Source organism: Mastacembelus armatus, chromosome 7 (genome assembly GCF_900324485.2).
Source record: "Mastacembelus armatus chromosome 7, fMasArm1.2, whole genome shotgun sequence".
NCBI classification, from domain to species: domain Eukaryota; kingdom Metazoa; phylum Chordata; class Actinopteri; order Synbranchiformes; family Mastacembelidae; genus Mastacembelus; species Mastacembelus armatus.
In genome coordinates, this window is record NC_046639.1 from 16,458,756 (window position 1) to 16,600,843 (window position 142,088).

The 142,088-nt window shown below is 40.9% G+C and overlaps 11 protein-coding genes across 17 annotated transcripts; 4 read left to right on the plus strand and 7 right to left on the minus strand.

Moving 5' to 3' along the window:
* Window positions 1-17,060: 17,060 nt before the first annotated feature.
* On the minus strand, window positions 17,061-27,876 carry slc6a17 (solute carrier family 6 member 17). The gene is made up of 11 exons (XM_026332671.1): window positions 27,576-27,876; window positions 24,875-25,032; window positions 23,886-24,012; window positions 22,974-23,155; window positions 22,093-22,203; window positions 19,103-19,344; window positions 18,800-18,992; window positions 18,327-18,519; window positions 18,085-18,244; window positions 17,542-17,704; window positions 17,061-17,423 (listed from the first exon to the last, which is right to left on the minus strand). Exons 1-11 carry the CDS (start codon window positions 27,874-27,876, stop codon window positions 17,061-17,063), a joined length of 2,193 nt encoding a protein of 730 aa, XP_026188456.1.
* Window positions 27,877-52,875: 24,999 nt separating this feature from the next.
* Window positions 52,876-57,968, plus strand: alx3 (ALX homeobox 3). The gene is made up of 4 exons (XM_026333156.1): window positions 52,876-53,251; window positions 56,692-56,966; window positions 57,099-57,224; window positions 57,470-57,968. The coding sequence occupies exons 1-4, from the start codon at window positions 52,891-52,893 to the stop codon at window positions 57,818-57,820; spliced, it is 1,113 nt and encodes a 370-aa protein (XP_026188941.1). The 5' UTR covers window positions 52,876-52,890; the 3' UTR covers window positions 57,821-57,968.
* Window positions 57,969-61,050: 3,082 nt separating this feature from the next.
* Window positions 61,051-67,678, plus strand: rbm15 (RNA binding motif protein 15). The gene has a single exon (XM_026333146.1). It carries the CDS (start codon window positions 61,198-61,200, stop codon window positions 63,748-63,750), a length of 2,553 nt encoding a protein of 850 aa, XP_026188931.1. The 5' UTR covers window positions 61,051-61,197; the 3' UTR covers window positions 63,751-67,678.
* A 1,398-nt stretch (window positions 67,679-69,076) lies between these two features.
* slc16a4 (solute carrier family 16 member 4) lies at window positions 69,077-87,601 on the minus strand. Of its 3 annotated transcripts, none has more exons than XM_026333147.2 (11): window positions 87,086-87,599; window positions 86,681-86,751; window positions 85,186-85,322; window positions 81,623-81,755; window positions 81,101-81,233; window positions 80,669-80,812; window positions 80,329-80,490; window positions 79,588-80,238; window positions 76,520-76,731; window positions 73,695-73,788; window positions 69,077-72,224 (listed from the first exon to the last, which is right to left on the minus strand). In XM_026333147.2, exons 4-11 carry the CDS (start codon window positions 81,737-81,739, stop codon window positions 72,016-72,018), a joined length of 1,722 nt encoding a protein of 573 aa, XP_026188932.1. In that variant the 5' UTR covers window positions 81,740-81,755; window positions 85,186-85,322; window positions 86,681-86,751; window positions 87,086-87,599; the 3' UTR covers window positions 69,077-72,015. The 3 variants fall into 3 exon arrangements, with proteins under 3 accessions (XP_026188932.1, XP_026188933.1, XP_026188934.1); XM_026333148.2 differs by having other exon boundaries at window positions 86,681-86,754; XM_026333149.2 differs by having other exon boundaries at window positions 72,113-72,224; window positions 73,695-73,855; window positions 87,086-87,601.
* A 273-nt stretch (window positions 87,602-87,874) lies between these two features.
* On the minus strand, window positions 87,875-90,963 carry lamtor5 (late endosomal/lysosomal adaptor, MAPK and MTOR activator 5). Its single transcript, XM_026333150.1, has 4 exons — window positions 90,822-90,963; window positions 90,675-90,736; window positions 88,892-89,009; window positions 87,875-88,210 (listed from the first exon to the last, which is right to left on the minus strand). Exons 1-4 carry the CDS (start codon window positions 90,854-90,856, stop codon window positions 88,150-88,152), a joined length of 276 nt encoding a protein of 91 aa, XP_026188935.1. The 5' UTR covers window positions 90,857-90,963; the 3' UTR covers window positions 87,875-88,149.
* Window positions 90,964-93,625: 2,662 nt separating this feature from the next.
* Window positions 93,626-95,096, plus strand: prok1 (prokineticin 1). Its single transcript, XM_026333177.1, has 3 exons — window positions 93,626-93,740; window positions 94,556-94,681; window positions 94,977-95,096. The coding sequence occupies exons 1-3, from the start codon at window positions 93,666-93,668 to the stop codon at window positions 95,094-95,096; spliced, it is 321 nt and encodes a 106-aa protein (XP_026188962.1). The 5' UTR covers window positions 93,626-93,665.
* A 1,936-nt stretch (window positions 95,097-97,032) lies between these two features.
* On the plus strand, window positions 97,033-99,604 carry LOC113145623 (pepsin A-like). Its single transcript, XM_026332571.1, has 9 exons — window positions 97,033-97,098; window positions 97,338-97,479; window positions 97,679-97,799; window positions 98,152-98,270; window positions 98,359-98,555; window positions 98,651-98,767; window positions 98,899-99,043; window positions 99,241-99,339; window positions 99,441-99,604. Exons 1-9 carry the CDS (start codon window positions 97,040-97,042, stop codon window positions 99,576-99,578), a joined length of 1,137 nt encoding a protein of 378 aa, XP_026188356.1. The 5' UTR covers window positions 97,033-97,039; the 3' UTR covers window positions 99,579-99,604.
* Window positions 99,605-100,172: 568 nt separating this feature from the next.
* On the minus strand, window positions 100,173-102,029 carry LOC113145164 (uncharacterized). Its single transcript, XM_026331579.2, has 6 exons — window positions 101,843-102,029; window positions 101,451-101,762; window positions 101,135-101,261; window positions 100,919-101,037; window positions 100,747-100,793; window positions 100,173-100,607 (listed from the first exon to the last, which is right to left on the minus strand). The coding sequence occupies exons 1-6, from the start codon at window positions 101,874-101,876 to the stop codon at window positions 100,440-100,442; spliced, it is 807 nt and encodes a 268-aa protein (XP_026187364.1). The 5' UTR covers window positions 101,877-102,029; the 3' UTR covers window positions 100,173-100,439.
* Window positions 102,030-102,439: 410 nt separating this feature from the next.
* Window positions 102,440-113,497, minus strand: LOC113145162 (zinc finger protein 335). 5 transcript variants are annotated; one of them, XM_026331576.2, is made up of 28 exons: window positions 113,374-113,497; window positions 111,781-111,974; window positions 111,356-111,632; window positions 111,154-111,231; window positions 109,880-110,998; window positions 109,607-109,789; window positions 109,316-109,480; window positions 108,958-109,216; window positions 108,684-108,861; window positions 108,485-108,597; window positions 108,373-108,391; window positions 108,098-108,214; window positions 107,132-107,208; window positions 106,820-106,980; window positions 106,485-106,702; window positions 106,275-106,374; window positions 106,080-106,168; window positions 105,734-105,990; window positions 105,440-105,554; window positions 105,153-105,350; window positions 104,514-104,656; window positions 104,291-104,430; window positions 104,049-104,146; window positions 103,848-103,934; window positions 103,660-103,743; window positions 103,511-103,570; window positions 103,308-103,413; window positions 102,440-103,127 (listed from the first exon to the last, which is right to left on the minus strand). In XM_026331576.2, exons 2-28 carry the CDS (start codon window positions 111,970-111,972, stop codon window positions 103,003-103,005), a joined length of 4,758 nt encoding a protein of 1,585 aa, XP_026187361.1. In that variant the 5' UTR covers window positions 111,973-111,974; window positions 113,374-113,497; the 3' UTR covers window positions 102,440-103,002. The 5 variants fall into 5 exon arrangements, with proteins under 5 accessions (XP_026187361.1, XP_026187360.1, XP_026187357.1 ...); XM_026331575.2 differs by having other exon boundaries at window positions 102,440-103,124; window positions 106,470-106,702; XM_026331572.2 differs by having other exon boundaries at window positions 106,470-106,702.
* Window positions 113,498-114,343: 846 nt separating this feature from the next.
* mmp9 (matrix metallopeptidase 9) lies at window positions 114,344-118,550 on the minus strand. Its single transcript, XM_026331578.2, has 13 exons — window positions 118,279-118,550; window positions 117,870-118,108; window positions 117,550-117,698; window positions 117,292-117,420; window positions 117,003-117,176; window positions 116,701-116,874; window positions 116,434-116,607; window positions 116,176-116,331; window positions 115,865-116,087; window positions 115,628-115,761; window positions 115,386-115,536; window positions 115,183-115,286; window positions 114,344-115,062 (listed from the first exon to the last, which is right to left on the minus strand). Exons 1-13 carry the CDS (start codon window positions 118,411-118,413, stop codon window positions 114,938-114,940), a joined length of 2,067 nt encoding a protein of 688 aa, XP_026187363.1. The 5' UTR covers window positions 118,414-118,550; the 3' UTR covers window positions 114,344-114,937.
* A 9,837-nt stretch (window positions 118,551-128,387) lies between these two features.
* On the minus strand, window positions 128,388-131,935 carry adora1b (adenosine A1 receptor b). The gene is made up of 2 exons (XM_026332928.1): window positions 131,595-131,935; window positions 128,388-129,955 (listed from the first exon to the last, which is right to left on the minus strand). Exons 1-2 carry the CDS (start codon window positions 131,933-131,935, stop codon window positions 129,163-129,165), a joined length of 1,134 nt encoding a protein of 377 aa, XP_026188713.1. The 3' UTR covers window positions 128,388-129,162.
* Between the last annotated feature and the right edge of the window lie 10,153 nt (window positions 131,936-142,088).

The window sequence follows — 142,088 nt, forward strand, 5'->3', positions numbered from 1 at the left end:
TGACTAATTTTTTATGCCGTTATCTTGACATCCCAAGTTAATTATTACGTTTTCTCGAGACAATGGTCTTTTGGAAAAGGAAAATGAACCTGGTATCATGAGAAAACAAACTTTGTTTATCTCAAGCGAATGTAATGATACTTAAACTTGGGATCTCGAAATAACAGCATAAAAAAATGATTGCAAGCGCGGTTGTTCTCGACCTTTGTAGTTCTCTGCCTTCTGTCCTGCCACTGCTTTTAAACACCAACCACAAGGACAACATGCAGATCTTGTCCAGATACAATGTGGTATGAATGCTGCTCAGGCAACCCCATTGTTTGTAAATCACTGTACAATAAGAGAGTTTAACAAAAGAAAAAAAAAAAAAATCAATGGAGCAGTATTTCCTTTTACATTAGCTGTGTGTACTTGATGGATCATTACTGCTTGAGTCAGGACCAAATGTAAATTCTATTAGATTTCATGGTAGAGTTTCAGTATCACTGTTGGTAAAAACACATACAGTACAATGCCATCAGTTCCACTTGTGCCTCATGTTGAGTAATGGAGCTTAAACGTGTGCAGTAATGTAAGTAGATATGTTCCTTAAAACTTCTGGTTGTCAGATCTGTAGAACCCCTGTTATGTCTCCAAGGAGAGAGAAGCAGGAGTGTGGTTTTCGTAACTTATGATAAATTCCTCATGGTCTACCACAGCGGCCTTATGTTTAATAAACAAAGAGAAAGCTTTTCATCTTCATTAGATTATGTTTAATTACTGACCCAGAGGTGTGTATTTATGTATAAGCACAGTTGTACGTATGTAGCATATTACAATATTCTGATCATTCCTTAAATCTTTTCTCCTCTGTATAGTTATGCACCATAAAATAATTGTTAACCAGTAATGAAAAATTATTTTGATAATTCGCCTTTTTAACCTGATTTCCTGGTTTTCCTCTTGTATATATGGAGAAGCAATCATCACTTTCATATCTTTCCATTATGGAGTGTATCTGTGGCGATCATGGATTTAAATCAGTTGAGCTGCCAGATGTTGCGTGTGTGTGTGTGTGTGTGTGTGTGTGTATTTGCATGTGTGCCAGTATGAGTGTGCGGACACATGTGATGTTGTATCACGTAGGCATGTGTTTCTATGCAGAAATAAGAAATAAAGATTCCCTCCCCACCCTGGTGTTGAAGATTAAACGGTTTGATTTGTGCAACGTGTATTATTTCGTTTGCGGTTACACAGCACTGCTGCTGTATTAGCTACTGTATGCGTATAGTGCTGACACAAAAGTAGTCTGGTTGATCTTGTGCTCGCTCAAAGTGGTGTAGTGGCAGTCGCAGCTGTGCCTCCTGCTCTTCTGCCTCCATACTTATGTGCTGAAGGTGTAGACGGCATACAGAGCACATCACCATGGTGATTTGGGATGACAGACGATGCTAATTACTGCTTGCCTGCCTCCATCTCCTCATCCTCTCTGTCTTTCACACACGCACACACACACACACACACACACTCACCCCACTCAGCTTGACCATCATTACTGTTAATGCCCAATGTTGATGTTCAAGGATGTGTTGTGCTGTGCATTGTGGTGATGAAAGGTTTGGGGGCAAGATGTCATGGATGAGTCTGAGCCATCAAAGATACATGAATATGAAAGGAGACACCATGTGTTCGTACAAAAGCAAACACGGTTTTACTAAAGCCAACTGTGGACTGAAAGAGGAGCAGAAACAGATGCTCCTATTGTGTCTCTCAAATGCAGTATTGGGCTGCACTCATATTAACTGTGGACTGGAGGAAAGATAAACAGAAAAATATTCAATTCATTTCTACAATTTGGCAAGTTACAGGAGTTTATGTGCAGGCATCATTTCTGTTTACGTAACAGTTGACTGAAGTTCACGAACTTTCTCACTTAGCTCTAGGTATCAAATCATGCCAACAGATTTGTTTCTTCAAGTAGGGAAAATAGTATTGAATAGGTATATTTAGAAATGCATCGCTTTCCAGACACTTGTACCCATTACTCAGAATAAATTTACCTAATTGATTAGTCCTTCAGTAGGAAGTAGTGAAAACTACTACAAATGTGGCCAATGACAATATTATCTTTTTGTGTTCTGTTGCGATGCCCCCGATGCATATGCATGACTGCATATACTGAATAATGGTTGTATTGTTGCATTGATGTTTTTCTGCTTCCAGTTGCATTGCATGAACCATGTGACGTGCTCTGATTTTGCTGTTTTTGTTGTCATTTTGGGCATCTCACCTTCTTATCTTTTTTTTTAAGCTGTCACTTCATTGTTTTATGAACAAGCTGCAAGAAAAAACAGCATCTGACTGAACTGCTGCAAAGATGACCTGAGATTTTAAAAATGAATGCAAATTTGAATAAATGCCAAGTTAATTGGAGCAGTTACTAGAAGAACACAGCCTGATATCAAAAACACTTCTGACCGTGTGTTCAAGTTGTCATTTCTCCATTTTAAATTAGGCATGAATTTTCAGCACATCTGTAACATGCATGTTTTGGTTAAGTTTTTCATATAGTGGGCTGATAAAACTGCCCGTCTGTGAGGTACCCATTTGTCCTTTACGTCAAGACCCAGGAAGTTCAAGTTCAAAGGTTCAAAAGACAAGTGAACAAGCTTGGACTTGGGATCCACAGTGGAAAAACCTGGTCATTATCTATGTAGCGTGTGTTTCAGAGAGGATCTTTGGGAGGCAGCACATACTGTTTCACTTCAAACCCACCAACACACTGACATGGAGACTAACTCACCCAAAAGACCCAACGCTAAAACAAAAGATGAGCAATATAGTGTATCCAGTTCAGTGTAGGAAAGAACTCTACACTCGGAAAACTATACAACCACTTAACAAGAGAATGGCCCAGCATAGGAGGAGCAGCTCCTCAGGACTAAGTGGAAAAACCCTGCCTTGAAAACGGTGGGGGGGGCTTGGACACAAAACTGTCTTCAATATACCAGGCTGCCCTTTTATCCATTCCCAGTAGGTTTAGGAACATTTTTCACCTCCTTCAGGCAGGACACACTCTACACCCAGTTTGTAGATCAGAGGGGTTGGCAAGAGTCGAACTTTAGATCCTAATGACCCCCATATGTGCTCACTTCCATTGTTCACCTAACCTATTGAGGATCGGGGAGAAGGGGAATCTTTAAACAACTTCCATTAGACTGAAGAAGTCACTTGGATGAGTGAACAGTAGAAAGGACTCAGCTTCGAGATAAATTCACCTGGACAACTGAGAATCTTCACAGACTTGGTATTTAGACAACATCTGCCTGATAATGCAAGTTATTTTTGCTTAATTGTTATATATGAATAAACTGATTGCAGTGACTCACAAGCTTCATCATATTCACCACCACATTTAACAACCGAAACCATCTCAACACCGTAACAATCACACAACACACATTATTTCACTAACTTCAGAGGGAAATACAACATTCATCATTTTAAACCTCTCTGTGTGTGTGTGTGTCTCCATGCTCAGAAGCGATAATTGCCCAGCTGGAGTCTTTGATTCGGTTGAATGCCAAACTTTGATGGCTCTATCACCACAGACAGCCTTCGTGCTAGTAGCTGATAGTTTTCCACACCTGAATAACTCTATTAGTGAAGCGGCATCGCCCGCTCAGGGGGCCTGGAAGGAAAATGGAAGAAAAATAATTGACTGATTTGCACGGCTGTGATTCATGAAACAAGATCAGCTCAGCCAGAGGAGAAAGAATCAGATCCTGAAGTGATATATTCTGTCAGGGCATGTCCTGTCCTCCTTGATTACTCCCTTTCACTGTTTCCCCCCCATTCCCTGTTTTATTTTTTCTCCTCTGTTGAAGGTTGTCATGACAATATCGAACACAGTTTCCATGGAGAAAATTTCGAGTCACTTCACCATCTCATTCACTCGTGTGGCGCTGTGGAAAAGGGACCATCTTGACTTCTTATCTTGCCTGATGGAAAAACAAACTCTCATTTATTTATGGCATTATGAGGATGTAATTCAGAGAGTGCCCTATAATAGGCAATGTGGACTTTTCACTGTGCATCTGAGATAAGAAGCTTCAATGAGACATAAGCATAAATTATGTATCATTATTGGACAAATTTTGACAGAGCTTGGATGGTGAAGATTTGTGCAAAGAGTTCTGAGTCAATCAATTGAATTCACTTTGGGCAAGTCATTCATTTTAGAATAAACCTGAACTTATTGTTTTAATGCATTTGGAGAGAACCTCATAAGACAGACAGGCTTTTCTAAGTGCAGCTCATACAGCCTCTTACAGAGGGGAGAGCACTGAAGCACCATGTGGTTGCTATGCAGACGGAGCTAAGGGGCTCGGTTTTCTTTTTTCTTTTTTTTTCCCTTTCCTCTCTCCACTGTGTAAGTTCAAAGGTCATCCCCATTTAAAGAGCTAACCCAGCCTTTAGAGATTGAGTGGATGTGCAGCCGCAGGAGTTCTTCCCTGCCATAATTGCCAGGAGCAGATGATCCTGTCATCTTGGTTTTGTACTAAGCTCACAGCTCATTTTTAAGAATGCTGATTCTCATGCTTTTCACACATTGAGTGCTCATATAATGTACTTGAAGTAGAAATCTTTGCCTGGGAATATTAAATGACCCTCATTATAAGATAAAAATATAAAACATGAAACTTCATTAAAGCTTTGATATAGATCCCACATTTGTATGGCTTTTCTCTACGTCATGTACTCACACTTGTTTTGTCTTTATGAGCAGTAATAGGTTAGCTATTATCTACTCCACATATGATTTTCCATTAAAGTTTCCATTCAAAAACATTATTGGATGCTGTGAATCAAATGTAGCTGTCTATTCCTTTATGAAAATGAACCCATTGTTTTTTAATGATAATGCTTTTTAATTAAAGGAACAGTCAGATAAAGACATTTTTATACTTTGCATCCTTAAAGTTGTCCTTAATTAGAAACAGATCCATCCATAAAACTATTGTCAATATCTTTTCGATAATTATATTGTCAGAAATCCCTCCCTTGGTTTTATAAGCAACACTTAGCAGCAACCAGCATGTGTTCAATTTCCGACTACTATTCAGACTACACCAGTCAGCAGGGTAAGTGGGAAGCAGAGCGGCCAGATTTTAGCCAATCCCTGGCTCCACGCCAGTCAGCTCACAGCCTCATGATCACGACTGTCCTAAAGTGAAAAGCCCACTGAGCGCATCAACAAAACCCCAAAATAATAAGCGAAATCAATCCAACCGTGTGAGCGTGGACGGAGACATAATGATCTGTGAAAAGCAGGAGATATCTCATTCAGATATCCTAAAGAGAGTTTCCCTGTGCCGCAGAAGCATTATGTGTTTAGCAGAAGGCCAGTCTCTTGTGAGCCACTAATGGACAGCACACCCTGTTCCCATTTCCCCCTGTGTAGCTGTGTGAGAGAAAGAGTTAGGAGTAAAAAGGGGGAAATAAAATATCCAGGGACAAAAGAGCATTAATATTGCACTTTGATTCTATGGCTCCATCAGCAGTGACCCAGGTTGACTATTCATCACACCGGCTCTCCCACTAATGCTACTGCTCTTTTCCACCCAGGAACTGTGCCGTCAGAGACTGTGTGAGTATATGTGTGTATCAACCCGTCTGTGTATATATAACCTATACTCACATTTAATAAAATGTGAATTTTAAATATGGCTGCCTTGCCTAAAATAATACAAAAAGTTATCATTAGTGAGGTCTTGTTGTTGCTGAATAGGCTTCCACATATCACCCAGATTTCATGGAAATAACAGAACATGTGCATGGAGACCAGGAAATGAATTTAGGCATTGGTTTTGTCCTTAGGACTGAATATAAATGTCTGTGGTTGTGAATAATTGGCTGTTTTCTGTTTCCATCACCTGACTCAGATGTTGTGCTTAATGAGTGGTGGCGGTGGAGGTTGTGAACCAATGATAGGGCCAGGCAGCAGAGCCACTTCATTATAAGCTCATTTGGCCTTGGCTGAGTGAGGAAAATAAGGGAAAGTGGTGTCCGGGTTTGTGATGAGGAATCTAGTTCACCGACTGGAGCCTTTCTGTGTGGAGTTTGCATGTTCTCCCTGTGCCTATGTGGGTTTTCTCCAGTAGCTCGGGCTTCCTCCCACAGTCTAAAGACATGCAGGGTGAGGTTAGGCTAATTGGTGACTCTAAATGTTTGTCTGTGTCTTCATGACAAGCTCCTTCATACCTTAAAGACCTCATAGTACCATATTATCCCAAAAGACCACTTCGCTCTCAGAGTGCAGGTCTACTTGTGGTTCCCAGAGTTTCCAAAAGCAGAATGGGAGGCAGAGCCTTTAGCTATCAAGCCCCTCTCCTGTGAAACCAGCTCCCAGTCTGGGTTCAAAGAGGCAGACACTCTCTGTACTTTTAAGGCTAGACTTAAGACCTTCCTCTTTGACAGAGCGTATAGTTAGGGCTGGCTTCAGGTAACCCTGAACCATCCGTTAGTTATGCTGCTATAGGCCTAGACTGCTAGAGGACCATCGGTGCACTGCTCCCCTACCCTAACCCTCCCCTCCCTTCCCTTCCCCTCTCTTCCTCTCCTCCCCCCTCACATGTATATTCCACCATTGAATGTCACTAACCTTGTGCTCTCTCTCTCCCCTAGTTTGTGCTCTCTCCCACTCTCTCTCCTCTCTCTGTACCTTCTGCAGGTGTATATCGCTGATGTGCAGTTACTGGCCCCACCAACCTTCAGTGTTTATTTGTTGTTTATTCTTGCTGTTCTTTTCTCTCTCCTCTATCCACTCACCCCAACCGGTTGAGACAGATGGCCGCCCCAAACTGAGCCCGGTTTTTTCTTCCATTAAAGGGAGTTTTTCCTCTCCACTGTCGCCAAGTGCTTGCTCATAAGGGTTTTTTGTTTTCGAAAAGTGCCTTGAGATGATTTGTATTGTGATTTGGCGCTATACAAATAAAATTGAAATTGAAATTATGTGTCAGCCCTGTGATAGACTGCTGATCTGTCCAGGGTGTACCCCATCCAGTGTCAGCTGGGATTGGCTTCAGCTCCTCTGCATCCCCTTGATAGAATACATACATACATAATGGATGGATGTGATTTCAGACCACAGCTGTATGAACACCCGCATGAAGCAACTAAGCTAAGTAGATGCTGGCTGTAGCTTCATATTTGCAGTGCAGACAATAAAGTGGCATTGATCCTGTAATGTAACTGTTGGCAAGAAAACAAAAAACTGTATTTCACAAGATGTCACACTATTTCTTTTCAGGTTGTTTAATTCATTGAGCCCTTTCATTTTGTATTTCCTTAAGAAATGAGCAAAGCTCTACACATGTTGTATATTCAATTTAGTATTTTTAACAATTGAATAAACATCTTGAATAAACGAAAAATATACAGCCAGTATTTTAAAAATATGCTTGAAACAAGAATCTGCTGCATGTATAAATATTATTATGTATAATATGAAGTACTGTGTACGTACTCTACTTTTTAGCTCTCAGGTTTTCTGATTGTCAAACGTTTTGGTTGTGTTCTTGCTCTGTGAGAGGATGATGTCACAGTACTCAACCTTCCTCAACCTTCACCAAGTGACCCAGCTGTCTGGATTTGTGCCAGCCAGTGGAAAAGGAAGCTTTCCAAAGACGGCAACGTCTCTTTCTCAGATATTGTCCATGGACTGTGTATGTAAACACTTTGAAAGTCATGGGGTGTTTTTTTTTTTTTTTTTTTTTTTCCAAGAAATGACTATGTGTCCTGAGCAAACTTACAAACAATACCGTTGATCAAACTGACAAGTAACAAAAAAAAGTTTTTGAACCAAACGTTGTTTGTATGGCGTCTCCTAAACCTCTTTAATACCATTTAGTAAATTCATGTCACTGGGGGATGAGATTCTTCCTCTCAGATAGAAGAGATATGATGTGTGAGAGCTCAGCCATTACTGTTTGTCTAAAGACAGGCGGGAAATAACAGCCATTAGTATGTGCATTTGCTGTTTCACCATGCCCACTCAAGTCTCTGGGTACTGGGTCCATTTAGATATGTTCACATGCAGTCATTTCCTGACACTTTGATTGGACATAGTTCAAAAATACATAATAGAAATAAACAGTAGAGGCTCATGAATATTTAGCACTGTGGCTTCCCTCAAAACCACTTACAATGGTTATACTGTAAAGGCCTCTTGTTAAAACACAACAGGCTCTATTCTCTTTTTAAAGCAACAGAGCAAATCTTTGAAGTAAGTCATTAATTATGCAGAGTGGAGTTTTTACATTCTGTGGAGATCACTGAAGACAAACAGAAGGGGGATATGCTGCTACTGCTTCTAAATCACTTATTGTACAATGAAAATCTCTAATTGGATAGATAAGCCAGTTTACCTGCAGCATCGTGTCTGCACATTTTCACACCGGGGTTTTTTTTTTCTTCATAGGTGGTGATTTCCCTCCTTCAACTTAGTCAAACCTGCTTGTTGGGAGCAAAACTTTCTGGAAGTCAGCGTAAATAAACAGATTTTGTGCTGATTTGAAACCACAGCAACCAACGAGGTTCTCTGTGGGAGCAGCTTCAATTAGTGCAGTGATCAATACAATAAATCAGCCTCCTCAACCGTCTGAGGAGGGAAACTGCGATACCCCACACCTCACCCCTTTTTCCACCGTGGACCAGTCGTTCACCAGCACTGATAATCATTGATTAGAAAAATGGGAAAAATTTATATTCTCTATAGACGGTTCATTTTTAACTCACCAAAAGCACAAGTTATTGATGCAGTCGCAAATCAGTGGGAAGTGGGGAACACACGTCTGAGTTTGAAACTGGTGTCACTGCCGTCACATCATGTGATACCAGGATGTTGTGCTTTCTGTTAAGCTGCCTGATTAATTGAGATCAATATCTGAATGCTGGCTTACAAGATTCCTGCCGAGCACTGCTGGAGAGGAATCTGAAAGACTGAACTGGTTCTAAATATCTCCAGAGATGCTGCCGCCTGCCGTCACGTCGCACCCTGCGTTCACCCCAGGAAGCCATGCTGAGATTTCCATCTGCTCGTGGGCCTGGCCTTACAGCTTTGGAGGTGTAATGTTTAGTTTCTGCTTTTCATTGTAAATGTTTGAGATTTCAATCTGCTACAATTAAAGACAAACAGAAAATTATTTCACAGCTTCCTATGGTATACTGGTTATGCTGTGGTAAATTTTGGGGGAAATGTGTATATAATTTTGCATAAGAAAACTACAATATTTAGTTTTAATAAAATGGTGGAGCCATAGAAAACATCAAATGGGGTATAAACATTTCATTGAGTGTGCTGGAAAGGCGACTTCAACATGGAACAAGTTACTTCAGAAGGGAATAGCCAGAATGTGATACAAGCAGACAAAGTGGAATGAGAAGTTAGCAAGGAGGAACAGTTTACTTACATTAAGGGACAGATCTGTAGATATATCTTCATAATATAGCTACATCTGCATAATCTGCATTTATCCTCAGTGAAACTCACCTAGTGTTAAAAACAACTTTGTCTTTGTTTACATGTTAGATTGCTTGTTTTCCAGCTAGACCTTCATATTACCAAGAAACTACTGATGCTATCATATGGAAGGGTTTGTCTATAGGCTTATTTGTTTATTCTGTGACCTCTGCCCCCCCTCCCTCCCCCTTCCTGCAGCTTTTTACAAATCTTCCTGTTTATGTGTGACTCTTCAACCTCGCTGATTCTCGGAGCTTTTATGTCAGGATGAATGGAACCACTTTGTACGAGTATCCAAACATCCTCATAGAGAAACTGCAACTGAGCTTGTTTAGTTTTTTTTCTGTGGATTGTTTTTTGTTTAACTTCCTATGTTCACATATTGTAGGATAAAAAGTTTTCTTTTTAATCTCTGCTCATCAACAGCTGCTGCCAGCCTTCCTCTGCTTACCAAGCTCTTGTTGAAAACACAACCCTCTGTCTTTATTGTCTGTTCAGAGATATTTCTGGATAACCTTTAACACAGCAGAGTGCAAGTTAAAGATGAAAGGTTCTCCTCTTCACAGGTCACAGTGGTGATGTAGTTACTAAAGGTAGGTGGGTGTCAGCGGGTGTCTTAGGACATGGTCGGCCCAAACCATCTAATTGGGAACCAGGAAGATAAGATGCGCTGTGGTCCAGTAAGGCTTCAGTGTGGAGATAATTGCTGCTGTTCATGTTTCTCTTTTCTTTTCTGTTTTCTCTGAGATGCTCTGTGCTAAAGGATCATCTGTTTGGTCATTGTATTTCCATTAATTGTAAGCTCTTTGTAAAGATAAGTGTTTCATTTATCTTTATTCCCCCACTTGTCTGATTATTTTAGGACAAAAACAAATGTTCCACCTGAGTTCCAGTTTGGGTGTTGTTTTAACAGTGTCTTATTGCTTCCTGCTTCCCATCACTATGCGTCAGATGATTGACCTCTCCAGCTCTCACAGCAGTGCATGAAGCCTCATGCACAACTTGTTCATCCAACAGGAAAAAACAAGGAGTGGAAACAGCTGCCTCTGCTGACCTGCTCTACCTGTTTCTCACTGCCGTCTTCCAGCTGCTATTCATATCCCTCACCTCTCACTCTTCTACGTAGTAACATAATGACATTGGTGGCAATCTATATAATATATCCGAATCTCAGACTCAACCTGTCAGTGATCGAGCCTTAGTATCTGTCTAGTGGTAGAGAATTGCAAATGTGCTTGGTGTTTCTTTGGCCCCCAAACCTACTGTACCTGTCAGCTAAATGTGATGGAATCGCATTTGCAAGTGTATCTACACTTGTATATCGTGCCAAGAGACAAGTGTAGATCCACCGTGAAGAAGTTATTTCCCTGCTGTAAGGATAAAAAGCATGTGCGAAGACAATAGGAAATATCAAATATGACTCAAAGGCTGCAAGGCATTAGAATATGTAACATGAGCACTTTGTTATGTATTTATGCATTTGGTGCACATTATCTTGTGGTGTTAAAAATGTACTTTTCATTGAGAGATACAGTATGTTAAGGACCTCAAAGTGGATCCAGCTAAAGGGAAGTGGTGAAGAAAAATCCATTTCCGAGGCATGAAATCATTGTCTGTCTTTCTGCTGAGTAGCTTCACTGTCAATGCAGTTCAGGCCTTTTGTTTGAAGAGAGACTAGCTGGTCAAACAGTAATGAGCTGTCGGATCAGTCCTCTGAGCAGGCCTCACACAGTACCACCTGGCCTCTGCTGTGGAAGCTGACAGCAGCTGAAAGAGCCATGTGAGGATATGACTGATGGATCTCCTCCCATGCAATCTCAATCCCCCAGGAAAATGCCACTCAGAGTGTGAAAAATGACCGCCAGTGCAGTCTTTACCTCAATCAGAGGGTGGGACAGCGGGAAAATGGGAATTGGTCTTTTGGCTATGTACGTTGTTTTTAGATAATTATCTGTATGGGAACCTGCAGGTGGAATTGCCATTAATGCGTGTGAAAATTCACTTCGCACATGTGCATATCTTCAAATTGCTGCAGCCTCAGCCTTTGTGTATCTCATGTGTGTTACACTGTGGAGGGAAATTATTTGTTTACAGGATACAGAATAGCAAGCGTGCCCAACAGCCAAATCAAGAAAGGAAATGTGACGCAGCCCGGGAGACAAACAGCTTGACATTTACACACACTACTTGTGTGGTCAAAACCAGTACAGCAGCATCAGTCTTGGCTTTATTGGAACACTAAGTGCATGCAGTCCGATATCACTTAAATTAACATCACTCTGCAGACTCCAAGATGGCCCGTGGGAGTGGAGCAGCATTTTATTAAATCCACTAGTCAGAAGAAGTGAAGCTACAGATAGACTGGGATACTGATCCTGGTCATTTCTCAAGCTCACAGACCAGGACGGGAGCCATGTGTTTATAAATTCTAAGAAGAATAATTTCACACCATTGTGACTGCACTTGTACAAACTATGAGCTGCTGTGAGCAGCTGTGAAAAAAAAAAAAAAAAAAAAAGAGCCAGCAGGTGATAGGCCTTGCGGCACTAAAGGCGGATGACGTGGCCCTGTCAGCAGCATAGCATTTACCCTGGCAGCAGGCACACTTTGTGTCGGTGCTGGGATATTAGAGCCTGGTGTGACGCAGCTCTGCACATGCTGCATTTAAGCTGATGGCAGTTTGGTGTGCCAAACAGCACATGGTGCAAACCACTGTGGGCTACCAGACCAAACTGCTGCCTTAGTTTCCATCCAAGTGTCTGTGACAGCGGGACACAAGCCAAGCAATGTAGGCAAAGTAGTTGTGGGAAGAAGCTGAATGAATAAAGTACTGAGAGTGAAAATGAGCTCTAGATGATTCAGCAGGGCAATTATCAAAATGTCTTTGGTTATTCAATGCCAATACAACAAATAATCTCTTGCCATTATCATTATGTGCGGGCTAATAAACAGATATGAACTCATGAACTCATCTCATGAATGTGGTTACTTTTATTAAATAATTTATAGAGTTTGTAGAGAATAAAGTCTTAACTAAAATGACACATTTTTTAATTCCATTCATCTCTAGTGGTGGTTTTTAAACAAATTAATGCATAATAGAGTAAATTTTATTGCTTACCCATGTTTTCTATAATTTCAGAACCTTTATTTGTAATAGTGTTTTCAATTATAGAATTACTACTTTCACGTTAGCCAAATATTTATAATAATGAGCTACAGATACAGATATTGTGACAAAACTCTTCCTCATTTAGCAGAAAACTCACTGTCATTAATAGTTTAACTAAATTTAAGGATCTTGTTGCTCTATAACAAATTTCTGATTAACAAATTACATGTTCTGTAGGTAGCAAATTATATTGTCACTGTCACAAAGAATTGTTATATTTACAATTAATGGATTATTTAGAAATGATTATGTTTCTCTCTGTTTATTCTATATTTTTCCTTGTGGGGTCAAATATTGCAGTAAAGTCTCTTTCTGCTCTGGTCAGACCAAACAGCATATCAATGAGCTTATATTTTGTTTTCTCCTCACATATCATACCATCAATGCATTTCAAATCTTGTGCTCGTAATATTAGCTACTGAAAATTATAGATTAAACACCAACCATAAGTAATTGAAATCCTGTTTCTAGAGATAATACTGTGCTCTTCCCCTTTAACCATCCAAGTAAATTAAAACCAACAACACACAGAAAACATTTCAGTTTAATAAAAGTGGTTTTAATTTCCTGTTCACTCCAGTTATCACCCACTACAACCAAAAAAAAAAAAAAAAAAACCAAACAAACAAAAAAAAAAGCTTTAAAAAAACTAAATTTTTTCATTGATATAGTTGAACAGCTCTCTTTGATTATATTTCCAGTTTTGCGCCGGAAGCCTCCTCAGTTCCAATGAGAAACACGGAGAAGAGATTGCTTATATTAGTGGTTCCAGTTCACTGTGACAACAGGATTTTATCTACTGGATTAAATCAGCAGCACAAAACACTGAAAGAGGAGAAAAACACACATTTAAACACCAAAAACCTACGTATATGTTTACTTTACAAACACACGCACACACTCATATATACTACTGTACACATACCCACACACACACACACACAGGTTCACGCAAACTAACACAAGAAACCAAGACACTAATGCAACATTACCTACAGTACAAAAACCAAAAAAATATCTCAAAATATACAATTATTTACAGGTCGAAGTATACACCCTGTCACTCTTACTATAGATACTCAGTGTCAATTTATCAGAATGTACATTGATATGTACAGATTAAATACATTGTCTTAAATACTATAAATATAACTATGGTTTGGTCACATGAAGACTATTTGCACAGTTAAAGAAAAACACTATTACTCTACTTTTGTTAATCTCCATTGAACTGAGTTGAGCTCTAGAAGTTTCTTTGTAGCATTTAATGCAACACAACATGAACAAAACAAAGAGACCCTGGAGTTGGAGCAATTATTTTCCAAAATAAATATCACAGGCCAATATTAAATGCTAATGCCATATTATTGGGCAAACGTGAGCTAATATGAGAAGACATTTTTTCACTCAGAGGAGTATTTCAAGAGTGCTTGGAAGTATTTTTTAAATATTACCGGCAAGACCTGCTCTGCCTGGTGTGGAACTCTTAGAAGCAGTAAAATCTTCCACTTCTAAAAGTAAATACAAGCTCATGTGGGCCCATCAGCTTGGGTTTGTCATCTTCACCCACATTGACTCACAGCATTGTTATCTCACTGACTGGTGACATGAATTACTCACGAAGAAGAGATGAAACTCATTTGTGCTCATATGTTTGTGCTTCCCTACATGTGCTTAAAATCTAAGCCAAAGCTGCAGTTGTTACACAGGTAAGTGCTTTAACTTGACGTTATGTGCTATTTGTATCACAAGTTGATTGGCCAAGAACATCTAGTTTCTTGTTCATGTTCTCACAGAGGATCTGTCCGTTTCTGAAGGCTCGATTTCAGCGACTGAAGAGGCTAAAATCCGGTGATTTGAACCGTTAAAAGCCTCGGCCGCACGGCTGCTTTTTCTTGTGATTTGAGGGAAACCACATCGGAAAGATCACTTCATGTTTCTGTTTTGTTTTGTTTTGTTTTGTTTCCATCGTGATTGACGATTCTTTTAGAGCTGCAGTACTACCTTCCACTTACTGTAATGCAGCCTCTTTTAACAGCATTACAAAATATGAGACAACAAAAATTCCAGATTATAACCTGTTCAAATACAAAACACTTTGTGTGCAAAGACAAAAAACATCAAACATGGATAAGAAACTACAACTTTTTTGCTGGCTGTGCATTTGTATCTTGTGCATTTCATGGGCATTTAGCCCTTTCTCTGTCTATATATGTCTATATATATATATATATATTGCTAACCGGTGCACATTCTGTGACACCATTCATTCATATTTAAATCCCACAAAGCTTTTGTCAGATGTGTGCTTAACAAACAACTCCAGGGTCTCTACTTAATTAAAGTGCTCAGGTGAAAGAGATGAGACATTGGTCCAAACGTGACATCAACGTATTACATAATCAAGAAAACGAAATTGCAAAAGCATAAGGCAAGCAGACAGTAGAGATGCTGTTCAGGCACCAAACAATGTGACTGACTGTGCTTCACACTACATCTGTTCAGTCTCAAGTATTGGTGTTGTCTCAGGGAGGGGCATCACGACCTAACCGGTGTGTCAATAGCTGCTCCGTTGACCAGCGGAGACACCCGGTGGTGAAAACCATGTATTACCGCTTATTCCACACATTTGATATCACATTTCCATTTTACACCCCTGAACATACATTGTCATACAAGATAATACATCAAAAATAAAAAGTCTTTAGTTTTTACACCTTAGTTCACAAAAAGACATCAAAATGTAGGTTGTAGTGCTTATGAAATGAAGTCCATAGTGGTCACAATTTGAGGAATGTACTAGAATTAAAGACAAACATTATCCTTTCCTCTCGACAGCATCATGGCAGTGAACATCTTAGATAATGCACTGTAACAGCACTTGAGAGAACTTCTCGTAGGACATTGACAGTAAAATGTCTCGTCTCTGTATTGCTGAACAAATAGCCGTACAGGTGGAGCATACAAAGCAAAGTGCCTGCTCTCCCGTTCCTCCTCTGCATCAGACGAGGATCTGTATCTATGGTGCGTTGCCACGGCTTCCCCTGGGTAATGCAGATCTATTTTTAAGCAGGCAGGGTCACCAGGAGCACTCGTTCAGTCGCAGACGACAACACGCTGAAGCCCGTGCACATCCACACATACACAAAGACTAATCTCACATTTTCTAGTCCTGCCTCCAGGCAGACAGATTGTGAAGCTGTCTTGCTAATCAAAAACAAGCCGCTTAATGTGTGCACCTGCACCTCTGCCCTTCTAAGGCATTGATTAAAAGAAAAATGCTTGATTAAAATGATTGATTACAATGGTTAGGCTTTGTCTAGGCCAGCTACAGCTGGAACAGCACAGAGACGAGGAGTGCAGTTCTGTTTGCAGCCTTGTTTTTATCGAGGAGAAAGGTTTAAAAGAAAAGTGCTGCTCTGTGTTAAGGCTCAGAGATACTCTAACTACAGTGGGCATCTGTGCTTCTATATTCATGAAGGTGTGTTTTCCCTCGGTTTGCACTACTGTGGTGTATATACACGATTTACGTGACGTTTCACACTATTGCACAACAAATATGTACAGTATTCTACATCAGTGGGGAAAGTGGGGATAGAAGGAGAACCTTACTGGTTATTATTGCTGATGCATGATAGGCACAATAAACTACAATAATGTGATTGTAACACTGTTTACACTATCCAAATTGCTTATTACATACTGTTATGGATGCATTTGTAATCATTTTGTTTGCACAATGAAATGAGAAATATTCTGTAACATTGATATAGATCATGACGGAATAAAAGTTTTTTTCGGAGTCTCCTTCTATCCTATCCCCACGAGAAATAATCCTCCACTAATAAACCCGAAATACGATGATGATCAGACAGTGGTAGGAACATCCAGCAGTCCCAAATATGAATTTTTTTCTAAACTGGTGAATACAGGAGATACTTAAGAACATAACGCATTTTGGCGTTGCACACACCTTAACCTCAGCCAGAGCTTATTACAAAGCAAAGCCTGTATGTAAGCCCACATTGGACCTCTCCATCTGTCACCATTTCTGCTCCTCTCTCTCTTGCTCCTATAATACCTTGACAGAAAATAAATGGTTGCCACATACAGTGAGACTCACCCTTCTGTGATCCTTTGACTTCAGATGGGAATGACTAATAAATAGCAGCAAATATCCTATGAAGGGAAAGAAAGGAAGAACCATATGTAAAGAGCGATGGAGCAAAAATGGGAGGATAGAGGGGGTTGAGCTCTGGGGGTTAAGATGTGGTGAACACTGCAACAACCGCCAGTGGATTTTCATTCCTCCTGTCCCTCTTCTATCTCCCTGTTTCCAAACAAGGCCAGGGTTTAATGGACCAGGGGACGTATGAGCTCAGTGGATTATAGCTCAGACTCGGGGGAGCCGATGTTCTGGTAGCCCGTCTTGGTGCTGGTGCCATAGCTGGTGTTGGTCATCTCCTGTGTGCCGCCGGGCCCCAAGTAAGCACGGTGGGCGGGCATCGGGGAGGGAGCCTCGCTGGGATTCTTGCTGAGGATGAAGCGTTGCTCATCCTGTTCTTCTAGGTTGGAGATGTCCTTCATCATGCCTTTACGGTAGGAGACAGAGAGCTTGTTGGAGCCGTCTGAGATCAGGTTGAACTGGCGGGCGATGAAGACGATGGGTAAAGGCAGCATGGCCACGATAATGAGGGCGTAAGCCATGGCTAAAGCCCAGGGAGGGTAGCTCTGGAAATGCTCTGAGCCCTGAGCAGGGGGAAGATGAAGAAAAATAGAAGAGGAATGAAAAGAGGAGAAGAAACGGGAAGAGATACACAAAGTGAGCAGGGAGTGCATTCAAAGACAGGAGAAACTAGGCACTGACCTCGGACTCTACCCAGGCGTTGTATCCTGCAGGATTAATAGCCATCTCGATCACCGTGGCAATGATAAGCACCACAAGGACAGCTGGTGACACGTACCTCCACATGTAGTAATAGAAAGCGTACGGCCTGAAACCAAGCATGTCCTCTAGGTCCTGCATGAACCTGTGAAGGAAGGAAACAGAGAAGAATGGAAGAATAAAGCTCCCATCAAAATAACACGTTTCTATAAACCTTTAGCACTGAAAACATGACATAGTATTAAAACTAAGAAAATGAATGACTGAATTTCATGTTGCTTCTTCAGTCAACAGGTCCTGGTATTTACAAAGTCTCCTCATTAACCACTTCTGTTGGCTTTTATTGAGTTTGTTTTGTAACGGACAAAGGGAGAACAATGTGTTCCTGTTTGTCCCTGTTCCTTGTGGTTACTTCCACTAGTAACCAATGATCAGTTACTGCAAATGTTGACTGCCAATAAACATGCTGCCTTAAAATTATTCGTATCAAAATATGAATTCAGTCTGCCGCTTGTCTCAAATTACCTCTTGGTGCCATAGATCCAGGCTACGGAGATATTCTCCAAGATCACCACCACAGTGAGGGGCAAACCAGCTGAGTAGTCATCGAACATGGTGACAAAGTAGTTCCCTGAGCGCTGCACAAACAGTAGGCCTAACAGGAAGGCGATGATACAGCAAACGACTATAGGAGGAGAAAAAAATTTATTGAGAATCAGAAACAGAAGCACAAGAAATCTGGTCCAAACATTAGACTCCAAACTCACCACACAGGATTTCCTTGCGGATCTTAAAAGCATCCAGTATGGGTGTGGTGATGCCGGTCATGGTGCCAATCATGCTTCCCAACCCCAAGTTGATCAGCATGAAGAAGAACATGACAGACCAAAAGGGACTGGCTGGGAAATGCGTCATGGCCTCCGTGAAGGCGATGAATGCCAGGCCAGTGCCCTGAACTGCCTGGAAGATTGACATGAGGTGATAAAGACGTTTGAAGGTGGTTAATGGAGACTAATGTGCTGCATTGGAAAATCACCCACTTCACTTTCATTTCTACTTTCATTAATTATATTGCATGGTTTCGATTAACCCTGGTGTTAGGACCACCCTTTAATTGAACTGCTCAAAACATATGAAGCTCAACACAAGGAGATGCAACAAAGAAAGGTCTTAATCCAAAACGTTTATGAACAATTATCAAGAATTATCCTCTCAGCCTTTTTATGTCTCGCCCACCGACCTTGTTGAGTTCGTCCTCCAGCACACAGGGGTCCAGGCCCAGTTGGCCAAAGCTGTCCTCCTTCACTGTCTTAATGACGCCATACATCTCTGCGTAATCCTGGGAGGACAGGTGGGAGAAGTTGATGTGAGGAGGGATGAGCTCTCTGCTCAGCACACCAGTGTTTAAGTAGCCCAGGATCTTCTCTGCATTCCTGCACATGGCAAATGTGGAGAGGGTTTGGTAGTGAGTGGAGGTTATTGTAAAAATGGCTGCCAGAGACAGACTGGTCAAGTAACATTTGTTAGAGTAAGGCACACTCACTCGACAACACACTTCTCGTTCATTACATTTGCCTTGAACCCCAGGACAGCAAATACCACTAAGGTGGCCAGGATGGAGGTAACAAAGTTGATGATGGAGACGAGCGTTGCATCGAAGTGGCAGTTGTTGTCTCGCTTGTTGTAGCTAGAGAAAGCGATGACGCCTCCAAAGCCCAGACCGAGGGCAAAGAAGACCTGTGTGGCTGCTTCTCTCCACACCTGTGGCTCCAGCATCTTTTCCAACTACAGAGACAAATAAAGGCAATAAACTGTAAAAACCAGGTTAGAACTGGGCAATGTTAACTTTCATTTATCCCCTTAAAAACACCAGAATCACATTCCAATCTGTACACCAATACTTCCCCTATAATCTGCATTTGTTTCTTCCCATACTGGATTGAAATTTCAAACTGATAAAAAAGCTCAACAGGCAATTCAGCATATTTTGTATTTTCCAAAACTTTGGGACTGTGTCTAAAATTCAAAATAAAGGTCTGTGGGTTCAAACAATGTTTGGCTCTTAAAGATTTCCCTCCCATTGAATGTCACTAACCTCTCTCTCCCCTAGTTTGTGCTCTCTCCCTCTCTCTCTGTATCTTCTGCAGGTGTCCCTGTTCCTGGAGCTGTATATCACTGATGTGCAGTTACTGGCCCCACCAACCTGCAGTGTCTCTTTGTTGTTTATTGTTGCTGTTCTTTTCTCTCTCCTCTATCCACTCACCTCAACTGGTCGAGGCAGATGGCCGCCCAAACTGAGCCTGATTCTGCTGGAGGTTTTTTCTTCTGCTAAAGGGAGTTTTTCCTCTCCACTCTCAACTTTTTGTTTTTTGTAAAGTGCCTTGAGATGATTTGTATTGTGATTTGGCGCTATACAAATAAAATTGAATTAAATTGAATTGAATTGAATTAAAGTAACTGCAATTTCTCATGGTTTATAATGATGCTGCTGAGCCCAGTGTCTATTTTTCTATGTAATAATACACATCCACCACTAGAGGATGACATCAACCTAACATTGACATAATGTGGAGATTAATTACATTTTCTTTAAGTGGAACTGAATGGCTTTGGTGGTAAATCATCAGAAACCATTAACCATCATGAATGAGCAGCTTCCATAGATTGAATGTCACTTATGTTACATTATGTTAAAGCCAACAGTCTGTGAATGCATGAGCAACACTGGGGAAGCAGCAAGACTGAGACAACATCCATCCATCCATCCATCCATTATCTATACCCGCTTATTCCTAACCAGGGTCAGAGAGACAGAGATGGGAAGGGTGTGCATCAGGTTAGGGTGATTAAGGACAGGGATGAAAATGTGTTTCCAGGTGCCACAAGTGTGATGGAAAGATGGAAGGAATACTTTGAAGAGAGCCCAGAGTAGAAGAGGTGACTGTTGTGGAGCAGGAAGTAGCAAAGATCAGTAAGGATGCAGTGAGGAAGGCATTGAAGAGGATGAAGAGTGGAAAGGCAGTTGGTGCGGATGACATACCTGTGGAGGTATGGAAGTGTTTAGGAGAGGTGGCAGTAGAGTTTTTGACTGGGCTACTTAACAAGATCTTGGAGAGTGAGAGGTTGCCTGAGGAATGGAGGAGAAGTGTACTGGTGTCCATCTTTAAGAACAAGGGAGACGTGCAGAGTTGTGGTAACTACAGAGGAATAAAGCTGATGAGTCACACAATGAAGTTATGGGAAAGAGTAGTGGAGGCTAGGCTGAGGTCAGAAGTGAGCATTTGTGAGCAGCAGTATGGTTTCATGCCAAGAAAGAGAACCACTGATGCAATATTTGCTTTGAGAGTGCTGATGGAGAAGTATAGAGAAGGCCAGAAGGAGCTGCATTGTGTCTTTGTAGATTTGGGAAAAGCTTATGACAGGGTGCTGAGAGAGGAGCTGTGGTTTTGTATGAGGAAGTCTGGAGTGGCAGAGAAGTATGTTCGAGTGGTGCAGGACATGTATGAGAGCTGTAAGACAGTGGTGAGGTGTTCTGTAGGGGTGACAGAGGAGTTGAAGGTGGAGGTGGGACTGCACCAAGGATCAGCTTTGAGCCCATTCTTGTTTGCTGTGGTGATGGACAGGCTGACAGATGAGGTTTGACAGGAATCTCCGTGGACCATGATGTTTGCAGATGACATTGTCATCTGTAGTGAGAGCAAAGAGCAGGTGGAGGAAAATCTAGAGAGGTGGAGGTTTGCTCTGGAAAGGAGAGGAATGAAGGTTAGCCACAGTAAAACAGAGTACGTGTGTAAATGAGAGGGACTCAAGTAGAACGGTGAGTTTACAGGGAGTAGAGGTGAAGGAGGTGGAGGATTTTAAGTACCTAGGGTCAACAGTCCAGAGCAACAGAGAGTGTGAAAAAGAAATGAAGGTTGGAACGGGTGGAGGAAAGTGTCAGGTGTGATGTGTGACAAAAGAGTGTCAGCAAGAATGAAAGGAAAGGTGGACAAGACAGTGGTGAGACCAGCAATGTTGTCTGGTTTAGAGACAGTGGCACTGAGAAAAAGAGAGGAGGCAGAGCTGGAGGTAGCAGAGAAAAAAGTGAACACATTGGTAAAAGGATGCTGAGGTTAGAGCTGCCAGGAAGGAGGCCTAGAGGAAGACCAAAGAGGAGGTTCTTGGATGTAGTGACAGAGGACATCAGGATAGTTGGTGTGGGTGAGGAGGATACAGAGGATAGGCTTAAAAGGAGGCAGATGATTCGCTGTGGTGACCCCTGAAGGGAGCAGCCGAAAGGAAAAGAAGAAGAAGGTCACAGGGATCTGCTGGAGCCTATCCCAGCTCTCTTTGGATGAAAGGCAGGGGTACTCTCTGAACAGGTCACCAGTCCATCACAGGGCCACATAGAGACAGACAACCACACACGCTCACACCACAGTTACATTTTGGAGGACCACAGCGAACTACCATCACTTTACAGTGCCAAATCCCCTGATCATGCTTAAACAATCTGGATTTAGAGTCACTTCCCCCTTTGTTTTATTGTCTCACCTTAGGAGTGAACATGTGCGCGATGCCGTCCACAGCTCCTTTCAGCATCAACCCTCGCACCAGGAAACAGAAAAGCACCACATAGGGGAACAGAGAGCTGAAGTACATCACCTACGAGAGACAGTGAGACAGTACATTACACAGTGTTGCCATGGACACGCTTTTCAGAGGCCTAACACATGGAGGAGGAACTGCAACCACACACACACACACACACAGACACACACACACACACGATAAATAAATCCCAAATCTACTTTGTGGTTACTTGGCTCTGAATCTGTCAAGTTCTACCAAAAGTGTAGAGGGCTCCCTGAGGTTTGGAGAGATGAGTAAAAAAAAAAATTTCCTACAGCATTACGGGAAATCATTTCAGCACTGGCTATGATAATTGGATTACTAAATTTAGTGTTCAAAAAACCATGTCAGACCTTGGCGATCCACTCTCTGTTGCGTATTTTCCTATTGTAACTGTGAGCTGGATGCTGCGCTGTGGGATATGAGTCACTCTCTGGATCGAGATTATAGGATGTTGTTGCAGTTGTTGCCAAACGGAGCATTTTCCATCTGTATCCTGAACTGCTTTTTGCTTGGTTCAGTTTAAGCTTATTAATGTTGCATGTCTCTCTCTTCCATAATATAGATGAGATCCAAAAATAGATATGTGCCGATGACAGGTTTTAGCATCTTACCTTTGAGTGAAAGGCATTAGCAAAGTGAATAAAAGACTCACTGGATGATTAATTGATTCTAAATACAATCTTGAAGCTTTTGTTTTGTGTTTACACATCTGTATATTGAGTCTATGTTGTGTACAGTTTAATAATCTGAGATAATCTGTTTGCAGGTCCCCGCTGTGTTCAGCCTTTGGGACCCCGTACCTTCCCAGAGGACTGGATGCCTTTGATGACAGCTAGGCAGACCATGATCCAAGCCACCAGCAAAGACAGGGTCATCTTCCAGTTCAGGCCTCCGGTGTCGTCAATGGTGCTTGTGATGTTGAGGGTCTGACGGTACCAAAAATAGGTGGTGGCCGAGCTCTTCTCACACTCTGGCACCACGACTGGAAAGGGCAGGGTAGAGGCAAAAGACAAAATATCAGTTCACTCCAAAACAGATGAACTTGATCATTTTTTAAAGTGTCACATTTCTTGAATTAATCACAACTAAACTGCATTGTTATGTTTTATTTCAAAACAAAAATACTAAAGTACATATAAACATACATTTGTGTATAAGCTAATTACTTATGTAAATGTAACTATACAATTACTGTATTTTCCATCTATGGAAATGTATTTTTGGATGAGATCAGGAATTCCAACTGCATTCATAATGCTACGCATGGTCGACATTCGGCTATTGAATGCTAATGAAAGCCAATGCCCTTTACTCTGACAGAACCTACACATGCCTCACCCACAGGGTGAGAGCTGCCAGCCATTTCAGATGCGGACACAGTCGGCCAGGACTTACTATCACTAACATCACACTCCTAGCTATATTCCTGACTATAGAGACGATGCAAACACTGTTGACTGACAGTGAGCCGCTCCATGGCACAGACGTTTTGCAGCTTTAAACACCACCCTGCATATTGTTGGACTGCCTGTATCTGCATCTGCTGAGATACTTAGCTGAATATGAAAATGGCTTGCAGGGCTCTGCTGTCTTCATTGTTCTCTTCTGGCTATACCACAAAAATCTCTTTTATGGGCCACTTGTCTTTTTCTGTATATTCCATGCTATTATACTTTCAGCAGTACTGTGCAGTGTTACTGTTGAGGACTCACTGGCTTGGGTTCCATTTCTCTGGATGGGGCATTCAGCCCAAGGCAGTGGATACTGGAAAGACTGAAAAAAATAGAAGATGCTCCACCCGATAATGACATTATAGTAGAGGCCCACAAACCCACACACCTGAGGGGAAATCAGAGAAAACAGAAATATTCATTAGTCCTAAAAACTATCCCACAAATGTAGAAGAACCAATGGCGCAGCTTGCATTTTGGTAAGGTGAACGCCTTTTCTTGAGTCAGGGCACAGATGCTGAGCACACGGCTTAAGTTAAGGAGCAATGAATTATTGAGCTGTTTGCTCTCAGCAGCCAAGGTTGGGGTCCTTGATGAGAAGGTATTTATAGCTGCTGCATCTCCTTCTGCCATATCTAAACTGCCACAGACCTCGTTGCCCCAAACCAAGCCTCTCCCTCCAGTCTTTTACAATAAATTGATGCAGTCCCTGTCAGAACTGCAGACGAATAGAAAGAGTCAAGCACTGGATCACAGACTGACGATTCAGCCACCGACTGACTAAATTTTAGGCTGGTGACGCCGACAGGATGGGGACCATGATGTGTCACTACTCCTGCTGATCCAGTGATCAGCGCTGGTCTTTGCATGCCACTCACTGTAAAGCCTTGAGGGGAAGTAACATGAGCCGACAGAGGGAGTCCAGTAGACTGAGGCGTACAGCACGCTTGTTGTCACTGCACATAACATGTCTGTCTCAGTCTGAGCCGAGAGGTGACAGTGATCATCCAGAAACAGATCTATAACCTGTAACTTATAAAGATTTAGTGTTTCATGGTTCCAAATACAAGGTTTTCCATTCCAATCAACAGGAAATCAAAATGACCTTGTGAATGAACCTAACGTTTGAGCCTACAGATGTTTTAGTGTTTTATATTTCATCATTGGAGTTTTTTTTTGTCTGTTGTGTAATTTTACATGGCTTGTTACTGACCTGTAAATCAATAAAATCACTGGAAGATGACGCTTACCATCAGACTGGAAACCCCGATGCCTCCCAGCTGTGGGTAGACGTAGTTCCACACCCCGATGCTGCCACGCCTGATCCTCTGACCCACCGCCAGCTCCAGGAAGAACAAGGGGATGCCGATAAGGAGGAGGAGAACAAAGTAGGGCACCAGGTATGCACCTGACATAGAGAAAGAAGATTAGCTGCAGAGTGAACAGCTACTTCGATGGTCTGATCGTGTATAAATGTATGTAAGGTGATGGACAAAACCTCATTAAAACAGAAGAAGGACATTGTTAAACTCTCTTCTTCAGGTCCTATTTTTGGAGTCTGTTCCTTTTATTCTTCAACACTCTGATTTCACTGCTTTCATTTCTTTCTCTTCCTTTTATCCCTCACATTTTTTTCTCTCCCTCTTCATCTTCAACTTCCATTCACCACTTTATGATATGGCCTCTTTTTTATTGAAGAAGGGACAATGGAGAGACGGCAGCAGCAGACACTCAGTTAACAACAAGTCACGTCCAATCCTGCTTACGTCAAGAGACGAAGGGGCACCATGGTGACAAAACCATCCAAAACCAGGGAGGATGGGCTCGTACTGATGGACAGCTGGAGGGAGCGGCCTGCTTTCCAGACTGAAAACAAATTACGCTTGACTGGATCAAAAATACTGATAAAATCGTGAGTGGCCATTAGAGCCAGCAGCAGGAAACAAAGACAGAAACACAGTGATATGTTACACTGTGGTATTATTATCAGGACTGTTAGAAGTGTTGCCGCCTGCCTTTACAGATCTTTTTCTATGTCTGTGTCTATTCTCAGCACAGGAGACAGAACAGAGGCAAACAAAAGGTGTTAGTGATCGTTGCATTGTTTCTTCCTAGCAAACATTGCATCTCATATATCCTGTTAGAGAATCCTTATATGAACTACCACACCTGAGGTTTTGGCCAACTTGCAACACATTCATAGCATGGTGCAGGTGTTGGTTGGTAATAGCTGACTTTTCCTGAGCACATTCACCCTTTTTTGTGTTTCCTAAAATGTCAGCTGTGCCACATTTATCATCGCATAGTGTGAGAGCTAAATTTACACTGATATTTGCGTGGTTCATTCATTCTTCTCAAAATAATCCTTTTGTTCTTTCTTTTTGTGGCTCCACTAGCCGGCCATCCATTTCCAGAAAAAAAAACATCTATTTCTGAACAGATGACAACAGGTCCTACTGTGAGACACAAACAAGATAATACAAACTGACTACTCAAAATATTAGTAGCAGTGTCATTTAGACTCATGTTTTTTTTTACCACTGCTTTACCGAGGCAGACTCCGAAAAGAGGAAAGTGAGAGCAATAAGCCGGGTCAACATGCTTTTGCTGAGTTCTGTTTCCATGTGTTTTACTTTGCTGTGCATTTTGTGGAGACAGAAAACAGTTTGTCTTCATCAGAGAGATGGGCCCAGACAAGACGACTGAGTCAGCGGCGGATACACGCTCATTATTGCCCAAGTGCATGCACACAAGTGATTAAAATGAACAAATATCATGTTATATCATGAATTTCAAATACCCTCTTTACACACACCTCCCACACAAGCGTGGAAAATCAGTGTTTACTCTTCCACTACCTCCATCTTAGCCGCCCTCTCATCTCATCATACCAGTAAATCATAATACCGAACCGATAAGGCTGAGAAACCTGCCAGAAAAGCAAATAAAGACTAAACTGAAGGATTTCTCAGTATAGTCTATACCAGACCTGTCAGTGGCACTATAAATCGCTGATGAGAAAGTACCGGGTCGCTGCTGACAGAACAATTTCACTAAGATATGTCGAAGGCCCTGCCGCTCTGACTCGTACAATTAGTTGATTAATTGGTTGAAAGGATGCAATTTATCAAAGAGGAGGTGACTGCTGCTCCATCAGCAAGCTAAGTGAGTGAGATGTTTGTATAAAAAGACAAAAGTGCAGCCCAGGCAATGATATAAACTGGAAATGGATATAAATGTATGTAGGGTTTGGAATAGATGCAATAATTAGACATAAAAACAACTAATCTTCAACAACTACACTCCAATACAATGAACTGTTCCTGTGCAAATAACACATTTTTACATGCAGGGAATAATATCTGGGTTAGTGTTATCTATGTGTCCAGTACCTCCAGACTGAAAACACAAAACAGTACTTAGTAACTTTACCTGGTACAGAGGAAGTAAAACCTGATGAAGTTGCTTAAGTAATTTGTTTTCTGTAATGTCATGCAATTGAAAGCTTTATGAGACAAAGCAATAAATTTCATACCAGTCACCAAGACCAGTGGCCATCCTCAATCAAATCATGTCAAACGACAAGGATCTTGGACTAAATTTAGGACTATGAACAAATCTTGTGCTCAAACAAAAGGATAAAGTCATAATTGCTAAGTGTTACTGAGTTAACTATTCCCATCTGGCCACTTATTTTATTTACAATTTTACAAAACTAATAAAAAAAAAATCACATTAAAAGCCTTGATTCAGCTCAACAAGTCTCCTTGTTAAAAAATTACTCAGCACCCTGAGGGTACACATGTTCACCGTGGGTGGCCCAATTAGGAACCAACTTCCAAAGCCAGGAAGTGTTGGTACACTTTGTACATCAGTCTACACAGGTTTCTGTGATTGAGATAAATGGAGCATTTAAAAACCAACATCATGTACAGTCATTCATCTGCTTACCTCCACCATTCTTCTGGCACAGGTAGGGAAACCTCCAGACGTTACCCAGGCCCACAGAGAACCCCACTTGGGCCAGGATGTACTCCAGCTTGTTGTTCCATGCTGGTCTGCCGTCCTCTACGTCTGGGTCAGGGGAAGGTAGGAGGGCCTTCACTGGAGCAGTAGAGCCAGGACTCAGGCCCATACTCATCTGACTGCTCTTATAGTCCATGGGTTGCTCCAGGGAAAGCAGGTCAGCCACAGACTCAGTGACCGGTTCACTGCTGTGCTCCCGCTGGGTCACCTTGGTGTTCTTTGGCATGGCTGCAACACCAGGGCTCCTTCAGAGGGATGAAGGTGGTGGAGACAAAGAGAGGAGGGCCTGAGAGGACTGACTGAGGGGGATCAGGAGGAAACCGGGAAGGTGCCAGAGAAAGAGGATTGTGCTTTTCTTTTCTTCTGTGAATGAGAGATGATGCAATGTAGGTGATTAGGAAAGGATTTGTGCCTTTTAAACCATGTACAGTTACTGTAACAACACTAGGGCTGCAACGAATCCTCGAGGAAATCAAGGAAATCATTTACTTTGATTATTATCACTGGCCTTATCGGACTTGCTCCACCTAGGGATCATTGTTCCACACGGACGGTAATCACTGTTGCACAACGCATTTCAAAAGTTGGCGCTATAGCAGAGAGCGAAATGTCCAAAGTTTGGGGTCGTTTCAAACTTAAAAAAAGATGACAACACGGTGCAATGTGTGCATTATAAATTAGAACTTACAGCAGCACTTCGTCAATGCTTCAACATCTGAACAGAAAGCATCCAGTTGTGAACCAGACCACCCAGCGGAGTCGAGACAAGGTAACGTCATTTCAAGGTAACCTGTCGTTTCTGTCATGAATTACACAATAGTATTATTGTTTAAAAATACAAAACTCTATTTTATCCAATTACTGGAGTAATCACAGAAATATTCGGTAGATCGATAGCTGCAGCCCTAAACAACACTTATAACACAATTAACTTAATTATTGCTCTCTCGTAAAGAATTTCTTCTCAAAAACTTTAGCCTCATGAACACACAGCTTTAGTACTGTAATCTTGGACTCAGAGAAACTGGGTCTGATGTTTTTCACTATTTTCTAGCATTTTACAAATGAAGCTATTGGTCAAAAATATAATCAGCAGCTTACTTGATAATGAAAATGACCACTGCAGCCCTACACTAAATCCATCACTAGTGCTGTTTGTGTTTAAGGCTTTATGTCAAAAATAAGTCATGAACCTTAAAGATGATATGGACTATAAGAAATAACTTCAAGGAACCACAGAAGCCGCTTTATTTAACGACATTCTCTGGTTCCAGCTTCTCAAATGTGAATATTTGCTGTTTTCTAACTCTTCTGATGTCTGAATGTGTCAAATAATAACTAATAACCAAACAATCAACCAATAACAAAAATAACTGCAGCCCCTACACAACACCACTGGAGAATATTTCAGGAGTTGGACTCGTGACAAGTGACTTAAACTATTTAGGTCAGAGTCATGTGTGCTGATTCGCCTGTTTCCTTTTGGTGCATGGAGTATTTTAAAATCGTAATAAAACTATAGACCTTTAGAGCCAAAACGTGGGCTTTTCAGTAATCCAATTCATTATGGTGAACAAGACACAGATTGAATAACAATCCAGTTCACAGCAGAGCCCATTATACTAAAGTTGAGTCATGTGAAGAGCATGAACAACAGTGAACGGTCCGTCTGTGCGACTACTGGTCTCAAAAGAATGTGTAATAAAGCCTCTAAGCACAGATTTTATTAGTTAGTGGTTTGTGTATTTTTTGTCTTATCAAACAGCTTTAACATCGTCTGTGCAAGAAATAAGTTTTAAAAAAATCATTGATTGAAGGAGTTCTCCAACTTAAAACAAAAAGCAATAAAACTTTAAATATAGAGAATTTGCTGAATGAAGTAGTAGAATTAGTATATCTGCTCTTTTATTATGTTAACAGAGGAGGACTTGATTCCATGCGAGGTGGCCCACTTCTGCTCAAAAACACTGAAGAAAACCCTGTTCACACCGGAGAGCTGACCCTTTTACAATAAAGATTTGTAGCTGCAAGTTTAAAACGCTCAAAAATGACATGATGTTTGACCCTCAAAAGGCTGGTGTTTGAAAATTACATGAAAACAATGAGAAACAGTTAATATTTACTGTAAATGATCCAATTACTCAACGGTCAGCTGAACAAAACAGTCTTGGTTAAATGCCAAATCTACAGCTACGGCAGCAGTAAATAAAAGAAACCATACTTTGAAGACACAGTTCTGGTTAAGCTCTGTGGGATAAGCGAGATCTATGTTTTCATTCTGGCATCTCAAGAGCAGAGAAGAGCAGCCAGAGGTGTTTGATCTGGAGACAAGGCCTTTAATCTGAAAACAGATGTAAACGACAGAAATCGCACACAGGTTTTTATTCACAGCGACTTCAGAGGCTTCTGAAGGTTGCCGGCCGGCTGAACTCTAAAGCCCACCCAGAGGCCGCACACAGCAGCACGCACGTCACATTCCTCAAGAGTGGCAAAGAGCCCCTGCAGTCACGACAGGCAGCAGCTCCGAGGCTGCGAGCTCGACGCAGACCCCGGATCAGTTGTGACCTTTCCCACAGCACCCTACAGCTACACAATACTGACTCATCATCAAACACTCTCTGACCGAAGTGTGAGGCAATTATCCATATGTTTGCAAACAAAAAAATAAAAAATAAAAAATTGGGGCCCTGTTGTTGATTTTTTTTTTTTTTTAGGTTTTAGACTGTGAGGAGTTGGAGCTCTTTAAAGACTGTGCACGCAGTGTTTTGCTCTACTTTTTTTGGAAAAGTGGGTATAGTTAGTAACAAACTGTCCCAGTTACTTGTTATGGGGTAAGATGGTGGCTTGTTACAGGGCTTGCCAGCCATGTGCAGTGAAAGTGTTCGATGTTGATGCAGAAATACATTAACAACTTTTAGAGTCTGACAGTATGTGCTGACACAGATGGCACATTACAGAGGCTGCAGAACCTCACAGTCAGTGCAAGGCATTGTAACAGATTATGACTCACAGAAGCAGAGAGAGTGGCCACAAGAGTTTTTATGTCAAGGATACTCTGAAGAGGCGTAGGCTACTGGAGAGAATTAATGCATAGTGCATAGGTTAGTGCATTAAATTAGTGGTGAGGAACCTATGGTGCTGATGAAAAGATGCTGCAGATTCTTCAGTAACCAGCTTTCTAACAACATGTTTATAAAGGAGGCAGGTGTGAAATTCTGCTGCATGTTCCTGGAGCTATTGTATATATCCCTAATCCTACCTGGACAGTTTGGTCTTGATGTGATAGCAAAGGTTCTCTTGTTTCTCCCCACTAAAATAAGCTCCACTTATATCTAGCCTGGTTGCTAGGCAATGGCTCATCCTGGAAAAATGAAATCCCATCCCTGCAGCAGCAGCAGCAGCAGCAGCAGCAGCGGCCGCCTTTCTCTCGTCTAACCATCTCAAATGGACAGACACGATATTCCCTGAAGGACGGCTACAAATAACATGGATCTGCAGTGACAGGACTGACTGAGGGGGGATGATGACAGATCGTGGCAAAGCTGGAGGTGGTCATCAGCTCAGGCTCATCTGCGGCTTTTAGATTCAAGCCATTAGACAATAAAAAATATTCAACCATATTTAAACAAACAAACAAAAAAGGTTTGACCAGAAGCCATTCACTAGTGATGAATTACTTCCCCACTAACTGACAGGTACAAAACGGCACCTGCGTGGCCATGTTCAGGCATCCTTCAGACACGCAGGCCGCGGACTACAGCTTGAGGGCTGAGTCTCATCGTGAGAACAACCTCTGAAGCTTTGCCAAGGTCAAATGCATCAGCTAATAATAGCAACGTGGAGATGCAGACAACACAATAATATACGTGGTGATCCGCAGCCCCGCAGAAATGCGTACATTTAAAAACACACACGCCCCGCTACGATTAACGAGCGACGCTCGCCGTCAATATTGCAGCGAAATCAGCCTTTGTCAGGTTATTGGGTGAAAGCCGACGCTCCTTTCCATTAAGTGATCTCAAACTATCGCTGGTTATCTGAGCGAGTCCCAGCAAACTATCTATTCCTCTCAGATAAACACGTGTCCAAATGGCAAAAATGAACGAACTTGTTATAGGATTGTCGTTCTTACCTTACACAGTGTGCTGAGCTGCTTATAACGAGTGAGTAGGAATCCAGTGAGTGTTCGGTATCTTTATTCGGGCACTGTCTCCGCATGCAACATCTCTGCGCTCAAAGAGATGCGAAATCACAGATCTTCCAGTCACCCAGGGCGCATGGTGCGTAAAGTGTGACGCAGGAGCTGAACGCCGGCCACAAGTTTGTCTGCTTCTAATTACGTTAACCTGTGCAGGTTAAAAGCTTATTGCAACCCGTTCGTCTCACTTTACCGCTTTAACGATGCTCTGTGGCTCTGCGAGAGAGCCGCTCACACCTCTGGTTTCCACGTGGTTATTGGTTGTGTTGTGGGATAAATCGACCCCCTCGATAGGATGAAGATATTACTATGGCAAGTCACGACGTGGTCTGACGCAGATTTGAGTCACCCGCTCGCACGAACGTCAGCAGTTGATCAGGAAAAAAAAAAAAAAAAAAAAAACATCTGCAGTGTTCCCAGGACGATAAGAGCATCTCACTGATAGCCTGATTAGATTGACACTAAATGCTGGTTGTGAAGATGTTTGGATTGGTCAAAAGGCCCTAACAAGTTTACTTTATTATCATTATCATCATCATCATTATTATTATGTCAGAATTTGAAGCTGTGGACAAACTAATGTAGGATGAAACCTTTTCAAAAAAAAAAAAAAAAGTGCTTCTTCCTAATGGCTGTTTCTCAAGTGCAAGTAATTTGTGGCACAGTCATTTTTCTCTCTGACACCAGCAATTTATTCTGCTGCTGGCTCTATCTGCCACCGCTCCACGCTCTCCTCCTGCCTCACTGTGTGGCTTTTTATTTTCACAAAACAGACAGCAGAGAGGTTTCTGTGACCTTCTTTGCTGTGTTGCACGTAGCAGTTAGTGAGTCAAAAAAAAAAAAAAAAAAGGACACAAAGAAAGTTTGAGGGATTAGAGTATTGAGGGATAGAAAGTGCTACTAGTGTGTCAGACGCTGACAGATGATTGTAGGAGCGACAGCTTGTTTTGCTGCTGGTAAACTTCTTGACACAGCTTAAAATATCAGGCCCAAGCTCATGAGTGTGTCCATGTGGGATTTTCACAGAGAAGGTGTTCAGTGATTCCTGTCAGACTGTCAGATCTCCTGCTCCTATACTGTACATCAAGTCCCACTCTGTGGCCATAGTAACTCTTAAAATTAATAAATACAGAGGAAATCCTAATCCCACTTTACAATGCTTCCATCACAAGACACCCCCAAAACATACATCCCTCCCCACATGTCAAGTAGCACTGCATCAAATGACACATGTATGCACAGTATGCTTCCTGTCTCCTTCAATTCACTCATGTGACTCACCTTCCAAAGGCTGACTGCTGGGATCAGTTGCCATGGCAACCACTGATCATATGATGGTTACTCACCCTTTTTTTTTTTTTTTCTTCCTTTTCTATTTTTTCCCTCTTTAGTACCTACTGGTTTCCTGCAGTCCGGCTGTGAATGAGCCATTGAAGCATAGTACAGCGTCCCTCCACCTTACAAAACACAACTCATTACAGGGCTGTTTTATTGTTCCTGATATGTGGCTGGACTCATAGACACGTTTAACACACCTTTGAATTATGCAGCACAGAGGCAAAATGTCCCCTGCCAGCATCATGCTGCAATAATTCTCACCTTAAAGCTTCACGAATGACCAAATAAAATAAATAAATAAATCACATTTCATATCTGAGAGTTATCTCTCTCACGCTGCGACATCAACACAGCTCCCCATCATTTCGGCTCTGACCTCAAACATTTTGACCTTGAGCAGAGATTGTATTTTTATTTGTCTCAGACAGCAGATAGCGCAACTGAGGGAGTAGCTGCAGTAAGGCGCTTGCTTGCAGCCTTAATATTTCACGTCGTTCAATTAGGCTACAGAATGGAGGGGTAATGAGCCACCAGACTGGGCTGTGATTTACAGAGCCTTTAAGGGCTTAGTTCTGTGGAGTCTGTCTGCTACACACAGTAAACAGAAAGGAGACAGCCTGCACCCAGAGATTGTTGTGCAAACATTTAATCAGGTAATAATTTTTTATTCTGATGGTGAAAACTGGCAACAGGTGAGAGATAACATGTTTACCCAACATATTGCTCGATGAGGAGAGATGTTTTTCTTCAGTTTGAAAGAAATGTTTGAATGGTGGTGATGTGTAAAGATCCAATAATATTGTGAGGAAGTCCCATTCACCATCAGTGAAACACTAGCCCTTATCACCATCCTCAGGAGAGCCAGGTTGCCAGGTCACAAATTAAACACGCAGATGAACACGGGCAGGCAAAATCTGATCTTTGTTTTGGGGGGTGTTTCTGTGCAGCTGAGCCTCATTGGCACTCACAATCACACTTTGTCATGCTGCTCCCCCCTTTTCCTGCTATTAATGGTGCAGTCCCAACTCTGTTGGTGTCCTGAAGCCTTGCTTACTCCCCCTCTGTGTGTGAGTGCAGCCTTTGGAAAGAGATAGACAAATATAGCAAAGGAAGCATAATTCAGCCAGTCCCCTGACTACCTGGGCTGCAGGGTGACTGTAACCGGCATGGTTACAGTCACCCTGCAGAGACTTTGACATAAAACTCTCACAGTCTGCTTCAGATCAGTTCTGACATAACAGAACTGAAAAGATGGTGTTTCATATTCCTGGAGCAATGGTCCTGTTTGCATTCATCTCCTGTCCTTCCCCTATTACCTTTTAAATACCCATCCTTGCAGTTAAAGTGACAAGAACCTTATTAGCACTTATTCAGGTAACGCTCCACTGCTCCTACCTAGATAAAGACACTTACACAAAAGTCATGACCGCAAGAGAACAAACATGAGTATTGACGCCTGTGATCAATGTGTTGTGCTAAAATCGATGGAAGAGATTTGGTCTAAAGGTTGTGTATAAAATTGATGGTGGTTGTGATGGTTTGACAGGAAACACAATCACTATCTTCTATAGAGACAACAGACAACAGGTTTTGTTCTATTATTACAACTATTACAAACTGAGCCTGTGATTCTGTTGGATGAGAATGAAAAAGTCTGGCCCTCATTCAGACAAATAGGCTGTAAAAGTGTTAAAATCTACAGGGAGAGTCAATTTACTACTGAGGAAGCTTTTATGAGTTCAGGGAGGTGACAGCTGGTATGTCATCACTAGAAACAAAAATAGAACTACTCTAAAATCCTCCCACTAGACTTTTACAGTTCACTAGGAATATTTCATCATTTCAACATCTCAAAAGTCAACAGCTGTCACTAATCTGTCATTTGCTCATCACTGATGTTTCCAGTTTCTCTTCCTGTTGTTATGTTCTGTCATGCAGATAATAACATTTGTCAGTGTAGTTTGTTTCATTGTATGAATAATAAATTAGGCCATTTTCACTTACTGCTGCAAATGGAGTAAAAATATTTTATGGCAAACCATTAATGCCAAATTCCTCCATTTGTGCCTTGAGTGATTTAGTTGTTTGAATGTGTGTGGATGGTTGCAAACAGATCAGATTACTACACCACTGTTCAATCTATCCTCTGTAGAATTTGCGATATGCAAGTATTGTGCACTATATTTGGAGCGACCAATATTACAGAATAACAGCTTGATAGTTTGTTTGTTTTCAGTTGTGAAGTCAAACAAATGTCACACTGGGTTTTTAGGTTTTTAGTTGCCTTAAAAATTATGTGTTAATACTTCTTTTTCATGATGTGAAGGTCATAGAGTTTTGGTCATATACAGTTCACCCTGTTTCCTTGTCCTGCCCTCCGGTTTACCAGATGGCTGCTCAGAGCCCTGCTGCTCCAGGCTGCACAGTGAAAAATGCACAAACAGTAAAGACTTCCTGCTAGTTCATAGATCAGTGTGTATTTCATAGATCAGTGTGTATTCGTCCGTATCATGTATAATGAAAACTCAATTAGTTTTGGTGGTATTAATAGGCATGAGCCCTGAAAGGATCAAGAAAACTATTATATGGGAGCTGTTGCTCCTCAGTTTCATGCAGATCTGGTACATTAAAAAATTGAAGTCACACTATTTGTAGTCATGAGTATGCATTGCTTTATCACACAGTATGATTAAATAGAGAGTCTTTAATAATTCAGCAGTATAGCCATGTGAACTATTATGACCAGAGGACCGTTTCTAAACACGACATTGCACCATGATACCAAAGCCCCACAGACCGAGTCAGTGGCCTGTGAAAAGTCCAGCTCGGACCGTGTAAGAGACACTTCTCTTCCTACATCACAATGACTAATCCACAGCGACTGGTGCCAGAAGGGCACTACGGCGCTTAAAGAAGCAGAGCGTGCGCCGTCTTTGGTGTAACAACATAAAAGACTGTGAACTAAATGTTTGCACCTTGTCTGATGTGACCCTGTCAGCTGCATTCATGTCAAAAATCCCCACTCCCTGAAGACAGTGGTGATGTGTTCATGTGTTGCTGTTGCTAAGCAGCTATCAGACCACTTACACAGGAATGAACTATTTGAAGATTTCCAATCAGGATTTAGAGCACATCATAGTACAGAAACAGCACTGTTGAAAGTTACCAACGATCTTCTCTTAGCCTCAGATAATGGACTTGTTTCGATACTTGTCCTCCTAGACCTTAGTGCAGCATTCGACACCATTGACCACAACATCTTATTACAGAGACTGGAGCATGTGATTGGTATCAGAGGAACAGCGTTAAAGTGGTTCCAATCCTATTTATCGGACAGATTCCAGTTTGTTCATGTCCATGATGAACCTTCCACACGAACAAAAGTTAGTTATGGAGTTCCACAAGGTTCTGTGCTAGGACCGATTCTGTTCACCCTGTACATGCTTCCTTTAGGATATATCATTAGGAAGCACTCTATTAATTACCACTGCTATGCGGATGACACTCAGTTATATCTATCTATTAAACCTGTTAACACAAACCAGTTAACCAGACTTCAAGCCTGTCTAACTGACATAAAGGCTTGGATGACCAGTAACTTTTTACTTTTAAACTCGGAGAAAACAGAAGTCATTATATTTGGGCCTAAAAATCTCAGAAATAGCTACTCTAGATGGCATAGCCCTGGCCTCCAGCACTACTGTAAAAAACCTTGGAGTTATTTTTGACCAGGACATGTCCTTTAACTCACACATAAAACAAATTTCTAGAACTGCATTCTTTCACCTGCGCAACATTTCCAAAATTAGGAACATCCTGTCTCAAAATGATGCAGAAAAACTAGTCCATGCATTTGTTTCCTCAAGGCTAGATTACTGTAGCTCATTACTATCTGGATGTCCTAATATCTTAATAAAAAGCCTCCAATTAATCCAGAATGCCGCAGCCAGAGTCCTGACAGGAACTAGCAAGAGAGATCATATTTCTCCTATATTGGCTTCTCTTCATTGGCTCCCTGTAAAATATAGAATAGAATTTAAAATCCTTCTTCTCACATACAAATCCCTTCATAATCAAGCTCCTTCATACCTTAAAGACCTCATAGTACCATATTATCCCAATAGACCACTTCGCTCTCAGAGTGCAGGCCTACTTGTGGTTCCCAGAGTTCTCAAAAGCAGAATGGGAGGCAGAGCCTTTAGCTATCAAGCTCCTCTCCTGTGGAACCAGCTCTCAGCCTGGGTTCAGGAGGCAGACACTCTCTGTACTTTTAAGGCTAGACTTAAAACCTTCCTCTTTGACAAAGCATATAGTTAGGGCTGGCTTCAGGCAACCCTGAACCATCCCTTAGTTAGTTATGCTGCTATAGGCCTAGACTGCCCGAGGACTGCCCCCCCCCCCCCCCCCCCCCCCTTCTCTCCCACCTCATGTATATTCCACCATTGAATGTTACTAACCTTGTGCTCTCTCTCTACCCTAGTTTGTGCTCTCTCCCTCCCTCTCTCTCTCTCTCTCTCTCTCTGTACCTTCTGCAGGTGTCCCTGGTCCTGGAGCTGTTTATCGCTGATGTGCAGTTACTGGCCCCACCAACTTGCAGTGTCTATTTGTTGTTTATTGTTGCTGTTCTTTTCTCTCTGCTCTATCCACTCACCCCAACCGGTCGAGGCAGATGGCCGCCCAAACTGAGCCCGGTTCTGCTGGAGGTTTTTTTTTCTTCCGTTAAAGGGAGTTTTTTCCTCTCCACTGTCGCCAAGTGCTTGCTCATAAGGGAATTGTTGGGTTTTTAGTTTTAGTTTTTGTAAAGTGCCTTGAGATGATTTGTATTGTGATTTGGCGCTATACAAATTGAATTGAATTGAATTGAATGTGCATTGCCTTGTCTCTGTGTAACACTTGTAAGCCATATTAACCAAACTCCCTGTGTCCCTATTGTCTTTAACTCTTGGTTAACCAGCCTCAACCGCAACAGATGCTGCGGTGCAATTAAAAACAGAGCATGTAATGAGGTATTTGTCCCTTTTCTCTAAAAAGCATGTTATACTCAAAGTATTTCTACTTCACCTCATGTTCTCCCTGCACTAATAATACAATGGATGTTTACTAAAAATTATATAACACAATAAGTTATATCTAATTTGAGATTTCCCCCATGAACAATATTATTTTATCTATTTTATTTTATTTTATTTTATTTTATTTTATTATTTTCACACTTATTTTTCTCATTTTCACGCTTCTTAGTTTTTGCATTTGTTAATTGGTCTTTCCATTAACTTACACAATATAACTGCTCTCTCACGTGTGTATCTTTTACAGTATATATTGAAGGAAACTGATTTTGGAGGGTGGCACAGAGGAGCAGTGGTTAGCCCTGTCACCTCCCGGCAAGAAGGGTCCTGTTTCTAACCCTGTTTGACCTTGGGGACTATCTGTGTGGAGTTTGCATGTTCTTCCCATGCCTGTGTGGGTTTTGTCTGGGTACTCTGACTTCTTCCCACAGTCCATACACATGCAGGGCTGTACCCTGCCTTGCATCCCCCCTGTAAGCCTACGTAGGACAAGAGGTATAAATGTTAAATGGATAAATGTAATTTTGAAAACTTCATTGTGATGTGACTGTGCCCTCTACTGGTTAGAGTTGTAGCACCACCATACAAGCATAAAAACTAACTAATGTTGAGTGACAAGGTCAGTACAATTAGTATCCTCTGTTTGCCTGCAGTCTGAAATGAGAACTGGGGGAGTGGTCAGAGAGAACTTGACACTTTATCATTTAAAGTGGTGTTAACTTTGTGACATTAGTCTATTTGCAGTGTTTTTTGTCTGTTCTGAGATCAACCGGTGACCAATTAGCTGTTTTCCAAAGTTTTGCACAGTCTCATATTTCAGGACGACCAGTATGCTAATTCACTGAGACCTCAGACATGGGAGTATAGTATAGAAAACCTCCATAAATAATCAAAATCATGTTGTGTACCTGTCTTTGTGTGTCTATATGTGGCCCTGTGATGGACTGGTGACCTGTCCAGGGTGTACCCCTGCCTTCCACCCGAGAGAGAGCTGGGATAGGCTCCAGCAGATCCCCGTGACCCTGAGCCAGGAAAAGCGGGTATAGAAAATGGATGGATGGATGTTGTGTACCTTTTAAAATCATTACTTATTAGTTTTTAGTCTGTTAGCACAGTGATTATGAGCATATATGTTTGCACATGCTGTACAACATACAGTGATAAAGCATTTGTAGAGCACAGTGAGCCTTAATAAATGTTGTTTTTTTGATTTGGTGAATCACTAAATGCCATCACCTTACATCATGGCTGATAAACCTGCCTGCTCTCCAGCCTGATGCTCCCCCCATGTTCAGATTTGCGTCTTCGTCAGTAACAAGACCTGAAGCCACTGCGATAAACTCTGCTGCTGTTCAGACGCCCTCATACAGAGTCTGGTCAGTCACCAGCTCCGTCAGCAGAAAGCTCTGCCTGTAGCTCCTCTTCCTTCTCTCTCTCTCTCTCTCGTTTCCTCCCTCTCTTGCAGACAAACGACCTCATCCCTGCCATCACTCCATGGCCACCATCGATTATCACTGCTTGATGTCTATTTCTCCTCTCGCCTCACCCTCGCCTCTTCATTTGATTTCTTGTTTTCTTCACGCCCCGTTACGTTATTGATTTAAAAGCAGGCCGACAGAGCTTGATGTCTTTTTTGGAATGTGCAGTTTTGTGTATACAGCGATCGGAACGCTTTGCTGCAGGCTAAAAGCCTAACAAATAATAGCTGCACTAGTCACCCCCTATATGTTAACATGCTATTCACATGCTGCTGACTTTACAGGATGGTTCAAATGAGTGTCATTCTTACTGTAAAGAAGCTTAACTTTTGGGGGTCAGCAGCATGTTGCCTGAATTAAAATCAGCCACTGCAGCCATTAAAGCTGGTAACAGCCTGCCATTAAATCTATAAACAACAGAGTAAAAGGTGAAATGACCTGGTCATAAAAACCTGGCTAGTGTCTGGGTTTGATGTACAGTTCTGGGCTCTATAAAAACTGCCTTTGCTCTAAGCACCACAGCCATTAGTGGGAATGATTATTGCCATATATTTTAACCTGTAGTCGCCTACTGAAGTTTTAGGTAATAGCAAGTCCAAGGTCTTGCTCGTGACAGCAAGGAAAACAAATGATTATTATAAGAGGCTAAAGATAATTGGCCATAATTCACAAGGCCTGCGAAAGAGTTTCTGGCCCTAATCAAAGCTGGTTTCCATAGATTGAAGGTGCCTGCTTGACAGGCCGTTTGTCTCACTCCATGAAGCTGTAACACTCACAGCCCTCAATATATTTGCCAACTTTATGAGGAAAATGATTTTAAGTTGTATGATTCTGGTGGTACTATTTCGCCAGTCAACACAGTATCTAAACGCATGTTCAGGCTTCAGGACATTTATCAGTTACGTGACCTATACTCTTCTATACATTTACAGGAATAACAAGTAAAATGCAGTCGGGAAGTATCGTGTTCATTAACCATGTAAAAGTAAGAACACAGCAATTTATAAAACTACTCAGAGTTTGAGTCGTGCATTGAAAATGGTACCTAAATAAACATATATTATTAGTAAAACAAATACATAAAGTGCCAAAGGTTAAATATTCCTAAAACTTCTCTTGTGAGTGTCAGACAATTATAAAGTGTATTATTTGATTATTACCGTATCACTCACCTTTTAATGTTTACTTGGTTGGATTGGAGTTAACTTTAACATTTGTGATTAATAGTTTGCATCAAAAAAACTTAAATGACAGAGGTTGTCAAATGTAGTGCAGTCAAAAGTACATTCTGGACTGCAGTAGAGTACAAATACAAATTATTGTGAAAAGAAAATGAATGAATACTTGATTGATTATCCTTTGACAAATAACATTATCTTTTAATAATATATAACTACATCTACACCTTCACATAGGATCATACGCACCTTAACCAAATCAAAAACAATGGATGCAAATGCAAGAATGTTGAATTCCTGTTGATATAACCATTGACCACCACTAGGTGGTATCATTAATGTCACTGTTCGGCATGATGACTAACGGGCCTAAAGAGTCAAAGTCCATCCAGACCTCAAAAGTCAGTCAGTCCGTTCCCTTACAGCAGGTAGGAAACACAACCTGCAGTGGGGATGGGCTGTCTTGCTCCAAAGTATGATTTTTTTTTTTTTTGAATACGCTGAAACACATAAATAACTCTTAATAGCCATATACACTAACATTTAACATAATCTATATCAACAACTGGCTTTCCAGTACTGACACTAATGGGCCAGACAAAACAAACATTGGTTTCTGGCTATAATTATTGATTGCATAAAAATCATTTAAAGAATTAAAGTTGAATTTTGGAAATATAGTCTGTCTTCCTAATAAAACAGCAAGACACTGCATGAAGCGAGAAAAACCTTGCTGCAAGTCTTAGAAGTAAGGCAATAAAAATTAATAGTAACACTTACTTTGTTAAAACAGATGGACACACACAGACTTCAATAAGCACAGTTTGGTGCATAAAGGCTGCTGCACTCTGGTCTTTTTCCTTCAGGTCAAAGGTAAAGCCCTGACCTGACGAGGCCAACATGCCCTTGTTAATAAAACAATAAACAGCAGTCTTTTCTCAATAACCCCCCAGTCAGCATCATCGCCAGCAGGGCTAGCTTACTAAAACCTGCGCTTTCATCCACATTCACGTAACTCACAACTAACATTCAGGCATGCCAGGGGGGCGTCCGCAGTCATATGCATCATCATTTTGCTCACATGTCATCGTATTAACCACAGGACAATAAGGCTTGCAATCAAGACGTATGCTAAATCCTGCTTCCACACAAGTGCTAAAAGGGGGTTTAATAAGACTTTATTTACTCTTTTGCCCACCATATGTGATGATCCTGAGTGTTTGAAATCTAAGATCAGTCACGGGGAGGGGGGGTCCTGTGGCTCCCAGGACACCTAATACTCTGCGTGCTCCAGGGCCGGTGAGAAGAAAAAGAGCACAATTGGATTAGATACCAAAATAGGGTCAGTGTTTGTTTTAATCAGACTGGTGACACAGGGAGCTCTTGAAAGCACTGAGTAAAGTAGGCCTGGAGAGAGAGAAAGCCAGAGAAAGAGGAAGGGAGACAGTGAAAGAGAAGGGGAAAGGGAATAGAAGAGACAGAAGGGGCAGCCGGGGTGATCGGGCCCCAGGCCATGGCGAGATAATGGAGACTAGCGGCTGGAGGGGAAGCTGTCTGGGGGGGGGGGCTTTCAGAGTTCACTGTCAGGTCTCCAAACCAAGAGGACAGTGGTCACTTCCCACCATCCCAGCATTTGTCAGTCTCGTTTGTTTACCAGCAACAAATCTCAGAAGAAATGGACATCCATGAAATTGACGATTTATCTGGTGAAGATGATTTAGATCAACAACAACCATGACTCTGTCAGCTGTGGTGACAGGGATAAAGTTGCTGCAAAAACAGTTGAAATCTGAAACTGAGAATGCCAACTGTTTTGTCTTAGTCTGGGCTATCTGATTACCAGATGTTTTTGTAAAGTTAAGGTTCCAAGGATAAGAAGTTTCAGTGGTGCACACTATCAGACTGTACACTGTAAGTGTTAAGGTTTGGCTTTTTTTTTTTCCCATCTAGGTTGTTGCAAGATTACACTACACTGCCAAGTCAGTGAATTGTGGCTCTCGGGGAACAAATCATGCTCTCAGCTGACTAGACTTTCCATGGCTTAAAATCCTTACTGGGATACACCACTTAATTTCAGATGTCAAAAATGATTTTCCTACGCCCCAGGACAAATCCAGTCAGTATTTGGGGAACATTTATCTTTGTTTTGCACAGACACACTGTTTTTCTTATCCATCATGCGTGATGTCACACCTGAAGAATGAACATTAAAAGTCACAAAGGTTGGTGTTTTTTTTTTTTTTTTTAAATCAAAACATTAACTTTTTACAGACCTCAAAGTAAGTCTCCAATTTATGGCCAGTGGAGGAGCTCCAGACTGTGGATCTAAATGGTATTACAGATTAATGTTTTAGCTGTCTGGCTGTGCAAGTTTTTTAGTTATTTAACTCCAAAATACCCACCAATAAATACTGAAAATGAGTGCTATTTCCTTTTCAGTGCCACCCATGTTCAGTCAACTGACCTTAGAGTTTAGTTTTACATAGGGGAAATAAAAACAAGATCCTCTTAGATCCAAATAGGGTGAAAATACAAATTTTCATATCATTATCCCTGTGGTGATACCCTTTAGTCTAGTGTGCAGTTTTACTGCTGTGCGAGCATGTGCACGTTTGTGTGCAAGTCTATAAATATAGAGTATATTTGTGTGTTGGAAAGAGGTGAGAGAGCAACAGCGAGAGTGTCCCAACAACTGCATATCCATCAGCCTTCTCCGCGGTGTTTGGTAATGGTATCCACAGGTCGGAAGTGCAAATCCAGCTGCTGCGAAGTGGCCATAAATTAGATTTTCTGAAACTTGGTGCAGACGCAGTCTCCGGTGTGTCGTTCGCTGGAGCACTCATGCCCCACTCATTCACTGCAGCTTTCATTATCATTAAGGTAATTCCTTAAACTCTGTTGTTCAATTCTCACGTACCTCAAATTATCTCAGCTCTGCATCAGCTCTTTGGATTGGTCCCTGCAAGTGAATGCAAAATGTTTGTTTTAGTTTAACTTAAAAGTCCGGCAGCACAATCTCTGCCTTTTAAAAAGCGGAGACATGTTGAAAACATTACAACTCATGCTTTTGCACTCTAAGCCTAGAGGTTAGTGTGATGTGCCTGCTGAAAGCTTTTCCAAATCACAGAGAAATCAACTGAGTAAGTTCAGATTTTTGCAGCTGCTTTCTATTCCTCAATGTGCAGAGTAATTCCAAACAGTTTATTTTCTATCCAGCCACTTCAGCCCCCAAGGTCATTTGCTTTTTCTCTTTCTAAACATGCAGAATTCTCACATGTCCTTTCTCCACTCAGTCTAATTCGTTATGCTGATCTCTTCTTCCCCATGCAGAGCTGTGACAGTCTCATTCAGATGTGTCAAGAATTCCTTCAATCCACTCCTCTTGCCTGAGATCTTCTGATAACACAATAACAGAGCCAGGTTCAACTGCATGATGCGTTTCCCTTAGGTCGCATAAGCAGCTGAGCACTTGCGTCTTTTACCATACGGTTCAAAGATGGCACAGTTAAAGCATATTTTTATTCTGCTATATTATTTCATGTGCATGTCAGTGTTGTATTTGCAGCTCCAGCCTGTATGTTTAAAAAAAAAATGAGTGGAAGATGAGTCAGAAACAAAACACTAGCTACCATGCTAGTTTTAGTGACCTGTGGGTGAAGGGGGGCATTATGGCCAGAGTCTGGGTGGCTGTTTGGGGGGTCATGCTCTGTGCCCAGGCCCTCGGGGCACCAGTAGCAGGATGGGCCCGAGCATCCGCTGGGAGGATGACCCCAGCTATCCCTGTGGAGTTTGGCTTGTACAGCTGTATCTGATTGGACAAGAACAAAGGGCTGCACTGCACCAGGGGGTTTGGCATTCAGCAGATATAAGAGCTGATCCTCTCAGACAAGAGTCCTTATATTTTCAACAATATTTTACTATACTGCGGGTCTGTATTTCCTACACTGACAGTGATGGGCAACAGATCCCAAGCAAAACTTGTTTACACATGCAAAATGAGTTCTTTGTGTGATTTATTTTGTGAGTATTTTACCGTAGCTCAGTTTTCTTAAAGAGGAAAGGACTGTATTGTTCAAATGAATGAATGAATGAAAAGTCACTATATGACCTGAGTGTTGACCATGTCTCTAAATTCAAATTTATCACTGTTTTAATTACATTTTTTTTTTAAAATCTGGTAACATTTAATGCTGCCTAATGAGTCAGTGACAATCTAAATAATAAAAGGGAAATCCATTACACACATCTGTCTTTCTGTTCTATTATTTCACATTTTATTGGGCTTGCGGGCTTAGAAAACAAACTGTAGAGGAGAAACTGCGAGAAACTTCACACCTTGACTCATTTGTAAAAGCCTTTAGATATCACAGTAAAACAAATCCTTCTGACACCATTAACAGCAGCATAGAAATACGAACACGTTAAATTGGTTATAATTGTCGAAACTGTCAACCCTTCGCCTCAGATGAACTCGCAAAACCAGATTGATGTAGTGTGAGTTGCTCCGAAAAAAAAAAAAAAAGAAAAACAAACAAAAACTTCTTCTTCTTCGGAGCTTGCTATGTATTTATCCAGAATAGCTGACAGGTTTCTTCTAAAAATGTGTGAAAACCGGTAGGTTACCGGAGAGCTCCTGTGCGTCGGCGGGGGGGGGGTTCTTTTTTGATGCGCTGGAGCCAAAGCCGCAGGTCCAACCTGGAGCCTCGGGACCACGGTCCTGTGCGTCTGTCTGTTTGTCACAGATATTATAGAGCCTGTCACACACACACACACACACACACACCGATGTAAAGGCTGCGGCCTTTTCTGAGAACAAGAGAAGATGCGTTAAGACGAAGCCCGGCTATCACATGAAAACTGAAGCGTGCTTTAAGAAATTCACCTTTCCGCGTCAAGGATCACGTTTAGAGTTTTACGCACGTTTGTATTCGGCCGACTATCATTAAAAACATTGCAATCATTGTAATATTTAGTAAAAATTAACAAGTCCAGGTTAAAACGAGAAGAGACTATTAAATCCCACTTTTGAGATGCTGCAAACGTAAATCGGTTTGAAATTTTTGTGAAGACAGCAGAAGATGATTTCATTCTCCTCTATTGTTTAGTTACAGTCCTAGACGTTCCTAAATTATTTCATATATATCATTAATTCTAAAACTAAATAGTAAGTGAGTCTAATCATATTGCTTTCGCTGATTATGAATTTCTAAAAAAAAAAGGCCCAATATCTTATAGACTGTACAGTTTATCTCCGTTGGCTTCAGTTCATTCAAGCGTAAAACGTGGCGATGTCAAAAACTCGCTTTCTTCATCCACCACTGAGAAAACGATCTTAACTTATTCCCGGAAAATAACACCAGCATCGGTCCACAGCGGACAGGTCCTAAAAAACGAATCCATATTCTGGCTTAGTTCGATGTGATAGAAGTAAATAATCTCATACGTATTAAGTAAGAAAACACAACTCATTTGAGTTTTATGCACAAGTTTTCCGTTTAAATCAGCCTATCAGTGTATTTAACAACAAACAAAACTTAGTTTAGATTTTAGCTTTGAATGTTTTGACTGAAAAATCACGCTTTGTCGTCATTATTCTGTTATATTTTAATTGAATTTAATGTATTTGTGGCCTGAATGTTTTTTTATTCTTGAATGAAAGTTTGACATCGGATTTTTTTTTTTTTTTTTCCCAGGATGGACACAGGTGCTAAAAGTCCCCACTGATCCCACGGACACGTTGAATCTGCTGAGCGGAAAAACCCCTCAGGACAGGAGGAGGACCTGCAGGTTAGCGCGTAATGAAAATGTCATGATCCTCAATCCGCGCCGTCGATCCCTGCTCCACACCAGCTCTAATTCAATCTTAGTATGTGGGTCACGGACAATAACAACAAAAACAAAAACAGCATCGATAAGATTACCTGCTATTAACCACTAAAATGATCTCACTGCGCTCAACTCGCCCTTAAATACCCTTATTGGCTAAAATCAAAATCTGACAATGACAGACTAATTCGTTATCTCACCTTGGAACAAGAGTGGTCAAAGCAAACAAATAGGCTTCATGTTCCAGATGTACCTCCACCACATGGAAATAGCTTTTATTAGCATTTCTAACGTGATGTTATTTTGCCATGCGTCAGGAAGGAGCGCCACAGCCCAGCTACAGCTTGTGGCCTGTTTCAGTATCTAAAGTTAAGACGTTACCTGAAATAGACCAGCTGTGAATAAGGAGTGGGGTTGCGATAGGCCAATTTGGCTATTAATTTGTACAATAAAGTAAAACTTGATATGTAACGCCAGCTCCACATGCTGACAGTTAACAAAAGCAATGACCTTAATTTGTTTTAACGGTAATTTTTGGTCTACCCCCGTTACGCATGCGTCAGCACTCCACCGGGCCCGCTGTAAAACACATTTAGGGATTATTTATTTTTAGCTCTGGCTTGTGTGTCTGCTGTACCGAGGCCTTTGCTGATACAGCCACATGGTTTTTGCTAAGGTGCATGTTTACGGATTCCTGGAGGTCGTGGGCGAGGAGCGCGGCTGCACCGGTCTGTCCTTCATTAAGGGCCAGTCGGAGCAGGGGAGGTATTTATCACGACAGACTGGAGCTTTGACAACCCGGTTGTTCCCGCATACACACTGCGTTTCTGTGTCTGTACTGAGCAGGGCTCCTCGCACAGCTCCCTGTAGCCACTATTTTAACTAAAGGTTCGTATTAAACTGCGTTTGACGCAAATCTGGCACCTGCGTGGATCCCTCAGCCCGTGGATTGTGCCCCCCTCCCCCCTCCCCAGTCAGTGCAATTTTAATATAAATAACTACACACCAATATTGTATTTATTAGTATGTAGGTTGTTTCATGGTATATAACGCTACTATTTAGGGTGAAAAATCAAATGGGCGATCTACTGTATGTTTGAGCTTTTATGATAGTTTGCAACATTTTCTGATAAAGTACAATTTTAAAGGCTTGATAATCTGTAATGAACTTCTTTATTCGTTTTTACTAATGTTTTACAGATGGGTGAATATAGCTGCATTTTTTTTTTTTTTTTTTTTTTGGTTGCCATGTTTGTGGTAGTTATAGAATGAAACCTCGATAGCACTTTCATTAGGGACATATTTGTAAGTCTCCATTTATAATTCTTATAAGTCATTAACCAGTGTATCAAGTTTCTCATTTCATCGCCATCATGTCTGCAGTGATTAATTAATGAATTCATTAGGCTAGTAATAAAATAATGATACATTTTATTAAAAAGGCCTCATCAGGTGCACAGTTAGAAATGTTATTAAGCTGTTTATGAATTGATTTTGGTCAAGCCCCTTTCTATATAAATCTCCATAAGTAGCCACTGTAGCTATTGCAAAAACAGAAAGGGGTGTTATGCTAGAAGCGGATTTCTGGCAACCCAAAAGTAGTTTTTTTTTAAAATGCAGTAGTAAATGATTAACCAAACAAGCAATAATAGAGCCATGAATTATATTTTCTAAACCCTATTAGAAAATGGTACCAGTAGTTCTGTCTTGGATTCAGTGTAAGCGCTCCCATTTTCTAAAAGTGCAGTAAGAGAGCAACCCAGCATGTGTGACAGCAACAAATCTTTTATGATAAATCCACCACAGAAGAGCTATTTACAAAGTTTGATTTACATACACTGCAGGACTTGTCATTGTTAGTCTGTCCACACAGTCAAACATGAAGGTCTTTTGTTTTGAAGATCACTGGGGGGTTTTGAGCAGTTTAGTATGTCACGATCTTTCCAGCAGTGAAAATAATGGAAAACGTTTTCCCTTTCGATCTCCAATATTTTATGCTCTTGCAGAGCTGTGTGGAAAATAACATTTTCATACTGTAAATTTTTCAGCAAAACAGTACCATCTACCATATTTTGGGTAACATTTATCTTTGTCACTTGGGCTCAGACGGAATAAGTCCGCAGCTCATCCCATGTGGGTCCTGCTTGCTGTGAACACTCACTGGGCTGCAGTGTGTGCCGTGACGCCTCAGTCGAGGTCAGACAGAGGACAGCAACCCCACTTCCCATTTCCCGACGAAACGTCGACCCCCATGGCTACAGCGGACCAGCTTAAGCTTCCCAGAATGCACCTCTCCAGCCAGATGACCCCTGGGTCAACAGCTGTCAATCACATCCTCAGCTGGCTCTGCAGCTTCTGGACACAGACTGGAAGATGTGAGGGAGGCCTCTGAGAGGAGCCCTGGCTCTGCATATGGGATCATCTCTGTGCATTCATGGCGGGTAATTAAATTAGCTATCCTTCTCCTATTCTAATGCAAACCTCAGGTTGAATCGCCACCCTGTACGTGAGAGGAAAGGCCCCAGGCGGTGATATCCAGACAAAGACAGCCAGCTAGAATGAAGAACTCTGTACTTCAGACAAGCTGGCTGTCTGTATTGGTGTTCATCTGGCAGGTCGATTTTAATAACGTGTCCATATACATGCTGTTGGGGGTCACTGGAAAAAGTCAGATATTTCTCACTCTCTACTCACATGACAGACATTACTCACCATTATAGCATCACTAAATTATTGTATAAACATTTAAAGGTATGATTTTGTGTAGAAATAAAGAAAATTACTGCCAGATGACTTAATTTATATGATTATAGTTATGTGTATGTGTACACATCCAAGCCTGTCCATGTGCCATTAGGCTGTGTTTGCAGGAGAGAGGATGTAAGGTGTAACAGGGTGTGACAAAGCCCTGCAGACCAACAGCCAGAGAGAGAGGATGTAGTGGAAGGAGGGGTGGAAGTGGCTCTTTAGCCTCAGGGCCGCAGAGCATGAGGTGAGAGTGTAGGGTCACCTTTATCCTCGCTGTCTGTGCCCAGAGCCAGGAGGCGGCGGGAGACCTGGGACTCCCAGCAGGCTGAAGTGATTTCCTGTGCGGGGTCATGCCCAGGACAGGCTTGTAGGACAAGCGCTAAGGACTGTGGGGAGCAGCGAGTTGAAGCTGGTCATGGAATGGACAGTGAGTTAGTACTATTTTTGTGCCACTGCCATGTGTTTAAACGTCACTTGTAATGCATGCATCTCTTGCTGAGGTAGGACTTAGCCATAATTTCACGTAATGTGCTTATTTTATGAAAGACAATTGCTTTGTTGTGTTTGATGTGGTAAAGATTTCAGTGTCTATTTTAACCTGGACCTTTCAGCGCTCGAATGAACGGCCTCCCCCTCTCAAGTATAATTAAAAAAGCCACAGCATACAAATGTCTACACAGACTCATAGGAGACTTTGATTCCTCAGCAAATAACATACCCATAATCCTCCACATCTTATGCTCTCTTGATGCAATATTCATATAAACACTGTTACCTGCGGCGGCTCCGAGATCATAGCGTAGGCCTTCTTCCTCTTGCCCACATTTCTGGAATGCATTTACTCAGCTGGGTTCGTGAATTCAAGAGTGCTCCGCTGCCTCGAGCTACAGAGGACATGCTTGTCACGACATTTAAGAAACATATCCGTGCCCCCCCCCCCCCCACCCCACAGTGTATACATCTTAAACCATACACTCCCTTCTAACAAAATTTTGAGGTATTTAATGGTGGTCAGTCAGACGGTTGTAAATGCTGGCAGCTACACCTAAGCTGAAGTTTACTGGGATAAATGCACTTAGAGTGTGGGAGGGTAAAATGTGGCTCTGTGGTTGTGATTAACGTGACAGCATGGCCTTTTTTAGCCTGTATGCTCTAACAAACGTTAATCTAAGTCACATTACACATAAAAGTCATTGGGCCTCATGTCTAAGATCACTAATCATTTTGAAGTTAGACCCTTTCTGAGTCTCTTAGTAAATAAAATGGATGTAGTTTGAGAGTATTTGAACAATGGAGTATGAATAATTTTGTCAGAGTAAAACAATTGCCAATTTTCTGATCTTTCCTGCTTGTTATAGAAATCCTGATGCAGTGTGGACTTCCACGCAACACTTCATTCAAAAATGTGCGCTCACGTGGAGCCATCATTCATATGCCACATTAACGCCACAACTCTTGTTGTACAGCATTTTTCCCCACTTGGATGTATAACATGCACCATGGAGACTTTGATGTTGAGCTTAAACTGGAGTCAAATGGGGCTTATGAGGCCTCTCGGCCCAAATGGACCCCGTGTTTACAGACCTGTCCATCAGCTGAGCAGCACGAGACCTCAGGTATCCAGGGAGATGGTTAGATGTCCCCAAAACCAACGGTGCTGTGTCTGAGCCTGGTAAGTGCACCATGTTTAGATGAGGTTTGATGACTGGAGATAACGTGAGTATCAAAAGCCTTTTATCTCACCACTGAGGCTGAGGATTTCTCAGTTTTGAGCTGAATTGAAGAACACCGAGCCTGCTCTCTGCCAGGGACAAAAGCTTACTCTTTCTGAGTTTCATTACAGATAGTTATTGTTTTTTATTCAAACACGTTCATCAAAACAACGTTAACAGTAAAGATTTCAGAAAAAAATGTACAATAATTAAAAATATAGCTGCTTCACTGTGCACAGCCAAGTGTTATGACCTTCATAATCATTGTTTTGCTGTTTCCATCATTTCTAAAAGACACAGTGTTATTTAGTACAACCACAGGAAATCAGCAGCATATTAGAGGTGAATGAAGAGGGAACGGCAAAGTGCAGTGCAGCTGCTGTAATAGTCGGCCAGTCATGTCGTTAATGTGCAGTAACTACATGACTATTTTCCGTTTAATCTTTTTGATCTCTAATAAGGACACACTTTTCGCTCAAAATGCCTGTTTTCCCGAGATGTTGCACTATTATAAAGACTGCACGATCGAATAAAAAGTGTGATTAAATTAAAATAAAAAGGCCAAGAGTTTTTAGTTTAAAATTACAGACTGTGATTTAGATTATAGCCACCCAAATCGGAAAATATAATTTAGGCCTGTTGTGCGTATGTTGTTTTTTGATGAATGAACGCGTGTTTAACGAAAAAGTTGATCTTCAGGCTGGATCTGTTGAAAAACAGCGAAACAAGGTGGACGGTAGAATAAAGGATCTCAAGTAAAATTTATATTTTAGTCAGATTACAGTAATCTGCATAGTGATGATGGATTTTGCGCATGAATTAGTGCGTAAATTATTATCCAAGTTTGCTAGACTTCCAAATGATTTCCATTTGCGTTTTAATCACATTTGGTTTTTTTTCGTGTTTTACATGGGCATGTTTTTCCTATGTGACTTGGAATTTTCTATCGATGTCTTGTAGCAGCCCAATATACCATTTTATAAAATGCATAGACTTGTTCAATAGGCTTGAACGCATTATAAGTGCAGAAATGTGAGTGAACGGAAAGAACAGTAGCATATTTTAAAATAGGCCATATAAAGTCGACTATTTATCGAAAAAAGAATTAGGCCTACTCTTTATCCCCAATTGAAATAAAAAAAAATAAGCAAAGTAAGATCAAATGAAATTAAATTGTTAAAATAATAAAAGTAAACACCTAACAGTCATGGTCTTCAGTAAAAAAAAAACATTGGGGTTTCATTCGGTCAGATCACCAGTCTGTGCGTAAAATGGGTGCTGCTGTGCGCTTCTCCTGCTCTGCTTGATTTGGTGATTAGGCCCCTAACAATATATGAAATAGGGACTAAATGGTTAATTGGAGGGACAGAAACCACACGTGATTGAATTTTTGGCGGATTATATCAGACTGCCGGATACTGTAACAGACATCCTACACACACACACACACACACACACACACACACACACACACACACGCACTCTCTCTCTCTCTCTCCCTCTCTCTCTCGCACACACACAAACACACACACACACACACACACCAATCCCCGGTTTCACGGGTCTTTGTTTCTGATCTGTTAAATCCCACCCACTTGACATGGACACAGAAGAAGAAAAAAATCTCTCTCTCAGGCGCCCACACTATCAGCGCCCAGTCGCTGTTGTCTATCCTGCCTGCTGGACCCGTAAGATGGAGACGGAGAGTTGTTTGTCTTTCTCCTCGCAGAACAGCAGGAGGACGCCAGAAAACTCTCCGGGACTAGAGCACGGAGGCTCCGGCTCCTTTCTCTCCTGCGATGAGCTGCAGAAACCCTCGCACCTTCCTCCTCCTCCTCCTCCTCTGCCTCACCGCCTCAGCCTGCGCGGGGATCTGTACTCCGCCGCCATGGGGAGGTTTGGTGATGCAACGGCGGACTTTACGCACGGCGCTGCCCCGGCGAACCCGCCCGCATCACCGTCCAAACACAGCAAGTTCTTGGACAATATAAACCAGGATCAGAAGGGCACAGCGATAAGCGGGAAGCCGGCGTTTTATGAAAACACCTCGGAAGGTAAGTTTGAGAGAGTTTAAATTAAATGAATTCAAAAGGAAAGGCATTTGAAAAGCAAACTAACAATAGATAAAAAATAGGAGGTAACAGCAAAATCTTTAAAGCTATTTCTGCCAATAATGATGCGGTTTGCTTGCTTTTTATTTATCTGATTTGTATTTCCTTGTACTAATATATAAGTTGAGTAGGCAAAGATTATTTTAATATTTGTTTCTTCTGATTCTTGCACATTATTTTTTCCAATTTTAACATTTCAGCATTGCAATAATAGACATCCTGCTGAGGTTAAGTGGGTGTAAAAATAAATGGATGACTGAAGGAATAAAACATGAGAATAATCTTTATCTTATCCATGTTTAACGTTGTAAAAAAATAAATTATGCAGCTCATGTGGATGTTGCAACTTTTTTCTGAGTTCTCAGGTTTTGTCTTTTCAACTAATCACTACACAAATGCCACCAAAAAAAAAAAAAAAAAAGACATAATTTTTATTGAGGATGCCAAGAAAAGCATGACTGTGATAAAAATGTCAACAGGTTTTCTTTCTCCTGATAGTCCTTGATGTAGGATGAGAGAGGTTAAAGGTCAGTCTGGCAGCAAGTTGGGTGTGTCGTTAAGATCCTAGCCGGCCAGCATTCAGGTTTTCCCTATATCAGACTCTGTCTCTTTAATTGTTTCTCATCCTCTTCCCATGCAAGTTGTTGTTTTTTTGGCACAGCAGAATTGACTTTGACTTTTGCGAGCAGGCGTCTACTCAAAGGCTGTCAGACATAATAGTCCTCAAATATCCATCTTGAGGGGGGGGGGGACCATTGTGTTTGTTGAACCAAAGCCTGAAGAAATGATGTGGTTTTTCACTTTATTTATTGGTGTTGATGATTCTGCAAAGCAACAGAGGATATGAGCTCTGATAAGGTTTTTGTGATATCTGTGTCCAGAATAATATACAACAGCTTGATTCATGTTACAGCCAAAGACAGCCGAAAGAAGTTTTTTTTTTCCACAATTAGTTATGAAAGTTATATCAATAGTCCTTTTTCAGGGTTTATAAGAAACCTTTTATTACTTTTCTTAAAATTCATGCATACACAGAACAGATACCGCGGGCGTGTGTGTATACTGTTCTTCAGCCGTGTGTTTTTGAATTTGAGTTATGCGCTTTTCAGAAAAGAACAAGTATTCACATTTTGCCTACCGTACCAGAAAAGGTTCTTGAGGGAATTGTAGTGCATATTTTACATTTTCATAGGTTCACAAAGAACTGCTTGATTTTTATAACAACAAAACAGGCCTATCATTTTTACAAGCAGATGGAGTCAACAATAAAACACAACATATTTCGCTTGTATTTACTTATTTGCACGTTTACACTCGACTGACTTTATTAAGGTGTTTTATAGGCTACTCTGTTTTGCTGAACTCTGGTTTAAATGCATGATGTCCCCAATGGGAGGTTTTGTCTTTTGTCTCTACAAGTTTGGCACGGCTGACACAACACATTTATCCGATACATTTTCTGAACATCATATTTTTCAGATTCAGAAATATGCCACACACAAACACATATACAAACTAACCAAACTAAAATCTAACATTTTACAAAATATAATGATTTAAATTGTTTTGTAAACAGGTCCAAACCCTAGGAACAATCTCTAAGCCAGTAACAGGCGGAGACCATTTCATTTTTTATTATTTTAATTTTTGACCTTAATGTGTTTGAATAACTATAGTTATGAAATTTAAAAGCAGTGAATTAGATATAGCCATCAAAAAACTCCAACGAAACATATGTTTTAAAAACTGAACTACTGCTTCGCCTTAACGCAGAGCGCGAGAGGTCTCAAAGAGAAGCAAGTGAAAGTTCTACCAAGGCTATTTCAGTATGACATTCCTGTCTCTATATTTTGACTTTATCCTCTATTTGCCTTTTCCTGCATTTCACATAGATCCAATTACGCTGGACTGGAAGCAGGGCGGATGTGGGTGCTCGACAGGGTAAAAGCTTTACAGTGTCCTGCGGCTCCGGTTTGTAATTTTGATGGCGAATATTTTCTTTGTGAAACTGTGGGTGTGAGTTTGGATCTAATGGGCACGGGGGAAATTAATGTTGCAATGAAGAGTACTCTCTGTAGGGCCCCCATAGATTAGGAGAGTAGTTGAGTAGTGTCTTGGTGAGTGAGTGCCTGCAGATAAATGGAAAGTGATTCTGTTTTGGAGCTCAGTTTGCTTTAGTTGCTAGTATGCTTTAGTTTAAGCATAATGAATGTGGACATCAACGTCCAAACACTGAAGGAGGGAATAGCCCTTTTCCATAGTCTCTTAACAGGAAGGACAATAAGGCTTTTAGATTTTCCCTTTACAGCTAAATGTAAAGGTATATATGTATATTATTAAATCAGTCATGTGCTTTATTAGATGGAAATATGCCATATATTTCAGTGGTGTCTTGTTAATATTATGACATGGCTATTACAATATGTTTTGCGTAGAATAAATCATTATATCTGTTTGGAATCTAAAGCTAAACATTTATTTGAAATACTTTTTAGTGAAACAACTTTAGTCTTGTTTTTTTTTTGTGTTTTTTTTTTTTGTTACTTACTAACGTTTGGGTTTAGTTCAAGCTAGTTCACTGCCTAAGTATGGTTTGTCTAATCTAATCAAATTAAAACCCTGTTTGGCTGAATTACTGCTGTGTGTGTTGATTTTCTCAGGCATCTCACAGCTTTGGCAGCTTTTGTTTGGGAATCAAACAGAGAAGAAAAATAAGCAAGTGACTAATTGTTTTCAGTGACACTCCAAAAAGAAAGTGTTTGTTGTGACACCCTGTTTCGTTTGATGTTGTGACAATGAGTATTGTCATATTTATTGGTCTTGAAAGCTCATCGTTGCATGCCAGAAGCATATCCAGATGAAAGTCTGTAAGTTAAAAAAAGGACTTTCTCTGGCAGTGAGCATGGGAGTGATAGAGCAACCGGTTGTTTGCCTCACACGCAAGGACGTTTGATTCTGAGCTGTGGCTTTTCCCGTTTCTCATCCTCATGTTTGTGTTGGTATCTTCTAGATTTTCTAACATTTTAAAAGCACTTGAGCTGATTTGAAAAGGCTGCAGATTTGTTTGTGAGAAGAAAAATAAGCGAGTGTTGTGGTGTTTCTCAAACATTTATTAAACAGCTGTAAAAAATTATTAAAATTGTACTGAATCTTTATTTAACAGATTACATGTAACATTTTGTAGTGGGTCAGATTTGAACGAAGTTAAAGTAAATTTAATTTGAAAAATGATGATCGCAAAAAAATCAGGCTGCAGCCATCAAATAATAAACCGAAGCTAATAGATTAGGAATAATAATAGGCTAGAATATGAACACTAATTAATATTTATTTTATTATCTCTATAACTGAGTGTCCTTTTCTGTGTGTCCTGCATGCTTTAGTCAGAGAGAAAGGAGCTCCAAAGACCATGGGCTATCCTGGGATTGGAACAGACTGTTGTGGCAAGCTAAAAGAGCCAGGTGGCAGTTTACAGGGAGACTCTATCGCTGACTCCATCGACTTATCGGGCAAGAACAAGAAACGGCGCAATCGCACGACTTTCAGCACCTTTCAGCTGGAAGAGCTTGAGAAAGTGTTTCAGAAGACACACTACCCTGACGTGTATGCCCGGGAGCAGCTGGCGCTGAGGACTGAGCTCACAGAGGCTCGGGTTCAGGTGTGTGAGGGCAACTTTCTCACATTTGACCCCTTTTCATTTTATAGCTACAAGCAGAGAAGGGGTGATAACCTGAAAAAGAGCTTTTGTTTTCTGAAAATGTCCTGTTATACTATATTTTGTTTTTTAAAGGTCTGGTTCCAGAACCGTAGAGCCAAGTGGAGGAAACGGGAACGCTATGGGAAGATCCAGGAGGTCCGTAATCACTTTGCTGCTACATATGATATCTCTCTTCTCCCGCGCCATGATACATACCAGGTAGGGCCCCACCGCTCTAACATGACATAGGCTACATATATAGGATATAGGAGTAGTGGTAGTTGTAGCTTAAATTATTGATCCTGCTGTGAGAACCTAACATATTTTCCCTGCAGAGTTCAGAGAATTCAGAGTTCAATCTGACCTTTGTTGATATTGTGTCTTGTTTTGGTGTTAAAAGCAAAACATGAATTTCATCCAGTCAAACTTCGGATGTGTTCTAGCCTAAAATTCTCCCTGTCCAGATGCAGGGAAACCTGTGGCCAGGACCGGCTTCAGGTGGAGGCGGTGGTTCGGGTCCTGGTTGTGTTCTCGGAGCTGATTCCATCCCCTCATCCTGCATGAGTCCGTACCCTCACCCCCACAGCAATCTGCAGAGCTTCATGGGCATGCCCACCTCCCCCAGCCACCCCCACCATCACCACCACCCATCTCACCATCCGGGCATCAACGGCCTCTACTCGCTCCACAGCTTCCCAGGAGGCCTCGGGCCTCCTTCCATCGAGGGGCCTGAGGCCGAATACAAGCCGACGGGCCTGGTGGCGCTGCGGATGAAAGCCAAAGAGCCGGGCAGCATCCTCTCATGGCCTACATGACCACAACAGTGCCAGCTCCCCATCATGCACTGACTGAGCCACAGCATATTACATTCCTGACCCATACACAGTCCCAGATGTACACACCCATCTCAGCATAAATATTTTGTCTAAAACGTATGTAGGCCTAAGCCAACTTGGAGACTTTTCATGATTCTGAAGATCATGGAAAAGGAATTTGATTAAATTTGGGGGCAAGTTGAGCCTCTTGCACGAAAACCGATATAACCTTTCTTGTTTCCAGTTTAAGTTTGATATTACAATGCTGAGACAAAACAGGAAAAATTATTTAAGCATGTAAAAAATGTAATTATCATAATAATCTTCATTTTACGTGTTGTGCTTTATAGTGTGACGAGTAATAAAGGCCTCCATCTAAATCATCTGTCTTATTCAGTAGGAAAGAATTTTTGGGGGAAAGAGATTAAGAAAATGGAACAAAAAACAATCTCAGCTGGAATTATTTTTGCCTTGACATGACTCTTTTAGAAAATGATAACCAAGAGAGCTAACCATAAGTCCGTGTCACATTTTTAGCTGGGAATGTGGTTGTGAGGCAAAAATGCTTTACAGGCTGTGGTTACCAAGAACACAAAGAGTTCTGCTGGATGGGAAGTGAGCTTGGTTGTGCTCGGGAAGTGCACAGAGACAGCGTACATGTGCAGCCTACTTGGCTTCACTTCAGGAGGCCTTCAGGTGGCACCTCATGTATCAGGAGCAAGTGGCAGGTTCATTAATGAAAAGTTAACTGAGCGACCACACTTCATCATTGATGATGAAGTAGAGAGCCTCCCACAGACAGCTGGCTTCCCATTGAGGCTGATATTTCTCATTCACATCTGGCATCAGTGGTAAACCCGACCAACTGAGTAATGAGTTACGGTATAATAGAAGAAATTGGGGTTACCATGGCCCAGAGCATATTTTGTAATGTTATTCACTAAAGCCAGGTCATTTGCTTTCTGCTTTAATTTAGGATTATGTATATATTCATGTGTTGTCTTTTTAAAGACGTATATGACATAAATATGTTTCTGTGGTATATTTAGCCTCACGTGTATTCTAACTGCATTCCTAATAATGGTTTTCAGGAAATCGCCTTGTTCTGCTTTACCCCAAACAATTTACTTTATTGTCAAGGAAACACTGAATTGCATGGTACCATCCCATCTGGTTTAAGTTACTAAATACCAACATATTCATGTCAGATGTGCAAACATTTCAATCTGTGCAAGATTGAGAATGCAACTTGAATTGAAAAAGAAAAAGACAAAAAAAAAAAAAAAAAAAAAGAGTTCCACTGTTGGACAAAGCCCTCCCAAGATCCACTTACTCCCCAGGAGTGTACATGGCTTACGGGGGAATATATTGGCTCTCCTTTCCATTCAAGCTGCCATTCCCTTAGTCTGTGCCGGGGTTTTGTGTGAGCCGCTAACATGTGGTTCCAATAGAAGAATGCACAAACCCATCACAAACACTTTCCACACCCACAGCTTCAAATTCCAGCCAGGCCCTGGGAGACAGCAGCTCTTACTGCAGTTACATAGTCCCCCTGATTAAATCCCAGATTAAGTGGAGAAGATAAGGTGACCTGTCAGTAGGGATAAGGGATTGAGGAGATGGCCATCTTTAGGGAAACTAAAGAAACAGCAGATGATGGATTAGCGTTCAATTTAGAGTGCAGGTTAATCAAATTTATTCATCCATAAACGAAAGAGGAAACTCGGTGGCTTAGTGAAACCGATAACTTTTGAACGCTGTTGGGACAGCTGTAATTTAGTGATTCACAATGTTATAATTGCTGTATGGTTGAGCCCGCCTGAAAAAGAAATAATGAAGTCATCCTGCAGTAGGGGGTCATAAGATTTAATTAATTTATTAATAGAGTTGCAGTGGCCTGGCATGAGCTCTGATCTATATTGTTTCAATACATCAGGCTGCATGACCCCTATATGATTTGTCAGAAATAAATGAAAAATGATGAGACTGCACAGTGCTGGGGGCAGTTTTTAACTAAGCATCACTCCATGTGTCAGGGTCACTGGGTGAAGACTGTTGCTAGAGTCTGCAAATTACTATACCCTTAGTTTCATTAATGGAGAAAAAAATATGATTTAATGCTCATTAAAAGTGTAAAGCTTCCTGCGGGCCACTGTTCTTTGATCTCAACAAGATTTACTCTGGCCTTGAAGTTGAGCTTTTGTGATCCTTCTGTTTAAGGTAGTCGAACAGCATCAACATGCCCCACTAAGCTAAAGAGTGTGGAAGCACAGCGCGGCCAGCACAGTAACACGGTCAAAGAGCAGAGTGACATAAGTTCAGCCAAGTAAATCATGGAGTGTTTGGATCCCTCCAGAGATTTATCAGCAGGGCATCATTTAGCAGTTCATCTAGAGATAAAACCCCCTTCAGATTAACAGTTGCCCCAGTGTTTACACAGTGTGCATAAAATATAAAGATGGGTAGAAAGTAGTTGATAGAAACAATGACCTAAGATTTAGCTCTATTCAAGCCTAACCTTGACTTAGAACAAGGGTAGACACAACCTCAAAGCAATAGCCAGATATTTTGGGGTTACTCAATATTTGTTTTTGATCTTGTTTTCAACTGTTCAGATGTCATAAATGTGTTAATTGCATTTTTGTTCCTGCAATTATAACAAGAGTTTAGCTCATTAACGAGTCTGCTGGTAGTTTGCGTTGTCCACATACACGTGGAGAAATGTCCTGTGTCTACCCAAGGTCATTTTTAAGGAGATCATTAGACTACCACATTCCCAGCTACTGTTCAAATACTGCCATCCTGTGGTATTAAGCCGAATTAGGTTATAAAATAAAATATCTCCGTACAGCACGATCATGTAGCTGGAAATTTTACATGAATTTTATTGTTTAACAATTCAGTCATTTGATGTGTTTAATGAGTGTACCGTTCTTAAGAGTCAAATCATTTTGACTGTAGTAAACTGTAGATATTTAAATAAATATGATCATTTTCTGCTTATAATGTAAACTACTAGTTGAGTAAACTCACAGGCCGCAATTGGTGTTTGTTATTTGAGCCGAATCGTATTACTCGTACTCCGGTTACTTTGTCTATCGATACAAAATGTTTAAAATGCTGAAATGAACAGTTTTAATTAAACGCCTCAGGAGATGATTGACACGGGCTTTAAAGTTGTCCACCCACTTTACAACCAATCAGGGCGAAGGGGCGGGCGTTCACGCTAATCTTTACAAAATGGCGACTGTTGTTGTTTTACCGCAGGGTCAGTGAATAAGTCTGCTCTTCATTTGCACAATTTTCTGCACCAGTTTGCAGAAACAGCACTAAACAAAAAAATAGGCGCCCCAAGTGTCGGCTCCGTGTGGACTGAAATGAAAGGTAAAGAGCGGTCGCCGATTAAAAAACGCTCCCGGGCCTTGGACGATATTCGAGACCGGGGAGGATGCCACCCGACCAGCAAGAAAATGGGTGCTCTCTCCGTCTCCAGTGGGAGTAATAATGGAAATAGCTCGACCAAAAACGACGGTGGCTCTACCAGAAGGAGCCTACTCGGTGAAAAAAGAGACAGAGACTTCGACGGTCATAGTCGGACTGGAAATAATCACAGTTGTCAGTCTGCTGGCGCCAGCTCCGTCGGCAAAAACCACAGCCTGAGCCTGACGCTGGACTTAGCCTCGCCGAGGACCACGTCGCGGGGGGAGCAGCGGGTGCAGCCTCCCAGCACCGAGAGTGAGTACAAAACCCTCAAAATCAGCGACCTCGGCACCCAGCTGAGCGACGAAGACATAGAGGATGGACTCTTTCATGAATTTAAGAAATTTGGAGACGTGAGCGTTAAAATCAGCCGTAGCAACGACGAGCGGATCGCATTTGTGAATTTCAGGAAACCGGAGGACGCCAGAGCTGCAAAGCACGCCAGGGGTCGGTTGGTGCTGTACGACCGGCCGCTGAAAATAGAGGCAGTGTACATAAACAGGAGGAGAAGCCGCTCTCCCGTGGAGAGGGACTTGTATGGTGCAGCTCAAAGCCACAGACATTTGCAGAGGCCCCTCTCTCCTACAGGGCTCGGGTACAGAGACTATCGGCTTCAGCAGCTGGCCTTGGGACGCCTGCCCCCTCCCCCGCCGCCTCCTCTGCCTAGAGAACTGGAGAGGGACAGGGAGTTTTCCCTGTTTGAAGCCAGGGCACGTCCAGCTTTCATTGCAGAGCGAGCAGCTTTTCGTGAGGAGGATTTTATATCTCCAGAGGATGACCAAAGAGCCAACCGGACGTTGTTTTTAGGTAACCTGGACATAACTGTTACAGAGGCAGACCTGAGGAGAGCTTTTGACAGGTTTGGGGTCATAACAGAAGTGGACATTAAGAGACCCACAAGGGGACAAACTAGCACATATGGATTTCTTAAGTTTGAGAACCTAGACATGGCTCACCGTGCTAAGCTTAGCATGTCCGGCAAAATAGTGGGCCGCAACCCTATAAAGATAGGCTATGGGAAAGCAACTCCCACTACACGCCTGTGGGTGGGTGGACTTGGACCCTGGGTTCCTTTAGGTGCCCTGGCAAGAGAATTTGACCGCTTTGGCACTATAAGGCTCATTGACTACAGAAAGGGGGACACCTGGGCTTACATTCAGTATGAAAGTTTAGATGCTGCACAAGCGGCATGCACACACATGAGAGGCTTCCCGCTGGGAGGTCCAGAGAGGAGACTTAGAGTGGACTTTGCTGACACTGAGCATCGTTACCAGCAGCAGTTCCTGCAGCCTCTCCCAATACCACCCTTTGAGATGGTGGCAGAGTCTTTTGTCCAGCGTGCCACACCTGAACCTCTGAGGGTCAGGGAACGGACTCCACCATCACTTCACTTTAGGGAGAGAGAGCTTTTTCCTGGAGCAGAGTGGCCCAACCCAGCTATACGTGAACGAGTTCGGGCCTCACCATTCGAGCCTCTGGAACACTTAGAACGTGTGCGGCGAGCACGGGAGCCCTGGTCTTTGGAAAGAGAGCTGCAGGGACGAGAAAATGCACGCAAGCGACGTGTAATGGAGGATGGACGTCACATAGATCGTTCCCCTGATAGCACAGAGAGGACAGTAAGGCGCAGACGTGCTTCTCCAGATGGCAGTCCTGGAGGTAGCAGTAGAGACGGAGGTCGTTTTAGTGACTCAGAGCGTCCAATGCGCGGGGAGAGAGCCTCCCCAGCACGAGAGCGTCACAGCAGCCTGGAAAGGGGTGGGCCTGAACGAAGACTGAAAGGCCAGGCTCTCTCTGACAAGGGTCCTTCAAGCAGCAGCATTTCAGTAGTTGGTGAGCGTAAACGTAAAGTAGGTGAAGGTGGTAAAGGACCAGCTAAGAGAGAACGTTCTGAGAGCAGTTCCAAAGGGGGTCAGCAGTCTAAGCCAGATGGCACCAAACTATGTTTGGCCTGGCATGGTATGCTGCTGCTGAAGAACAGCAACTTTCCAGCCAACATGCACCTGCTGGAGGGCGACCACAACGTAGCCAGTGACCTGCTTGTTGACGGCTCAACAGGTAGACAGGTGAGCAAGCTTAAGATCACACAGCGTCTCCGTCTGGATCAGCCCAAGCTTGATGAGGTGTCCCGGCGCATCAAGGTGGCGGGTCCTGGCGGCTACGCCATTCTGCTGGCGGTTCCTGGGACCACAGAGGATACATCTTCGTCTGACCCTGCTGCCTCAACTCAGCGGCCACTTCGTAATCTGGTGTCTTACCTCAACCAAAAACAAGCGGCTGGAGTCATCAGCCTGCCTGTGGGAGGGAGCAGAGATAAAGACAACACAGGGGTTCTTCATGCTTTCCCTCCCTGTGATTTCTCCCAGCAGTTCCTGGATTCATCTGCCAAAGCTCTGGCAAAAAGTGAAGAGGACTATCTGGTTATGATTGTGGTTCGTGGAGCATCTTAAAAAAATCAGAACACACTAAGTTCAAGTTATGAAAAAAAAAAACAAAACAAAACAAACATCTGCTGTATGTCAGTAACTATTGCATGCTGTGTGTTCTGCATTATGGGGTACACTAGTATGGTTCTTGAGTGTTTGTATGTTCCCATGTAATCTACTAAAAGGACAAACAGTGCCCCCTTACAAAACTAAAAGGATGTGTGTTTTGAAAGATTTTTTTTTTTTTTCCAAGGGTGTATGGATAGCTCACATAGCCATAAACATGCATTTCAGTTTTATTTAAGAAGACATAGTTCATATAGAAAACATTCAGTTCAATTTCAGGTTTAAAATCATAGTTATCCAGATCTATCACAAGAAAAGAACTAGAAAACTTAGGAATGAAAGGAGTGGACACAATAACACCTCCACTACAATAAAACCACAACGACCTCACAAAATATTATGGCCTTAAATCCACATCTGGCTGATGCAGTGTTAACAAAACCTGAAAATTTCAAGCTTAACAATAGTCATATTTGTTTTTGGGTTATAGTACTGTTTTCCCATGGATTTTACAGATGTTATTGTGTCTACCTCCTATGCAGGTTTTTGCATGAAGGAATCAGGAAACATAATTTTCCACATTTCAAATTACAGTGCAATAATATTTCTACTATAATCACTTTCACGTAGGATTGGTACAACGGAGAGCGTGACATTTCTGAATTCAGCAAAGTCGTAGTGAATGAGTCAGTATTTGCAGATACAAAGCTCATCTCTTTGAAGGTCAACCTTGTGCTCAACTCTTCAGTGCGCTCTGCTCCATTTACCAAATGTTTTCAGTTATTCTGCCTTCTACAGGAAAAGGTTTGGTGAACAGAGTATGGTGTGCTGAAGTATTGTTTTTTTTTTTTTTTTTTTTTTTTTTTTTAATTTTTATTTCAACCTACATTGATGCTCACACTGGCCTGTCTGTTGTGTTTTCCCAAAGTTGGAAAATATTTTGAAGGTCACCAGGGAAAAAAAAAAAAAACTTCTCCATTCAGCTCCTACATTTCAGTTACATATATTGTCAGTGGTTTTTCAAACATTTTTTGGATTTGAGTGTATTTTTATCGAGTTCCTCAGTATTGGAGCACCAAATTGCAAAGCAAGACAATGATCTCGTTGTGTCCAATGCACCGGTAAAACTAAATTGTCATGTCAACTCTGTGGAATGCTGAATAATAACAGATGTAATAATTTTGCCCAGGGAGCAACTCATACAACACACATAGAGTAGTAACGGAAATACTAACATGTTTTTCATATTTCTCCTTTTTATTTTGTGCATCCCTTCCTTAGAAAATGGTTGTGTAATGTGATCTATGAAAACTACACTAGTGATGGATAAAAAGATAGAGACTTTTGTGTTGATATTTGACAGCCTTGTTCTGTTTATTGCTCTGAAACCAGTAGGTCTTAAGGTCTTATAATATTCAGTATCAGTAAGATGTTGGTACAAAGTAACAAAAACCTGCTATTTGTTCAGTCAGTAGGTCTGTGTAATTTTAAAGTTTTAGCAGTACTGTAACAAATAATGTTAATTTAACTTTTAGAGGTTTAAATTTGACAAGTTTTTACTCATGCCTGCCAACATGTTCCCAAGGCCTACTTAACGTATTTTGTTTTGCCATTGTATGTTTGTCATGCAGTAGTCAACCCCTTCCAAATACTGACTTGATGAATTGGGTTTAATATGTATTGAAAATATTCACATGTGGGAAAATTGTTTTATCTCAACATTTCACCCACTGCAACGTTGGACTTCTGAGGAGACGAGTACAGAGCTGAAAACCTCTACAGAGGAGGCAACCTAGTGTTTGTGAGTCCTCACTGATGAGGCTTTTAAGTTGTGTAGCCCATCTGCTCCTGTGATGACTTCTGTTTTAAATGGGAAGTTGAGCAATGTACACTTTGATGTCATGGGAAAGGAAAATCCATAGAGCCCATCCGAAGCTGTTCACATACCTGAAACTGCATTTGGGCACTTAATGTGACCGATTATCAATAAATTGTTCATTTGAAGGGAAACATGTTTCTTCGATGGAAGTGAATTGAAGAAACGAGCTGCCATACCTTATTGTGTTTCGAAGGAGTTGTCCCTTGAAATTTTGTTTCTGAACACGAAAAGGGAGACAATTTGCAATTTGTTTAGCACCAGCGAAGAGAGACCCCTTTCTCATGTGAGGATTGCTGTTTGCTTACAGGCCTGTTCTGGGCTCCTAAGTTGCCTGTCATAAATTACTCCCCCATGATCCCCCCTATTATACCCTCAACTCTTCCTGTTGGCATGTGAACACCTGATCAGGATCGAGGAGCCTCCACTGCACCTTGTTTACAGCCAGAGTCCAGTGTGATACAGTGGCAGATGCAGACAGCGGTGCAGTTCGGGAGGCGAGGGCTGGAGCAAACAGCAGCACGTGCCAGTACCCTGTTGTGTTCCCTGGTCATTTACTCTAAAGATTTCATGTGCATTGTTCCTGGTTCTGAGTAGGAGCTGAGGAAATCCCATCACAGGCCGTCACACACTCCGCTCGGGAGGTTGTGGGTGACACCGCTTTGAAGTTTCCACAGCACCTACAGTTCAAGCTGTCTCACTGCTGAGGCCAAGCTGAACCACTGGGCTGATTTGTTGTTATTATACTTTGCCTAATTATGATTTGATTTGACTTAATGTTTGTCTCAGGGAAGAGGAATGGCCCAAACCTCAGCTAGGAATATTGTTTGCCCCCGTCTTTGTGTTCTCTGATTGAACCCTTTCCGAGGAGGCGAGTGAAGTATGCTTGCTGTGCTGAAGCTGTATTCTGTTGTCGTCTGAGGTCTGCTGCAGCATGGAAATGAAACAAGAACAGGCCAAATTGTTTACCCTTTTTGACACAGCTGGAAGGAATCCACACTGCGGACCCCACCCCTCACACAAATTCTTCTAGGAGACCTGTTTATTTTGCCATTGCTCTTTTATAAGCTTAAGGCCATTTTACACAGGGAGGAAAGTTTCCTACTACCACCTGTTCTAGTCATATTAGTGAGAAAACAAATGCTGTCTCTTGTGCTGAGAAGAACGCCCGACTTCACTAGAGAAACATTGCCATCTTGAGGACCATGGAGCCCCTACTTTCCTCAGCCCACCTGACACATCACACTCATGCACACCAGGCACCCAGGACAGAGCTGGTATCGCTGCACGACTGGTGAGTAAGGAGAACACGTGCTGCCTGCCAGGTCTGTATCGGTGGCTTAGGCAGCAGTGGTAAGTATAAAGTGTCAACACCACTTGTTTTACAATCAACAGATGCAAAATTGCACACACTGGTTTCAGTTCAAAGTCATTACTGAGGTCATTTTCAATTTGCAAAAGCCCTAGTGAAAGGCAATAGGACAATTTCATGCCTGCAATAACTCTTTGCATATGTTGATGTTTAACAGAAGATCTGAGAAATGCACTCTAAGTGAAAATCTACATTTGTTTTTTGTTTTTGTTTTTTTCAAATGATATAAAATGATATACTCTTGTAGAATCTTCAACAATTTAAGTATGAAATTACTTTTAAGTAAAACATTGAAAGACTTGGATAAAAATACATTTAATATTTGGTGAGTTTTTACAGCAAGACTACAGCAGCTGTTGAACCTCCTGTCTAGATGTGATACATGTACCGCACATTTGGAAACTAAAGCAGATTCATTCACAAAGGCTTAATTATTTCTAAAGAAACAGCCTCAAGCCAGTCTATTCTCTTTTAAGACTCATTGTTTAGGTGGAATACTTAAGACTCCTCACCATGGATAGTTTTTCTGATCATGATAAAAGATTTTATGTTAGTGTTTTCAGTTACCAATTAGAGGATTGGTATTTAGATTAAAAAAAAAAAAAAAAAAAGTTCTACTAAAATAAAATGGCTTCTGGTATAAAATTGTTCTTTGCCCTAGGAGAGTGCAGTCTGCTGCTGCTGACCTTCAGTTAATAAAATGGAGAATAGCAGTGCGAGACTCAAAGAAAGCCTAGTCCAGGACCCTGTAAATTCTACATGCTACCAAATTATCAGAATATAGCCTGTGAAAATAAATATTATCAATCTGTGATCAATGTTTGGCTTTTAAATTTGGCAGCCGGCACCTTATCCTGCTGACACTAATATTCTTTTTACTCTCAATATATTCCAGCTGCATGAGCAGCTACTTGTGCATTTTACTACACCGCCACAAAGGATGTTATTTGACAAATGCAGAGGCGTATGACAAAATATCTTTTTCCCTCATCCATACTGCAACGATTCATCAAACACTACTGGAGCAGCTATATGATGCTTGGTAAGGTGTTTTGCAGTGTTTGCATTCAATGTCACATATTCCAAATTCAGGGGAAAAAAAAGATTAGTACAGATTATTGGGTTTCTATGTAAAGTGACAAGATGATTTTATTGTAATTTGGCACTACACAAATAAGTTCAATTCAAATTAAACTTTGAAAAACTGTTTTATCAATTTACAAGTCTAGACTGGTTAGTTTTTTGTCTCAATACACAAAGTTGAGGCCAATTTGAACAGTAATTTGAAGATAACAGGTCATTGTGTAAATCTTAAAACAGCACAGGAAGTGCATGATTCATTATCATATGAGTTACAGTCACTGTCACCAGGTTTTGAATGAACTATAAGCCTTTCCATAGGCACCACATTATAACTTTTTGGCAATGTCAGTAACACACTGGACCTTTCGCACAAACGTTCAATATGGCATTGTGTAACCTGCTTTGTTCACATCTTGCTGAGAAAGATCATCCGATTCAGTAGGAACACCTGCCAGCACTTAAATTTGTCCAAGTATTAATTTGCAATAACAGGCATTTTCCAGCTCTCCTATTCAAAGCATTTAAAACAGTTGTTGGCGACCACCTCTATTGAGATTAAAACATTTGTGTGTTTTTCCATACAGACCTCCAAAGGACAACAGCTGATCAATCACTTCCAGGCCACCGGTGAACACGGCATCAAGCTCATCTCCTGTAAGTAACCTGTAAGTTTGCTTTGATCAAATGGATTAAACATGTCAAATGACAAGTGTATCCCCTTAAAGCTTGTATTGCAATAACTAACAGGTGTTTTGTTGGTTCTTGTCTTAAATCCAAGTTGAAAATTGATGTAATAACATACACAATGCATTTTGTGTAATCACATTGATATGTCTAACTAATGTGTCAATAAAACATGTAAAATCAATTGCAAATTGTGTTATTTTTGTTCAAAGATGTTCTAATATTAGTGTATTTATTACTTAGAGTTGTCAGAATCACACAAGAACAGATGGGGTTACACATCAGTTTATTATAGCTGAGTGCAAACTGCTTAAAAAGCTTAAAATGAACTTTAATGGCTTGGAACAGGATCTCTATGATTGGTTAACTGTATTTTCTAAGCTCAACATTTAATAAGTTCAGCAACCAGAGTAGTGACAAAACAGTCTTTCATCCGTAAAAACAAAAACAAAAAAAAACCTCCACTAAATCCCAGTTTATCAAACAGAATGCTGACAAAAAATTATTTCATGCTATTACTTAAAACAGTTTCTTATAAGATCCTGGTAACTAGCAAGCAAAATAATCCCCAAACCAGATTTTTCTTTTAAAGCATCAAAATACTTTTCATAAAAGACTTATAGTACAAAATATTCAGTGGCTCTCAACCACAAAAACGTACTGGTGGTTAATGCCAAAAGAGCTTTTGTGCATGACTGTCATTATTGAAACAATACAAAGACTCAAGCTCAGTATTGTGAAAGTGAGTTGAGGGGGAATAATTTGGTACTAATTGAGACAGCATTCTTTGAGTAGAAGCCTTCGTCTGCCACAAGAGGGCAGTATAACAAAACACACATCACTGGGTTCTGCGTAATCCTCATTTAGGCTTGTAAATGAGTGAATAATAGCCACAGTGGTTTAAACTATATACACTGTCTAAATTATTTTAGCTAACAATAAGCTTCAAGTTGTTAGTAGGTTTCTAATGTGTCTTTGGCTGACATCACAAGCATATCAGTAAAGATACAAGGTACCTCATAAGGCAAACATTTGTGAAAAACAAAGAATCCACTTAAAACACAAACACATGTACTATATAAAAAAGATTTAAAACCCAATAGACTCCTGTGTATAAACAATAAAAATGCATTGTCATTGATTGGCTGTCTGCAGGCACTGTAAAGGCTGGGTAACAGCTGTTGGGGCTCTATACATTTATATGGGAAACATAAGTAAAAACAAGTCTGTAACAGGCTGCTTGCAGAATCTGGGATCTCTGCTATAGTTATAATGATAATGTGCAAACGAGCTGTTTAACCAAAGGAGAATCTCTCCGTGCTCTTGCATAGAACAGCATACAAGCAATGGGCTGAGTGTGACTATTTTCTCATCTGCAAGTGCTTCCGAGTAAAAGCATCCACGAGCTATTTAAACACGTACTGTCATTACTGTCCTACAAAAATAAGAAGGCTGTTTTTATACACCACCTTTAAAAGGTCACAACTGAGATTTGAATTTAATATCAATAACAAAATGTCTCAAGAAACCTGTGTGATGCATAAATTTGCAGGTGCAACCAGCGTAATGAGGTTAATGTGATTAAAGGAGCTCAAGTGTCAAGCTGAGGTTTAAGCACTGAAAGGAGCTGATGTTGAAGTTGAAGTGTTAAAAGTTTAAAGAAGCATAAATTATCTGATTGGCATATTAATGAGAGAGTGTATTTGAAATTTAACTTTCAGGTTTGTTTTCTTTAGGCAGCTGAGCTGTCATTTTCCATGTAAGCACTGTGAGTTGTTAAACTGCCAACTGAAAAATGAAATAAAAGCAGCTGTCAACTGATGTAAACACTAAAAGCAGTTGAATCATCCATGTAAAAGATGAAGTGCCATTTAAGGACAAGCTGGAATGTCAGTAGACAGTGGTTGAATAGTCTGCTGAAATTTAAGCAGGTGGAATTTCATCTGAAGTGAACGTGTAGACAAAAGTTCATATGTGTGCTGTGTAAACAGTTTTCATTTCAGTCAACATGAGATGATCACAACAGCAGCTGGTTGATCGATAAATAAATCTGTTTCAGATTCAGTTGAAGAATCGGTTCTTGTAGTACATGCTGACTCTGAAAGTTCAGGGGTAAGAAGTTAAAGCAAAACATGGCAGTTTACATCCACAGTAAAAGGTTTAAAAGGGCGGAAGGGTTAAATTACTGTATGTTACAAAAGTTGAAGGGTCAGTTTATGCATCGATGTGCCGGCAGAAAAACAGTAAAAGGTATAAAATACTGAACTAATATGATAAAGGACAAGGGGTAATATGAAGATGGAAGTATGAAAATCTGACACAAATATTCAAAATTTAAAAACATTCTTCGTATTAATTTTCATGAAAAGTTTTAGGGGAAAAAAAACTCACTATTTAAATTGAATGGTGCATCTATATGGAAGCATGATCTAGTAGCTGACGTACTGAAACACTGACAAAAACACATGGCAATATGAAAATGCATATGAAAGCGCGTATTGCCGAAAATGAGAATACTGGTTGTACCTTTAATGCTAGTATATACTATACAGTCTAACCCTGTGCCCACAATGACCCTGTTAGGGCACGGGAGACACTTTGTGCTAAACAGACGTGTCATAGAAGCAGGGTGTAATTACATGGTTGCTCAGTATCCGGCAGTTAAAGGTCAGAGATAATGTCAACCCCTTGTAATGACAACTTCCCCCAAAGTGCATATCAGTAAGTACAGGTTTATAGTTACACATAAAGAAATTGATATGTGCTTCCTTTAATGGCCTCAGGAAAAAAAAAGAAAAAGACAAGACTTTGAGTTTAGTTTCTGCAAAATGAGTGCTGCTTTTTTGTGAAAACAGGATTAGAATTGCTTTAATAAGTTGCTAATATTAATGTGAGGTGTTACGTAAGGGTTTGCCTTTATTTTTGATGCATGTATCTCTGATTGGGCCAAAGCAAGAGGGGAGAAATATTTTGCAAAACAATAAATTTGGCTTTTTAAATGTTCAACATCCCAGCTGCTGTTATGTTCTTAGACATGCTGTTGCTGTGGTCATAGTCTTCCTTTCCTCTGCTGTGTTACAGTCCTGTCGAAACGAAGGGACCCATTTAGGTCCCAGGTTTAAGCTGGTCCAAGGTATGCAAGCCCACAGCAAGTTATGTGCAAGTCAGTGTGCTGTTTCAAGATCAAAAACCTTCCCTGGTTTCATTCCTACACAGCGCCGTTCTGCAGGCGGTCTGGGGTGAAGCAGCCATTGGTCTTACAGCTGCTCTCAGCTCTCTTGGCGTGAGTCAATTTTTTCCTGGCCCTCCAGCGCTGAGCCAGCGGCTCCATGAACAGCGAGAGGGAGGAGAGCAGATAGCACAGCCCCGCCAGGTAGAAAGAACAGTCGTAAGTCTGAGTGTAGTCATACAGGAACCCTGCAAAACACCGGCAGCAAAAGCAGATTCTTTATAACCTCAGGTTGTTCTACAATATCATTTAGGGCAAGTGTCACAAACCCCAGGGTCATTTTTTTCATGTGTTTGGATCTCCAAGCAGATTTATTCTTTGATAAATTGACAGAATGATAAGTCAGAGACACAGCTGTACTGAAAAAAACATGCCACATCTTTAGGATGTGCTAAGCAAAAATAAATGCAGGGAAGTCAGAAGAATTAACAAACCAATTAATTTGAGGTGTTATTTACACACACACACACACACACACACACATATATGTAAATATAAAACCTAAAAAGTATAAGTAAAAGTTTCATAATACAGAATGATGATGGCTCACATGTTTAACATGCCTGATCTTGTGTAAACTACTGACAGCTCTTTGACCTATGCTCTTATTTGTTTTCTCCACATTATCCATTTGGTTAGAAATATCCTCAGAGTAGCTGAAAAGCAGGTATGACCGCATTATAGCCACTGCTGACTTTACAGTTGCTATCCTGAGGGGAGAAACCGGACAACAGTGGTGTTAGCACGCCCGTGGCCTCAGGGATGAATCCAAGTTTGCCTAACATCCGTTTTTTCAGTTGAACCACTGGGATGGTAACCAGAGACATGTCTATTTTTGTACCAGCTCCTCTGAGAGGATTGCCAAACACAGTGGGCGGGACCCTTTCAATAGGTTTAAGGAACCCCCCCTACACACGCACACACACACACACACACTTTAAGTGGGGCCAGTTTTTCCTCGAAGTACCTCACATATTCACAGAAAGTGTGAATGAATCGATGTGATGATCATGATTTAACATGCGGCAAATGTTACATGTTTTAAAGATAAAAATAATTTAGGTCACAGACAAGTTCAGGTATTAAGCACATGCTGCTGGTATTTTTTTTTTTTTTAGCTGACTCTGCAACAACCGGATGTAACAAACACATCATAACAAAAACTGAATCAAATTTAGAAACAGCACTCTGAGACTAACAAAGGCAATCACATATAGGCAGAATGAAGTTTGACCCAGAAGTCCCTGTATGAATTTTGGTCAAAGCAACTCCAAAGTCCCAGTCTTCATTGGTGGCTGCACTAACTATAGGTTGTTTTTCTTCAGTGAGTTTCAGTTTTCACACTCCTTAGCGACTGCTTTCACAGAGACAGGCACACACACACACTTAAAGGCACAGAAAGGTATTTGGGGCCCCATAAAAATATGTGCTGCATCACATACCCAAAAATATATATTCATAGGAGAGGCTTATCTACTTCTGCTCTACCACTCCTGTCTGTGAAGCTTTTGTGTGTAACAAATCCCTTTTGAATACCAGCATTATGGCTATGATCCCCTGTACATGCAGTGCATATGTACTGTATGTGTAGGCACGTGGAAAAGCGAGCCAGCACACATGTGACTCCCTGAATGTTATGTATAACATGGTCTGCTCACCTGCCAAAGGAGGCCCCGTCAGACATCCCAGTCCGACGAAGAACATCGAGAAGCCCATGGAGTTGTTTAGTTTCTCCGACCCCACAAGATCCACCTGCAGAACACAACACATTCAACCTGCTGCTCCTCAGACGCTGGGACTTGTAACTGCTATCTTCTCCCTTATTGTGAAATTTGTGATGACAGTGTTTTACATGTTTTAGCTTTGTACATACATATATATTTCACATTGCAACCACATTTGAACAAATGCTTCCAAAGCATGCACAAAACTGATTTATATACTGTCACAAAAGGAATTAAAGCCAATAGCTGCCTACACACTAACCTTCAAAGAACTACATGCAGTAGTAAAGTGGTAAATCGCGTAAAACATGCAAAATCCATAGTATTTGAATCCTCAAATCACACTCCCAGTGTGATGAATCTCAACATACGTGTGAACACTACTGATGTAAGAAAACATCAGAAACTAATCACGCAGATTTGATTTTTGTTCCGGCTGCTGCATGAGACTTGTCAATCAATTTGGGCATGGCAACAAGTTCCAGGTCAGTGTTAGCGACAGTGTGACGCCTCTATTTAAGATGGAATTACAGGTTGCGTGCTACTTGCACATGTCTGTCAAAACAATACAAGGCTAAAATGTCTAAGATAATATCATAACAACCCATGCTTTTCAATTCAACTAGGTGACTAGATGGCAACCAGGTGAGATGTAAATCAGTACCTGTCTTTATTTTTAAAACTGTTTATTGTCAGGAAATGTAGATTTATTACCCATCCATCCATCATCTATACCCGCTTACTCCTATTTAGGGTCACAGGGATCTGCTGGAGCCTATCCCAGCTCTCTTTGGGTGAAAGGCAGGGGTACACCCTGGACAGGTCACCAGTCCATCACAGGGCCACATAGAGAACCACACTGTCAGAGCCTATGCTTGGACTTCTTTTGTTGGACCTTTATGTTTGCGTTCTATGTCCTGGGTTAGCCCAGGTAGTTTTAGGTTGATTGGTATTATTAGTTGCTCTGTTTGTCTCTCACCCTCTGTGTCTACATATACCTGCCCTGTTCCCTTGTTCCTTGCCAGATTGTTAACTATGTTCTCCACCCATCAACTGTGTTTCTGTAAACCTGACCAAACTGTGACTGGCTCGTCGATTCCTAGTTTTGTTACCTCCGTGTCCTGTCTCCCTGTTCCGAATCGCTGTGTCTCCTGTTCCCGTTCCTATGCACCTGAGTAGAGTTTTTTCCCCTTGGTGTCAATAAAGTCTTTTTTGTTGTCTGCAACCTTGGGCCCAGTTAGATTCTTTTCTACATAACGCAACAAACACACACTCACATTTACTCCTATGGCCAATTAGAGTCACCCATCAGCCTGACATGTTTTTGCACAGTGGGAGTAAACCGGAGTACCCGGTTTTTTTTTTGTTGCTGTGATTCAACAGTGATAGACACTTATTATGACTTATTATTTTATCTAAAAATAAAACTTGTTTGACAGTCTCCATTCATGTCATCATCTACGCCCAGAGACATAATTGCCCTTAAAGACCGATTAATCACCAAGTAAAGTAACACCAAGTATGTAATATCTTGTTTTTGTGTTCAAATATTGATGATGTGTTGTTCCACCCATAAAGGGCAGTTGAAAAACCTCTCCAATTATCTGCTTTGAGGATACTTTTCCCTTTCAGTGCGTGACACAATGATGTAATGAAGCCATTTCACCTTTACATGGTACAAAAGTCCCCAAACACAAATACACATACTGTGAATTCACCAGATTACACAGTCTGATACTGTAGAGTCTTTCATGGTAAATGAACTACAGACTGATAATACAGCGAGACTGTCACTGATGGGATTGAGTCTAAAGTTAAATTTGATTGGGAGAACACACCAGGTTTACACTTGACAATTGTTCAATTTCTTGACTTGCTGCCATGCACATATAAAAAGAAACCATGACTGTTTCTTTCTGGGAAACAAATTTATGCCTAGTGTGCAGCTGAAACAATTTCACATTTTTTAATTAGACAGTGACACTTAGGAAACCGTTCATTTTATGTGTCTGTAAACTAATTTTTTTTTTTTTTTTACAATTTCCTTAATTTAATTTTTAACTTAGCAATAATTCAAGGGTAAAATGTTTGTTATGAGTAGTAGCTGTACAGAGTTTAGAAGCAATTTATTCATACAATTTTATGAAGCGACCTTTAGGAAATTGACCAGCAGGCATCACCCAGTGTCTCGTCTGTGGATCACTGGGAGTTTGCAGGCATGGGCACTGGAGGAAACACAAAAGTACATGTGCACTAGGCTGCACAACGTGGATGCAAACCCACAAGCTAAAATACTAGCCGATGCACCACCAACTGCTGGTTAATTTCATATATATATATATATATATATATATATATAGAAAAACATCAGCATGTCAGCATTGTCACTATGAACTGACAATAGCATTTCTCACAAAGCACAACAGTACATCTGCTCAGACTCTCAGAGCTACTTGGGTGGCACTTAGCCTCGTTTTTAATTAGTGGAAATTGTATTTGTCATTAGGTTGAATTACTTGCTTGTCTGTAGAAAAATCCTATTTTGCATCATCTAGTGCACACTCGATAAGTTAAGATAAGATAAGATAAGATAAATGTCAGGAATTTAGATCTTTTCATCTTACATTGTCACCCTACATTTATATATCAGTTCTTTTCTAGGAAATTATACATTATTGTGTAAAAAAAATTTAAAAACCACTAAAATTCACAGACATAGCGACTAGTAACAGTAAGTTAGTTTAGAGCGGTTTCCTTACTAGAACAGGCAGCAGCAGAGCCATGTAGCCGCCACAGAAGATGGCAAAGAAAACAGCGTAGACCATCAGCAGGATGTAGGAGGTTGCCAGCGGGGAGAGCAGGTTGACCAGGCCGCAGAGGATCAGGTAGGCCTTGTGGAAGTGGTATTTATGGAACAGGTTCCTGTCTGTCACCCAGCCCGAGGCCAGCTGGGCAATGGTCTCTGTGATACCTGCAATAGAGGCAAACAGCTGAGGTGGATGGACAGGGTTGATGAAGGCCAGACTGGAGAATAAAATATTCAGGTATGATTGTAACAGGAAACTGCTCTTTGGTTTCTGATGGAATGCAAAATGCAAAACCAAGACTAGCACTGCTCTCTTCACCTAATGATAAACATGCCTTCAATAATGAAGAAGCATTATAGTTAACATTTAGAAAAACATATTCCAGAAGAGTCAGAAATGTCTAGAAATCGGAGTAATTTACTGAACAGACACACTGCCTATTAAATGCTAGGAACAGAAAACATACTGCTGCAGCCATAGTAGCACAGATGCATTAAGGAATCTATTAAGGAGACTACTTCAGCTCCTCTGACGGCTCAGTATGCACTGCATCCCATCCCAGTCGGGTATGATGACTGGGCAGATTTTGTGGTGCTCTCACTGAGGTCAGCTGGAACGTGATAGGCAGTGAGCAAACTGCAGTGTATTGACTATTGCGGGAATAGCTAGGAGCAGGCAGTGCTGAGCTACTCATCAATGAAAAAAACTGGATCTATGCAGATCTGAGTTACCCATCCTTTGCTCTGCATCTGCACCACTACTGCACAGGCTGCAGCCATGAGCACTCTGCTTGAAATTCAGCACAATATGAATTTCCACACAGTATACATTTCCATTATCGTAATAAGTATGCATATTTACAGTATATCATCAGTTCTCATCAGTGAACACCTTTGCTTTCCTTATGTAACAGAATCTAGATCTCTCCTCTGTGGTTAGACAGATAGCATCAGGCAGCTGTGCTGTGTTTATGTGTCCTCCTCTAGTGACCCAAGACAATATCCTGGGGTGTCCCCTGCTTGCATACAGACAAGTTGCGAGTTTGTTTGTGTGTTTTAGCCTCAGCAGGTTGGTCCGGGCCTGCAGCTGTTCCTGATCAAACTCATCACAATGCAGTTTACATTTGCCCTCACCAAGTAGCACCTTAAGCCAAGTGCACCAGGGACATTATTAGTCCGACCCTTTTCTCTCTGTAGTTCTCACATGTACAGAAGGTATGTGAATGCTCCTAGACCTTAATAGACCATGTGTGTTGCAAGGCATGGAACGATTTCATTCCCTTTGCTTCTAAGAGGGATAGATTGTTAGAAGATAAAAGCAAAGGGTTATAAAAGGCAATTTGGATTTCCCAGCTTCTCTGAGGTTGCTGTTGGCTTGTCTTGCCTCTTCCTTTGTATGTTTTGCTGCCTCACTGCTCCTCTGCAAAGTATTAGCCACTTCAGCACTGGACTTGAACAAAATTGGGAGCCCCTCTTGTCATGACGCCAGCAACTTTACTCATTTAGCTGTTGCTTAGCGACTCCAGTTAGCTCCAGTGTTGGTGGCTGTGGGTTGACGAAGAGACTGACCCGGATCATAGTGGCCTCCCTCGCTCAGCCATGTCAATGGGCCTTTATCACTAGTGCTGGGTTGGGGAAAGGACGACAGCAGGATGCTGGGATAGTGGCTTTGTGGTGTTGGTGGCACCCTGTCTCCTTAGCTCTGTATTGCGCTCTCATCACAGTGCATATGACTAGAGAATGTGACAGAGCAAATGTGTCCGAATCTGTCAGTCTTGCTGCTCGCTGGCACGAACCTCATTAGTAAACCCACAGACCATCAGGGTAAATTCAAACATCTATATCCTCTGATTTTTGCTACAGATCCGTAAATGTAATGTTGCAATGAACTCAGAGTGTGTATTTGTCAATAAGTTTAGTGTATCCTCTGTAACTTTATACAGGGATGTTATTTGACCCCAAACTTAGTTTTGGCTCTATCCATTAGTGCGTTATCCCAGCTGTGTTTCTTGTGCAGGCCATAGTGTTTTCTTAAGACTTTCTTTCACTTTTCCCCATTTTTCTCTTGCGCTGGTGGTACCCGACTGCTTTTTCTGTCCAATGAGAACTGACTTTTAAGGGACTGGTTAAAATCAGAACCATGCAGCTCATAAAAGTACAGCCCCATCTAGAGCATTTCAATTATTCACAAGCCCTGTCCATGCACTGTTACATGCACGTGTGATGGGTAGTCAAAATGTTGTGTTTTTTTTTTAAGCTCATATGGCATGGTGCCATCAGTGGCATACTGCTGTTCCCACCCACCCTGGCGAGGGTCCCACAGTTCACTTTTTATGTAAGCACATCCATTACATAAGACTGCAGAGTCTGAGCAGCTCACAAATAATTCATGGCTGGAAGCTGTCTGAGGACTTTCCTGTGTTGCACCTTAAACCCAGTCTAAATAAACCTGGAGATGCACGTTCAGTCGCTGCTTGAAGCTACATTCAACAACAAATAGCAGCAGTTCACGGTCGATCAGGAGTGTCACATTCATAAAGAGCATGAGGTTTATTCTTTGCCAGTGCAATTGCCAACATTAACCAGTACAATCAAAACATCAGCCAACACTGCACTGTACTCTGTGAATCACCTGGGCATGGTTGGGTTTAAAGGGTGGGGCTGTTGTTGGATATATGAAACAACATATTTTGTCCAGTCAGCACAAATACTGTATCTCCTAATCGGGTTACTCCAGATGGGAAGGTCTTTTAAAACATGTTTTTACCAGAAGTGACATATTACAAAAAATCAAAATATTTCAACAAGCACTTTAACATAAATGTTAAAAAAAACAGTGGTTATTGGGAATGAATCATAACATATCTATAGAGGTGCCAGTAGGCAGGTATTGTTACCGTTGAACAGTTTTCATCCTCAGTTAAGCTCACTGGCTGACATGAGTGTTGTTTCAATCTTATCATCAAACCGTCAGCAAGAAAGCAAGCTCCTTCCAAAATGATCCATCAATGTGTGCCTTACCTGCCACAGAGATGATAAAGGAAGCATCCATGGCATCAATGCCCAGGGTTCTGGCTCGCGCAGACAGGTGGAAATAGGGGATGAAATAAGCCAGCTGGCTGAAGACCAAGGACCAAGTGTAGATGCAAAAGAATGGGTTCTTTAGCAGGGAGAAATCTAGTACTTTGGCTTTTCTGACGGTCACCTCACTTGGTGTGCTGGCATGTGAGGGTAATCCAGCAATGGTGGACCCATTCATGCTGCCGTTAAATTCTGTCAAGCTGGCTGAAGCTGCGGGCTTACACTGACCCAAGTCATGGTGAGGCTCATGGCCATTCACACCATTGACGACCAGTCTGGTCAGTTCAGGGTTCACTGATTGGTCCTGGGGTCCCTGAGTACATTGCTCCCCAAGGTTCTTGGTGTCCCTGTGAGAGGAAGGAGGGGATGGGAATGAGTCTGATTTGGAGATACCATTGGATAAGTGAGAGGAGCTATTCAAGCAGCTCTTAGTGTATTCCTTCTCTGAAGCGCTCTTGAGGGAAACAGCAGGGCTCTTTTGACTGGGAGAAGAGGTAGGATTTGATGCAACAGGCTTCACGTTGATGGGTCGCAGAAGCATCCCAGAGGCCACCAGATTCAGCATGAGACCGCTAAGAATCAGGATCGCCCCTGTAGGAAATATGGACATGATTCATACCAATCGAAGAAAAGCATTACAACCCAATACAACCTGGTCGTTAACAGATTTCCTCAACCTACCTTGCCAAGCATACTGATCCAGAAGCAGCTGAGTGAACGGAGCGAGGGCAAAGGTCAAACCCATCCCAGAACGTCCAATCGCATACGCCGTTGCTAACCTTTTTCTGAAGTATAGGGCTGTGACCACTGAGAAGGATTGGTATAATAGTGCGAAACCCATTCCTGAGATGAATAAAGAAGGTTGTCATTATGCATCGCTGTCAGTCACACTGACTAACAGTGACGTCAAATAGATGCACTGAATGACCTTAGTTTTGTGTTGTGGTTTCAGAGCAATCAGTTAAACAGCAGGTTTGAGTTTCATTTGACATATTGTGGCTTACCACACATTTTTACTCACCAACTATCATGCCCATGCTGATGTAGAGGAACACCACACTTTTGGCAAAAATACTAATGAAGAAGCCTCCACTAACTAGAACTGCCCCGGTGATGGAGGTCACCCTGGTTCCTAGCTTGGCACAGGCCACAGAGGCAATGGGCGCTGCAGAAGATACAGGAGAGGAAGCATAAAGACCTGGGGTCTCAAAAATATATATACTCAAAAAATAATCTAAGTCTAAAAATGCAAAGGAGAGCAGGGTTTAAATGGGAAAAGATTTGTTTCCTTCTCACACCTTTAAATGTAGATATGGAGAATAGAGGACACAACTATACGAGAAGAAACTGAGATATTATTACTTTTTATTACACTCTGTGTGATATAGTTTTATAGAGTAATATAGTAATAAAGAGTATTATTCAGAGTTGACTTTTAATTTTTAGTTCGAACCTCCAGATAGACGCAGACTCGACATGATGGAACCGATCCAACTGATGCTCTCGGCTGAGCCTCCAAACTCATCGTGGAAGGCCACAAAGAAGATCCCAAAGCTCTTCAGAGTTCCCATCACTAGGACATTTACCTGCAAACATACACACAGCAATGAGAACATATACATACACTTAGATAAAAAGAAACATGAAATTAAATCCAGTAATGTTGACAAATTTGGTAGCATAGAAGTAAAGTTTTGTCTTTATTTTTTTTTCTACACATTGCCCTACTACCATTCTGAGTACTGAGATTTAAACCAGCAGCATGCCTAAAAGTGTTACGCTAAATATTTTTCCTAGTCATAAAAACTTCCATTGGACCAAGTACTGAATAAAATAAGTGTAAAAATTCCTCACTGTTTAATGCTGTGAAGTTATTCTATGCATGCATCATTTTAAAACTATCCTATTATTAAAATAAAAGCATAACCTCAACGGAGAAATCAATAATGATCACAAACAAGTGAGGTGGACATACGAGGAAGCAATGTAGCACCACCATCCACCCCCAACCTCCATCTGGAGGGTCCTCATACTGGATCTCTTTCTCTTTCTCCTTCTTTGTGGTCATGGCATCCTTCCTGAACAGGTTCATGGCTGTGTAGTTTTCACTAGAAATAAAGAAAATAATGCCTAATCAGAAGGACTCTCCCTATTCATAAATATACTCTAAAATACACATGACTTATGTGAGGTGTTGAGCTATAAATACAGTTATGATTATTACAGGGGTTACAATAAGGTATTTTTAGGATTCATTAAAAAAGACTGACTAAAATATTTGCTGCATTTTGAACAATTAACTTGGCCAGTCATTGAGTTTCAAAGCTGATCAATTTTTAAAATCCTATTTCAGCTCTAGTCCTGGACCGAATGTCCCATCAAAGTTTACATACAGCATGTTTATGTCACAGTGAGAACAAATATTTAGTTATGTGTACCTCCAGGCTCCAAGTCAGCAGGTAACAGAATGTCCTGTGCCTGATGGACTAAAGTTTGTTTTGTCGATGGTGATTTAACTTTCCAATAATTTAATTAGGAAGCCAACAAACCAAACCAAACCAAACCAAACCAACCCAACCCAACACAAAAACACAAACAAAAAAAAACCCAAAAAAACCCCCCAAAAAAACCTAGGGTCTGTTTGAGGAGGCATTTATACTGCTGTATCTGTATAACTTTAAGTTATTTAAACCTAAAAGCTGTTTCACATCTGGTACATGGATTCACGGAAAAAGACCAGTCTCTTGCATTACAAGTTTTTCAGATCACTTATTAAACAACATGAGACCTAAAGCCTAAAAACAAGAAGACTGCTGGCTTTCTCACGTTAAAGTAGCAATAACCAGGTCATTTAAGTGCATGCAAACCCTGTATGGTCTATAAGATAATGGATGTTGGATGTTTGTACTGGGACATGACAGAGAGGTCAAAGGGACGTTAACAGGCAACATGTGACCCTGAATTATTCTACTCTGAGCCGTACTTGGACCATATTTCCAAAGGATCTTTCTCCCAAGTGAGTTTGAATTGATCTTGTTAAAAAGAAACATACACATCTATGTAAAAGCACATATGAGTTTCAGCTCTCAAACATGGACAAACAGAGCACAGATTTGAGACTCATTTCTGATGAAATATGACATCCAGATAAATGGAGGTGAATAAAATGTTTGCAATTCTTCCTGGTGAAGCACTGAGGCACAGAGTCCACAGCTGGATGCAGGGGCGGTGCAGGGTTAAAGATGAGCCCGAGGGGCAAACAGCAGCAAACATTGAGCAAGAGAGTTTAATGCCTTTAACAGTGCTGCTCTGCTGCCCCGGTCACTCCTGCTGATTTAAACTTGAGCACCTGTACAGCGTCACTGGGGGGTGTGCATAGCAAGTTGATGTGTCATAGCAGATTTCACTGTGCACTGGCTGCTGTCAACAGTTTTTTTGGGTGAGAAGACAAAGATGTGTTCAGTCTGTTTTGCTTTCTGTTAACAAAACACCAGGCTACTTTAACAGACTATCTGCTTTCACCAGATCTGTGGCAAAATACAAATAATTATACTGTTCAGAGAAAAAAAAAGTGGCCCTGTAGAGGATAATGGGTGGATATCTTAAATAATCCCTTAATCAAAGCCTTAGTCTCAGTCTTCTCTATAATTTCTAATATTTTGAACAGGCAGTGCTTCTTTGAGTAAATGCAGAAAAGCCATTTTTTTCCTGCTGTACCTGCAGAATGAAGCCATGTGAAACCAAGCACGTCAGCTTAAATATTCACAAGGCAATTTTGCTGAGATAGCAACACTTGCATTCGCTGTAGTTGCAATTAATTTGCAAAACTTGCATCTATTTATTATCTATAACCTTTGATCCTTTGTGGGGTCACAGGGACCTGAACCTGTTTCCAACTCATGCTGAGCAGGAGGCAGGCGACCACCTGGACAAGTATTACAGAACAGAAGGGACAGCAATTTGAAGACATGTCTTAGAACTTAAAAATTCCAACTTCTCCACGGACAGGTTTCAAAATAGTCTTAATGTCAACGGGCCAGACAACATGAAAGGTAAATGATGACAAAAAATGGTGAACCTACGTTCAAGTCCTTTTGAAAATTTGCCCCCTGGTGATTACTTTGTTAACATGTAGAGAATATGAAAGATAACCTTGACTGAGATGCTGAAAAGCAAAGTCACCTTTAACAAAATTGGAGAAACCTGTGTTTATCGCTGGTCTGCTGTGGCCTGCATCGCTACCTCAGTCTGACTTGGACACATACAAGAAGCTGAGACAAATTCAGGCAGAGAGCGGATTAAAAGGGGAATGAATTGGGCCAGTGTACTGGGAGAAAGCATTTTCCCCCCATGCGTTGTTCACAAGTTGTCCTCAGAGTGTGCTTGACTGCATGTTTGAGAATGTGCCGGGGGTCTGGGGGTTTGAGCGATGGGGGGATTGGAGATCAGCACTTTGTCATGAACACCATGTTACTGCACACTTCCACCGGGACCTTCTCTTTCCAGCTTTTACATTGTGCACATAGATACACTGATCAGATTTTAGTTTAGGTTTTTCTGGGGAATAATGTTTGACCTACACACCGAGTGCAGAAATAAAAATTCAAAAAGTACTTTCTGTGGGAAACAACAGCCAATAGGATACTGCTAGTAAATCTTTGAAAGCTGGATTTATAAGTCCAAATCTGTGCATGAAGTGTGGACTGACAATCTGAAAACAGTAAGCGAGGTTGACACTCAGTGTTACAGAACAAAACCCGCTGTGTGTATCCTTTTGCTTTAACAAATGTGTTGTCTTATTTTCGTTTTTTATAAAACATTTCTAAAAACGAAGTATAAATTCTACATTTTTACATCTGTGTTTACTTTCTTGTAATCTGCAGCAGGTCACTCGTGTGCATGTGCATCCTTCAACATTACGCACATATTCAGTATGTACATGGAAGCAGTCTTCGGTTGCTATAATTGTTGCTCCTGGAACAAAATCCCTTACCAAAGCAGTTCCAGCAAATTACCTAATTCCAGTCCTTGCACTGTAAAGTTCTGCTGTTGCTGAAGACTGATGCTAAATCTGGAAGATAATCACATGACTTTAGACCACTTTGATTGGAATTCAATCCTAAACTATCTTCAATCCCATTATAGCCAGTTTGGACAGGAGGACAGGAGGTGAGTTCAAAGCCTGTATTTCTTCAGAAACCATGTCAGACTGTAATGGAAGTTCAAGCTGTCTCATATGCTCTCTGTGGTTGTGACCCCAATATGCACCACTCACACTTCAGCACTAAGCTTTGGTGATCAGGGTCAGCATGTTTTGGGTTTAGCTAGCAACACACTGCAGACAGCATCCTATTTTACCAAAATCTAACTTTTGAATTTCTTGCCGCTATGCTGGGAATGCCAGACTGTAATATTTGAAGGCAATGGAGAACAGAATACCCAAAAAGGCGATGCCCATCTTAGGCATCATATTTCACTGAGAGGTTTAATTTTCCTTGAAGGAACCAAATTTTTTACAAAAATATGGATTTTCATTACCTGTTATATTTGATTTGGCAGTATGCCTGAAGCTCTGCAGGTGAAGAATAAATTTACAAGTCGTGCTCTCTGAGTGTCATCCTCCAGTTGGTTGACGGGCACCTGGAACTATGGCTGCATGAAGATTAGCTTTATACCTGCAACAAGAAGTAGATCATTATGAAATAAAAAACAAAATGACACAACAATATCAAATAAAAAAGATCAAAATGCCAGTGCACACACATCTCCGAAAACCTGAAAACAGTTATAAAAGTAGCACCCACGAAACATCACTGTGCATATTGGACTGGAATATTCTGCATTCAGTTTCTAAGTGTTTCTTGAGATGAAATTCCATCTATGACCCAGAAACACAGCAACGGTGCAATTCCAAATTCAAGCTGGATCCTTTATGCAGCCCATGAAAGAGTGATGTGCAGAGGACCTGGTGGCCATGTGTCTCCTCCCCAATTCAAAACAAACACAGCAGTCAAGTTTGTCCTGTTCACCTTGAAAATCAAACAAGATGGGTGGGGGGGTGGAGCTTCAGCCTAGAAGCTCTGTTTAACATGCTAGAGTGGTAACATTTGCTTCTTAACACTAAAAATAAAAGAAAAGAGGATGATGCAAATGCTATTACTAAAGTGTGCTGTTTACATATTACTCAACAGACGTGCTGCCTTTTCGTAAGCCATCTATTATTTAGAAATTGCATATTTTAAATTTTATTTTAAATTGAAGATGAGTGAAATGAAAATGAAAATAAGTTTACGCTTCACTTCGCATCAATCATTCTTCTTTCTTCTTATGTTCCATTTAAGACAAGACAGTCAGCTTCATGGAAGAGTAGATGAATTGATAATATGGATTTGATCATTTGATAATATTGATAAGTGATAAAACAGACTCACCCCAAAAGGAGGAGTTTGAGAACTCATTACTCTTTTTATTCTCTTACCATGAGACTAGGTCAGACAAGTTTGAACTTGTGGGAGTGCCATGCCTTTGAAAACACTAAACCAAATGATACTCATTTACTTATGACATGCAAAAATCTGGGTTTTGGGCATGTTCCAACTCAGCCTCTCCTGCTTTTGAGACAATTATGATTAAATAGCTGAACTGGTTTTCCCATGCGAGATTACTTCTGAACTATTTTTTTTTTTTTTTACTAGGGTTGCTCTACCATATATCTATAAAGTGAATAAAAACGTCTTACTCAAAAAAATGTCCTGTGGTTCCTGAAACCTTATTAATTTTCACTTTTCACTAAAGTAACTTCATCCTTGTTCATTTTGCCGTCTGCCTGATTATTCCATCAATCAAGATAAACCAAATTCAGAACCTGGACCCTCCAACTAGGACCAGAGCCTCACTGAGCTCTGAGGAAAGCCAGACATCAGTTCTGAGGAATTGTGAGATTATGTAGTAAATGCAGGGTGTTTAGCTGAAATCTTTTGGCTTAGTTCACAAAGGCATACACAAAACCCTTATTATTGCAGGGAGGTCTTACCGTGCCTAGTAGTGAGCCAGTCATCTTCACTTCATGCGCCTGTTGCGTTGTGCCCCTCACTCAACTCAACACTGCTGGGAAGGCGAGACAGGGATTTTTTGCAGCAGATGCGAAAAGCACGTTGATACTTTATAGTTGAATTTCAAAAAAAGATGTCACCTGGGCGCCCTCTTACAAAAATAAACACCAGGCTGCACTGACGTGTTGTCAGTAAAAAGTTTGAAACCCTCAAAATCATAAGAATTTGGGGGGAACTTTGTGTTTTATGTTGTCAGTAGGAAATGTTTTGTGCACCAGAAGAGATAAAAAATACATTTTACGGGAATATGTTTTTGTGAGTGTTACTCATTAAAATGATGAATTATTTGTCATTTGCAAAAAATGAAAAAAAAAAGAAACACAAACCTCAAATCTCTTTAAATCCTCGACGCCCATTTGTACAGTTTTAATTTGTCGAAGCCGAAGCGTTAATTTGGGGTTTTGTCGCTCCGATGTTGTGCGTCCCTGAAAGGCGTGCGCGTCCCCAGCGAGGGACTTGTGGCAGAGAGGAATCGCTGCGGGACCTCTTTCCCCCAGGATGACACTGCCATAACTTTGCATCTATGAGCCGGACCCTCTCCGTTGCAAATCACATGTCAGCTCTAACATCGCTACTGGAGCCGAGGACTCGCAGACAGCGCAGAAAACCTTTACTGAGGCCACTGAGTCACGTGACGCAGACGTAGACAATGAACCTCGTCTGACCGACCAAAAAAAAAAAAAAAAAAAAAACAGCTCTGCGGTCCAAACATCAGAGACACCACAGACTTTACTCGGGTACTGGCTGGTCTAAGGCGGTGCGCCACCAAGCTGCACTGCGCTGCGGACAAACCACCATGTGCTGTGGAGAGTTTTACGCATAACCTGCATCCAGAGAGGACTGAAATTTAACCGCAAGTGCATCAAAACGTGTGTTAGATCTTCAGTGGGTCGTAGCAGTTTGAATTAATGATTGAAAACTGAAGAGTGTAAAATCTGTTCATTTTTTAAATTCTTGGAAGAATGCCCTGGAGGTTTCAAAGAAAATGTATTGATTAACCGGATGTTAGCCCAAAGCCAAGTTAACGTTTATTAAGGTAGTTATTCTGTACATGACTGCCTCAGGTGAAAGAATATAGATGGGAAAAAAAAAAACACACACACACACAAAAGCAATATGACTTAAAGTGGGGCCTATTCTGTTTATGACATGGATAAAAGAGCTGTATATTCATTCTATTTCATAAAAAAGAGGACCCATGTTAGGTATATGAAAATTAGCAAGCACTCCAGTTTAAATATGGAATCTGAATATACAGAAAACACAGCAGCCCAGTGTGGAAACTGTGAATTTATCTTTCTCCAAGTTCAGTCCGATTGTGTGACTACACTTAGGTGTGTTTACATGTACACTGCAGTATAATACAACTCCTCGGAGAGTGCTGTTGTCTTCAGGATGCTATCTTGTGAACTGCTACCGTGATGGTCCCGTGACTCCTCACCAGAATGTTTCTACAAAACAAATGAAAAGAGTGCGCTAAGACAACAATCATACTGAGGTGTTATCACAAACAAGGTTACTTCATGTTACCAGCCATCTTATTGTATGTTTAACGGATACCGAATTCTTTAACATAATGCCCTAAGCGTTATTAATATTGGTGATGTTACAAGTTTTGTTTTTGCCAACTTCATCATCATAACTAAGAGGTACAGTACAATGAGCTCAAAACTCGAATTCTGTTAAATAAATCATCTCCCTAGTTCAGGATTAATATCCAGGAACATTTTGTTTTGAAATTTGGAATCTGTCCCAGTCATTAAGTCATTGATTTGCACCTTGTTGACACATACATAGTCAATGATGCAGCAGGCTCTCAGTTTGTATATGATCACTGAGTCACTGGAACCTTGACACTGCATGGTGTTTTACCAAGTCCAGAAGGTGGCAGCATAACCACACAAGTGAAAACAAACTCCTCTGCAAAGACCTCAAGCCCAATCTGAGGTACAAATAAGGTCCATTCAATCTTTGATTTTGGATTTCTTTCAACAGCTTCTTCTAGATTTATCGATCTTTCCATGTATTAATCAAAACCACCATAGACATGTCTTAAATTCACTGAAATGGGGAAAGGAGGAGAGATGTAAGTCAGTCAAACAAAAAAGATGAAAGGTTGTGTCAGTGCTCACCCTGATTCAGACTCCAGACACACAGTTGGAGTGTCTGTTGGGTCTTTGGTGAGAGCTAATGCTTGTTTGGCCAGAACTGATACAACACCACCATGTTCATCAGACAGGGAGCCACGGCCTGTGGATTGTAAAATAAAAAATATATACTATGTCAGAATTGAAGCATTAAAATCATTAAAAAAAAAAAAAAAAATTCCAGAGTTAAACAGCAGATTTCACCCTATGTCAAACCAAGTTAAAATTTACATTTAACATGAGAGGGAAAATATAAACACGTTTTAACACAGGATAAATGATTTGGACATCTTTGGACATTATTCATAATCAACAATTAGATTATATCATCACAGCTATGCAGTGACCTTAACTGGCCCCTTAAAAAAAACAGGGTAGTTGGCATTTTGGAATGGTTACAGTCACTTTATTAAGTCTCTCCAACTCTCTCTGACAACTAGAGGTAGTCTGGGTGATTAGATCTTCGTTTCAATTTGGGTGTATTTCCAGTTTTAATGTCTCATGCAGAAAAAAAAAATCCTTATTTTAAATGTAATCATATTATCCATGATAAAACACCACAGATGGCAAGAGGGCTAAAATAATATGACATTAATAAAAATGAACAAATCTGATGCTATTCAGTGCTGCATAGAAAAGGTCAGTGTCCACATTTCAGCGGGTAGTGAAACGTCTTAGTTTATACCTGACAATTATTTTTTAATCAGCAAAGTCACTGTTTGCTTAGCTAGTTAGAAGTTAGCTATTCAGCACGTTTGTGTGTAATTTCCAGTAACTGACTATAACTAACAACTTGAATATGATTAACCATGGACTGTTTTAGATTTAGTTTGACATAACTAGTTCATAGTGCAGCACAGTGGATGGTGGTTAACACTGTTCTTCACAGTAAGAAGGGCCCGGGTTCGAAACCCATCAGGGGCCTTTCTATGTGGAGTTTGCATGTTCTCCCTGTGCTTGTGTGGGTTTTCTCCAGGTACTCTGATTTCCTCCCACAGTCCAAAAATATGTATGTTAAGTTGATTGGTGACTCTAAATTGCCCATAGGAGAGAGAGAGAGTGAGTGTGTGTGTGTGTGTGTGTGTGTGTGTGTGTGTGTGTGTGTGTGTGTGTGTGTGTGTGTGTGTGTGTGTGTGTGTGTGTGTGTGTCTATGTGGCCCTGTGATGGACTGGTGACCTGTCCAGGGTGTACCCCAGCCTTTCACCCCTAAATAGGACTAAGTGGGTGTAGATAATGGATGGACGGATAACTGGGTCATCTTTTTACAGCAACACATGCACTTCTAGTTGCCTTCATATAAGCCTAATATCTTTAGTTAGCCTCTGCCATCAAAAAAGTCCACACTGGTTTTCTGATATGGCTCTTACATTATGAACATTGTGTGAATCCACACATGCAAAATGTTGGAAGAAAATGTCCACAACAAATTGAAAAATGAAAACATAGAGCGAACGTTTTATTGTTTAAATAACCTGGGTTAAAAAAAGAACTACAAACATACATATGTACTGTAGTTTCAACTACAAACATGTTAATCCTTACATTTTTGAGCACCAAACCTAAACATGTGTTGATACCTTTGCATTAAGTAAAAACTTGCTTGACTTTTACATGTAACAGTATTTTCTACATTGATCTATGACTTCTGGATTACCTTTCCTCCACTGTGGCAGATCATTTCGCTCTTTGTTAGAGGTCAGTCTGTGTGAATACTTAAGAAACACCTCCCTATGAAGCCCATAAAGAACAGTGTAAGTGTTTACTTACAGCCCAGGTTGTGTCCTTGTTGATCTGTGCAGAGCACACCGACCACAGCTGGATTCTTCATGCTGCCCCAACACAAACAACAAAAAGTCGTATTTTTGGTCCCGACATTTAAAACATGAGCATAGTTTTAATCTGGTTTTAACTTACGTATCGTCCAGATGCTGTTCGAGCGTCCCCTCCATTAGTAACAGCAATAAATCAGTGAGGAATTCAAGTTTTGTGTATTAGTTGTTGTGGTTCACTGCGTCGTTAACGCTTCCGGGTGGAGTCAGCTGGCCGTCACGTGGTCTATGGGTCCCAATGAGAACCAAACGGCACAAAATGCGCTAAAAGAATATAGCATCATACTTGTTTATATAGTGCAGTGTTTTATTTCCTTACGACTTTTGCCACGTGTATACAAATACATACACAGTAAGCCCTGTGTGTAAGTTTGAAGAAGATACATACATCTTAAAGCTACATTTACTAATTATGCAGTGTTTGTATATCCTAGGGAGGATTTTATATTGTACTCTCAGACTTTGATATATATGCTTAATATACAGTGAATGTAATTATTCTGGCCAGGTCACTGAAATTGTTTTCTAAACTGGATATATTACATAATGAAACACTGCCTCTATATTTCTGAATTTCCCACATGGGGGATGAATAAAGTATCTATCTATCTATCTATCTATCTATCTATCTATCTATCTATCTATCTATCTATCTATCTATCTATCTATCTATCTATCTATCTATCTATCTATCTATCTATCTTTTATTTTATTATTGATATGTAATTCCAGCTGCAGTAAGAAATGGATCTTGATGTTCAGAGCTGCATAATGGTAAAAAGTTTGACTGCTTGAGTTCTCTCTTCATATATCTATGGCTTCCCTTTGTGAGTGATTCACAAAAGTGTTGAGGTTGCCTGAAACAGCTCTGGTGTCACATGTTCCTCCTTGACAAAACTGTTATTTAAGGAACCGTGAGGCACAGGAACTCAATCAAAATCCTCTCAACTACCACAATGAAAACAGACTGGTGCAAATATTATTCAGCATGATTAACACTTAAGATGTTTACAAATAGAATGTGACCTAATGTGGCCTAATAATGTATGTTCCTTATTGAACATAAAGTATAGTATTAATATTACAATGAAAAAAAACAAACAAACAAACAAAAAAACCAGGAAGTTTCTTGAGGCCTTTTGTTGATGAATTTTGTTAATGTGTTTTCTTCAGAAGTTAGCTGCAGGCCACCGCCTTGGTGGTTCACCTCTCTGCATGATTTCTGCTGCCTGTCCCAAGCTGGTGAGGCTTCAGCGTAACTGCTGACAGGGCAGAAACGGGTGAAAGTAATTATATAGCCACTGCATCGGAGGAATCCATCACCTACGCAGCAGCGGTGTAATGTCCTGATGACTAACCCACGGGGTACACTTCCCCTCCTCTACTGTAATTCTTCTATCTTCTCTTTACTTCCTCTCTCACTCATATTTCTCTTCTCGCAGCTTAAATCAGAGCCAGGCCGCTTCCACTGACAACCTGCTGCCCATCACTGTCTCAGCATACACGTAGGCAAACACACATAAAAGTGCAGGCCCATATACATGCAACATATTTTTTCCTTGTCTTTCTCACATACTTGTAGTTCTATCTTTGTGAGGACACTCACTGACTTAACGCACTCCCTGGCCCTTTAACCTAGCCTTAACCACCACAACTAAATGCCTACCCTGAGTCCTTACCCTAACCCTAAAGTCTTAATCCTCAAATAGGACTCTGAAAAAGTGTGGACCTGTCAAAATCTTCACTTCAGTCTATGAGAATTATGTTTAAAATGGTCATCACAAAGACAGTAGTACACACGCACACACTCCATGAATCTTTAGTCTCGTAAGTGAGGTTGACATAAACACTACATCGCATAATTTGCAACATTTGGCCACTTTACAACCACAGTAAATCTGTAAATGAGCTGGACAAATAGAGATCTGAGTCAGAGACAGTGTATCATCACCCTGCCAGTTCCTGCGTAATGCCTAATATATTTCAAGAAACAGTATTTATATTTTATCTATTTGGACTATGTAGTTTTGGCAATCTCAGCCAGCGGTAATAAGAGAGAATCTCTCTAAATTTTTTTGCTTTGTCTTCAAATTAAATACATGCAAATATTTAATGAATTACAGAATAATAAAAGAAGCATCATTATATACCTGCACAATTACCAAAACATGTAACTCTATCACTCAAAAAGATCTGAACAGAAATAAAACACTGTACTGTCAAAAATGATATTTCCAATACACACTAAGGCAATCCTTAACATTATATGCTTATGTGACAAAGCAGATTAGTTTGTAACCTCACCAGGCTTATTCACTCAGTGTGGATCAACTGGTGATGTACCGCTACGGTTCATGAACTCTGCCGCACTACAAGGCATCGTGGCTTAAATAAAATAAAAGAATATCACTCTTTCAGCCTATAAATGCTTCAGACGAATGAGTCAGCCTGTGGTCATTTCAGTAAACTAATTATATTGGTTTGATGTTGATTTGTTTTGCCCAGCTGCCTCAAACTGACAAATAACTTAGGATTTCACAGCACCACGGCTGTTTGCCTCAGAAAAAGATGTCAGATTCATTTTGGTGTATTTGAATGTCACCAGTTTTCCACAAACACTACAGTATGTAAAAGATCCACAAGTGGATCCATCAATCGCCATCCAGATAAGTAAGATGACAAAGCTTCTGAGGAAACAGGCGGAGAGGGTGCGGGTAGACCTCAAATATGGGAAGTGAGGGAGGGGGGAGTGCTGGGGGGGTTGAAGGTGGATAAAGAGAGGGAGAGAGTGTGGCTCCCCCCATCTGAGGAGTTCTGGGAACCTTCATGACTGACTGGAGAGTCGGGGAGCCAGTGTGACGGAGAGTCTGTTAACAGCTGTTGTACAGCGCTGAGGGTCCTGAGAGAGTCCAGTTCTCCTGTTGCTGCCATGGGCTTCAGAGCGGTACTGCTATCCTTCCTCCTGGTGTCTCTGAGCTGGTCCAGAGGAGCCGTCATCACAGGGGTGAGCGATAGGTTTCTAGCTCTGCTGCACACAGTGCATTCTAGCATTTGATCAGTTTTTAGATTCACGTTTAATCAGTTTCTAACTATTGTTTGAATAACATATGGTTCAAAAATAACATTTTAAAATATTATTCTCTTTATGTAATTGTGATTTCTGTTCTTTACAGTGTATTCAGAAATCATGTGGTTTTACACTTTAAAATAAAATGATTTACTACTATTAACTATTAACCCTTTCTAATCAGTTTAGTTTTTTGATTACTCGATCGTCTTGTCTGTGACATGTAGTTTGGCGACGTCCTTAATCAGCCTTTTTTTTTTTTTTTTTTTTTTTTTGGCCAGCAGTCTAAATATTCTATTAAATTTAGAGAAGCAACAAATTCTCACATTTGGTATATTTGCTTGATAAATGACATGAATGATTAATGTATTAAAACAAAAGTGTCAGTTAATTTTATTTGGATAGATTCACTGACCTGTTGTTTCAGTACTAAATCAAACTGTGCATTGTGAACCATATGGTGCTTTTGTGGATAATTTTGTAAAAATTTGATTGCCCATAACAAATGAAAGACCGCATCCTCCTCCGCTCCAGGTCCACTAGAGGACCAGGAGGAAATTATCTCAGTGTCCTGATTGATATTCATTTGTAAATGGATTTTTGAGATGACAGGCAATAGATAAAATTGCTTCTCCTGTACAAACATGAGAGGGTTTCTCTATTAGCATAAATGAAAATAAAATTGATGAACCCACATCAAAAGAAGTGCCTCACTCCCTCTTTTATTCTGTTTGTCTGTCTGTACCCTGCAGGCCTGTGAAAGAGATGTGCAGTGTGGGTTTGGTCTTTGCTGTGCCGTCAGTCTCTGGCTGAGGGGTCTGAGGATGTGTGTCCCAAGAGGTGTGGAAGGAGATGAATGCCACCCCTTTAGTCACAAGGTAGGCGGGTTAGTGGAAATTCTGATTATATCAAGTGCTGGCAGGTTGGCTGAAGGTTTAAGAAAGCTGCTGATAACCGCAGAGGCTATTGATCAGCTCCACAGTGAACTGAGCAATCAGATCCACACATCACAGTGATCGTCTGGAGATGGCAGCAATTAGTCCTGCGAACACCACATCCGTCTCTGAATTCAGACTTTTGAAAAGCAGCTTTTTAAGATCTGCTGTGTCACTTGTCAGCTGATGTAGGTTTTAAACTGTCAGATTATCCCACCTCCTTTTTCTCTATTTTCAGGTGCCCTATCCGGGGAAAAGGCAACATCACACCTGCCCCTGTCTCCCTCACCTGGTGTGCAGCAGATATGCTGATAGCAAATATAGATGTACCGATGACTTCAAAAACATTGACTTTTAATGGATGCCCATACATTCAGATGAAGAAGTGGGCAGTAGAAACAGCAGTGAAGACTTGAAACACATAATTTTATTTTTTACTATATTCATAATTTGTGTACTCTATGCAGTATAATATATAGTTTGTTTTCTAACAGTGCACACTACAAGACAGGAGAAGAAATAGTTTAACCTACTATCAAGAGCCACAATAGACACAGCATACACTTTTTACTCATGAAGCATTAAAATATGTTTACACTGGTTGGTTTCCCTGCTCATGTTCATTTATCAGCAGAAAAGTACAAATGTTATTGTCAATAAAAATGTAATAATAGCAATGACACGTGATGCATGCTCTTCAGAGGGTTTTGTTTCACATTCGTTTGATTAAACATAACGGGGACGGAAGTGCTAAGCGGTTTCAGTCACGGTCTGATAATGACGAAGGTCATAACCAGAGTCCCAGTGCCTTTCGCTTCTTGAGTGAACTTGCCAACCTTGGTGTACAACTGTACCAGTGACCGAACGTTTGGTTAGTGCAAATATGCACTTCTAGTAAAACCTTTCCAACAGAAAATTTAGGTTGAGTTTTTAATTTGATTGGTTTTTATTAGATATTAATAGATATAATATAATTCCCCTATTAAAAATCAATAAATAAATAAGAAGAAGAATAAAAAAACAAATAAATTAAAAGCAATAAAAAGCTAAACCATGAGCTGCTGCATTGTCAGTGGGTAAAATGTTAAGTACTGTACTTAAATACAATTTTGAAGTACTTGTACATTTTTGATTGCTTTACTTAATTTCCTTTTAATGTTACATTATATTTTTTCCACGGTATTCAAAGAATTATTATAGTACTTTTTACTTCATGATATTTCTTTAACAACTGTGCAACTGTGACATTACATATAGATAAAATACAAGGCTTTTCTTTAGGTTGAAATGCCTGATTGCTGGTATGACATAAAAAGTGTCTTATACATTAACACATAACTTACAATAATAATCCACTAGTACAATTTATACACTAACAGTATTATCAGCAAAATAATGCTTTTACTTTGATATTTTAACTACATATTACTGCTTATTATTATACTTATCTACCATAATTTTAACTTTTGAAAACAGGACCTTACATGTATTGTGGTATTGTTACATTATGGTTAGATTATGGTTAAATTTATTTAAGTTAAGAAGAGCCCTACCTGCTAGATTACTTTCAGAATTTCAATGAATAAATTCTTTGCTTTTATTTTGAAAAATTAATAACACCCAGGTGTATGGAAACAATTAAGAATAGGGGATTTTTAATTTGGTTTTAAACATGAAATTCAATATGTAACATTAACAATGATATGTCAAAGTATAATGCACATTCTGTTATTCTTTGTTCTCCTCAGTGCTTTTATTTTGCGTTATCAAATATCTCACCTCAAGTAACGTCGATGGAAAATTTCAATACCAACAAACACTCTCGACATCAAATCTCCTGATCTACATGTCAACACTGTAAGTGTGCACTTTATCTGTTAAGCCCTTACCTCGCACTGCAGTGTAATCAAATAATCTGTTAGACATGTTAGTTAAAGTCAATCTGACATGTTTCCTTTTAAAGGATTATTTTACACACATTTTTCTGGTTTGGTTTAACGGTGTTGAAAATAAAGATACATTTTATAAAGTCTTCTTGGTTTTACTGCAAATGTTTTTTATAAATAATTTTCCCAATCCTACAAAAGGTTATTGGAATTAATTTGTTTAATGGGATCTTTACTTCTAGATAAGAAGCAATTTTCAATAGAATAGAACATATTTTTTTAATCTCCAGCTGATATGTGATATCAAGTTATGCAGAAGGGCATTTTGGAGACACAACCTTGATGTGCTGAATATAAAAGCTGGACTCTGCGACTGAAACTTCACTCATTTGAGTCTAGGAGTAAAGTGACCAGCATGATGAAGTGGCTTGTCGTCCTGTCAGCCCTTGTGGCTTTCTCTGAATGCGTCTATAAGTGAGTCTGACCTCGCTGGTAGAAAAGCAAACTGTTCTTTTATCTTTTTGACATTTTACACCTGAATAGGCTGAACTCTTGACAGACAATCGCTTTATCTAGTATTCCTAAGGAAATATCTAAAGGCCATCATGCTTCTACTAAATTTGTATTCAATTTTTACGAAGTTGACATTGAAGCTTATGCTGTGATTTTTCCACATATGAACATGGACATTTATTAAATTCTTATTCACTTAGGGTGCCTCTGATCAAGGGCAAGACTCCCAGGGAAACCTTGCATGAAAAAGGAATATGGGACGAGTACAGGTTGAAGCACCCATACAACCCAATGGCAAAGTTTTCCAAGTATGGTATTGAGCCCATGACCAATGATGCTGATGTAAGTACTGACCTGCCCTGAAACGATTTAGGCTTCATTCGTTTGACTGTTTGTCATGTGTAACCTCCAGCTGAAGGAAACATATAAGGTTCTAGCAGAGTTAGAGCAACAACAGAACCACATACTTACATACACTTGCCATTGCTAACATACGCATTCCAGTGCTTCATCTGTTCATTTGTCCTCTAATGTCCTCCAGCTGTCCTACTATGGCGTGATCTCCATTGGAACCCCTCCTCAGTCCTTCTCCGTCATCTTTGACACCGGCTCCTCCAACCTATGGGTCCCTTCGGTCTACTGCTCCTCAAGCGAGGCTTGCCGTGAGTACCACTCCGATTACTGTGATTGGCTGGTATACTGCAAACATTTCAACAGGTTTTTTACACAGTTTTCATTTTATGCTACTTAACTTTTTTTTTTAACTCAGCTACATTTTTTTACACCTATTTTCCCACATTATGTAGATTCATATTTTACATACAAAACATGAAATGATCTTAAAATGCATGTTGGCAGGAGCCATTCTACAAAATTAATGTTCAACAACTTATTCAGTTCATTAAGTATAAGCAGTGGTAGAGCACTCAGAGCAGTTATACCATGACTAGAGATGGGTGACGTTTCTGTCATATTCCTAAAATGCTCATTTACCAATATAACTTTTCTCTACAGAGAACCACAATAAATTCAACCCACAGCAGTCCTCAACCTTCCAATGGGGCGGCCAGTCTCTGTCCATCCAGTACGGCACTGGCAGCATGACTGGATACCTGGGCAGTGACACTGTTGGGGTAAACAAAACTCCTGGAACAAAAAGTATAGTCACTTTAAGCTGTGGTAGGTGTTGAACTGTGACTGACAGCTGTCTTTTATTTCCAGGTGGGAGGAATTTCTGTGAGCAAGCAGGTGTTCGGACTAAGTCAGTCAGAGGCTCCATTCATGGCTTCAATGCAGGCTGATGGCATTCTGGGACTGGCCTTCCAAAGCATTGCCTCTGACAATGTTGTGCCTGTGTTTGACAACATGATCAATCAGGGCCTTGTGTCCCAGTCAATGTTCTCTGTCTACCTGAGCAGGTACTGAAGCAGGATGGAAATCTGTTGTTTGGAAGAGTGTGATCCATTTTCCAAGACATTACATTTACATTTGACTTTATTTCTTACTCTCTCAGCAACAGTGACCAGGGCAGTGAGGTGGTGTTCGGTGGTGTTGACAGCAACCACTACACCGGACAAATCGCCTGGATTCCTCTGACCTCCGCCACCTACTGGCAGATCCAAATGGACAGGTACAAAAAAAAATTATCCAAACTCAGTGACACATAGTGAAACTGTTGATGACCTTATTACAAGCAGCATTTTGCTGGCACAAAGCCACCTGGCTTGATTGTAATCCACCTCCTGCTATTCCTCCTCTTAGCGTTACCATCAATGGACAGACTGTGGCTTGCTCTGGTGGCTGCCAGGCCATTGTTGACACTGGTACCTCTCTGATCGTTGGCCCAACCAGTGACATCAACAACATGAATGCCTGGGTTGGAGCCACAACTGACCAGTACGGCGATGTGAGTCATAGCGTTATACTAAACCATCTGGCTTAAATGTACCCCTTTTTCTGAACCTACAGGAATCAGACAACATCAAGACACAAATAAAAATAATTAAGTAGGACTTTGTTACTCTCTTCAGCTAGAAACCTGTAAAATAAAAATTAATATAATGTTCTTTAGCTTTTGACGTTTGCATGATCTTCTTCTCACAGGCTTCAGTGAACTGCCAGAATATTCAGAGCATGCCTGATGTCACTTTCACTCTCAATGGAAACGCCTTCACCATCTCTGCATCTGCCTACGTCTCTCAGGTCAGTTAGACCCCAGCTGCCATTAACTGCAACAGAAACATTATCAGTGACACTACAAAGATTCAGGGGAATTAAATATCTTTTCTCTTGTCTGCCTTCAGACCTCCTATGGTTGCAACACTGGCTTTGGTCAGGGTGGCTCTGACCAGCTCTGGATCTTGGGAGATGTCTTCATCAGAGAGTACTATGCTGTCTTTGACGCTCAGAATAAATACGTTGGTCTGGCCCAGTCTGCATAATCAAATAAAACACCTGATCAAGTTTATGGAAGAGTTGTATTTCCTTTTAAGGGGTTCACCTGATTAAAAGCTGAAGATATACAAATAAAAAAGGTGCAAATGAAACATTGTGGTGGAAAATATAGATATGAACATGTAGCTACATTAAAGATCTTTTAGAAACTAAAACATTTTGTGTGAGTCTTTACAAACACCTGTCGTGTAGTTTTGTGCTACTGTGTTGGACTGAAATGTCACAGGAAGAATGTTCAGTGTGTTCATTCATTCACTCTTAAGAGAAAATTGACCTTTTATAGATATATGAAGGAACACCACAAGCTTCTTGTTTTTTTTTTTTTTTTTTTTTGGCCTTTTTTGATATTATTTCATTGTAAAAGACCACCAGGCTGAGAATAGGATATCGAGCGACTCAGAATATCAGAGGGCCCAGGTTCCTGTGAGGCTTTAATCTACAATAAGCAGATAAGGACAAACAGTGATATAAGAAAAGATTACCTGATGACCTGTTCTGACAACTCTTCTCCTATCTCCGCCTGTGAGCAGAACCACAGCGTTCCGAGAATACCACACAGAAACCAATTTCACCAGAGTATGTGCATGATCATGACAGAGTTCATCTCTTTAATTTCAGTATCATTTCATTTTTTAATGCCTTCAATGATTTTCTGCTATATACAACACATATCAGGGGGTATAGTTCAGTGAGTGGAAATGCACTTGCACAAATTCTGGGCACTCAAAAGGGACAAACATTGAAATAAAGCAGCAGGGGTGATCTATATGTCAAATTGAATTCTCATTAAAGACATAACTAATAAAATGGATCCCAAGTGAAAATCGGAAACTAAACTTTCACATGAATCACTGGTGGATTGCCAGTGTGGAGTACTCCACCATCCCAGCCTGCCCTGCGCTCCAGGTTGAGTCAGAGTCTCCCGGTCTGGTTTTTTGTATCCTCAGGTTTGCATACACCTCTGTTGGTTTCTGGTTTCTGAAGTCCACTGTTGTGTAAACTATGCTGCTCGATTCCTGTGGGAGACAAACACTGTCAGGAGGCTTTGTCAGGAGACAGTGCTGTAGAGGAAGTCTGGAGAAAAAAACGTTCATTTCTTTTAAGAGCAGGTGACGATGAATCACAGTAGCTACATGTTCCTGGTAGAGCACTTACTTGATCCTCTTGCTTCTGTGACTCACATAGAGTTTCTCCACATTTGTCTACAAAGGAAAACAACATTAAATTGTATTGTCTTATATTTATCCCTTGTAAATAAAGGCACCATATTGATAAAATATATATATATATAATTATATTCCTGTGTTAATCAAGAAAAACTGCTTACCCAGCTGTTTGCGTTTGGTCCTCACTCTGCAGCAAACAATCCCAGTCACTGAAGCAATCAAAATCACCATTGTAAGGGACACAATAGTGGCCAGTAGCAGGCCGAAAGTCCAGGGAACTCTGGAAAGGAGTCAGGGCACAGAATTCAGATCAACTATTGTCTTCAGCTCTATTTGACCAGTGGAGAACATAAATGAGTAATCTACTGAGCTAGTACCTGGGACTGTCACTGTGGTCCTGGGCTAGAACAGGCCCAGTGGACTCTGAGAGTGGTTTGGAGGTAGTGGGGACATTGATTGCAGTAGTCAGTGGAGGCTGAAACTGACTGTTATGATTTGAAGCGTCTGCAAAATGAAAAAAATATCATATGAACTTCCTGCATTTATGTCTAGAGTTAAAATGGGATTTGTCTTTTGTAAGTCATGAGAAATACCTGCACAGAGATATTTTCTTATGAGGATAGAACAATGCAATTATTGCCTAAGCATTAATAGACACATTCATAACACGACAGTGAAATTTTCAGTACTTACCTGAGACCTCTACATAGTAGTCGTTATAGATCTGGTTTGGGGTTCCCAACACAATACATCTGTAGTAGCCTCGATCCAGAAGCTGCACATTTGATATCTTGAATTCAATCCAGCCGTCTTTCTCAGTTTTTGTAACTCTTCCTTTCAGTGAATCACAGGTATACCCGGCACTGTCCAGCAGCTTGTAACATCCTCCTGGATAGAGTTTGCAGCACGACTTGTTATAACTATTGTAAAATGAAGGGAAGGTGAATCTCAGCAAAATGTGTTCAAACTCCTCAGTCCTCTGCTGTCCTTTTAAATGAGGGATGTCTGAAAAACAAACATTCCTGATGAAAATACAGATTAGAATGAAAATTGCTAGATTTGCTATTACATAGGTTACACAATACCTAATAAAAGAAGAAAGACAAAGGCAAACTTCATCTTTAGTGCAATACTCAGTCACAGTCTCAGCACTTTTTTTTCTTAGTTTTGCACTCTTTTTAGATGATTTGAGGCTCCTCCTCACTAAGGAAAGAAGAGGAAGTGATAAATCATCAGCTAGAGGACAAACACGGGTCCCTCACAAAACTGCCAAGTGTGTTGTGCCACTTTTTTTTAAAAGTACATGTTTCTTTTTAAAGCACATGTTATGCAGTACCCTAATCCAGATATGCGGGGTGGACACAGGACAAGAAAGACCGGAGGTTATAGTCTGTGGTGTAGTTCTATAGGACTGTGTTACATTGTTCATGTATTTCTGTTATTGCTTAACAGCCATCCATTTTGCAAATGATGAACTAACAACTAGCACATTGTGAAGCAACACTGCAAATTACACCTCATGACAAAGCTGCATCATCTCTGAAAATGTGTGTAACCAGATTGTACTGGTTTAACATACAGATAACATAAAGCATACAACAGTAGACTGTAAATGCCTTCTAGACACCGAAAACAGAGTAAGCACTGAACATTTACAGAAACATCAGAGAATATACACAAAACCTACACAAAATCATTTATTTGGTATCAGCTTTCAGCTTCATATTCATATTCACCAAATCAAAGCATATCCTCCTTTACAAAACAGAAAACGAAGGTATGTACATTTTCAGATTCAGCAAACACAATGTTGTGGCGTTCTTACAGTTAATATTTTGTCACTGATGAAAGTTACTTTTCTGCCAGTTGCTCCATTTGAAAAATGTTCACTTGGGTGCTTGGTATATTTTCTAAAACATGATATAAGTCATTTATTTTTCTTAGACAACATTGTCTTGCAAACAAAAGCTGTTGAAGCACATAAACATAAATCATTTTTAATAATTACAGGAGAATTCTTATATGCACAGCCCCTATAATTAAGTTAGAAGCAATAAGTGCAGTAAAGTGAATTTACAAAAAGCTGTCGATCTTATAGCAGATGATCCCGTGGAAGAGATGATGTTTTATTCACAGACAGCTGAATGCATAAATAAGTTGAGGTCACTGTACTTTCCATCTCATAGTGGTATGTATCAGTCCTGCTGTGTGCACGTTAACACCGCTGGCAGTTTGAAAAATGTGTCTACTCGTCAGTCAGGGTAATGACATCATAGTGGATGCCCTGCTGCTGCAGCTGCTCCAGCTGTTCAGGTGTAGCTTCTGTGTAGACTGCCTGAGTCTGCGCCATGGCTGCATCTGCCACCGCTACTAAAAAAACAAAAGATTACCCATTTGGTTTGACTGGTGCTGTGGTTACTATTGGTTTTTACAATGTTGATTTGCTGTATTCAGAATAATAGGTGTAGTCTTTGATGAGTTGGTTAAATATAAACAATCTAAAGGTGAGGCAGAGGATTGAATATAAAATAAATCAGAGAGAGAGTCAACCTGTGACAGCAGACTGGGCAGCAGCCTCCAGATCCTCAGGATGCACTATGTGTTGCTCCGAGCTGACAGGTAGGTACTGGATCTGACCGTCATGACTTACAGCAATCTGAACACATAAAAAACAAGGAGCAGTGAGTTTTTTTTTTGTTTTTTTTTTTAAACAAAAATCTCTCTGTGGAGCATTTTAGACTTATTTTACCCACCTGTTGCTCCTGCAGGAAAGTCCCGTCATGCTCATACTGGATGATCTGTCCATCTGGCATCTACGGGGTGTTTAGAAATCTCTTTGAAAAAGACATTATCGCTTTTAACGCTGAATGGCTGTTGACATCTGATGCAGTGATGCACTGACCTGTATGTGGTTGCCATCAGCGACTACTACATACTCCTGAGGGATCAGGTGCTGCACTCCGTCCTGTGAGATGATATACTGGACCTGAAAGGGGACATGTAGCAAATAAGTTTAGATGAAAACTGAACTACTCCATTATTTTCGCATACAATGACACAGACTGGTAGAATCTATAAAACTGCTCTCACCTCAGTCACCTGGTTGTCTCCTGTCATCAGGTGCTGGACCGTCTGTCCGTCTATGGTGGTGATCTGCTGGATGTATGTACCCTCCTCCTGATTAATGTACACATTAACACGCTGAGTTATACTATGTTGAGTGGCTACTATACTGAAGACAAAAAAAACAACTTGAGAAAACAGTTTCAGGTATAGTGTGAACACTGGTACCTGGTCTGATAGCGACTGTTCTTGAGCTACAATGATGTGCTCCTGTCCAAGAGCCTGCAGCCGCTCTGGACTGATCACTGTGTGATGTCCCTGCAGCGCTGTTTCACACAGACATACATTATCTACATTGTGATTTTGTTTTATGCTGAATGTGAACCATCTTTGTTTTGAACTGTGTACTAAATTTATTTTTGCAGTACTTTTTTTTCACTACAAGCATTTTTTTGTGTTGTATTTCTTACACTGTAGTGTGGCCAGGGCCTCTTCGTCACTGTTGACTGTGATGGTTTGCTGAGTTGTGGAGGTACGGCTCTTCCGAGTTGGATGATCCTGATTGTGGAGACGCTCCATGTGAAACTTCAGATGACCATTACGGTTAAACCTGAGATATCAGGCGAAACAACAATCAACATTAAAAGCTGTTCACTATCATTTTGCAGTCTAATGCTTTAATTCTGTTCCCACCTTTGTCCGCAAAGTTTGCAAGAAAAGGGTTTTTCATTGGTGTGGGTCATCACGTGGCGACGCAGGTCTTTCTTGTTCTTAGAGGCAAAGCTGCAGTTCGGACATTTGTGAGGACGAAGGTAGGAATGTAGCTCCATGTGAGCCTAGAAGGAAACAGGATATCAGGCAGGACACACAGGCCTTGGAAATGACAAACTCTTAAAATTATATATTAGGGTGGAAATGCCCTTTTCACCATGTTATGGATATGTCATTATTGTTCCCAGTGAATAAAAATCTTCAATTGAAATTTTTCAGTGATTGCTGTCTGCTTTTTCCATTAAAACAAATATTTTTATGATAAAATAAAAAAAGAAGCACTTAGATCTGTTTGTGTCCCATTATTATCTCCATGACCAAGAAAGTAAAGTACATTCAAATCTAATGAGATTAGCTATTTGGTATAAGCAAAGATTTTGACATCAACACATTTATTTTTGCCTAATATAAAGTGGTATCAATTTGAACCTTTTAGCCTAAAGGTGTTAAGGTAGTGAGCTTTCAGAAAAACTACTCACAGAGTCACAGATACATACATAATGATGTAAAAAGATTCAGAACAGGATTGAATACACTAAGGAATAGTTCTGTGAGACTTACCTTGACATCTGGCCAGGTGGTGGAAGTGAAGTCACAGTCAGGACATTTGAAGGTGTTGGGATCCAAGTGTGCCCTCTTGTGGTTCTCCATGTCAGAGCGTCCATGAAAAGACTCCATGCAGATTCGACAGGAAAACCTCTTCGTGCTAAGACTGGGATTGGTCACTGCAGAGGGAGAGGCTGGAGCTTCACTGCTCAGCTGACAGAGAAAAACACTGTCAGAGAGGCCAGATACTGCAGAGTATGCGTCAATATGCTGAAACATTAAAAGGCAGCGTTGATGTTTACCTCCACTTGTTGCAGTACACCATCTGGCAGTGTTGAGTTAAGATAGTACTTGTCACTTTTCAGGCCCTCTGAATCAGAAACCTCTAAAGTCTGAGAAGGGCTGCTCTCACCATTACTGCCAAGAAAGACAGCAGTTTAATGACATGAGAGACTTTGGAGACATCACAGCCATCAAAACATCATCCAAATCTACATTCAATCTCATTCCAGTTAAATGGGTTCTATGATTGTGTTTCTCAGCATAACATGTGTTCCTCTTAATCATAGAAAAACACACTGTGTATATTAGGTTACCTGTATCCAGGGTTATGAATTTCTTCAGCAGACTGCTCTACCACACTGAAGTCGCCTCCACCCTCGTAGGTTTCAATGGCAATCTGGGCTAGCTCTCCTGTTTCAGACATGGCTGCCTCATAGGCCTCTTGTAGCACCGTCTCACCATTCTCTGACACGTGGAAGGTCATGACCTTTTGGGCCTGTCCTGGTGCTGCGGTAACTGATCTCCATGTGCCCTTCTCCAAAACTTTGCCTTCTGATTTCAGTACTGCCACCTGAGGAGTACAATGCATGTCACACTGTTTTTTTTTTGTTTTTTTTTTACCAAAGTGGATTTTTTTTTTTGATGAGCAACAGCACAGACCTGTAAGGAGTTTCCAACCAATTCCCGGGCATTACTCATATTCAGCAGCAGGTCCAGGGCATTCTGGGCAGACAGATCACTGGACTCAGCTGAGAAGAGCATGGAGACAAAATTAGGCTTTGTTCTTAAGGTCACATAACACACCAGGAATATTGAAAAAAAAAAAAAAAAGTCTCCTGTGGAATCGTTGCTGACCTTGCTCATAGATGATGGTAGTGTTTCCCAGTGCATCCTGGGAGACTGAGGCATTTTCTATGCCCTGCATGGCTTGTAGTGTTGCAGAATCAACTGTAACCTAATGAAGAAGAGTGAATAAATATTTGCAATGTATTATCTGCAAATGCAGAAAAAAATACCACACATTTTATTTTAAATGCAAATTGAGAAAACCTGTTGCAGACTCACAACAGTATTCTGGAAGCTCTGTGGGTCATCTTGTTGTTTCAGCTCCTCTATCTGCTGTAGGGTGAAGAAGGGCCTGCGTTGTCTTCTCATAGGCTCTTCAGGGTGAGCCAAAGACCACTCTTCAAAAGCCTCAGGATGGCGACACTGCACATGTAGGCGCAGGTTCTTCCTGTGCTTGGTCATGAAGTGACACATATCACAGGAGAAAGGCTTCTCTCCTATAGAGATTAATCACACAACATTAACAGGTAATACAGTGTTACATTTAAGAAGTCCATACATAAGGGCCTGTTCAGTTTATATAGACTTTACTAAAGGCTGTCTGCCACACTGACCTGTGTGTTTGATGGCCAGATGGGAGACCAGGAATTCCTCTTTAGAAGTGGAGTATTTGCAGTAGTCACACTTAAAGGGTCTGTCATTGGTGTGGGACAGTTGGTGGTTTAGCAGCAGCTTCTTATTGTCACAAGTGTAGTCACAAAACTCACATTTGAACCTGGCACATACACAAAGAAGAGTTGGACATCAGACAAAAGAACTTATTTTACCTTAAAATGCTAAACTGCTCTGTCACATTCATATTTTTGACATACAGACTGTTACATGACCAAATCAATAATGTGAAGACAAGTTTTTTCAGTACTGACTTGCTGCAACCAAGACTCTGGATGTGGGTCAGCAGGTGCATTTTGAATGTGTACCGCTTCTTGAAGGATTTGCCACACTGTAAAAACAGAAAGGACTTTTCAACAAAAGATTTGAAGAACTTGACAATAGGTTAAATAAAAAGCCTATAAAATGATGTATACGCTTAACAGTCCAAGCAGTCCTGTAAAGATTGTGACACAACTTTAAGGAAAACTGGCATTCTGGACTCTAATATTGTAATTTTTATCTTATTATTTATTATCTTGATCTTATAATGTATTTATTTTATAAATAAATCCAACATTTACATGGAGTACTTTTAACAAATGATCTTCACAAGAATATCGAGGACATCCTATACTGGATTCATGTATCCAACCATTCTCTTCAAATCCAAAATTTCAAAGGTCTTTCCAGCAGGGAGGATCACAACTTTCCTTTGGCTGTAACTTCTAAAACCTACTGAGGTTTCCCTTGTTCATTACATGTGCAGCAGCCTGATGGATGAGTAGTTAGCACTGTTGTCTCACAAGAAGGTTCCTGGTTCAGAACCCAGCAGGGCAGGGACCTCTCTGTGTGCCGTTTGCATGTTCTCCCTGTGCTTGTGTGTGTTTACTCCAGGTACTCTGATTTCCTCCCACAGTCCAAAAACATGTATGTCAGGTTGATTGGTGACTCTGAATTGTCCATAGGAGTGAGTGTGAGTGTGTGAGGTTGTCAGTCTCTATGTGGCCTGCAATTGACTGGTGACCTGTCCAGTGTGTGAGCTGGGAGAGGTTCCAGCAGATCCCTGTGACCCTAAAGAGGACTAAGCGGGTATAGATAATGGATGGATTGCACATGCACTTTGCTTGTCTACACAGTGCAGCACCACAACCACTCGGCTATGGGGGTGCCCTGTAACTATACATTTTTCTTGTACATTTGAAAAGTGTCCTTGAACAGTAGTATCTTTGATTTCTGACCTTATCACACATGTGTGGTTTCTCTGAGCTGTGGGTCTTCATGTGCTGGGTCAGCCTCTTTTGCATAGGATAAACCCTGTGACACACAGGGCACGGAAACTCTGACACCTTTGGTACCTGCAAGAATCAGCAAAAACTGCCACAGTGCTGACAAATCAAGTGTCCCAAAAGACAGCAGCAACTGACCAAAGCAGAAAAAAAATGGACTGCAGTCATTTTGCCACATCTTTAGTACTGTAAATTAGTATTGTTCTTAATGTTATTAAAAAGCTCACCAACTCTGTCTTCTTTTTCCTGAAATTGGAATGGAAAAAATAAATACATGAAAACTTACTAATGTGTATAAGGAACAATTTATTCTGCATGTATGTTGTTTGCAGAACTTACTTCTCTTTGTTGTGGACTGCTGAGTGCCGAATGACATCTTTCCTGTAGACACTTGTGTAATCGCACTCCTCACACTTGAAAGGCTTAGTGCCCTCATGATTGAACATATGTTCCTGCAAAACAGCCCACAAAGCATTTCAGGACTGGTGTGTAAACTGAGATTAGCCTGAATGTTGTGTACCGTTTTACTGCAACTGACCTTGAGTGAGGACCAGCGCTTACACCGATAGTTGCACTGAAGACACTTAAAGAGCTCTGGGTCGTTGCCTTCATGAGAGTCCACATGGAACCGCAAATCTTCTTGAGTGAGGAAGCGTGAGCCACAGATCCAGCAGTTGTGAGGTCTCAGCAGTGGCTTGAGGGATTTGTAGTATCGACTGGAACACAATGAAAAGGAATAAGTAATTTGATTGCTTGTCAAAGTTATTTCATACTATCTGTAGCACAACCTTATGTAATAATTTGATACTTACTTTCGATTCATATACTTTTTATACTTATTACGAAGAAAGCGCTTGGAAGGTCTGCCTCGTTTCTTTGGGAAGAACTCCTCCTCTGATTGTGCGTTAGATGAAGGGTCTTTGTTTTCAGAGTCCGACTGGCTTATCGCGGCCTCGGCAGTATCTCCATTGGTCACCAGAGCAGGGCCATTGCCTAACCCAGAAGAGCTTGCCTCTTCAGGTACACTAGCATCAGCCGTAACCTTGGGCCTTTTGGCAATACTTTCTGCTTCTGGAACGAACATATGATAATAAGATGGATGACGCAGGACACTAAAGGCTTTGTAATGGAGGCTTTTCCTGTACAGTTTTTGTCAAACTGGAAACCCACCTTTGCTGCTGTAGCCTTCTTCTAAAGAGCTATATTTCCTTGGACGACCAACCTTGCGTCGAGGACGCCCTTGACAGGAGGAGGAAATGGGAGGTGCAGGCTTCCTTAGGGTGGCCGGTGGTCTTCCTTTGCAGTCTTCATCAGCTGGGTTGTAATCACTGTCCTCTGGTGGATAAACAAAATAGCAGGATCGCAGGTAACTGCATATGATTTTTATCTTGTGACTGATTCACGAAAAGTATGAATGTTTATGTTATCTGACTGAGGATTTAATGAAAATTGCTAACTGACCTTCTAAATCATCAATAGCACCAGCATCAACAATATCATCTTCTTCTTCTTCTGCCTGTTGGGGCTCAGCAGCCTTCACATTGGCTGCTTTCTTCTCTTCAGCTTCCTCCTTCTCTGCCTGGCGGCGGGCAACCGTTTCACTTTTAGGAGGTCTGCCACGTTTACGCTTTTTTGTCATGTCCCCTGAAAAAATGAAATTGAGCAAAAAAAAAAAAAAAAGTCAACTTACACTCCAAGTGATATATTTTTGTTATGCATCATCAGCTACCTTACCTGCAGGTTTGAAGTGTTTATCTCTCATATGGTTAATAAGTGTGTCTTTGGAAGCACTCTTGTATGGACACATCTTACACTTGAACTGCTGTACAATTACTACTTCCATCATTTCCTCCAACTCAGCTAGGTTTGGTGGTCTGTCTCTGGAGCCTTCTGCCACTATTGATGTCTTCATCTCGCTGACCAGTCCAGCTTCAACCTGAGGCCCCTGGGAACCCTGTGGCTCCTCTTGGCTTTGTGAGCACTGCTGAACCAACTCGGGCTCTGGATTGGAGGTGTATGTCCCACTGCTGCTAATGTAGGGACCAGACTGGCTCTCGCTGCACTCAAGTGCCTCAGGAAGCCCGCCTGACCCCGCTGTGTCTGCCAAAGGGTGCTCTGATGATGAGCTGTCATCAGCGTAGAGAGAACCTTCGGGGCCATTGCTGCTTTCCATGTAACATGAGTGCTGGGGCTGTTGTTGGGAGTGCTGTGGCTGATCTGGATCTTGGCTCTGCTCGTCATCATCATCATCATCGTCCCTAGCTTGGTACTGAGAACAACCCGGTTGCTCAGAGTCTGCAGCTGCAATGCATTCTCCACTATACTCAGCCCCATACTGCCGGCTTGTTTGGGTCCGGTGGTCTGCACTGCTGTCAATGTAACTGCGTGAGTGATGTGGCTGCTCTCCATCATCCACAGCACACTCAAGATACCCAGCACTGCATTCCACCACATAGTGACTGTGACTGGTAGGGTTTGAGTCAGCCCCACTGCATTCCACATAACCAGGCAGGTCCTGATCACTGTCAGGAAAGCCTGACTGGGAGCGTGTTTGGTCAGGTTCCTCGCCGGAGCACTCAACATAGGAAGAGGAAGATTCCCCCGTCTGGTCTGGGCCATCTGCACTGCAGTCCATGTACTGGGAGGGGTGGGAGTGCTGTGGCTGGTCAGGCTGACTGCTGCTGTCCTCTGGGTAACCTGAGTGTCCAGGCTGATCATCAGGCTGGTCAGGTTCAAGGTTGCCCTGCAGGTCTCCCTGATCCAGACAGGTGGATGTGGGACCTTCCACAAGAGCTTCTATAGCTATACGACCAGACAGGGCGGAAGATGACATCTGGGCTACCATAGGAGCACCTACAGAGGGTAGATACACAAGTATGGTTAATAAATTATGTATTTGATTTATAAATTAATACCATATGGACATGAAGGTTGCTCATTCGTTCACTTTTAAATGTTTTGAAATAGGTTAAAAAATTTAAAAAATTAGTAATTTCTAGCACCCTTACCATCATCTGGTCCTTGTAATATTAGATATTGGGTTGTTTCTGCACCCCCATCTTCTGCACTGGTCACAGCTATGCAACCTAATAGAAAAGGTAGCAGACAAGCTCAGATATCTGCTGTTTTATGGCAAAATAATAAAAATGACATTGTCCTAAGGTTACTCTGTTAAAGACACACTGAAAATGGGTGTACCAGTGGAAATACCGTTCATGATGTCAGGCCCGATGGTGGACTCTATGATCTTGTCAATGGCAGACCCCAGGTCTGACGAGGTAGAAGCAGTTGAGTCAGAAACCATCATGGCTCCATCAGGCACAACACTGGAGTGGACTAGGACTTGGGCTGACTCAGACACCAGCACTGACTGAGTCACTGTGGACACACTGGACACACTGGTGGATTGAGCCACCGAGGACGAGTCTGGGAGGTGAACTTGCGAAACTCTGACGTCCGTACTGGAGCTGGTTTCTGGGATGAAAACCTTGGCAGGGAGACACAGGAACGTGATAGTGATATCAGGAAAGTTTTGACAAACTTTTATATCTGTTTTTCTTGCCTTTAGAATATTTTGTATATACCATATAAAGAAACCAAATCATTATTTATTTGATTAAAAAAAAAAAACTTACCACAAGTCCCTCTGAGCTCTGTCCCACATGGCAGTCAGACTCTGGGGCTTGAACATGAGAGGCAGCAGCATCACTACTGTCTGCAGACATGGCCTCTGATGACTCCATACCCATCCCACTTTCAGATGGCTCCTCCATCCCTGAGGGGCCTGCATCACTGCTGCTCTCCACTTCATTCTCCTCTGAATCCATAACTATCCACAAAAAGTAACATAACTCAATCCCAAATTTGAAGTGTAACGTTTAAAAGCATGCTTTGAGTAGCATTACAACATGTTAACTGTGTTACAACTTGTCCAGTTCCTTGACCACTTGTTCTAGGACATTTATCTCTCATTAATGTCAAAGGTGTTTGCAAAAATCTTATCTTAAATGATAATTTATCAATTATCCAAGCTAATGTGCTACTGGATAAGAAAGCCAAGTATAGAATAACTTCCAAAAAACATAGTAAAAGCCTCAAGACCTGCAGAGCCTCTAGACAGAAAAACTGAAGTTTAGACTTGAACTTTCTCAGCTCTGAAGTAAATGGAAAACTTAAGGGAAGACTTGGTATGAAATAATGTATTTCTGAATGTTGCCTTTTAACTGTGTTAGGCTGGCAATTGAATAGAAATAAACTCTTAGATCTTTTTATGGTCAGGTTTCCCTGATTGCAATGGCATTTACATTTAATATGTTCTTGTGAGTTATTTTATATGTATTGAAACCAATTATAGGTTTGAAAGAATGTAAAGTCCTTCCACACATCTCAACACACCTGCTGTGCAAAGGCATAAAATAAAAATAAAAAGTACATTTAGTGTTGTACAATTTTGATGTACGGACTCTGCATTTTGTCAAAAGGTACTAGCACTACACCAAAAGGCTGTGAGTGTAGGTCTTCAGAGCTTGTATTAGTCTTGTACTAGCCTGTACTAGTACTTTAGGAAACCTCTCAGGAGTCTTTCTGTACAAGAAACGCACGAAAAGTTTGCATTTACCCAATGTCTGTTTACTTACACTGTCTAGCTAATGCTTTCCCTTAAGGACACAAACGCTGCTGTGGGTTAACTGAAGCCCTATGCTGCGAAGAAAATCACCTCACGTTTTGTCCATAATCAAAGTAAGTAAGATAAGAACAGCCCTGGACATCAGTAAAGTTATCTTTTGATGGCAGCTGGAAGTGAAGTTAGTTGGCTCACGAAGAACCAGAGCAGCTAGCGTTAGCTTTAGGCTAGCTAACAGCTTTGTTTTCAGGTCTCTATCGTCATTTAGAAGGCAATAAAACTTATAAACGCCCCCTGGTGATGAAATAATAGTTTGATGGTTGAAGAGCATGACGCTATTGAACAAGGAGCAGTTTAATGGAACAAGCCAACAGGTCTAACAGCGCCCCAAAACAACGTGCTAGCCGCTTTTAAAGGGCCTAGCTGCCCTTCGTCCTGCCTGCTCCGGTCGCCATTTTACAGCCGACTTTACACTCAGGCGCGCTCGAAGCTCTACTGGGGACCTCGAGGGCCTCAACTGCCGCAGACCGCCCAAATTCTCTCCCTGAAGAAAATGGAGATATTTTCCCCCTCCAGCTCTAGACCCTAAATGTTTTTTTCTTACCGTGTATTTTCGAGTAGAAAGGTATCCGTTACTACAGAGGCGATAAAGAGAGCAGAAATTAGTAAGCCATATTTGTTGCTTCTTTCTAGTCGGGCGCCATGAGTATCTCCTCGCTTCCTGTCCGTGCAACCGGATCTTATTTATCATTTTTGTTCAGAAAAGGCTTTTTACTTAACCAAACATCGATGTATTCATCGATTACAACAGTTTGTATTTAGATATAGTTTGGACGTTATATGTCGCTCCTGATACTCTGCATATGTAATGTTTATAAACAGAATGGACTATTGTTTTTAGAGGAAGGCGTATTACGCAGTTGGATGCGGAGTAATATGGATGAGTGACATGTATTCACAACAAGGCCGTCTTTATTAATTCGCTGTATCTTTTAGCAACAATTTATTATACACAAAATACTGATTTCACAAGACCGTGGACAACACAGGAATAACAAGTGCCCAGCTTAGAGGAAATTAGTGTTTTGGGTTAATTTTGGGTAGTATTTTGTAAATACTAAGAAACAAAAGTTTTGACAAAACTCATTTGTGTAATTAAAGAGTAAAATGGGACAGTCACACAGTATATTAGAGTCTACATTACTAATCATTACTGTTCACTTTTGGTCCAGCATTGCAGTACCTCATATCCAAATATACCTTTCTCGGGTGCTGTGAGCTGTGAAAGATTATTAGTGTGCTCTGAGGAGGAAAAAACTAAAGTAATATAGCAAATGATAAAAGTGGTTCAAATATTGCAGATCTTATCTAATGTTTAAGAAATTGGCACAATAAGAATAAGGTACATTATTTGGAACGGACTGTAATATAATGTGTGCTATTGAACCAGTTCATTTGTAGCCCATTGTCACAATGATATTAGTCAGCAAATCACAAGTTGTACTATAACGTGTTATTTGGTCACATCAGTTCATCAAATATCATAGTGAACAGATTGAAACAGCTGACAGATGTTGGTAGTTCTGGAGCATTTATTGCATTGAAAGTTAAAACTTTAATATAAAACATATCAGTGTCATAAATAATTTCAGTGAAGAAGACATGCATTGTCTTCCAGTGCAAGTAATTGGCTTTTTTCAGAGAACACATACATAAAATTTTACAAAACAAACAAGCTTTAGGACATAAAAATAATATTAGATATTGATATAAATACCAAAAATAATCAAATACTGTTAAGAGCCTGAACCTGTCAGACATAAAGAAATTATTTGGCAATCTGGAATCTGATTCAGACAGCTTTTGGGAATGTTTAAGCTGTGGTTATTGATCTGAGTTTTTTGGCCAGCATCACATAATATTATATCAGTTCACAGATTATCAGACTAAGGGCTAGGCAGTACCAAAGACTGCAGTTTTCTGTACTGGGCCTTTGACCTATTTTTAGGCCTATGCTATATGTTTTATTCACATCCCAGAAAGTACACACATCATAGGCGCTACACATAAATACTGCATCACATTCTCCCTCACACCTGCACAGGAGCGAGAGATAGTTGCTACCACATTACAGATAATTTCCAGCTGAACTCTGTGCCTTCATCTCCTTAGTACTGAGAGACTGAAGAGTCTGAGCACTTGAGGATATCGTATTTCACATAGCCAACACGGTCGACCTGCCTGCGGGAATTCATACGCCAATAGAAACGGTCCCGGCAGAAATAGGTGTGACCTACGACAAAAATACAGAAATTGAATCAATAAAATGCAAAAGGTAGATTATGGTGTGTTTGTGTACTGATTGTGTTAATTTGAGAGTAAATAAATATTTGAAGTTGACACATTTATTTACCTTTGTACTGGAAAACATCATGGGAATCAGAAGGAACGCCACCAAAGACAGCATCTGTGTATTTGGGGTACCCAGTGTCGATTTTCTGGGCTTTCACATCAAGCCTGTGTTCATCAGATGCAAAACCGTATCAGAGAATGTCATTAAAAATGGCTAAATCAATCTGCAGTTTTAAAAATACTGAAGGCATTATTTTAACTCACCTCCAAAAGTTTTCTCCACTGAAGAGCAGCACTTTGCCTGTCCCCTTCTGCAGTGATCCATCCACCTTCTGAATGTTGTTGGGGAGGCCCAGTTTCTCAATGCTGCGGGGACCCAGAACACTTTGCCCTGTGTACACCCAGAATCGGGTACCTGTATAGAAAGAAAACAATGTGAAGCTCGTCTTCACTTCATGTTTGTGTTAGTGATCTATTATGCATCTACTTTGTATTAAGCTTTTTACCTGAGAAGAAGTATAATTTCTTGGTCAAGGGTTCCTCAAAAGCAGAGTCAATGACAACCGGCAGACCTGGCCATCTCTGAGAAACAGAAAATGGCCCCCTGAGCTCATTCATGGTGGACATGGTCCAGTAATGTCTGTTGATCGAAACAAACAAAATTAACACATCCATACAGTCCATTTTTGTTTATGTTATTGATTTTTTTTCTGTTACCAAGAAGAATCGACTGATCTGCTCACCCATCTTTGAAGAAATGCAGTTCCTTCTCAATCACAGTGATGGCGTCAAAGCTGGTCACCTTGCAAGCATCTTTGGTTGGATCCACAGGTCGTGTGGTGGTGGTGGTAGTGGTGGGAGGTTCAGTGGGTTCATCAGTAGGATCAGTTTCCTCAGGGTCTGGGTAAGGGTTAGTGGTAGGTGTGACAGGCTGAGGGGCAGTGGGATCAGGGCCTGTTTTGGGTCCTGAAAAATAAAATAATAGTGATGAAATTGAAACACTTTATGGGTTTGCATGATAAAATTCATAGTAAACAGCTTGTCATGACCTTACCATAGAGATACTGAATGCCCTCAACGTCATCTTTATGCAGGGAGAAATTTTCCACATAGCTGTACATGGGATACATGAGAGCATCTCTAATGTTGGAGTGTTCCAGGCCAAGGGCATGTCCAAACTCATGAGCTGCCACCAGGAACAGGCTGTAACCTGGAACACATTCAGTAAAGAATATTAATGAAGGCCTTGTGTAAATATGTATCTACATCATTTTCACTATTCAGTTTTCTCTCGCTAATATTTGTTACTCACCTTTGTCAGGACAGAAGCCCCATTTCGTGTCCTCATCATAGCTGGCAGTGGTACTGCACCACAGTTTGCCATCTCCTCGACCTTCACTAGTGCAGGAATTATACTTTTTACCGAGGAACACAAACGGGAAGTGGCATGGCTCTCCCTCAGAATTGCCACCAATTACAGCGGTGTCTGGCCAGACAAAGACATAACAACACCAGTAAAAATGGAAGTAACTGTGGCAGAAATCCAAACTGTTTCTGCATTTTGGTTCCTGTCACTCACCACGACTGGGGCAGAATCCATATTTCTTGTCATTGTCAAAGTTGTTTGTGGTGGCACACCAGCGGTAACCATCGCTGCGGCCCTCTGTGGTACAGCTGTCATATTCCTGCCCCAGAAAGATGAAGGGAAAGACGCACTCAGCGCCGTCGGCATTTCCTCCAAAAGTGTACAAAACTGTCAGAAAGAGGTTTAAAGGCAAAGATGAGTGGGTGAAAGGTGTCAGCATGTCACAAAAGCAACTTCTTTCATCTTGGTAACCTCTGACCTTTGATTTACTTTGGAGAATAAACTGTCAAACTTACGTTCACTTGGGCAGAAGCCGTATTTCTTGTCCCTCTGGTAGTCGGCTGTGGTGGCGCACCATGGTAAGTTGTCTGTACGGCCATCAGTGGTACAGGTGGTGTACGATTTGCCCTCAAAAGTGAAGGGGAAGTGGCACATGGCACCATCTGCATTCCCATAGCGAGTCTTCACAGCTGAAGTGACAGAAAAATATATTCATTAGATGCAATGCATGAAGCGAGCACTAGGGGGAGGCAACTCCACATGTATTTGTTGATGGGGAGCCACATGGTATGTATTTCTGTTTACCTGGTCCTTTTCCCAGGGTCCAGTACTCATCATCGTCAAAGTGGGCATCTCCCTGCAGTCCCTCACCAGGAGGATAAGCATGAGCTAGGAGCCCATCCTTTCCATCAAATGGGTATGGGTCTCCATGATCTGAATAAAAAAAAAAAAATTACATTTCATTCCTTGGTTTTATACGTACGTTTAGTACAAAATTACTGTTTGGATATGTATCATATGCATGTACAAAACAAGTGAAAAGACCACTCTACGAGCACATACTCTTTTTTCCAAATGAGATCATGATATCAGCTTCGCCATCAAAGAGGCGGGTAAAAGTCAGAGGGGTCACAGCACTCCACACTTTGAAGGCTCTGGCAAAGGCATCATCAATCAGAGAGCTCTCCATGTCTGGAGAATAGTTAACGATCCTGTAGAGAAGAGCACAATGACACTTTCAGACATATAATTTAAAATGTCAGTGAAGATATTTTGGTGATGTATCGCCATGAGACAAATCTGATTATGCTGCACCTTGCATTACAAAGCAGACACATTAAAATGTCATCAACTCAAGTGGTAGATTCTGTGTCTCCACTCACCTATAAGTGATGTCATGATGATCCCATTTGAGGTCTCCTTCAAAGGTTTGATAGTTGGCCACATCAGGAACCCCACAGCGAGGACGTTTCATGGCCTCCACGGTCGACTCATCCAGCTTCCCAGTCTCCTCCAATCCCAACTGCCTCTGCATCTTCTTCAAAGCCTTGGCAGTGGAAACCATGGACTGGAAACCACTGCGTTGCTCTGTGTCTAGGTAGCCAAACTTCTTCAGATAATTCTAGAGGAGAGCATTGCAAACCATATTGGTGAAGATAAGATAAACACATCTTTTCATTAAAATTACAATAGGAATTTCTGTTCAGGTAATTCAAGTCTCTGCACAGCTTGAGTGTATACTGTTGTGGAGATTTCAATCTATCAAAACAAAATGAACCATCTGTTACTTACTTCTGCCAGCTCTGTAACAGTCAGGTTTTTGATGTCTCCTGGGAACTTGACAAAGGCCGTCTTGAGGGGACGGCTCCATCCATCCTGCACGCTTATCCCCAAAGCTAAACACACAAATAAAGCAAAGGATCTCATGGTGAGATGCTGTTAAATGCAACAGTGCGTCTTGTCCCTGAAGATCAGCAGTTCTTTTTGCAGCGATGCCTTTCCTCTTTGTTTTTGACTGGTGGCTCTTGTTGTCTCTCTGCTGTGTGCCCTTGGTTGGAGTTGTGGACCTTGTATTTATGGAGCATAATGCCTTAGTCACTTAACCTCACCCCCGCCTACTACTAACCTCATCCCTCCCACCTCTATCTTGACAGTGTTGTTAAATTGACATAGGGGAATTTCCAAAATATTCACATCTAGCTTTACAGCAAATGAGTGGTTAACTAATAGTATATTTTGGAGATATTTCAAACAGGAAGGGTGTGGTAAGATCGCTTACAGCAATTATTATGGTCCTACTCAAGTTACATTAATAAAATAATGCATACTGCCTGAAAAGCCACATTGAATATTACACAAATGACAAATTACTTTGAAAGAGCTTGCAGTTGCTATTATCTTAAACATTTACAAATAAAAACTGGTGTAAAAACATGTTGGACATAACTTCAAATGAGCATCAACACAAAGTTTAAAAGGTCAGTGTACACCTTTGATTCATGAAAAAAGCTCCTCTTAACATGTTGGTGTATTTTTATTGGAGTACAACACACTCATCATGAGATCCGGCCAGACACTTCTGTTATTTCGATGCTTAAATTAGTCATATAAAAGTTTTGTTCTGGTTTTCATAAATAGAAATTTGTTTCCTCTTTATTTAAAGTTGGATACTAAATAAAATGTGAACAATAGGAAAAGTAACACGCTGGTTCTTGTTTTATTTTCTGAGATGGTAAACCTATAAATGTTTGGATTTCTTTGTTGAATGTGGTTATAAAAAAAATTGCATGGATTTAAATTTGCTTCTTTGCGCTATTGCTGTATTGTTGCTGATGCAACGTCTCTAGTGGCATCATGCGTAGAATGACACAAGTCATTAGTAGTGAACAAAGAGGATCTGACATCCCTATTTGGGTATTTCTCATGCACATCCCTGTTACATAACACTCTGTGTAATGTATCAAATAAATAAACATCTTTGCGTTTTATTCTATGGAGCAACATGTGCGTTGGCTAATCTGTAATTTTGAAACCACTATGAAACCGTTTGCAGTAATATGCTGGATATATGTTGATATTCTGTGGATATGTGATTATGAAGTTGTTGTGGACAAGGCTGTGTCTCAGCCAACATATCATGACTCACAGTGCTCCCACATGAATGTCCAAAGCAGCAGATGAGTTTTTTTAAGGACTCTGCTGACATCCTTTCTTCCCATGCAAACATGTTTACTTTCCTGTGTTTTTTCAGATGCAGAAAATAAACAACTCTTCTTAACTGATGTGCCAAGTCAATACTCCATGTAATGTTGAAGGCCCAAGCCTTTGTAGAATAACAGTTTTCCAAATCATACATTTGGCTACAGAAACATTGACTGCAAGTGAAACTGATGTACAATACTTTATTTAGCACATCCTGCCTCTCTAGTAACTTACCTTTTATGGTAAAGTAAATCATTCTTATGAATTTCCTATTGAAGAGTAGGTGTTATATTTTTGACCTGTGGTTTGATGATGACATCCTTCATATATATAGATATTTACCCTTACTGAAGCACTGCATGTTGTACATTTTGTATGGCTCCTTTATATTTTGTTTTTTCAATATTTTCTTATTTAATTTTTCTGCTACTGTAACATCAGAATTTCTCCTTGGGGTAATAAAATACAGAGAGATAAATATCTATTTGTCTATATATATTAGGCGTTAAAAGTCCCAGCCCTAATCTATAAATAAAAATCTTCTTTACTTCTGTCTTTATTCTCAGAATTTTGCTTCTCTCTTCCAGATTCTTTCCTCACATGTGAATTTGTGGTTTCCTATTGTGATTTATTACCTCATACATTTTGCAACTAGTTATCATCATCCCATTTGCAACTTAGGTTTGACGTATCTAAAAGATGCCGTATCTTCCTGCCATTAAGCATTTCTGCATTTTTCTAATGTTAATGTTAACTTTATTCATTAGGATTTTCTTGCAGAGAGCAGCAACCATGCTTAGTTATGTCAGCAGGTCTGCACAGCTTCTATAAGATTTCATTCTATTACATATTTCCCCAGGTCTGATAACAAACATACCTCTCCAGATTTTGACAATGATACTGACAAGTTAAAACACGTTTGAGTTTTAGGACGAGTTATTTTCTTCATTTTATGATGTTTGTTGTGGTTCACTGGGCCTCATTTTATATGCACCTTTTTTTCATGTGATATTTTTAACAACAAACCTAAAACAGCAAAAATAGTAAATATAATTCCACATGAACTGAAAAATGTTTCTGTTTTCAATTAGAACACAATAAAAGAATACCAGCTACAACACATTTACATTGCGCATAATTATATTCTACACATATTTTTGTTCACGTGTATTACGTTGCGTTTGCTTCAAATAGAATGCTCAGGAAAAGCCCTCTTTCATTTCATTGCAGTCCTTTATGCTTATTTAGGCAAAAATCATAAGGTTATTTCGGTTTATATGTTTCTCCTCAGCAGATCTCCAGGCCTCTTTTGAAAACATCTGTCACTGATTTTAGATGGCGTCAAAGGCTTAATGAATATGGCTCCATGCATTTTAACAAATGCCACATTTCATTTAGTTTTGCCACTTTGGTCCTAAAAAGACGTCTGGCACGGAACCTCAAAAAATACACATTTTTGTGTGGCAGTCTTCCCCAAGTTGGCCTTAATCACAGCACAGCCTGTTGGCACACATAATGTAACTGTATGAGGGGGCCAACTGCGTCATCAGAAAACTGTATAATATCATAGTAGAGCTAGACCCTCGCTGTTCACGTGGGCGTGATCTTTATGATTAAGTTAACCATGTAACAACAGAGAGAGGCAGAAATACTACAAAACCCCAGTGCTTATCCCAGTCATGGTTTGATTGTTGGAATTTTTAAGGTCAGGAATTGCTCAGTGCTTATGCGTGGGGATTCACATACGAAGTAGTGCATTTACACAAAAACTCAGCCCTGATTTTATTTAGCACTTCTTTGTTTGTAGTTCAGCACTGTACAGTACATTTTGCAACGTTGTTCTAGATTGTGACATGGCCTGTTTAGCTTCAAACTGCCTTGTTAAGGCAAACGTCTTAGGGTATGTTCCCAGCAGGCAATTATACATGCAAAAATCACTTCCTGTCTGCTGCAGTTGATGTGGTTGAAGGAACCAGCTTTCTTGTTCAGCTGGGTGTTTTATGACGACTGTTGTTGTTGTTTGTGGTGGGACACAGAGACTGTGCAACACACAGGACCGTCACTATGTTTCATGTGGAGGAAAACCCATCATCGTATCCAGGTTCTATTCCCAACCCTGCTGAGTCCGCTGTGCATGCCTGTTATTCTGGGAAGAGTTTTGTTTTGATACCCCACTAAACTCTCATAACAGTTTGTTTTGGCTTTGCAAAAACTTTGCCTCTGTGTTCCTCTCATTTTATTTTTGATCATTTTATGTTGTTCACTATTACAATAACAATGAACCCAAAACAGTAATACAGCATGTCTGAACCCTTTCTAATTAGTCAAGATACTATGCATGCTTGTGGGTGAGAATGGAACACAAAGATCCTTACAGCACAACAAACAAAACAAATGACACAATCAAAACCAAAACTGATCAAAACAGGCAATTGAAACAACGGAAACCATGTTATGCCCTCCAAGCCCTCAAATGTCACTCCTATGACAGCTTGTCTGCATTGAGTCATAAGTCAGGATGATAAGTTTGACAGAAATAATTCCTTGTACAGCTGGCATAAAGTTTTATGCGCAAATATGAGACTGTAGGAGCACAGCATTGACTCATCGCTTCCTGGAGCTGTAGACAGCAGTGATACTTCTCCTCACAATCTAGACTATTAGTCACCTTTGGGAGTATTTGGGAGTGTTTATTTCTTCATGAACTAATAGTTGAACTAATATATTAATGTAACAATCTAGCAATCTTTTATAAAGATATGAGACCGAAAAGACAGATTAAAAACTTTGCAAACAATATATGTCAACATCCACCCATCCATCCATTATCTACACCAGCTGATTCCTTAACCAGGGTCACAGGGAGCTCTCTTTAAGGTGGAAGGCAGGGGTACACCGTGGACATTAAATATTTTTAGATGCATAGTAATACATTCAGATGCAAAAAGGACAATAAGAATGATAATGCTGAACCTTATAGTTATGTGTCAAATTCAACCCAGGCTCAACAAACTACAATACTAGAGTGGTCAAAGTAGGTCATTTTTGATACCTGACTCTGTTAAATAAATAAACAAAACTAAGCGTAGATAATAGTCGTGTTAATCTGATACTCTTGAAACCTTGCACTGGCCTGAAAACTTCTTAGCACATCTGTTTCACATAAGTTAGTTTCCTCAATCTGATATGGGGAAATGAAGTTCCACTACATTGCCAGGGATCAGAGCCCAGAGCCCTGTCAAGTTGATCAAAGCTGTAAAAAAAAAAAAAGCATGTAACTGTTTTCTTTCCCGTTGAGTCTTTAGTGGCAACCGCAAACCAAAAATGCAAACTTCCTCTGCATCCACTCAGGTACTCTACAGGATTGGGACATAGACACAGTGCTGATGAGTGAAACAGGATATGACAAAGTCCTCATACTAACAGCATGCTACGGTTTTGCAATGACTTTGTGTACATACATATATGATTAGAACCTTCAAATCATTGGGAAATGTTTGGCTTTGAGAACCAGATGCCTTAGTTGTGTAAGGCTCACCTGTGTGAAGAAACTATCAAGGGAGCAATTAAGGGAGATATATATACGTTTTTGCATCTTCTGCCCTACAGCAGAGAGATGACAGGTATGGAGGGGAGTGAGAGACGGAATGACGTGCAACAGATGTTTCCAGCAAACAAACCCTGACACAGTGGTTAATTTTCGGTGCTCAAACCCCTGAGGCCGCATGCTGACCCCTGGGAGATGTAACTTGAACTGATACAGCAGGCAATTTGTATGCTTTCTTGTAATTACATAATATCGCTAAAAAAAGCAACTTGTGGGTTTGGCTGAGAGCACTGAAAGACAGTAGACTGTGTCTATTTAGGCATGGGCTGCCAGCACAGAACAAGTCCAGGCAGGCGGAGTTATGTTGTGTTTATGGACAGCCATCTTTCACCACCACCGTTAAAAGCTAATTACTGCAAGTTGTAAGCAGTGGCCTTTATGGGCTTTCCATCCTCTGCTATCCAAGACACAGCCACAGAGTGACAGAAAAGGCCATGGTGTCAGTTCTGACTGCACCAAATATTATTATTTCTTATTTAACTTCATATGGAGAAACACCTCCATAACTTTTTTTAAGAGTTCTTTTCAAATCTGCCACAAGGGACAGAGGGTCCCTGGACCAAAACAAGAGCTAGGTTACGATTATGGACCATGTGCATGAACTAGGTTGTAAGACATTACCCAAACAAATGTACCATAAAGAGGTCAAGTATGGTCAAGTCTGTTCAACAAGGTTTAACACTACAGTCTCAGAAAATGGGAAAAGGCTGAGAATTTCCCCTTCCTGATAAAGAACAAGCAGCTGAAAGCAGGGAAGTGAGTCAGGCTCAGTACTTTAGCTTCATCAGCACACTTCGGTTCAGACTTGTCGAGGCAGGCAGTTGTCCCTCTTTTTGATGTGTGTTTACTGGAGTTTCAGCTCAGTGTTGTTGTATGTGGGATTGCTGAGGTTTGAACTTGCAGGCATAAGAAAAATGCAACATTTCCCTTCAGGATAAAAGCCAAGATTGTTGTACACACACATATACACACACACACACACACACACACACACACTCACACACACAGTCATTTTCCTGTAACAGCTTGAACCTTTCTGGTTAGTGGTTATACATCTGGAGATGACTCTGCTTATGTCACTGCAGTAGGCAGCAACCTAACAGGGTCAATAGTATCAATGTCAACTGACTTATTAAAGCTTCAATTTAAATGTATGAAAAGTGAAAAATAAATCCATCCATCCATATGTCATCTATACCTGCTTATTCCTGTTTAGGGTCACAGGGATCTGCTGGAGCCTATCCCAGCTCTCTTTGAGTGAAAGGCAGGGGTACACCCTGGACAGGTCCCCAGTCCTGAAAAATAAATGAAAACTTAAATTGATTTTGTAGTCTTTTTAATCCAGTAGGTACAGTATGTTTTATTAAGTACAAGTTCTGAAGTTGGTGCACTGACAACAGAAAGAACATTTTGGATGCAGCATGTGGGTGATCTGTTGTGGATATGAGAATGTGCACCATGTTTTTAGAATCTCTACGAGATAATCTAGAACTTCATACACTTGTTTCATGCTAAAATGCAAACCTAGAATGATAAAAATTTGTTATGGCCAAAATTGTTGATAAACTACTTTGCAAATTCTACTATGCATATTCTTGTTTACTTCGCTAGTCCAGTTTATGTACTAGCAACACTACTTTTAATATGGACTGTGTTGCTGCTCCATAGGAAATCAACTGAAATTTATAGTTAAACTTTAATTAATTTAAATTATAATATATGATAATAAATATTATATCTCCAGCTATGCACCATGTGTCATGTGGCTAAAATCCTCATCATAAAACAGTTTATTGAATTTTAGGCTTATTGTTTTTGTTCCTTTATTACGATTCCAGGATCTAATTCTTGATATTTCTCAAGGATATTAATTAATTTCAAGAAACCAAGCAGGTCTTTGGAACTGCTAAAATATATTTTTTTAAAAACTGGCTGTCAGGACCTGTGGGAGAAGCTTAATGAAGGAACCAGATGTGACCTTGGTACCATCCATTAGACAGCCAGATCAACATCAAGTCCTCCTGGCAGCACTCAGTCTTAATTAAACATTACTCCAAAATAAGCTCTACCAGCAGGTGGCACTCTGCCATAAAAACAATGAAAGAGGCCAAGGAGAGAGAAAAAAAAAAAAAAAGAGTACAGTCTTGGTACAGGGATTTAATGTCAGAGAGAAAATGCAGTAGAAAGCTTTAATAACCACATGGAAAAATCTCTCATTCATCCAAGGAAATGAATTATGCTGCTAACAAAGCAGAAAACCACCACAGCTCACTCGTCTCCATAAAAAGCTATTTTTAAATGAAATCCTGTGAACTATTTATTTGATTGTTTTTCTTTCTTTAGTCTTTCACACAAGAGGCAGTCTTCTTCTGCATTTTGCTTCAAGGCTGTGTTTTCAAAATATCTCCTGAAGCAGAGATTTGATTAAAAAAGGGGAATGAAGTATTGATGTTGATGTTCTAATTCTGGGATCCTGTTTGGTGAATAATTGATTGTTAGGGGAAATGTATTTGTTTTGGTCTCAGAGGTTCATTGAGTGAGTTGTAAAACTGTTTTTATCTAAAGGGCTGTAAAAGACAACTGATCACAGTTTTCAGTACATTTAGAAATTCACCATTAAAGATGCTTTCTTTGCCATGGTGTATCTAAAATATCGTAATGTTACATCTAAGTAGGCTGTGTTCATTTGTGACTAAATGAAAGTTTTCCATCTGCTACAGTGCCAGTGTTCTGATCCTGTTTTATGTTAATACAGATGAGTCTGACACAGATGCACTTTCATTCTTCGTTTTCACGACTGATTTCTGCTAAAGTCCGTGTTTTACTGCAAAACACCCTCGTACTGTGAATGTTGACGTGACTTCGTAATAGTTTTTAGATGTTGTGATGGCACATAAAACCAGGTTTCCTGCTGTGCACCAGTGCCCGGAGCACCAATGTGCTTTGTTATTCATGATGTCTAATCAAAAACCAGGTGGATCAATCCACTTCTCAATTTTTAATGAAAAAAAAAAAAAGAAAAAAAAGCTCTTTACCAGGACATAAATATCCTGCCATGCATGTTCCCTTGAGCCTGTGTGGAGGTGCAGTGTGGATGTACTAAGGAGAAGATGTATCCAAGCACAATATTGTTCTGAAACAGAGTGAAAGAAAGCACCCAAAATAACTATTGCTCCAAACTGGCAGGTGTAGAAATGTTGAAGCCACTTGGAACTATTATTACAATGCCCTGATGTGTAAGTGAGAATTTCCCTTGTAAATGTGCTCCAAAACATTTACTGACACCAATAGGCAAATGCATTATGATTTCTGTGCTTTTAGAGCATGGGAGGTTTCTGCACCCTGAACCTGAGTTGGTTTTCTGCAGAATGTTAATATAAAGTGGTGTGAAGACACTGCAGGCAAAGGTCTCCTCTGCTGATCTATTTGAAATACACAACTTCAATATTTATTTTCTTATCTGATGACTTCTTCCAGTAGAAATTCAGTCATGTCATAAAACTCATCATCTTTGCCCAGGAAGCTAGGCCAACATACTAAGAATAGACTCACTGACTGAATTAATGGCCTTCTACTGTAAGGAAAATATTCCTAGACTAATCAATGATGCACCACATCATTAATCGGTATAAGCATTCCGGTCAGCATTATATTACATGAAAGTGTGTGCATGTTCAGTGTGTTTTCTGCCATGGATGGATTGTAGACATGCACACCTGAAAGAGGAGAATGACCGGAGACCAAGACCTTGCAGACACAGCAAGACTGAACAGTCCTCGCTCAGATTACATGGTCTTTCCAGGAACTTTACATGTCAGCAAATATCAGAGGAATTCAAATACAGAAGGGAGAAAAAGATTTTCAGAGCTGTGAGTGTTATCTGAGAGCCACTTCATTGCATTATTGCACTGCGGCAATGAGAATCTCTGATAGCGCTGCTGAGCTGCAGCAAGGCACCAATCAAATCAGTGCTGGCTGAACTTTCAGGTTAATACGGGTAAATTATTAGCAGCTGCTTATTTACACATCCAACACATAGAAAGCAATGCTATGATTCGCTTGGAGTTTTGGTCACCTGATGAATCTGAGTCCAATAGTCACACTCTTTTCATCTTGGTTTCTGACACCTGAATAATGTATCTGGCTCTTAAGGTCGTAAATGCTCCATTATATTCACCAGCTAGTGGCTAATTTTGTCTGGAATTGTAGCCGTCTTCTGATGAGAGACAAAATCACAACAGTTGTGTGGCAGTAACCAAAACAGTGAGGTAAAGGGTGCTGGGAAAACCCCATGCAGTTCAGGGAAACTGTAGATTCAGGTGATAATCTGTAGTTCATCACATCAATCAAACCTTTTACCATAACAGGAATTTGTGTAATCCATTAACACACACACACACACACACACACACAAAAAAGCTAAAATATGCTATAATCAATATAAGAACTGCAATCCTTGGTAATAAATGTCAATAAATATAGAATATAGCTCATAACTATTATACATTTATTCATCCACTTTTTTACTAAAATGTTTTTTTTATGTACACTGCACCTGGCCTGTACATTATGTAGACAAAAGAAGATATTGGATTGCAGTCAGTTTTCTGTTGACACTACCTCTACAGACATCCATGTATCAAAATGGTCATGCCTTGTTCCTGCCGGGGAGGTTTTTATCAAGGGAGCAATAGAAAATGTCTTCGTCTTACATAAAAGATTGTCAGCCATTAAGGAGAACATCAGTCTTGGCCAGTGCTCTGAATCTACAGGAGACAGAACAGAATTACCTTACATTCTCATCCAATGCATTGAACATACTTTAATTACTAATCTACAGATGCTCCTGTTTGGTATAATGCAAAAAGCTGAGTTTACAGTTTGGTAAACATATGCACAATCTTCAGGTTTTCTAGCCTAGTCCACACCCGCTAATATACTGAATAAGGCCAAAGGAAATCACTTTCTCTAGGGGTAATTTGTGATAGGTAAATATCAGTCCATGTAGGGAAACAAAAAAGAAAACCCCACCCTCACAACTAGCTGACATGGAGGAGGGATAAACACAGGCTTTAAGTGGATCACGTCTTTCTGCTGCAGGAGTAGCTGTCATCCTGCGGCCAAGAGTTGCCTGCACGCATCTTCTAAAAGGTTAAAACCTCTCATTGCCTCCAGCTGCTTGTTTGTTATCCCTGTCCATTTCCTTCGCAATGAGTGAGTGCTTCAGGATCAGCGGGGGTCTCAGATCCAGCAGGGAAGAGTTCTGTCAGCACATGAACAGCTCCTTGCTACAAATATCTCTCTTATAGTGGCGCTTTCTACCACAGTGTGCAATGAAGACCCTGAAGAAGAGATGAGTGTTCAAAGCCGTAATGCTATAGTGTCTTATTTACATCGTTATTACATTCATATTCTTCACTGTCAGTTTAAACACACACACAGTATTACCACGAACCTGCTCTACTGAACCTTCAACCGATAGAAATTTATACCACTTCATAATCTGATACTGAGCAACCACAATAACTTATATTGCACATTTTGTAATGTTCACATCTACTGTTTCACCATGATAAACAAAACAGTTATAGGTCAGTGCCTTCAGTTCTTACTAAGATAAACACAGTCACTGTATAAAAGTCGTCTATTATTGCAAGTTTATAGATACACTTTTTGCCTCATTTCACTCGGTCCAGATTTGTAAATCCACACCTCCTGAGTAAAGAAAATGTATCTTCCAGTATTTATGACATAAACTGAGTGATTACAGCACCATAGGACTTCATGCTCCTCATTAGACTCAAATGAGGAAAGAGCCACTGGTCATGCATTACATCCTCAGCCAGCAATCGGTTTCAGGTCATGGGTTAGACTGCGTTCTGCTCCAGTAAGGGTGGACTTCCTTTAGTTTGTGGTGATGGTTCGGTCCTCTGGTCCTGCTGCTGCTGCTGCTCCAGTTCTGGTGGATCAGGTTTAAGGATTTGCTTCTGCGCAGGCTGCGGTGAAGTCGCCTGCTGTGGCTCTGGATTGGGCATCTCTTTCCTGTCGCTGGGCTGAATCTCTAGAGCCGGTGCATCTTTGCAGCAGAAGTACTGCTGCCAGATTTTCTGGAAGGCCATGTGGAACTTCTTAATGCGGAAAGCATATACAATTGGGTTGACAGCAGAGTTGCCGTGAGTGAGAAGGATGGCGATGTAGATGAGGACATCGGGCTTTTTACACTCAGGGCAAAAGAGTGTGATGCAGTTCATGATGTGGAGGGGGAGCCAGCTGATGGCAAAAAGAAAAAGGACCAGAGCCAGAGATTTAGCAAGATTCAGCTCCTTGTCATAATACTTGTTGGGGTCTGCGTGACTGGTGGTGAACTTCTTACTGTTAAGTTGCTTGTGGATCATGTAGAAGATCTCTGCATAGATAACCAGCATGAGAATCAGCGGTGGCAGCACCCAACTGAAAAAGTTAAAATAGACCATGTAGTCCATGCTGATGACATTTTCAAACTGGCAGGTGATAATAAGGTCAGAGCTGATGGAGCCGTTCTGTTGGAGGCGACTCAGGTTGTTCCAGCCTAACATCGGCGTGAACCCCACGATAAAAGCCACCGTCCAGCATATCACCACTGCCAAACCTGCTCGCCGAGCCGTCACCACCCGCCTGTACCTGCAGGAGAAAGCGACACGGTATCACGTCAGCACTTTCTCTCACAGCACTGCCAAGGCACCCCCGCTGCCATGTTTACTTCATTTCGGTGTTGTCCCTGAGCTGACAAAAACTGTGACTCACAACAAACGTTCATCATTTTAGGCACAAGGCCCCAAACACTTTACAAACAGCTCATGGCAGTACATATTTCAACTTGAACAAGACCCTTATCGGGAGGTCTCCCTTTGCAGCACTGCTGCATTTCACGCTTCTTTTGTTCATGGCAAAACTAATTAATTCTTTCACCTTCCTCAGTATTATCTACTAATTTATTACAGTGGCACAGCGAACACAAGCTGTAGTGCAGGCTTTAGAGGTTTGGCTTTTTTTTTTATGAATAGGAAGCAGGAGGTAGAGGAAGGAAAAAGAAATCTTATCACAACCATCATGGCATAGAGACTCAACCCAATGCTAACCTAGAATCAGGAGTTTAAAAAAAAATGTAGAGCAACAATTGGCTTGTTATTAGTGGCTGATCTTTAGGATGATGCCACTGTAAAGAAAATGTTAGCATTACAATGACCTGACCTTTGGTGAACTGTAGCCTGAAGCAAAACTAAATCCTGCAATTTAGCCTGGCTGTCACAGCTGCAGTGTGTTGGATTAGTATTGATTAGGGATGCATGTGCTAAATTAGGTCCGTGTCTGAAGATACTGTTCTAAGCAGGGAAATATCAGCAAAAACAAGACAAAACAAACAAACAAACAAAAAAAACTAGTACTTTGTGGGTCCAAAAACAACAGTTACATAATTCTAACATTAAAATACTCTAATTTCTGGAAAAACACATTGTTGTAATGTTGCATTTCTATTTCCACTTGAGAGCAGATATAATTTATGGAAAGGGAGTGGCAGTACTAACTCCCTAATGAGCAAATTTCTGACTTAATAAACACGATCGAGCGACTTACTGACATAGGCTGCTGATCACCTAATGGATGGTTTGATACAAACAGTCATTAAGTGCTATCATAAACACAGAAGACTTGGAGAGCAAAGTCTGAGGCTATCACAGACAGATTTTCAGACAATAAATTCTCTCCCACTCAGCTTATCTTTTGCCTTCAGCACTACTGTTTCAGCCTCGCATCATAAACCACTGGTGGTGCTGAAGGAAGAGGGAGATTTAAACACTGTGGACAGCAAACCTGGCCTCTTTTATGCCCCCCGGAAAAACACAGAAGACATATATATTCCCCTGAATCCAACCCTGCCCCCAAACGCACCAATTCTGTCACTGTGCAACTCTTCCACACAAACTAGAGATCCTGAGGACAGGGGGACTAATTCAAGCTTATAGGTGATCGTCCATGCTCTCGTTAGCTGTCATGTCAGAGCTGATGAGTCAGATCTATATAAACGTAAAGGGACTGGCTGACTGGAGGCATCCGGTGAAGTCAAACATGACCCATGAAGAAATCAGTGCCTAACAAAAACCCAGCACAGGTGCAGCAAGGACTTCAGTTGTGTGGAGAAGAAGCTTTTTCTCTGACAGTGTGTAAAACATCTACCGTCAGTCTATTCATCACATGCACTGAGAATGAATGAATTTATATTGTTGTTTTCATGCGTGGGTTATGAAAACCCCCCATTTACCTGGTCGGGATCTTGACTCTGAGATAACGGTCGATTGCAATAGCCAGGAGGGCGAGGATTGAACTTTGCGTCAGCACCAGCACTGTGCACGCCACGAGCAGGCAGCTGTAAAAGTGAGTCTGAAGTCCGATGCTGATGGTGATGGCCAAGGGGATGACGAGCGCTCCCACTGCAATGTCCGCCAGAGCCAGGGAAACGATGAAACAAAAGGTGGTATCTCGCAGCGATTTATTAATTTTCACCGCCCAGACCACCATGACATTCCCGATCACAGACGCGACTGCAATCACCACCTCCATTCCTATGTAGAGAGACTGCGCTGGCAGAAGTGGTTCAGGCATCCTTTTAGATGATAATGTCCCTGATAAGAATTAGACTGATTTTAGTGGAGCGGCTCTAAAAGAAGCCAAACAGAGCAGCCTTTCTCTTTGTCACTCCAGTGTTTTCCAAAAGAGCCGTGCGTCCATCAGCTTCACTCTGCCCACATTCTCCCACATGAGTTGCAGTAAAAACCCAGGGATTTGTAGAAGAAGAAGAAGAAGAAGAAGAAGAAGAAGGAGAAGCGCGTTAACCAGTAGCATTTTCAGAGATGAGGGGTTTTCCTTGGAAGCAGGTGTTGAGGTCCAGCGGCTACGGCGCGTCTCTCCTGCTCAGTGCCCTGCGCCTCCCCATGGCTGAATACACCTGCTCTTTGTGAAAGCAGCATTCTTCCCGTGCGCTCCTATTTATCCAAGTGGGGGCGGTTTATGATCGACAGCGTGCCTTGTTTTAAATCTAGCCAAACCGATTTTTAGAAATAAACTCTCTCGGGAAGAACTGCGCGCACAGTAGCAGGTCCTGCGCAGGCGTCTCTCTCCTCTCCCTAGTTGTGCTTCCAGTGAGGGCGACAACACGCCCGCCGGAAATAGCTGTAGTCTGATTTTTATTTCTTTTTTCCCCCATCCATTCGTATTTGTTTCTGTGACGTATAATATATTTGGTTCGACCCTTATTGTTGTATTTGGTGGATGCGCCTGCTTTATCCTCCAGGCATAAACTAAATAAAACGTCTCTGCAGCTTCCAGCGGGACCGTCCTGAGGAAGAAGTCAGGTGAGGTGATTTGAACTCTCACTTATTTCACGCCACTCATGCATTTCTCCCCCGCCCTTTATAAATGCTAATAATCTTTGCTCAGTTGCTGTGATAGGAGATAGGGCCACTGCCACAGCTGACAGGAAAAAAAAAAAAAAAAACACAGATAAAGATATTTGAAATGGCAGCTCTTGTTGTAGCAAAGATTCAATTCACTGAGTGATAAAGGCCTGAGTAAACAGTGGTATTATTGTGGAAGCACACAGTACAAAGCCTTTGTTTTCCTCCACAGAGAAGCACACATCTGCATTAGCCTATACATAGATATTCAGGTCATTCTATAAAATATGCTTGTGCTTGAGACATCAATCTGATCCAGACTTCCTTTGAACTAATGTGAAATCTATCACAAGACAGGAAACCTGTCTGATTCACTCACACACACACACACGCACACACACACAAAACACACCTTGAGCAGCCAAGCATACAGCACTGGCATGAAGCAACAGGGAGATGCGTGACATCTGAGCATGACAGGATCTATATTTTCACATCCAGGCAGGAATGACCATCCAGAGTGTCCCAGATGGTGGTCTGCATTAATTCACTGTAACTTCTGGGTGGAAGTCCTGGTTTCAGCTGCCAGTTGGCAAGCGATTCAAAGTGAAACAAAAACAAAACGGAAAGCAGTAACACTGAGGTCAGTGTTCGCACCAAGAGACATTGTGTGTTGGCAGAATGGCCAACAGTCAGCAGGATGTCAACAGAAGACAATTTCCATCTGTGACCAGTGTAATGGTCAGAAATATCAGTGTGAGGTACTGAGGTCGGCCAATATGCACTGACAAAGGAAGCAGCCTTATGGTTTTGTTCCAGTGATTGGCATCCGACCCATTTGTTTAAAAATAGCATATTAAATAAATGCATGAGAAATCAATGATTATGGTGCACCAAATGCCACTATTAATAATATCTCAAGCCTCAGCTGAGAGAAGCAAAGGGATCCAGGAAGAGTCTTAGTCCATCATGTCAGGCCACTTTCTCCTTCTGGCAGCTTAGACTCAGAGCAGAGAACTGCTGAACACATCGAATGCACACACTTCACGATGGTCTTTGGGCTTTTCACTCAGGACTCACTGCACTCTAATGATGTGCAAGATGTGCAACATTCCCTGTATCTCATACCTTCCTTAAATAGGTTGACCTTTCTTACTACCAGTGCCTTCTGGGGGAGAAATTTCACTAACCTTGAAGTCTTTCTGTGACAGACAACTCAGTTCAAATAACTACAGCGACCACAGAGTCTAGAAATAAGGAAATGTCTCAATAAATGTTTGTCACATTTTGCCATTTGGGGACGTGTGCCCAGTGAAGTGCAGTGAGCCAGATTCAACAGTTTGATGCACTTTTCCTAATGTGTCCAGAATTAAAGATATTGCAGCATTTATACAATTTAAGGGCTTATACCTTCAAAAACCCTGAGGTTAAAAAGAAGTCTCAGCTGTGAGGCTGAGTCAGGGCAACTGGACTTTTAGTTTTTAGGTTGAAAAGTTTCACTATTCATCCGTGTAGCTTTGTCATCAGGTTTCACTCCACCCCTCGTTAGGTGAACTATGTAACAGGGTCGAGAGTCGTTAGACCCACACTCCTGAGTTGGTTTCATACCTGGACTGAATAGGTTTGTTAGGTAAACAACAGAAGTGAGCACTGATCTGTCTGTCACAGGCCAATGTGATGCCCAAAACCATCAACCTTTTTTATCTAGAACAATTTCTATGAAGGTTTCAACTGCGTGGATGAACAAACATGCATATCATATTTACTCCTCAGTGTCTAGTCTGCTGAGCAGAGTAAAAAAAAAAAAAACATTGCTGCTCATTCATTAAAAAAAAATACCTGGTAATGAACTGTGATAGCATTTTCAGTGAACCAGACGGCAACCACATTATTAAAACAGACAAAGACTCTGGGATTATATCCTAGCAGCCAGGTTCTGTTGGGATTTCAAACAAGATTAGGGGGCACTGAGGAATAACATTGTAGTGTTATTATAAAGGAATACTACGGTGGCCGACAAGGGCAAACGCGCTGCAAAAGAGAAACGCTGCAAAAGAGAAACGCTGCAAAACAGAAACGCTGCAAAAGAGAAACGCTGCAAAAGAGAAACGCTGCAAAACAGAAACGCTGCAAAACAGAAACGCTGCAAATCAGAAACGCGCTGCAAAAGAGAAACGCTGCAAAAGAGAGAACACAACGGAAGTGCGCCAGGCCGATAGGGGGATCCCGAAATGAGGGGTGCTATGAACAAAGAACTTTTCCAGAGGCGAGAGAGACACATGTAGTGACATAAGTCACGTCTCATTTTGGAGGCTGCGTAATGACGCTCTTATAGTGTTGAATTGCAACAGAATTGAATGAGCGACCTTTGATGATTATTCTCATGTGCTAATATGTGCTAACAATGTTCTGTTACATTTGTTTACTTGATCAAAATGTCATACAACGTCGGGAGATGTGGCGGTGGGGGGGGTGGGGGGGGGATCTGATCTGAAGGTGCTGTAATGACTATAGGTTGTTGTCTTGTTCAGGGTGTTCTTTGGGGAGTCGGTAAGGTGAGCTAGAGGGAGATGGGTCAGGGAGGAGGGAAGAAGTGTGTGTGTAGGGAAGAGAGGGAGGGTCCAAAAAGAAAAAACAGAAAACAGAGTTATGTACTCAAGCATACTGATCCCTTCCATAGAAGCAGACATCAGCTCCATTTGTTTTCTCTACAGAGATAATATTGAATGAACGAAACACTAAAGGTAAAAATTGTTGATAGATATGATAATAAGCTCTTAAATATGTATTTATTTTATTGTGATTTTTTTTTTTTTTTTACACTTTTCTCTTTACATGCTGAGTAAGCTTTGGAGTCAGGGTTCCTCTCAGAGCTGCCAGCTGGCTGCCCCCCCCCCCCCCCAAATCTCTCCTGCTCCTGATCTACAACGTGCCCTGGAAATAAACCATCAAACCCACATGAAGCTTCAGCTGACAGGGTGAAAATGAAAAATGTCAACAACTAGCTTGGCAGCTCGCTTTCGAGTGTAATACCAAAAGCAATGAGTGAGTCTCTCTCCATGTGGCCTGCTGATGAGTTTCAAAATCTGTCTGTCAAATGATCTCATTATTCTCACATGTAATTACTCAATAACCTTATCATTTACAGTAGCCTTCTCTGCTCTGCCAGGAATTATGACAGAATAAGTCATCTGAAGTCCATCATGTTATCAGAATTTTACTTTATGTTTGACAGAAACACACAGACAGTCAGAATTAGTCTGCGGGAGGAATTTTGTGTATCTGTCAAGGTTGTAATTTCCTCCTCAGGTCAACAATCAATGTTCTCAATGCAGCTGTGACCTCATTTAAAGGACTTTAAACCTGTAGGTTCGATGTGTAATATTTAGAGCCATCTATTAGCAGAAATGAAATACAGTAGTCATAAATATGTTGTCAGTGTGTTCTCACCAGAAAATACCAAAGATTGCATTTTCTTAATCTTACAATAAGCCTTTTAAATCCACACAGGGAGCGGGTCCATTTTCGTGGCAGAAGCCATGTTGTGCCATTGTGTTTCTACAGCAGCCCAGAATGGACAAGCCAAAACACTAGCCCTAGACAGGGAATCGTGTTGTTTTAAAAAGTGACAGCCACCGTACCCTCCCTTGTGCCTGAAATTCTGCAATCTCACCAGTTATCCCATTATTTGCTAATTATGTCAGTATAGCACTGGAGCTAGGAGGTAATTAAGTTAGTTTACTACAAAGAAAGCCAGCTGGCCATGTTCTCCCCAAAGGCAACAAAGTTTACCTCTCAGCATCTGTAAAACTCACTTATTTCCACCATCCCATGCTCATCTATAAAAAGCACCAAAGTGTGAAAACGCTTTGTGGTTTTTTTTGGGGTTGTGCTCTTGTCTGGTACCGTCACTTCCACAAAATGCATGACTTGCCGTTTTTACACTGTGGTTCCACACCCATAAACTAGAGCCTAGAAGTTATGTGTTAATTAGTGAGTTTTAGTGGTGCTGATAGGTGTTGTCAATTCTCATAGATATTTACAAAAGCAAAGTGGGCTACAATGCAATACATTTATATGCTTTTTATATTTAGGTATACCTTCAGGGAGGTTGTGCATAGATTATATTTGTACTTTTCTATAACTGAATCAATAACTGGGGCATATCCAGCACTGCTATCACCTATATCACTGTAATCATATAAAAACCTGTAATTAACTCAACATATCAATGTGCAATGTTAGACTCACCTTTCTATTCTTATCCTCTAACAGGGGATTCCTCAGTCTATTTTTTCTGTGTGTGTGTAGCAGTCAGTGTATTTGTATGTGAGATGTGAAGGGGAGGTCCAGGCTGACAAAAAAAAAAAAAACTGATCACAAACCCCGGGCTAATGCATCTTTTTAGGGAGAGCACATTGGTGACATCCAACACCAGCCCCAAATGACATTTGTTGTGCAGAAAATACAAAGCCTCTCAAATGTTCCACCGCATCTCCCACTCACTTCACTATGCGTCAAAACACAGAACCCCAGACTGCAGCGAGTGCACCTCTAAGCTTCTCTCAAAATAGCAAGGCTAAATATGCAACACTCACACTCACACCTTAAATGTTTCCATTTTCAGTGTTCTGTTGAACAGGGGACTTACCATTTTACCTGCTTCCACAGATGGTTTAAAGGAAAAATGTTTTTTAGAAGCCTACACACAAAGTTATTTTAGACAAATTTGTTAAAAAAAAAAGAAAAGTGAAACATTCTGTTTTCATGAAGGTGGGTGAGTTGGCTGTGCTTTATATTATGTGTCTCAGTGCTTTTTTTTTTATATCACTTAGGACTTCTCCTTGTGGCGGCACACACACATATTGGAAGGACCCTGGATAATGAGGAATAAAAGAACATTTAAAGTCTTTTTTGCAACATGTGCTGCAATTACTGTGGAATAACAATATTTAGAAGCAATGTGACAGCAGCATGTGCACTAACATCACTTGCTTTGAATGTTATCACACCGCTCAGTGGCCGGCTGTTAGTGGGCTCGTACAACCCTGCTCCAGCTGCTCTCCTATTTGGCTCAGTATGTTGTTATCCTATGCTGGACCAATGTCAGCTTGGTTACAATCAAAGGTGTAGACGGGGATGGATTTTGGTTTTTTAAATGTGATAATTAGGGGAGTAGAAAATATAATGACATGTTCTACACATGTGCTTGTTACTGCATAAACAATTACCATACTCTACAATTAGATCAATTTGTATTCAGAGGAATTGAGAGGAATAAAGATAGACCAACATAATTATAGTTTTCAAAACGCAAGTCAGTGCTCCTCTTTGAAACGCGGCTCTTTTTCTTGTTCACCTCAACCATACTGAACTCTGCCTCATGTCAGAGTATAAAAACCACATAGAGGACACTGGTGGAGAATCAGTGAAAGGGCTAGAGAATATAATTAGATAGAGAACTAGGAGCGGGGCATCTGTTACGGCTCTGCACAGCAACTACGTAGATGAGACAGGAGATGAAAGGAAATGGAGGAAAATGTGTTGGTTAATGACAAAACTCTGAATCCGATCCATTTAGGAAGGCTGGTCAATCGCAAATCAAAGGATTTGATATGGCCTTTTGTGAATCTATCCCTTCAGTGTGTGTCTTTTAAGTCACAACTGTTGTTAGCCCACTTTGGTGTGGTGCTCTTTTAAAAAGATGCTTGGGCAAAGCGGATCCTGATAAGTAAATGAAAACTGGGTCAAATGTGTAGTTTTGCTCTCTGTGGAAAGAACGTTGTGCTCAAGCTGCAGCTTCTTTGATGTCGGCTCGGTGATTTTGGAGGGTGTCGGGATACAGTGTTGTAAAGGAAGAATTAATCAACTCTATAGCAGGATTCATCAAGAGGCTCCACTATTCAGTCTGCACAGTCTGCATACTAAAGACTCTGTTTGAATTTTCTATCCTTAAGCATATCACTGTACCACCAATTGAAATTGAGTTGAGACTGAACTGGTCTGAGCCGATCATGCATGTTTGGATGTCACTGGAGACTTTGGGGAATTATACATAAAAATATCCTAGATGCTGCTGATTAGGTGCATCAGATGCATTTCATCTCTGACTTTATTCTGATGCATCTAATGTATGTTTCACGGTGTTCATCTAATTGTCTACAGATTGTCATACACATAGCCTATTAAAGTGGATATTGCTGACTTTATTGAATAATTGACTAAAACTGACTAAATTATACCCACCATTGCTCTTTTGCTTTTCATTCAGGCACTGCAGTTTTCAGGGAGCTCTGGTGGTCCATTTGTTTATCTCTGAAAAGAAAAAAAACAAAAAAAAAAACATAGTATATCACTAAAATGACTACCAGTCATGCATGACATTTGTTAATGGGCAAAACATACACTACCCCTAAAAATAAACATTTTCTACTACCAGCTATACAGAAATGCAAGGATTATTCTTCCATGGCCTTTGTGCATTAATATCTCAGATGGAAATGACTGACAACAGAAATATGAATAAACATACAGTTGCAACTTGAGACTGAAAAATAAAGGGGGATTATGTGCGCTCTACGATTGTTTTTTTGCTGTGCTAGTCTCTCAGCTGTGCTCGAGAAGGACGTGTTGCCTTCTCTCCATAAAACAGAGCCGAACACCAACAATCCACAGGGATTTGATGGTGTACAGAAGACCAACCTTAAGGCCAACATCTGCTCCTCCCACAGAATAAGTGAGGCACGATATGTCTGCTTCACTGGATGTGTGCGACATATTCACATTGCATGCCAGCCTGCACAGCTTACTGCAGCATTTCATCTTTTCACCACCTCCCAGTCATGCAAATTTGTGATTACAATGTGGAGCATTACATATGTAAAAGTGTGTGGAGCCACTGTAGCTTTTGAAATATCCAGCCCATGATGGGTAAGCTGTGGGCTATCTTCATAGCTTCCAGCAGAGAACAATCTCTGAATAAGAAACTGTGTTTCCTGCCTGTCTTGCTTTGCTGTTTCCATTACCCATATAAAAATAAAAGTAGCTGTGTGGTCAGACTGTCTGTTGGTCATGCTCAGTGATATCCAGGTCTAGGATTATAAAGCACCATTTGGAGAGGTGGTGTGTGTGTTAACACAAATGGGAAGGCTAAATATTGGAGCTAAGAAATAATTAAAGGAATGTGAAATACATTAATTATTGCCTGTGTATCGACACTGCAAAGTGCCAGGCAATAAACAGACTTCTGCAATGTGAGCACTTCTGTCACCGAGGGGAAAGAATAAAATCCCGGTGAAATATAATACTTTATTAACATTCAGAGGAGAGTGGATATGGGCAGCATTTTGGTTATGTCAGTTGAATCATAATGATTATATTATCAAGGCAATCATTGGTGTAGTGGCCTGCATCTTTATATTAAAACAGACTGGGTTTAGCTTTGATTGATCAAATAGAAACAGGCTTTCAGAAGCTTTTAAAACACAGGAGAGTTTTAATCTAAGAGACCAGAATACAATTTGACTGAAAACACTGAAAACAGTCCCATAATTGGTGTTTTTGGTTGAATCTGAATTCACATATTTTAATTTCCACTTCATTTGCCATCCACCCATCAAATCAGTCAACCCACTATCCATCTATTATTAATCTACCAATCCATTTATTCATCCTCCATTCAACCATCTTTCCATCCATCCATTCATGTCTTTAACTCTTGCCTCCTCATTGATATTGATTCTGGCTCGCATGCTGCCGAACTGCTGGTTCTTATTGGCAGCTCTATTTACATCCTTATTATCCCCACATTATTCCTTCCTAATTCAATCACCAACCATTAATATTTACTCAGACACTATGATTGATCCATTGACTCTCCAGAAGTTGCAGCATACATACTGTAAGTGTATTCCATTTCCACATGCAGACTGCTTCATACCTTAGCTTCGGACAAAATTCTGCCTGATTACTTCGTGCAGCCAGCAGCCCTCACAGTGCATGTAATGGCTGTGCACAAGCTCTAGCTAAAATGCTTTGTTCTGAACTAAATGTACTCCTTAAGCATCCTCCATTAGCCACCACCCTTCATAAGCGAATTCATGTTTCTATGGCGACAGATTTCAACGCAGGAACTAATGCATCCTGAGTGTTCATTGGAAAGGACATTAGCAGTATTTAGTGGGAAATCATTAACAAATTTCAAAGCACATGCTAAGCCTTTCGTAGGTGTGGTGAAGTCATGCTGGATGTTGTAAGTTGTCACTTGGGGCAGATAAGATAAACACCTAGAAAAATAGATGAGACTGCAAAAACACCCAGTGACCATTTTTCCCCTCATTTGCCCCAAATCCTTTTAAGCCAGGCATCTGGACCATGGCTGCAAACAACTTAAATGAGTTACGCTTGGGCAGTCCAAGTCCTTTTACACAGCAGAGGGGAGAGTGAATAACACCTGTAAAAATAAATAAAGTGAAAACAAAAGGTGGGCCTCATGATTTTCTATTTGCACGTGTTTACGGGCCCATTAGGAACCAGATGGACTGTGGGTGTAGGAAAAAGACACCTGGCCAATAGGGTCAATGAGCACTGCTGGCTTCAAAAAAAAAAAAAAAAAAAAGGGAATTTGTCAGCTAATTTCAAGCAATGTGAAAAGTTGTGTTTAACATCTCAAGGCTTAGCCAAAACAAAATGATCTCTTAGATTAATTACATTTCCTTCAATTGACAACTGATTTCCTGGTGGCTACTGCTTCATTACACAGAGATGGAGAGAGTTTGTCAGTCACCACAAAGATTTACTGGAATGCATTAAGGACAATCCTGACCTCAAAACCAATCACAGTCAGTGTTGGCAGTGGACAAACTGTGTGTGATTCAGTAGTCCGAAAGCTGAGGTGTTAGAAGACTGTGAAACAGCCACCGGCCTCTCCTTGATTAGCATATTCATATGCCACAATTGATTCTGTCAGACACAACTGAACACATAGCTGCAACCGGAGGCTTTGTGCACATACGAAATTGTTAAACAGGGAGAAATGTTGTATTAGCTCGGGTGGTCACAGAGATGCTGTAACCACCCGAGTTTGATTCTTGGGTACCGATATAAAATACCTTCCATACGTGTGTACTATGCAACCATGCAAGTTCAACTATGCTACACTGCTTAGGACATTGAAATACCAGCTGCCAGAGTATTTTCATCAAGGGCTTATACTGAGCCCACCCCCCCTCGACACACACAGATTAGCTCAGTCAACACACATTTATTTTATGGATGTTATGTGACTTTTAACGTGATTGGAAGTCAGACACCTGACGACATAACTGCAGGTTCTAAGGTGTTTTTGAACCAACAACAGCATA

Coding starts and splice junctions, on each gene's coding strand:
- slc6a17 (XM_026332671.1), bottom strand. CDS start 27,876: ATGCCAAAGAACACCAAGGTGACCCAGCGGGAGCACAGCAGTGAACCG. Junction 24,013..24,874: donor TCGGGGTTTCCAGTCTGATG/GTAAGCGTCATC, acceptor ATTTCCCCTCAG/GTGTGTGGGTTTGTGGGCCT. Junction 23,156..23,885: donor GAGAAATGGAACCCAAGCCA/GTGAGTCCTCAA, acceptor TGCCCTTTCCAG/TCGTGGTGCCAGAGTGTGAG.
- alx3 (XM_026333156.1), top strand. CDS start 52,891: ATGGAGACGGAGAGTTGTTTGTCTTTCTCCTCGCAGAACAGCAGGAGG. Junction 53,252..56,691: donor TTATGAAAACACCTCGGAAG/GTAAGTTTGAGA, acceptor TGCATGCTTTAG/TCAGAGAGAAAGGAGCTCCA. Junction 56,967..57,098: donor TCACAGAGGCTCGGGTTCAG/GTGTGTGAGGGC, acceptor TGTTTTTTAAAG/GTCTGGTTCCAGAACCGTAG.
- rbm15 (XM_026333146.1), top strand. CDS start 61,198: ATGAAAGGTAAAGAGCGGTCGCCGATTAAAAAACGCTCCCGGGCCTTG.
- slc16a4 (XM_026333147.2), bottom strand. CDS start 81,739: ATGAACCTGTTCAGGAAGGATGCCATGACCACAAAGAAGGAGAAAGAG. Junction 81,234..81,622: donor TGGTGCTACATTGCTTCCTC/GTATGTCCACCT, acceptor GTATGTTTGCAG/GTAAATGTCCTAGTGATGGG. Junction 80,239..80,328: donor GGATCAGTATGCTTGGCAAG/GTAGGTTGAGGA, acceptor TATTTCCTACAG/GGGCGATCCTGATTCTTAGC.
- lamtor5 (XM_026333150.1), bottom strand. CDS start 90,856: ATGGAGGGGACGCTCGAACAGCATCTGGACGATAC. Junction 90,737..90,821: donor GAACAGCATCTGGACGATAC/GTAAGTTAAAAC, acceptor GTGTTGGGGCAG/CATGAAGAATCCAGCTGTGG. Junction 89,010..90,674: donor ACAAGGACACAACCTGGGCT/GTAAGTAAACAC, acceptor TACAATCCACAG/GCCGTGGCTCCCTGTCTGAT.
- prok1 (XM_026333177.1), top strand. CDS start 93,666: ATGGGCTTCAGAGCGGTACTGCTATCCTTCCTCCTGGTGTCTCTGAGC. Junction 93,741..94,555: donor GAGGAGCCGTCATCACAGGG/GTGAGCGATAGG, acceptor TGTACCCTGCAG/GCCTGTGAAAGAGATGTGCA. Junction 94,682..94,976: donor GCCACCCCTTTAGTCACAAG/GTAGGCGGGTTA, acceptor CTCTATTTTCAG/GTGCCCTATCCGGGGAAAAG.
- LOC113145623 (XM_026332571.1), top strand. CDS start 97,040: ATGATGAAGTGGCTTGTCGTCCTGTCAGCCCTTGTGGCTTTCTCTGAA. Junction 98,556..98,650: donor TTCTCTGTCTACCTGAGCAG/GTACTGAAGCAG, acceptor TTACTCTCTCAG/CAACAGTGACCAGGGCAGTG. Junction 98,768..98,898: donor TGGCAGATCCAAATGGACAG/GTACAAAAAAAA, acceptor TCCTCCTCTTAG/CGTTACCATCAATGGACAGA.
- LOC113145164 (XM_026331579.2), bottom strand. CDS start 101,876: ATGAAGTTTGCCTTTGTCTTTCTTCTTTTATTAG. Junction 101,038..101,134: donor GACCACAGTGACAGTCCCAG/GTACTAGCTCAG, acceptor ACTCCTTTCCAG/AGTTCCCTGGACTTTCGGCC. Junction 100,794..100,918: donor GACCAAACGCAAACAGCTGG/GTAAGCAGTTTT, acceptor TTTCCTTTGTAG/ACAAATGTGGAGAAACTCTA.
- LOC113145162 (XM_026331572.2), bottom strand. CDS start 111,972: ATGGATTCAGAGGAGAATGAAGTGGAGAGCAGCAGTGATGCAGGCCCC. Junction 111,232..111,355: donor CGGGCCTGACATCATGAACG/GTATTTCCACTG, acceptor CTTTTCTATTAG/GTTGCATAGCTGTGACCAGT. Junction 104,657..105,152: donor CCACCTGGCCAGATGTCAAG/GTAAGTCTCACA, acceptor GTTTCCTTCTAG/GCTCACATGGAGCTACATTC.
- mmp9 (XM_026331578.2), bottom strand. CDS start 118,413: ATGAGATCCTTTGCTTTATTTGTGTGTTTAGCTTTGGGGATAAGCGTG. Junction 116,332..116,433: donor GGGCTTCTGTCCTGACAAAG/GTGAGTAACAAA, acceptor AATGTGTTCCAG/GTTACAGCCTGTTCCTGGTG. Junction 115,762..115,864: donor CTGCATTTCTTCAAAGATGG/GTGAGCAGATCA, acceptor TTCGATCAACAG/ACATTACTGGACCATGTCCA.
- adora1b (XM_026332928.1), bottom strand. CDS start 131,935: ATGCCTGAACCACTTCTGCCAGCGCAGTCTCTCTACATAGGAATGGAG. Junction 129,956..131,594: donor AGAGTCAAGATCCCGACCAG/GTAAATGGGGGG, acceptor TTTCTCCTGCAG/GTACAGGCGGGTGGTGACGG.